Source organism: Saccoglossus kowalevskii, chromosome 6 (genome assembly GCF_978046115.1).
Source record: "Saccoglossus kowalevskii chromosome 6, keSacKowa6.1, whole genome shotgun sequence".
In the NCBI taxonomy this organism is placed as follows: domain Eukaryota; kingdom Metazoa; phylum Hemichordata; class Enteropneusta; family Harrimaniidae; genus Saccoglossus; species Saccoglossus kowalevskii.
In genome coordinates, this window is record NC_140646.1 from 18,133,181 (window position 1) to 18,277,359 (window position 144,179).

A 144,179-nucleotide genomic window follows, 5' to 3' on the forward strand; every position below is an offset into this window, starting at 1 on the left:
CACATTGTTTCTTGGTGAAGATAAACTTATCTGACTAGGTGGACGACTAATCATGAGCCATTTCCAACAAACTACAAGATGTCCAAGATGTGCACTGGATGCATGGTTGGACAGTTGCCAAGCAATGTGTTGACCGCATATGACAAATTCATTCAAGACTAGCTGAGTAAGAATTACATTGAACCGGTACATGTAGATGATGTAAACAAAAGACACATCGAGCAGTTAAGCGCCCTGAATCCTAGTCTTCTTCGATTCGCATCGTATACGACTGTTTGGCAAAACTTGGAAACGATTTTCCTTCATTGAATGAATGTCTGGATACGAGCCCTCTGCTCCTTAATGATCTCACCACCATACATAGAAAGGATCTAATAAGTATATATATATATATACATCATTCAGGAATATGCTTACAGTCTGCATCATTTTCACAGCCACTTCCACACAAACAAAGATCAATGCAGGCCAATTTGTGCCTCCTGCATGAACACCTCTGGGTAGTGCAATTAGCTTTACACTGACATCTGACCAACTCTACAATGGCCTGTGGTGCAGGTGGGACCTTTGTGGTTATAGGTGGTACCTCACCTTGGTCATTCTGATAGTAACCATGTTTGAGCAGGTCAGGCAGATAATGACCCTGGTCTTTCTGGTAATAACAATGTTTGAGCAGGCCAAGCAGATATTGCCACACCACAGTGGCTTGGCACAACACCCTACAACTTGCTGAGAGCAGCAAAATGTTTGCAAAAGAGATACCACCTTAGGTAGTACATTAAGCATACAAAATTAGCCAATTTATCCATCACTTCCTGTGTTAGGTCACCATCCTCTGTCAGTTTCATCATTGCTGGAACGATTTCACTGTCAACCTTCATGTTCTGTTGAAACCACTTAGTTTTGTCTATTTTAGAGAATCTTCCAACATTGTCTGCTCTAGTGAATGTTTGGAATGCTGGTAATGCTGCTGCTCTGCCACGACCAAATGCGCTCCAGATTGGCTCAATCCCCAAAGTACCTGATGTCATACATATCGCAGTGTCTTTGCAGAGCTTGTCATAGTGAGCAACAACCAAAATTAAGACATCAGTATCTTGGCTGAAGAAGACCGTTTGTGCTTCAGGACAGCGCGGTGATGCAGCTGCTGCTAAGCAGATCATTAATGTATCAGCCTCCTCATGGTTGTTTTCCTCAAACTGCATGTCACGGTTGCTTCTTGTATGACCTGCTGCTGATGTGATGACTAACTTTTGGGAGTTTGCATTATTCTTGAGTACTGCTTGTGCAAGCTATTTTTTAGATCCGTTTTGTCTTTTCATGAGATTGAAAGCGTGTCATTGGTATGTGTTAAAGTGTGCACGTTCTCAAAGAATGCACGTTCCTCGGATGTTGCTTGTTCATTCTGAGGGGTGTCATTGTAGTCTCAAGTTTTTGCAGGCAATATATGAGTTTTGATTTGTCAGTACATGGCAGAATGGATCCATGTGGGGCAAATAGTGCCCTTGGAGTCAGAGTAAACTCATAGTTCACAACTGCATACTTCTGATTGGGTTGGTGTTGCACTCGCCTTTTGGTTTTGAAAGCATAATGTTCTGGCTTAATGTCAGTGCTGATTGCTCCACTGCCCTGTGCCTCATCTCTGTTGCAACTTCTTTTTGGTTCCCACCAATATCCAACTATGGTGGAACATCTTCTGATGTGCTCAATACAGTAGCCATGGCTGACTGTTTCTTCTCATCGTGAAGTTTACAATACTTCAGCGTATTAGCTTAGTTGTCTTTTATAACATCTTTGTTTTGTTTATTTCACTCATATTGTCTTGTATCATAGATGTGTGGATCCTATCTTCTTCACAGGCCTCAGGGCAGTAAAGAACTTATGGCTTTCGTCTGTCTGTCAAGGACTTCACACTTAGTAAATCTTATCGTTCAGCCATTGTCTTGTTAGCGTTGGTGTGTGTTTATGTGCCTCATTGATACCTCCAAGCATGGAGATGTGTTTTTTTTCTATGACATCCATGGGAAGATATGCTTTGTTTTGAGTTTGTATGTCAACAAGATTGTTCAACTCGATCAAGCATGACATCTGCAAGGGCAGATCGTTGATTTATCTTCGTCACTTTTATAATTCCTGAGGACATGGAAGACACGATGTGTCCAGCATTGTTTGTGATATCTGACATATATTGCATAGGCATCACATGGTGATATTGCATTGCTTAAATCTTGTCATTAACACTGGATCTTGTTAAATTTCTACTGCTTGTCAGAATGCCTTCTTGGAGTTCTCAGTCATAACTGCAAAGAGTGCTCTCCCGCTTGACAGAAGAAACACTGGACTTATCAAACAGGTTTGTCGTAGATCTTGTGAAAGGCAATGATCTTCCTGATGTACCTTCTTCTATTTCCGAGCTTGATCTTTTATGGCCACGTTTTTTTACAGCATACTGTCCTGAGGACATTGAATGTTCAAAGCGGACCATGGCTCGTCTGGTTTGTGGCAGAAGAATAGCAGATTCTGTTCCATGTTGTTTCATTTTCTAACAACATTTCTTTGGTACAGCCTTGGAGACGTCTTTGAATTGCAACAAATTTTCCATCATGTACCATGGCTCGCTTTATCACCACATCAAGTAGTTTTTAGTAGGATTGAGTTCTGGGATTCAGAACAACTGGTCTTTTACTACTTTTACTACTAGACTCCTGACATGCATAGTTTCAAATTGACAGCCTCATTGGAATTGTGATTATCAAGTCAAATGAATAGAACTGCCACAATTTACTGAAAATAAAAAAATAATGTATTAGAACAATAAGTTGTTTAGCAATACCACATATGAATTCATTGTCTCAGGAAATATGGAATAATCATTCAACCATCATCGTATCCTGAAAGTGAAGAACATAACCCAGTTTTATTCAGATGAACAGAACTACTGCCAAGCTTTCCAGAAACTGAATAAAGTGTTAGAACAATTAGGAGTTTAGCTATGCTACAAATGGATTTCATGTCTGGAAATATGGAATAAGTATATTACTTGAAGAGTTTACAGGTTGGAAAATGTGATCAAGTATGATTGTGTGAAAAATGAACAAAGTGCTAGGATTTAAAGTCTAATGATGTTACCAGTGGTTTTCCTGACCCAGAATCATGTTTCCCAGTTGACTAGAAGCAGAGTAAATTATGTATTTTATGGCGGCCATTTAAAGAAATCCAAAATGGCGGCCAAGCAGGTGTCTGTGAAAATGCCAACATCAATTTTCAGATTCTTCATCTCTGGAGATTCCAAAACGCTATTTTGAACGGACATTTGGATAAAAATCTTATACAGTTTTGTTATTTAAATATGATACAGGTAAGAATAGAATTAACTCTCTATTTGTGACAAAGCTCTATTCATATTCATTAGTTATACTAATTTCAGCAATAATTAGAGCCAATTTTTAATTAATCCCACGATATATGTGATCATAATCTAATAAAATAACAAGTTATTGCAAGAGCGTTATTGCATGGCGTTGTTGTCTAACAAAATAACGTATATATTCGTTTATAAGAATCAATCGAAATTTATTGAAAGAATACTGCTGGTATAGCTGCAAAGAAGTTCATAATTTTTAATTTGTGGTTGCAACACAATTAAGCTTAAAATTGAATAGAATAGAATAGAAATATGTGCGATAATTAAACTAGGTACATTATTGATCTAATTATATTGTACTATATTTTACGTAATATATTCATTCACGAAACGAGTATCAATACAATAATATTTTAGAATTGTAGAACTATATTATCGTTGTTGTAGTTTGATTTTGTTTAAATATGATTTGTTTTCCATGTACTAGATACGTATATTGGTAATAAATAAATGCAATCATCTTTTTTTGTTTGTTTCAAAAGAATGAACTTAATGAAGATGTTCGGGTATGGAATACTCACAGGATCAGACCTTCACAAAATCAAGTCGTACCAGCAGGCCGTCCGATTATGTTGTGTGAAACTTCCCCGAGCTTCGTAACTACAGATTATAGCGATTCAACGGAGGAAATAGAAGTATGCGTATAAGAGTGTACTCTCAAAGGAGAATATGTATTATGACTGTACTGTTTCAGAGAGACCTTTGTAAGTAGTCATTATTGCAAATTTATCTAGAATATTTTCACTGAAAAATAATGTAAAACTCATCATTGTATTCTATGGAAAATGCATTCTACGTAGTATTTCCCAATACCAATTTTTGTAAATCTTAAGTGTTAAATATTGTTTTCAGGTGTTCCAATGAGAAAGAACAACAATTAAAAAATAAAAATATTAAATATTATAAAGTTCATGAACTAGCATACAATCTCACAAAATCATGCCAACGGATCTCAAATTATGCGATGTGACCAACTATACAGGCTACTGGGTTTAACACGCGTTATAAAGGCGTAACCTTCACTTAGATATATCTGAAACCAATGACTGCTTGTGAATACACGTTCGCCACGACTTCTTATCCTAATCTTTGATTTTATCATTTTGGGTTATAATTATAATAAAAATATCAAACACAATATATAACACAACAATATCTAAGATACATTATATTCTTGTAAGGTAATACATTTTCCACAGTTATAGTATCAATATCTAAGAGTCCATTCTTAAAATGCACATCCAGAAAACATTTTTGCTTATTTCCCAAGCTATGGTTGATTACATTTCTCTCATCGATTGATTTGATTTGGCCCCTTTGATAAAAATCAGTTATAGTAAGTATACAAGTATAGTCAAACAGCTGTATGCCAGGAAATGCAATCTTACCATATAAACACACATCAACTAACAATCAAGCTGTGCTTTATACCATTTGTCCTGCCAATATATTTTCCACTGTGCATGTGAAATTCTACTTTAGTACATTTCACATCAACAAGTCACCAAGTGAGGTGTAATCTAGAGATACATCTATGTGTGATCCATAATCTAGAATATTATTAAGAAATATCGAAAACCAATACACCACTGTATATAACTAAACTCTGATCGAAATTGAGGATAATCATCATAAGCTCTTGGCAATTCTAGAACATTCCCACAAGTACATGTATGTGCAACTGGATGTTGCGCCAAACCAACAAGATTAACAAAATTTACTGTTATATGTCATCACATCTGAGGCAGTACAAAAACGTAAGAACCTATTTAACATGGTGCAATCCAACTCATTGATGTATTTTTTGGGAAATTTCTTGATCAGCACCATCCATATTTTTTCAGGAAACCTTATCCTCTTCTGTAATTTCTTCACTGTTGGATTCAAGTTCTGATACAAACTCACCATTGTTGGGTTGGCAAGTTCTTGTAGATGTGTGTGCATTAACGGCCGGTTTTAAGCAATCGGATATTGAATGCTGGTTTCTGAATCAGCTCTTTGTGAGCAAAGAGTCTGCAGAAATGGAATCAGTATCAAAGTCACTTACAGGTCCTATTACAAGTACACCAGCATGTTCGACAATAGAATGTTGTGTGTCAACTTCTACTAGATCTGGATGGACAGTTGTTTGATCATTCATCTCTGATTGTACTCATCTGATGAATCAAAAGACACAGATGTTCCTTGTGAATTGTCATATGCAATCTGATTAAAATCTGATGTAGTGTACGGGCTTTAATTATTTTGGCTATAAACTTATTTTAATTTTATTTTTTATTACTTTTGTTATTAATGCCCTTTTATCTCATTATTTTACTTTGATTTTGATTTTGTGATTTTTTTTAATTCCGCCCTACCTACATCTGATCCGACGCCTATGTAACGAGATTTCAACGAGACCCACTATCGACGATTTTAGTCAACGAATCACATACCTCCTTCTATAGCGCTCATGATGACGTCACCGGGTGGCAAACACACTCAAATAAAATGGCGGATTATACCGACGTTAGCGACCGTGAATAACACGGCTTTTCGGTAAGTTTATCATTGTCAAATGCAACGAAAGTAATTTTTATGTTAATATTGTGACTCGAATGGTTCGACTTTAGATCGTTATTCCGCATAGTTATTCTGGTAGTGTTGATTTTGTTTCCACCGGTTCGACCAAACACCAGTGTCTTTTTCCAGTCGCCTGCCCTGGAGACGGGTGATGTTTTGTTGACGATCGGGCCAAAATCGTCTACGGTATTGAAGCTGCAAATATTCATCAAATTGTATCAACATTTTGTACATTATATAATAACTCTTTATTAAAGTAATTGAGCTGATTTGGACTGGAATAAAATATTTTTTTATTTGGAACACATCGCAATTGATCAGGAAATATTTGTTTGATCCAATTTTCTGCGTCGATGCCGTGGGCCGGTGACCGTTATACAATTTAAAATCAGTTTGCATTGTTTACTATAGCTGTTTACAGTGTTCTAATCATTACGATTTACTTATTGTTTTGCTTCCATTCTAGATAATTATGCTCAGTGATGTAAAATTGAAGCGATGACTGAATGAACGAACCTTGGCTGGCGAAGATGTATCTGGAAGTGTACACATTTGTTGGAAGTGAAAAAAATATTCAATGTAATGACAAAAATTGTAAAATGCTGTGGAATTTCTTTTGCAAATAAAAATATACTAGCAATTTTCTATTAATGGTTTATTCAAGTGGGCAAAAAATAATGTACAGAAAGATTGCCCGTATACACTGAAAAGTAAGCAACCGACAGCCTGTATAAAAGGGGGGCTGTGATTGGCTGTTACTTACGCGAGATTTGAACGGGACTTACATAGGCGCCGGATCAGATGTAGGTAGGGCGGAATTAAAAAAAAAATCTCAAAATCAAAGTAAAATAAAAGGGCATCAATAACAAATATATTAAAAAATAAAATTAAAATAAGTTTATAGCCAAAATAATTAAAGCCCGTACACTACATCAGATTTTAATCAGATTGTGTCATATGGAGATTATTCATCCTTAGTAAAGTAAAGAGATAACAATAACTTCATAAGATCAGCCTTTCTTGTCCTTGTTCTTCACTGTTCTAGTTCCACCACCATTTCTTTTTTTGATTTGCTCGAAGCTCCACTTTTCTGTTGAACTTCATAGCACTTCTATAGCCATGCAGTGCTTTCATAGATCATGTATGCATCTTATGTGTCTCTTTGCTTTATTCATCTTCAGATTCTTATCTAGAAAAAGCACCCTTTGTCTTTATCTTCAATTTACCATGCAATGTTTTGAGAAGCTTTTCTTTCCTATTAGGTTTGCCTCTTTTCTTCTTTTCTTTTTTCAGTCTTCTGCAGTATCCCAATGCAGCAATGCAATCCCCATATTTTGGTATGTACTTTCGCAATTCTTCATCAATCAATAGAATCACATGACAATCAATCTATAATAAAACAATATGCAATAATTATGCATTTTATTCATTGTATATCAAACATTTCACTCAAATCAATATGCATTGATTACAATTAATGACGTTGGTCAGTTATTCTTGATAACATGGAAGAGATTTACCTATGTTTTAGTGAGATCTTTTGATTTGTTTTTTCTATGGGAAAAAGGTATGATTTTTTTTTTAAATCAAGAATTTTTTTTTAATTGGCCCGATTTAGAAAAATAAATAATTGTACCATCCCAAATAAGAATGTACCAGGTGGAATTTTTCGGGGACAAAAAGTAAATGTACTTTTATTTTTGTGCAAAGCAGTGTAACAATTTATTTTGTTCTTTTGGTTTCATTGCTTTCCACATTGTTGATGATAATAGAAAACATCTTCCGAATAACGTTTTTTTCTGCAACAGCATTTTTTCAAAACTAAACGATTTGTCATTTATCTAAACTGTAATGATACAATCACCAAAACATTTTAAGCTGACTAAAACAAACTATATTAGGCAAGGAAAAAAAAATCTCTGTTTCTTGTTTCATGGAAATTTCAAAATGAAACGATGATGGGATTGTTTTTTTGTTTTGTTTTTTTGAATACTTAGCTAAAATGGGAGAAATTTGAGACAAATGCGAGTACAAGCACATTTTGGAATGCTTTAGAAAGAAAAAACGTCTGAGACGCATAGTTAAAAATGATGCGTGTGGAAATGAGAAACAGAGATCTTTTTTTTCTCAGCCTTACCTGTAAGTTGTTCATCAGATAATCCCAATTGTAAAAAAATTTTTATGCAAATTAACTAATTAGCAGATTTGGATCAAAAAAATAATAAGGTCTAGGGAATATCCAAAGCTTATGTGCACCAAATGTCATTAATTAAATCTGCAGAGCAGCTTTGTTGGGTCCAAGTTTGAAGGCTACATATGCCCTAATATGTACTCGCTGATATATGTAATATAATTTTTTTCAGAAGATGCTTTGGTCATACATGCAAAATGGTAAATTGTTGTCATTTTTGCCAAAAATTCAAGATAGCGACTGTCACTTTAAAGAGTTATTTTACAAAGTCATTAAACAGTCCCCATTAAATTTTTGAAAGTTCTCTTTGTGCTCGTCATATTAAAGCTAAGGGGTTGTCGCGAGCGTGTCCTTGAAACTTGAGTCCCAAGTGGCGTATACAACAGATTGTTTATTTACATCAAATTTGAACATGTGTTGCATGACGACCCCTTCGGTTTAAGATATAGCAAAGAAAAACATAGATCACAAGTGAAAGTAAAATTAATTGAGGTGCATGTCTATGTTATTGCACTTGCTAAAATTGTTTAAAGTATGTTTGAGAAAAATGCAAGTCTGAGGATGGGAATGAGGCACTAAAATTACACTACCATACATCTCATGAATATGAATGCTTGTTGCCATGGTGCCCTACAATAAATTTTTACATGGGGCTTACAATGTTAACATATGTGTAATGACCGAATTTGAGATTCTGGGATAGGGAATACAGTAATTGCAACTCTTTGTAATTATATAGTTCTGGACTAAAGTGGCTAATAGACCCTTTGTACAAGTCAAGCGCCCTCTTGTGTTGAATAATATGGTGAAGGCAGTGTACTCAAATTAGCAGTTTTAATAAATATCAGTTCAAAATAATGCGGTGAATAAGAGTAAGCTAGGCATGTCCAAGTTATCACATTTTAAACAAACAAGATGGCCGCCAGTTGGCCATATTTGATCAAACATGTATAATCTATGTACCAAGTTTGAATGAAACTGACAAAGCATGTCCAAAATACAACATTATCAAAAAACAAGATGGCTGCCAGTCGACTATTTTGAATCGTATCGCTAAACCACAGCATGTGCATATGTCTGACATAAAGTACTATACACATGCAAAGAATGAACGGAATCAGTCCAAAGGATTCTGAAATATGACTTCCTATGGACGGTCGGAGGACATGCATCCTAACATGTATAATCTATGTACCGATCCAAAGGATTCTGAAATACTACTACAGACAGACGCACCAGTCGGCCATTTTGAATCGAACCGCTAAACCACTGCATGTGCATATTTCCCACATAAAGTATTAGGCACATGCAAAGTATGAACAGAATCGGTCCAAAAGATTCTGAAATATGAGGACAGACGGACGGATGGACGGGCGGGCGGACATGACAACAAATTCATGTGACCTCTAAAGTTTTATTGCTTACATCTACTGGACACAAATTGTAGTATATGCCTTCAAATTTCAGATTGCCTAAACCCTCAGAAAGTGGTCAAATAGCAACTACTTTAATTACAATCCAATATGGCTGTTAAATTTGTGGACCAATACAAATTTCAAAAGTTGGGTTCACCAGTTCACATTAAGCTCATAAACTCATTGCCATATAATGTTTGAGAAGGCTCTGTTCATTGGTTTCTCAAAAAAGCTAATGAAAAAAATGGTGGAAGAAGAGGAAGAAAATCTGAACAATAACAAATGAAGACCAAGTCCTGCTGGTTTGAAACCCCAAGAAACACCCAAACAAAAACGAAAGCAGTGCCCAAACTGACTTATCTTTAAATAACCTGCAATTTTATTGAAATGAACCCCCCCTAACAATAAGCAATTTTTCACTGTATCAAAACTACTTGACCTTTGACCTTCCCTGGGTTAATCAGGCAACAGCTGCTGTTTGCATGCAAAATACATGGCAAAAATTTTGTCAGCAACTACTAAAGGAAAAAAACAAGCGAGTTTGCAAGTGGACTCGTACTGTGGTCACTCAGTAGCTGGTTAGTGTTATTTGAAGAACTACCAGGTAGTAATGTCCACCAAATTAGATTTTGTATCTTTAAATAAAAACACAAGTAAACTAAGGCTCAAATGCATCAATTTTTAGCATGGGAATTGTTCTTGCACAAAATATGCATAATAATGTTGTAACCAGATTGTATTGTAAATTAATTAAGGTCCAGTGAAAAGGTTACAAAAGTGTTAGTAGTATACTAGTCATTGTTAATGACACAGTCCCCGTCCAAAATTTTGTGATCTGACATATCAATTTGATGCTGATGAAGTCATTGAGATTAGTTTGAAACTATTAATAGGAGATGGATTTGTAAAAAATTATGATTTAGTGCTTTTACACGAGAATTGGACATTGGGCAGTCATATTGAATTAATTAACAAAAATAATATTCATGTTGATGTATCTATTGGTATACTGTCTTTGTACAAAATTTAAACAGAAACGTTCATTGCATTCATGAAAAACTAGGCATGGGTATCATGAAAAACAAAAAGGCCACCAGTCGGCCATATTTGTTCCAATCACGAAAAAAATATGACGTGCACCTATAACCCAATATGTATGATCACCATACCCACTTTGATCCAAATCGGCCTAGTATCTCTGAGAAACAGCTCCAACATTTAAAAATTACGATTTAGCACTTTTACATGAAAATTAGGGATTGGCCGGCCATAGTATTGAATCGAATCACAAAAATAATGTTGGTGTGCATGTATCCCTTGGTATACTATCTTTTTACAAAATTTAAATTTGTTTGAATCACAAAAAAAATATAACGTGCACCAATAACCAAATATGTATGATCAAACATATCAACTTTGATCTAAATTGGCCTAGACATCTCTGAGAAACAGCTCTGAACATGTAAAAAATGACGATTTAACGCTTTTACAGAAAATGTGGGCATCGGCCAGCCATATTGAATCGAATCACAAAATTAATGTTGGTACAAATGTATCCCTTGGTACATCTCTTTGTACAAAATTTAAAGATAAACGTTCATTGCATTCAAGAGAAAGCAGCATGGGTACCATGAAAAACAGAATGGCCGCCATATTTGTTTGAACATCAAAAATGGCCGCCAGTCGGCCATTTTTCTTCGATCATAAAGTGACTTGATGCGCATAAGTAAGACATTATGTATTGTCTTCATGTAAAGTTTGAATGACATGGGTGTCCGAGATATAGCTCCGGACTAACGTATGTACGGGCGGACTGAACCAAAATTAATAGTCCCCGTTTTCGGACTTCGTCCGAATGGGGACTAATAAGCATTTACTGTGAAGTAGAAATTCTAAGTTACTTTCTCTATAAATTGTATTTAAGAAATCAACATTTTGAAAAGGCTCTTATGGTCAATCACTTGGTATCAATTTGTCAACTCAAATTTGACAAATGTGTGCACGGAAGTATCACACAGGAAATGTGTTTGGGCACTTGTCTAGGCACTGATCCTAGTCAATCAGCCAATTTATAACCACTAAACTATACAAAGCATTACACACCTTATCTTCCTTACACAGATGTAGTCCTTTCTCAGATACACCCCTGCTGTCACGAAATTCCAGCACTTCTTTATCACAAATGTTGCTACGATCTCAGCCATTATAGAAACCTGTGAATATGTGGATACAATTTACAAATATTTTTTGGATGAATACGCCTCAAAATAGACCAGGCTTGGTGATTTCGCATCAGACAAAAATTTTAAATAAGAAGCTTGGAAAAAAAATTTAAACTTCAAAATAAAAATTGAGAATTATGGCAGATGCACAACATGAAAACAATCTGAACCACAGTATTGAAGTCTATAATACCTCATATAAATTTGATTGTACTGTTGTTTGCAGTCTGATTTATTCCAGAAGATCTGTGCCACAAGTTCAATTTAAATCTGTTTTTTTCGAGATATCAGAATAAAAAATTTACTATCGGCAATGAGAATTAGTTAATAAATCAATCTCACTAAAATCTGATGTATTTTATGTGTATTTTAATAATTAATTAATTTATTTTACTTTTACTATTTTTTTTTATGTTAGGTATATTTTTAACTATCGCCACATACATCAGAACCAATGCCTATGTAACAGGATTTCAACAAGACCTCCTCTGACTGGTTTAGTCAACAAATCACAGACCTCATTCTATAGTGAACCTGCTATAAACACACTCAAATAAAATGGCGCATTATATTGATGTTAGCGAGAAAACGATCAGGAAAAACACGGCTTTTCGATAAGTTTATCATTGTCAAATGCAACGATAATCATCTATATTTTTTATGATTATATTGTTGCTTGAATTATTCCAGTTTTGGTTATTATTTTGCGTGGTTATTCCGAGAGTGACGATTTTTTTTCCATGGGTATGACCGAACACCAGTAACTTTTTCCAGTCGCTTGCTTTGGAGACGGGTGATGTTTTGTAGATGATCGGGCCAAAATAGTCTACGGTATTGAAGCCATTGCTGTAAATATTCATCAAAATGTATCAACATAATGTACAATAACTCTTATTCAAGTAATTGAGTTGAAATAAAATATTTCTTCTTATTTGGAACACATCGCAATTGATTAGGAAATATTTTTTTGTACTAGAGCGAGAAATTGACACTTTCTCACAGTTCATCTGCACTTGATATCATCCCTGCCAATAACTGATTTTTTTCGACGTGGAGGTGGTGTGGAATTTTAAAATAAATCAAAGAAAGCTTAGAAAGAACTCCCGTGTGCTGAGAGTATTGAAGACACATTAAAAATTAATTCAAAATTACTTGTACATGAGATATTGATAGAAAAGCTGAAAACTAATTATGTACATCAGGTAACTAATATGAACAGAACAGAACAAAAAAATTATGAATTATTATGCTAATTAGAAAATTAATATGAACAAATTTTAACCCAAAATTAATCAGGCCTGTCTATTGTCCTAGAGCATTTATGTACCAAATTTTATTCAAATGTGATGATCAGTATTTGAGATATCAGTGTTAATTAATTATGTTAATTAGGAGATTAATAAGCATAAATATTTACCAAAAACTAATTGGGTTTCTGCATAGTTCTCTTTAAAAGTTTCATTAAAATCCAATTTGTGGTTCTTTATATATCAGTGGAACATTATGCAAATTAGGTAATTAATATCCAATTAAAACTAATTAGGTCTCTGCATAATCCTAGAAGATCTATGTAGCAAGTCTCATTGAAATATGATGATTACTACTTAATATATCAAAAGCTGAAAATTAATTAATTATGCAAATTAGATAATTAATATGTACTCATACTACCCTAAAAACTATCAGGTTTGTGCAGTGTCCTATGACATCTATGTACCAAGTGTCATTGAAATGTGATGATTACTACTTGAAATATCAAAAGCTGAAAATTAATTAATTATGCAAATTAGCTAAGCCTAAAACTATCAGGTCTGTGCAGTGTCCTATGATGTCTATGTACCAAATTTCATTGAAATGTGATGATTACTACTTGAAATATCAGAAGCTGAAAATTAATTAATTATGCAAATTAGGTAATTAATATGTACTCGTATTACCTTAAAAACTATCAGGTCTGTGCAGTGTCCTATGACATCTATGTACCAAGTGTCATTGAAATGTGATGATTACTACTTGAAATACCAAAAGCTGAAAATTAATTAATTATGCAAATTAGGTAATTAATATGTACTCATATTACCTTAAAAACTATCAGGTCTGTGCAGTGTCCTATGACATCTATGTACCAAGTTTCATTGAAATGTGATGATTACTACTTGAAATATCAAAAGCTGAAAATTAATTAATTATGCTAATTAGGTAATTAATATCTACTGATATTACCTTAAAAACTATCAGGTCTGTGCAGTGTCCTATGACATCTATGTACCAAGTTTCATTGAAATGTGATGATTACTACTTGAAATATCAAAAGCTGAAAATTAATTAATTATGCTAATTAGGTAATTAATATCTACTGATATTACCCAAAAAACTATCAGGTCTGTGCAGTGTCCTATGACATCTATGTACCAAATTTCATTGAAATATGATGATTACTACTTGAAATATCAAAAGCTGAAAATTAATTAATTATGCAAATTAGGTATTTAATATGTACTCATATTACCCTAAAAACTATCAGGTCTGTGCAGTGTCCTATGACATCTATGTACCAAGTTTCATTGAAATGTGACAATTACTACTTGAAATATCAAAAGCTGAAAATTAATTAATTATGCTAATTAGGTAATTAATATCTACTGATATTACCTTAAAAACTTTCAGGTTTGTGCAGTGTCCTATGACATCTATGTACCAAGTTTTATTGAAATGTGATGATTAGTACTTGAGATATCAGTGGAAAAGCCAAAAATTGATTAATCATTATGCAAATTAGGTAATTAATATTGCACAGATTTTTACCCAAATCTGCGCATTAGTTTGGAGCATCTGTGTGCCAAGTTTCATCAAAATCCAATGAGTGGTTCTTTAGATATCAGTGGAACAGTCATGAAACAGCCAAAAATCAGCTAATTATCATGCAAATTAGGTAATTAATATGCATGGATTTTTACCAAAATCTAATCAAATCTGCGCATTGGCCCAGAGCATCTATGCACCAAGTTTCATCAAAAACTGATGTATGGTTCTTGAGATATCAGTGGAACAGACGGACACACATACACACACACACACACACACACACACATACACACATACAGACACACTAACTGCAAAGACTCCCTTTTTGTGCTTCGCACACGGGAGTCAAAAACAGTCTAGATCGTACACGTCTGGCTATGTTTTGTGAAACTTACAAGAAAATATGATCAAGTACACGTCAGTAAAATGAAAAATTAAATAAATTGTCCGTCGCAGTAGATGACAGAACATGAATTTTTAGCCTTCAAAGGCAAATGAAAAATTTACCCGAGTATCTAATCACCTTTTCTGGGCATTTTCCCTGGCCAACCTTTATTGTCTTCAAACTGAACCCATACTGCGCAACACAATCTTTTTTTTGTACATCGTAATGGTTTGTTCATCGGCCAATATAAAAGGATAGCTGTGATTGGCTGTAGCTTATACGAGATTTGAATGGGATTTTATTTTAATCAGATTGTTAATAAATATGCATGGTTTTCAATATTTAACTAATCATGACTGTAGATTACCCCAATACCATCTATGTACCAAGTTTCATCACAAGAAATAGGAAAAATGTATTATTATAAAAAAAATTTAATAAAAAATTTATAAGTTTCTCATTTGTCTACCCCTCCTGTATAGTTGACTGTTCTTCTTGCCAACTGTCTTCAGTAAACAGATGGAAAAGAGTATTGGCAAGAAGAACTGTTATACAGGAGGGGGTAGATAAAAGGCTGTATTTTGTAATAGTTTTTTTGATAATATATTTCTTCCTTTTTTCTATGGTTTCATTGAACTGTGATTACTATGTATATTATGCAAATTATTATGCTTGAATTTCAATGCAAAACTAATCATGTTAGCATTGTCCCCAGGCAGTTATTTACAAAGTCTTATTGAAATGTAACAATTCGTTTTACGTATAACTGTGGAAAATTGATTAATTATTATGCAGATTAGGTGTTAGTATGTACAGATTTCAAAAATATTCAGGTCTGTGTATTGGTGCCTATGTACCAAGTTTCATTGGAATGTAATTAGTATTTGAGATATCAATGGAAAAGGCGAAAATTTATTAATTATGCGAATTAGGTACATGCAGAACCAATCAGATCAGATCTGTGCATTGTTCTTGAGCATCTTGGTGCCTAGTTTCATTGGAATATGATGTTTCGTACTTGAGATGTCAATGTTGATTAGTACTTGATGATTAGCATTCGTGGAATAGCTGAAAATTAACTTAATATTATAAAATAAAATATTAACCAAAAGCTAATCAGGTCTGTACATAGTCCCAGAGCATCCATGTACCAAGTTTCATTGAATGTGATGATTAATATTTTATCATTAATATATCAGTGGAAAAGCCAAATATTGACTAATTATTAAGCAAATTAGACAATTAAAATTCAGATTTTTACCCCGCATCGATAATGTTAGTGCATTGTCCTCGAGCAGAAATGTCATTAAAGAAAAGTTTCATCGAAATCCGTAGATCGGTTCTTCATATCTGTTTAACACACACACAATTATGAAATTGTCACACCTGTGCCAGCCTAGCATTATACCACTTTTCTGGCAGTCGAAGATCCTCGACACGTTTAAAATGGGCACGCATATCAGATATGGGGTGCAACGAAAACTTGCACGACGTGATGCTATGCTTGTGGATGTACCAACTAACACGATAAAAATGTGACCAAGCAGATGTCTCGCTTGCACGTCAGTCCAAGGGCATTAGGCAAAAGTGTTCGATCAGTGATACATTTTGCTTTGAAAGATTTAAAAATAATATTTGCATACAATTTAGATACTACGCCATTATATCTATATTTCTACCAATTTGATTGATAAATTGGAAAATCGTAAATCACAATAGCACATGGAAGTTGTAAAACATATTTAACAGCGCCGCCATCGATGAATTGTGCGCACTTCCACTTCACGATTGCTTGCGCGTCTGTGTTCCGCTATAAATGAGAAATTCAGCTGAACTATAATATAGACCAGCATATCATACAGAACATTCCATTTTCGGACGTACACCGCGTACCATACCTCTCGTTCGCGAACATTATTTGTGGTATTCGTGGTTGACGGTCAGCTTTGGATGTGTCGTACCTTATACATTTATTATGAAGAGCGAGGTGAAAGTATGGCACGCCAAAACTGTCTTATGTGGATATATATCATTATACACTGCATACTCGTTATTATACAATGCATGCTCGTTATTATACAGTGTATAGTCTATATTATACGGTGCTTACTCGTTATTATACACTGCATACTCGTTATTATACACAGCATACTCGTTATTATACAGTGTATAGTCTATATTATACAGTGCTTACTCGTTATTATACACTGCATACTCGTTATTATACGGTTCATACTCGTTATTATACACTGCATACTCGTTATTATACAGTGTATACTCGTTATTATACAGTGCATATACGTTATTATACACTGCATACTCGTTATTATTCAGTGTATAGTCTATATTATACGGTGCATACTCGTTGTTATACACTGCATACTCGTTATTATACACTGTATACTCGTTATTATTCAGTGTATAGTCTATATTATACGGTGCATACTCGTTGTTATACACTGTATACTCGTCATTATACACTGTATACTCGTTATTATTCAGTGTATAGTCTATATTATACGGTGCATACTCGTTGTTATACACTGTATACTCATTATTATACACTGTATACTCGTTATTATTCAGTGTATAGTCTATATTATACGTTGCTTACTCGTTATTATACACTGCACACTCGTTATTATACACTGTATACTCGTTATTATACAGTGCTTATTTGTTATTATACACTACATACTCGTTATTATACACTGCATACGTGTTATTACACACTGCTAACTCATTATTATACACTGTATACTCGTTATTATACAGTGCTTATTTGTTATTATACACTACATACTCGTTATTATACACTGCATACGTGTTATTACACACTGCTAACTCATTATTATACACTGTATACTCGTTATTATACATTGCATACTCGTTATTATACACTGCATACTCGTTATTATACACTGCATACTCGTTATTATACACTGTATACTCATTATTATACACTGTATACTCGTTATTATACATTGCATACTCGTTATTATACACTGCATACTCGTTATTATACACAGCATACTCGTTATTATACATTGCATACTCGTTATTATACATCGCTTATATTATTATACACTGCATACTCGTTATTACAAACTGCTAACTCATTATTATACACTGTATACTCGTTATTATATATTGCATACTCGTTATTATACATCGCTTACTCGTTATTATACACTGCATACACGTTATTATACACTGCATACACGTTATTATACACTGCATACTCGTTATTATACATTGCATACTCGTTATTATACACTGTATACTCGTTATTACACACTGGTAACTTGTTATTATACAGTACATACTCGTTATTATACACTGCATACTCATTATTATACACTGTATACTCGTTATTATACACTGCATACTCGTTATTATACATTGCATACTCGTTATTATACATTGCATACTCGTTATTATACACTGTATACTCGTTATTACACACTGGTAACTTGTTATTATACAGTACATACTCGTTATTATACAGTGCATTGTGTGCATACACATTGTACAATTCAAATTCGTTAATATACAATGCATTGTCATTATTTTATACATCATCCCAGAATACAATGCAATATGTCAATTCAGTGTGCATGTGCTAGTTGTACTGTTTACTGAACTGCATGTTTGAGTAGCTTTTGCGCCACGTAAGCAGCAATGGAGATGGAATCCTCTATGATAAATATCCTGGTCAGTCTCAATTTGCAATCATTGAAAAGTAAGTTTGAAAGGGAAAGAATAACACCTGATATAATTTGTAAACTGTCCATTCCACAAATGGAAACACTAGGTGTCATCAATTCAAGCGATATGATGAAACTAAGAGTTGCATGTTCAACATATGGAGGACAATCGCCTATGATACAAGGACGTGAATTCTCAATCCCTAAATTTGTTTTAGAAAACTTGCTGGATGAAGATTTTACCATAAAGGAGATTTCAACGATTCTGACTGTTTCCGAAAGTACAGTTTATCGACGAATGTCGAAATACGGTTTGAGTAAAGTGAATTTTACAGAGATATCTGATGTTGAACTAGATGCTAAAATACTGAATATAACAAGAGATTTCCCATACTGTGGAGAAAACATGCTTAGGCAATTACTTCTTAGTCGACATTCCATAAAGATTCAACGCATGAGATTAAGAGACAGTGTACACCGAGTAGACGAGGATGGAGTCATTAGCCGAAGGATTACACAACTGCATAGGAGAGTTTATAATGTTAAAGGCCCTAATCATTTGTGGCATGTGGACACAAACCATAAATTGATTCGATGGTATATAGTAATATTTGGTTCAATTGATGGGTTTAGTCGTTTGCCCACTGTTCTAGCTTGCCTCAATAATAATAAGTCTGATACTCTTTTGCATCACTTCAAAATAGGTGTTGAGCAGTATGGTTGCCCAAGTCGTGTCCGCTCTGACAAAGGTCTAGAAAATGTGGGTATAGCTGATTTCATGCTTTCAGAAAGAGGGGTAGGTAGAGGAAGTATGATAACTGGCAAGAGTACCCACAACCAACGCATTGAACGACTATGGAAAGACGTTTTCAGTGGTGTACTGAGTATTTACTACCAGTTGTTCTATCATATGGAGGACTGTGGTGTTTTGAATCCTTTAGACACCAGGCATATTGTTGCATTGCATTACGTCTTTCTGCATAAGATTGACGAGAAATTGGAAATTTGGCGACAAGCATGGTCACGGCACAGAATGAGAACCACGAGAACTTCACCTCTCCGTTTGTGGGTTTCAGGTCAGCTCCAGAATCCAATGGGAATTGAACTAAGGTCCACAGAAATTGTTAATTATGGGGCAGAGGGGATTATCTATGATGATGAAGAAGACGTAGACCCAAGACCAATTTTGAATACACCATCATATGAATTGTCACCACAATGCAGGGATCACCTTGGTGCAGCTATTCCAAGAGACTGGACTTCTGACAATTATGGGGTGGATATCTTCATGTTAGCTATACAAATAATCAACAACCATAATGTAAACCAAGGTTATAGGTAGTAACATTTAGACAACGGTAGTATGTTCCTCTATTCACGGTTACTTTTTTAGTAACCGTGCTCTATTTAAGGATAAAACGAGGTTGCCATAATTTCGGTACAATACATTTTTGGGAAGGGATGTCTCCACTGGGTACATGTTTATTAAGGCTATGGACCTTGCACATGTTGGTATTGTGGCACACTATTTTACAGTTTCTGTTTTTTGAGAACAATTCGGATATTGTTAATGAAACCCTATTTGCTCTTATCACACGGCGGCCATTACTGAATATTAATTGATTTTCATGCCTTGCTTTCGTCTTGACATATTGGTGGCGGATAATATGTATCCTTTCGTTGCATGGAACGTGAAAGCAAGGCTTGAAACACAAATTAGTCAGCAATGGCCACCGCATGATAACAGCTAACTGTGATGTCATTTGTTACATTTTTGCCAAACAGCATGCGAATGATGTCAGATATATTTAGTAACTGTAGTGAACACCACCATATTTGATCTTTGGAAATGAAAATAAACAACTGTGCCCGCCTATAACGTTGGAGTTTGATCCCAGAGTGTGGAAACTAATTTGCATAATAGTGGAAATGTTTATGGTTATACAGTAACTTTCTTAAGTGTTCTGATTTCAGCACAACTTGATAAGAGCATCTTGAGTGATGGTTTACTATACATGGGTATTAGCGGAGGTATTGGTCAGACAAAGCCTCCGTTTGTATTTTGGGTGACATTGACATTTTAAACAGTCTGCAAAATAAAATAACATTTATCATGCTTATGTTCAATGTATGTATCAGTTTTGAAAAAAATCTGTCCATGCATGACTGATAACTGGTTCCGGAATGGTGACAATTTGCGATTTTGATGCATTTTTTACTTCCGTGTGCGAAACGTAAAAAGGTCTGTATTTTACTAATTTGGTGATATCTTAAGAACCGTTGAACACACTTGACACTTGTACATAGATGCATTAGGGGTGATGCACATGGCTGATTAGGTTATGGTTAAAATATATTCAAATTAACTTATTTGCATAATAATTAATCTAATTATAGCTATTTTGGTGATATCTCAGAAACCATTCAACACATTGCAATAAAACTTGGTACAAATTTGGATAATGTGCAGACGTAATTACGTTTTGGTTGAAACCAATTTTCATTAAATCATGTATAACGGCCAAATTTCAGCTAACTGTTCTACATGGTTTAATGAAACTTTGTAAATAGATGCATTAGGTTGATGCACACACCTGGTTAGTTTAAGCTGGAAGTTTATATGCAAATTAGTTATTTAATTTGCATAATGATTATCCAAATTGTAGCTACGATATTGATCTCTTGAACTATTCTACATATTGCAGTAAACCTGGTACACAGATTGGGTGTAGGCATGATTAGATTATAGTGGGAATTAGCCATTTTTAGCAGTTTCACTGATATTTCAAAACACCATCACAGTTTCTTAATTCTCTGTTGTCAGCAAGTACACTCAAGTTATTCAAAGATGTATATAGGGTGGATGCAGTGTAGTTTTTCCCCCAATTTGTCTTGTCAGCAATTATACTATTTCTAATTCTCACACAGCTTTCTTTGTTTTGTTTTAAAATGGCTGCCATTCGACCATCTTGAATTTTACCATGTAAAAAATTTACATGCGTATCCAAAGTTGTATATGTGTATGATGTTTGAACTTGATCGGTCCAGGTATGTCTGAGGTACAGGTGTTTAAAGTCTGTGTATAACAGATTCCTCTTGCTCCAAGACCATGTATGTGGACAGCAAAAGGTATAATGCAATGAATGCAATTTAATACAAATGCATTTTAACATGTTCTATAATGGTTAAATGAAAAAAAATGTATTCATTCAGGGCGAAGTAAGATTGTAAACTGTAATTCGTAACACAATCATGCATAATAGCTTTGCTAAATGGGCTTGAATGAAAATTGCTGCTACATTTTATGTCAACATAATATACTTTATTGTATAACCCAAAACAGAAATGTCAAACTAAACTAAACTAAACTAAAATGTTCTATTACATTCATATACTGTAGAAATACAAATTATTCACGCAATTTCATGTAATTTTCAGAAAATAAAATTGGCTTGAAAATCAGGTTTTACAAAATGCACCCCACTTTTTCAATGTGCGTTAGGATTCTAAATATGCTTGTGATTCCTTGAAGTTTTATGATACTAGACGGTTATTGTAATGCAATAAACAACAATTCAATTGTGCAAAATGTATGCAAAAATATTTGTGTGAACATTTTAAGTTCTACATATAACACTCTACATTGTTGAGGGAATGTATTGGATTTAGTACCTAAAATCTATGGACAACATATGGGTATGCTTAGGAAAATCAACCAATGGTTTTATTCAATACAAACATTTCAATTATAATAATGTAATTGTGTTTTTGGAGTGAATTAGTGTGCATTGACAAAAAACATCTTAAACAAGTCATTGTTAATGACACACTCCCCGTCCAGAATTTTTTGATCTGACATATCAATTTGATGCTAATGAAGTCATTGAGATTAGATTGAAACCATTAATAGGAGATGGATTTGTAAAAAAATACGATTTAGTGCTTTTACGCGAGAATTGGACATTGGGCAGTCACATTGAATCAAATTACAAAAATAATGTTCATGTTGATTTATCTATTGGTATACTGTCTTTGTACAAAATTTAAAGAGAAATGTTTATTGCATTCAAGATAAAGTAGCATGGGTACCATGAAAAACAAGATGGCCGTCAGTTGGCTATATATGTTCGAATCACGAAAAAAAATGTTGTGCACCTACAACCCAATATGTATGATCATCATACAAACTTTGATCCAAATCGGCCCAGTCATCTGCGGACACGTTTAGGTATCAGAAATAGCAAATTTTACATCCAAAATGGCCACCAGTTGGCCATTTTTGCTCCGATCATAAAGTAACTTGACGCGCATATGTAAGACATTATGAATTATTTTCATGTAAAGTTTGAATGAAATCCGTCAATGGGTGTCCGAGATATAGCCTCGGACGTACGTACGGATGGACGAAACTAACCCAAATTAATAGTCCCCGTTTTCGGACTTCGTCCGAACGGGGACTAACTATAACAATCCACAAACTATAAGCTAACTTTCTCCATTTGTTTAATGAAAATTTAGATGAGGATGTTAGAATTTAAGAGTAAATATTTTTTTATTTTTTGCTGAAATTCAAAAGAAATGTACATATATGTTCAAAGTGAAGAGTTCAGCATCTTGATGCATAAATGTTAATTAAAGAAATTTTAGCAGTAGTGAACAAGTGGAACAATTTTTTGGCAGCCTGGATTACCATACAAAGTCTAACAGTTAAATTTGAACTTGAGAGCATTCATGTAGCTTTGTTGGGATCATGAGACTATTATGTGAAATACTTGATGGCCTGAATGTGTGTACATTGAAAGAACAAAATGAGAATGCACCAGCAAAACCATCCCGTAGAACCCAATTCAATCGTCTTAGCAAATTAAAATCAAACACTTATTCAAATGATTGTGTTTTGGAAGTGCTGAAAGTCCCAAGACCCCAATAGAGGTTTAAGAATGGTACAATTTATAAACAACTTTAAATACAAAAAGATGTTTAGGATATTTTGTATGTACCAGTAATAAACATAGTGATATGATGTATGCACAATTGTCATTTGTATATCCATTAGGGATAACTTTTTGACAACACATTAATGGGAAACTCTCATATATGTATTAAAATCATATGTTACCATAGAATTTACTTGTAAATGCATAGTCATATAAAGTATGCATTTGTTCAGTTGATAACAACTCATGTTCAATACTAGGTATTGGTAATTTAAGTTTATTAATGCATGTATCTGCCTCAGGTAGGAAGGACTCTTTATATTCAACAAATTCTATCGAAGGATGTGTGCCAAAACCCAAAACTGGCTCTTGAACTGATCCTGTTGCAAATGACAGAACATCCTCCAAAGTAACATGATCTCTTCTATTACCTAAACAACAGAAAAAAGTTGTTACTAGCAAATTATTGAGTATGCAGGAAACTGTAATGATACATTAAGCACATTTCTGCAGTTCCTGGGATTGCACCATTGAATCATGGAAATGTCATTTGAATGAACAGCCCACTGCTCATTATGTATTCAAAAGTTACTGCCAATCCTACATTGTATGTTTTAGCATATTATGTACACATTATCTCTACCTTGAACGGACATATTTGTAACACTTTGATTTGAATAAATCTATATGATTGACAGTCATTTAGAAGAATTGTATCTTGTTTTCTCGTCCACTTTTAGATGAAAATTACACTTTAATCTTGTTCAACTAATAGTCTAATGCCAAAATCATATTCTACAAATATTCATGAATGTATGCAACAGAAATAAACAGTCCTCTATGCATTCTGATAATACAATCCATTATTCCAACCAGATGTGTTAACATTAGGTGTGATTTTCATACTGAAATCTGATCACCAAATTTTCCTGTTACACTCAAAGCTATGGTTTAAAGCTCATTCCAGAAGCTAAATATTATAGCAGTAATAAGACCCAAGATCAAAAAAGGCTTAGAACGAGCGCCGTGCTGAAGATAATGAACATAAATGTCCAAAAAATTAAAATCAATTAATAATAATCATGCAAGTTGTCAGTTATCAGTGCCCCCCTTCCCTCCACCACACACATGGTAGTCCCAATGTGTGCACAATTTTTCTCCTTAGCTCTAAAGCTTAGCTATGATGGAACGTTGGATACTTACTTGCAAGTTCACGCAAATATTTAATAAAGACAGCATACACTTCCCCTTCAAATCGCCTTTTATTTGACCCAACTTCACTGAATTCAGGGACCAACAGCAATTTTAGTTTTGGGAAGGTCAATGCACTAGACGGATTGTGGATAAATAAATGTTGCATGGTCGGCAGCTTAATACATAACTGAAAAAAAGAAAATAAAGAAACAAGTCATTGTCAATGACACGTCCTCCTTCAAATTCTGGGTGATACTGGCATTGAGGACATTAACAAAATGGTATCAAGTCTTTGTGCTTTGAACAAAAACAGTGTGAATGTCATGTCCAGTCACCCGTTTGTTGCTTTAGTATGCAGCCAAGCAGTGCAGTAATTCTTCCCAACTAAAGCACACTGCAAGTGCAATTATACTTGTTCACCAAATAGAATGGGTTTTGTAACCAATTTTGATTAATGTATTACTTAAAGGCATGTGCAGCATAAATGTCATAAATGCACTCTAAATCAAAGAGTGCAAAAGTTGAAAACATACACAGCCAGATATGCACATGTGTACCCACCATGTCCTATTTTATCTTCCTGACCTTACTAATGCATTGTGAGAAAGTTGTTGCAAGTAAGTAATGGGCTTTGCAACACTGTAGCAACAAAGTATCAGTTGTTCAAGATATGCAAATTAGTGATCTCACTATGACACCAAAATTATGTTTAAGAAACATATAAACCATTTTTTGACAAAAATTAGAATCATGATCTAAATGAATATTAAGCATATGCACGACAAGATGTATGTGTGTGAAGTTTGAACTTGATTGATGTTGCAGATATGGATCCAGAACTGAATTCGGTCATTTTGAACCCGATCCACGCAAAAAATATGACATGCATCAAGGTCCTATTATGTTTAATGTATGTACCAAATTTGAACAAAATCTGTTTATGCATGCCTGAAATCCGTTTCCGGAATGGTGAAAATGTGCGATTTTGATGCATTTTCGGCCTTAAAATGGCCGCCATTCGGCTATCATTAATCGGATCATGAAACAAATGCATGTGCATACGTCCCATATAACGTGTAAAGTATGAGTGAAGTTTGAACTTGATCGGTCCATGCATGTTCGAGATACAGGCGAGGACGGACACACAGACGCACGCACAGAGCACAATCCATAAGTCCCCGTTTACGGACTATGTCCGAACGGGGACTAACAAGTCATGACATAGCCACTATACAATTCAATTTAATGTAAGTTTACAGCACATGTATGTTACATGATACATGTCACAGATTTTGAATCGATCTGGTATCTAGAATGAAAACTGGAAACAAATACATTTCCATTCAGGGCAAATACTATGTATAACAACTATACGTTAGTTTAATTATACCTGATATATTCCCAATTTGTCCAGTCCTTGCTTTAATTGTTGAATACATGGACAAGAGGAATCTGTATCCATAAATAGTTCTTGTCTTATATCTTCAGAAAGAAACTGCGGTAATTGTCCATTTTGCAACATACTGAGAGCTATACCAGAATACAAACAATAATTAGTACATGATTTACTTGAGTTTAATATAGGCGGCTACTCATAAATGAAAATACCCAGAATTTACTAGCAATAAAATCAATCAAAAAATCAGATATCAAATGAGTGAAGACAAAAACAAACGTATTGGGTAAAGACCATGTTCTTCTTTTTGCACTGAAGAACATGGAATTATTCTAAAAATAGCAATTTTTGAAAGATGTTAGGTCAATTTGCTCAAAATACTATACACATGAAAAAACGCTGTTTTGTGTTATCATGGAAATGTATTTTAAATGATTTTACATAATAAGCCAAAAACATAATACTATTTATGACCAACTTTTTCAAAATTGATGTGTACCTGACTTCTACCTTTATATACAATTGAACTGCAAGTCACCAAAAGTTGAGAAAATACATGCATTAGCTGTTAGTATATTCAGAAAATTGCAATAAAATGAGTGGTCATCAGTTATTTTTCCATGGTAACTGAGTATGTAAATTATTAATCAAGTGATAGAGCAATTCATAAACATTCCCATGATATTCTATGTATGTACTAAGTCTGAATGTAATGAAGCCTAAATGGGATTTTGCTGTAGTTTTCAAGAAGTTTAAAATATCAATCAAAGAAAGCTTAGAAAGAACTCCTGTGTGCTTGTGAGAATCAGAAACAGTAATGTTTGACAGCACAAATGGAAAACACTACATATCACCCTACATACCCATGAGCGCATAAATCTTTGAATAACTATGAGTGTACTTTTTAACAATTGATATATGACAACTTAGATAATTAAAATGCACAAATTCCCACTATCATCTAATAATGTCTATGTATTACATCCAATGCATTTGTTTACCAAGTTTCATTGAAATATGTTGAACGGTTCTATAGATACCAGTGAAACAGCTGTAAATTAGTTAAAAATATCTAGAAACGTTCATGAGATATCACTGAAATAGCTACAAATTGGTTGATTAGTATGCAAATTAGATAATTTGTATAGATTGCCACTATAACAGCACCGAAATAACCTGATTAGGTATGTGCATCATTTCATGTGTACCAGGTCTCATTGAAATATGTTGAATGGTTCACTAGATATCAGCATAGTGGCTACAATTAGGCTAACCAAAAACTGAATCTGATCTGCCCATTATCCCAGACCATCTACATACCAAGTTTCATTGAAATCCAAACCATTCATCATCCATAAATACAGGTTTTTTACATCTAAGTGGTATCATTCAAATTGAACTAACAATTTTACCATATATTTTTAGTTGCGATTCTATCAAGCTGTTAGGAATGAAGGGAGGAACTCCTGACAAAATAACCTTAGTAGCTGGTTTAGTCAAAGGTTCAACATGAACGAGAATATCTCCAATGTCAGTAATACTGGCAGCACAAACTTGCTCGACAGAGCTCAAAGAATCAAGAAACACAATAACACTGCCGTTGGCTCTTGAAGCAGACAGACAGACAGACAGACAGACATGGTAACCACAAAGACTCCCTTTTTGTGCATCGCACACGTGAGACAAAAGTGACAATCATATGACACAAGTAGATTAAGAATAAACATACCCATGATTACACCAATAGTCATATAATCACTGGACATATACATCTTCTTCCCATTATCAAAGTAGGTCTCTTTAATCTCTCTTAAAATGATAGCAAAAAATTCCTTCCTAGGACCTCCATAATCCTTGGCTTTCTGAATGTAATGAAAGTAAAAAGCAATATTTAGGCTATTAATGTTAAAGAATAGAGGAATATGCTAATCAGTGTTTACTGGTATTGTGCTAACATATATCAAGCATAAATACATTATATGTATTATAATTGTCAAAACAAGCATCAAAGATGCATAGTCCCGTTGTGATTTTAATGGCAAAGCTGATCAGTAGTATTAGAGGAATGCAGTGATTTTTCACTGCTGGTAATCAGTAAGGTGTGCTTTTGGTTGAATTGTGATATTTTGAATCCAACCTGCAAAAAAAGGACATGCACCAAGTTCTGAAATAGCCAAAACAGCAGATTTTGACCAAGTTTTAGCATGCCATTTGGCCATCTTGAATGACGGCCATTTTGAATCCAACCTGCAAATCGAAGAAAGCTAAGAAAAAACTCCTGTGTGCTCTGTGAGAACCAGAAACAGCGTTGAAGTTGACGGTTCATGAGATATCACCGAAATACCTACAATTTGACTAATCATGCAAATTAGATAATTAGGATTGATTTCCACTATAACATAATCAGGTAAGTACATCACCCCAATGCATCTATGTACCAAATTTTATTGAAATACGTTGAATGGTTCTTAAGATATCACCAAAATAGCCTAAATTTACCTAATTTTTATGCAAATTAGATTATTAACATGCATACATACAGACAGGGTAACCGCAAAGACTCCCATTGTGTGCTTCGCACATGGGAGAAAAAAAAAAAGGATGTGTACCAAGACCCCATTTTGATCAATGTATGTACCAAGTTTGAACGTAATCCGTACATGCACGACCGAGACTCGATTCCGAAATGGCCAAAATAGTGGATTTTGACACATTTTTAACACTAAAATGGGCACCAGTCGGCCATCTTGAATCAGATCACAAACAAATGTATGTGTATATGTATCCCAAGTAGTATGAGGTGTGTATGAAATTTGAACAAGATCGGTCCAGGCATGTGCAAGATACGGGTTCGGACGGACGCACGCACTGAGGTCAAACTAAAAGTCCCCATTTCAGACTTCGTCCGACGGGGACTAATAAGTTATACTTTCGAATAACAATATAGTGAATAATATCTCTAGTTTATGTCTGCTTCTATTGGGAGGAGATGTGGTATTAAAAATCATTGAATCTTCAGTAAAGCGACAGGTGGCTGACTAGCAACTTTGTGACTGAGGTGGCTCTCCAGGGTGAATGATGCCATGCACACCTAACTAAGTAACCTTATACAGAAATGCCCCCTATTGTTTCAGACTATCATCTGGTGGGACTAAAACACTAAAACAAATTTACCTCTCCATAAAATTCCACCTCTAGTGTAGTTCTTAGCTCGTTTATATCTAGCTGACTGATCTCAGACATTCCAGTTTCTTTTAATGAAACTCTATCGACACAGATAATAGATGTATCTTCTTCATCACACTGATCCATTGTTTGTATTTCTAAGCTTCTTCCCAGCATTATTTTGGACTGGTAAAACCTTAGTATTTCTACTGGATCTCTTACATTATTTTGTAAGCAATATTGCACTGTCAGTTGTACAGTTTCATCTACAGTAGATGAATCTTCTACTGCAATCATCTGTAAATATAGTCAGCCCTAACATGTTTAACAGTGTCAAGTCTTTTATTATTCTGGATACTGACTACTGAAGTATGTGATATTTTCATGTTAAAGGTTGAAGCCTACTTTTGAATTAATGACTTAAAATATATCATTATGTATCATATATCTGTTGGTGTTATGTGCTAAATCTGTACACAATTAATGTCTAAAGTACATGTCCCTGTAGGGATCCCTCATTATCAACTACAAAATCATTTTGAATGGAATCACTTGTGATCATATCAGGAAGGTCTGGTACATAATTATAACATGTTCTAAAAAATGAGAAATTTCATTAACACTAAAAACATACTTACAGGGTTAATGACGTCTTCTCTTATATTTTGAATGTCCGATTCAACTACATGTACTATATTATCATGTGTCCCGTTATCACTTGTCCTGAAGAATAAATTATTTATGGCCATTTGTATATATATTTAAAAAAATTTGAACAGAAACTGAATCTTTTCAATAACAAAATGTAATGAAAATCTGCAAATAGAAATTGCCAAAAGGGACTTCATAAATACATTTTACCAATGATTTATAAGTTCATGGTGTGCAACTCAAAATAATTGTGATATGTGATATATCAAGGATTTGTATAGACTTGCATACACTCTAGTTTGTTTGTTGGTATGTTTTCAATAAAATCAAATATTTAAAAAAAATTATGCGAGTGAGTAAAGGGCGAAAGACGGGTTACCACGAAACAAACAAAAGACTTGTGTCCCTAGTAGATGCCCCTGGTTGTAACAGAATCAAGACAGAAGTTTGTTTATGAAAATTGAACTCCAATTTTGTCGTTAGTGGAATATTAATAAGCCTGTTAATCATTGCATCACGGAATGAACCCCAGACCGGTGACAATCATCACCGGTATTGCTAGAGGGCGTCTACAAGGGACAAAAGTCTCTTGTATGTTTTGCGGTAACCATTATGCGGTAACCCGGCTTTCACCATTAACACACATAATATTTTTAGTATATCATTTTATTGAAAAAATACCAAAAAACAAAACAAACGAGAGACTGTACAATGCTTGGAAATGTTTGATAGCATACATGAGTAAGGTTATCGCCATAACACGAACCATATCTTTCACAGACTCATTCAGGAAATGAATGTATGTCTTTCGATTTTGTGATTATATTTGTATCTTTATCGCACATCACACCAGTATTACATATCCTCTCCTATAAATCCTTGATATTATGAGGTTATGACCTGATATCACTTGTGAATAGAGCTGGTTGATACGAGTGACGTCATGGGGTAGATAATACAGCCCATGACGCCACGAGTATCAACCAGCTCTACGAACAAAGGATATCAAGTGATAACCTTTTTATCACATGACCAACGTTGAGTGTCAAAAGGACAGAGAAATTATATTTTTACGGAACTTCTCTGCGGCCACCGATGTTTTTTGATAATCGGCTGAATATTACCCTTCTTTTAGACGTCTTTCCAAAATAAACAGCGTGCGGTTCGAACACACATAAAACTATGACTTTTAACGTGAATATCGTGACGTTTACCGTACCATATCAGCAGTGATCTTTCACGATAAATGCCACAACTGGGAACGATATGCACCATGGCCATGTGATTGCAAAGCAAATCATATCACTCAGACTGTTAGAATGGCGAGCAGATGAGAGAATTTTGTATGTAGGTCTATGTCTAAGAATCACTTACTCATTAATAACGACGTCTTCTTGTACGGCAGATACCAAGGGTATATTTTCATTTGTCTATAAATGAGAAATACATACATTTAGTATGTTAACATGTACAAGGAGATGCCATACTATTACCATGGCAATCACACTATGTAATGATTATTAAATATACATGTGATGTAGTGGAATCAAAATGTCACATTTAATGTTTCACTGTTTATGTTATGTGTGCTCGGGAATAAAAAATACTGCTGTGTTTTTCGGATGTTTACAAAATTCACATTTTGCACTACATGCATTCTAATCAAAGAAACCAGCTGCCCAGAAAACATAGATTAATATTTTATTTACTTTACCTGCTTTTCAGTGATTTCATATTCTTTTGTTTATTGTTGCTGTCTACTTGTTGCTAATAATATTTATTGTATTTTTTATACTTTATTGTACCTCATTTAGTTAAGATCCTATTAAGAATACGACTTCAAGTCATTCATACATTCTGTCTGAAAACTGAATTACCGACACCTTAATATTGAAACTTACCAAAGTCATAGTTGTGATATTTTCATCTTCACTGTCATCAAATACAGAGGAACACGTCCAGAGATGATCACGTAATTCCCGGACAAGGACTTCTTGATTGCAACCTCTACATATTTCTTTTAAGGACGAACTTTCTGCTTGTTGTTCAATTGGTTCCGTGCTAAGTGTCGTTTGGATTGGTCGAATGTAGATTTTTGCTTGGGATCCCATGTGCGCCTTTAATTCACTGACAGACCACGATCGACAGCTGACTAACGTCAACTCACGACAATGCGGTAAACACTGCATCAGTTCGAATCCACCACAGTTACGTAATTGCGGGAAACCTTCAGACTCGTCCGATATTTTTTGTATTACACTTTCTTCATCATCATCGGCCAAAAACTGTATTTTTTTCGATCCCAATCCCGCTCTGTGAAGTACTTGCCTTTCAGTTACTGACGGGGCTCTTGACGACGTCCTACTTGCAAGGCAAATGAGGTGACTAGTCCACGTTCTACGACGAGCGGCACTGGGTTGGACGCGTTTCCTTTTCTGGCCACGGGCGTTAGATGACCCCGAGGAGGAAGAGGTACTTGGCGAGAATAAGGATGCACGCTCTAGTGCAATTTCAGCAGCGCCATGTCGACGTGCACTGGTGCTCGGTGTGTCGTCTTTTTTGTTGACAATTTCGCTTACCATCTCACGTAACCGAACCTGATCGCCCATCTTACTCACCCCAAGTCGAATTAACTGACCATCAGTTAAATTTGGCACGGTGTGTATATCTATCCGTTCATCCCTGAAACGCTGTGTTAGGTTTCCTAATCCCAGCCTCAGCATAACAGTTTCAATCTCTCGATCACGATCTCGGTAATCTACTTGTGCCGCCGACATTTTAGAAATCACGTGTAAACGCCCTCTGTGTTGGATTACAAACCGAATTGCATTTTGGGATGATGTGTATAGTAACGAGTAAGCAGTGTATAATAACGAGTATGCAGTATATAATAACGAGTATGCAGTGTATAATAACGAGTATACAGTATATAATAACGAGTATGCAGTGTATAATAACGAGTATGCAGTGTATAGTAACAGGTTTGCAGTTTGTAATAACGAGTATGCAGTGTATAATAACGAGTATACAGTGTATAATAACAGGTTTGCAGTTTGTAATAACGAGTATGTAGTGTATAATAACGAGTAAGCAATGTATAATAACGTGTATGCACTGTATAATAACGAGTATGCTGTGTATAATAACGAGTATGAACCGTATAATAACGTGTATGCACTGTATAATAACGAGTATGCTGTGTATAATAACGAGTATACAGTGTATAATAACGAGTATGCAGTGTATAATAACGAGTATGCAGTGTATAATAACGAGTATACAGTGTATAATAACGAGTATACAGTATATAATAACGAGTATGCAGTGTATAATAACGAGTATACAGTGTATGATAACAGGTTTGCAGTTTGTAATAACGAGTATATGCAGTGTATAATAACGAGTATGCAATGTATAATAACGTGTATGCACTGTATAATAACGAGTATGCTGTGTATAATAACGAGTATGAACCGTATAATAACGTGTATGCACTGTATAATAACGAGTATGCTGTGTATAATAACGAGTATGAACCGTATAATAACGAGTATGCTGTGTATAATAACGAGTATGAACCGTATAATAACGAGTTTGCAGTTTGTAATAACGAGTATGCAATGTATAACAACGAGTATACAGTGTATAATAACGAGTATACAGTGTATAATAACGAATATGCACTGTATAATAACGTGTATGCACTGTATAATAACGAGTATGCAATGTATAATAACGAGTAAGCACCGTATAATATAGACTATACACTGTATAATAACGAGTATGCAATGTATAACAACGAGTATACAGTGTATAATAACGAGTATACAGTGTATAATAACGAATATGCACTGTATAATAACGTGTATGCACTGTATAATAACGAGTATGCAATGTATAATAACGAGTAAGCACCGTATAATATAGACTATACACTGTATAATAACGAGTATGCAGTGTATAATAACGAGTATGCAGTGTATAATAACGAGTATGAACCGTATAATAACGAGTATGCTGTGTATAATAACGAGTATGAACCGTATAATAACGAGTTTGCAGTTTGTAATAACGAGTATGCAATGTATAACAACGAGTATACAGTGTATAATAACGAGTATACAGTGTATAATAACGAATATGCACTGTATAATAACGTGTATGCACTGTATAATAACGAGTATGCAATGTATAATAACGAGTAAGCACCGTATAATATAGACTATACACTGTATAATAACGAGTATGCAGTGTATAATAACGAGTATGCAGTGTATAATAACGAGTATACACTGTATAATAACGAGTATGCAGTGTATAATAACGAGTATGAACCGTATAATAACGAGTATGCAGTGTATAATAACGAGTAAGCACTGTATAATAACGAGTATGCAGTGTATAACAACGAGTATGCACTGTATATTAACAAGTAAGCAACGTATAATATAGACTATACACTGTATAATAACGAGTATGCAGTGTATAATAACGAGTATGCAGTGTATAATAACGAGTATGCAGTATATAATAACGAGTATGCAGTGTATAATATAGACTATCCACTGTATAATAACGAGTATGCAGTGTATAATGATATATATCCACATAAGACAGTTTTGGCGTGCCATATGAAAGCGTCCTACATTCGAACGTTTTCAAAAAGCGCGCGGCCATGGTTTGTACGCGCTAGACGTATGTATCCTAAAACTCAGAGTCTGAGCAAGACGCAAAATTCGCAAAACAACTACATGTACGAGTTCGATCAAAATATGTCACCGGGGCAATGATCGTAGTACTATTTTTTTCATTTCTAGAATGTTACTAATAACTTATTTTATTCAATTATATTAACCCGGGCACTTTTGCCTACCGCCCTTGGTCAGTCGTGCTTCGAAATATGGACAACCGAGAATGCTACTTTTTCCGTCAGTTGCCATATAGAAGTATTTTTTTCATATTCCCAACCTGTCATGTAGATATAATACTTACCAATTAAAACTTGCCAACAAGTGAAACTGAAACAGATTTGGACGAACCGTCAGACCAACACGCCTGAGCAATGGTGCGCATGCGGAGTACTCACACGAAATGCATGACGGACACACTGGCGTTTTTTTCCCGAAAAACGAACTTCACCACATCATAATAACGAGATAGTTTTTTTTTTATTTTTCTCGAAAAACCAACTTTGCTACATCGTAATAACAAATTAAAATTTTATTTTTCTCGAAAAACGAACTTTGCTACATCGTAATAACGATATATAATTTTATTTTTCTTGAAAACAAACTTCACTACATCGTAATAACGAGATAAATATATATATATATATATTTACAAAGCGTGGCGCTATTAGCTTCCGTACTCCTCTCATTGTAGCCATGCATTTTGTAGAAGACGCGTAACTGACGCACACGTCTGATTCCTTATTTTGGGCGCGGAATACATTACGAATAGTCAAATCTCAGTGAGTACTTAAACTCCAATAAAGAAGTCCGTTAATAAGCTGTTTACGTGCATTGCGATAGGATTTTATCATTATCCTTCTTTTAGAAATGTTCAGACAAAATTATGACACTGTTCTAAAAATAACCCCATTCGAATACAGACAGTGAGACCACGTGAGTAAGACTGCATTTATGCAGAAAAACAATCGTGATTATCTTCATATCGTACTCCAAGGACCGGTACAATTTCGCTCAGCATTTCCAACGTGGTTGTTTTATTTGGGACTAATTACTTTTACGTTTGCGTATGTTCCGTGATGCCGATTAGCCTAATTATTTATTTTTTTATTATATTTTCAGTAAAACCTTGAAGCCGACAACCCCCCCCCCCCAGCCCACAAAATAGCGCATCCGGACTAATTATATAAAGGGTTCATGGAATTGTTGCATATTCCCATAATCTTTGTGCAGAAAACGTGCTTTCTGACCTCAAATGTAGCATATTTGTGCCGGGACTGTGGTTATATAATATGGGAATATTCCTATTATAGTACGCTCATTTGTGAACATTTGCTCGTTTCTCCAGCGTTCGCTGACAACATTAGCTAGCTTTACTCCAGTTGCTCTACTATTAAGGTCGATATGTCAAGACATTGAAGCAAGGAATGAAGAATACTAAACTGTAAAATAAAGTCCTTCAATATTTCCTAATTTAAAATGATAACCGAGTGCATATGTAGAACCGGCTTGAAAAAGTAAACCGGGCCGTACCGAACGTCAAAATCCTACCGAACATCATTTGAGCAAGTCGATCGAAGTCAAAATTCCCGTACATCCAGGCATTTTCACTGCTTGGCAACCATATCACGGTGAAAAGACAGGCCGGAAACTTTCAGAAAACGGTACTTTGGTTGGTTATTGAGTCCCCCCGGAACAGTGTAACAAGATTACTCCTGCGTGTGCAACATATATAAATTCGGTTGTTCAGGATTACCTCAAAGTTGAGTTTGGGTTGTTTTCTCGAATTTATCCAATTCATTGACTTTCAACCGACGTCCCACAGCAGCACGCACAGAGCCCATAGAAATGCATGGTACAGTGGTGCGCGTCCTAGCAACGTGGAACGTCTTGCGACATAGCTCCGCCCCATTCTCTACCAACGGCCCCACGGAGGATGGCGCGTTACCCTTGTTACGCAGGATGAGCTCCGCCCCCGAGGATATCGCCCCGGAGGATATCCTCGGGGGCGGACATCCGGGCATTTTTACCGCCTGGCAACCCGCGGCGGTGAAAACAAAGGCCCAAAACTAGCAGAAAACGGTACTTTGGGGTGATTGTTGAGACTCCTCTGAACAGTGCAACAAGATTAGCCCTACGTGTGTAACATATACAAATTTGATTGTTCGGGATTACTTCAAAGTTGAGTTTGTATTGTTTTCTCGAATTTTCACCGGCTCGACCGGCGTTCCACAGCAGCGCGCACAGAGCCCATAGAAATGCATGGTACAGTGGTGCGCGTCTTAGCAACGTGGAACGTCTGTGACGTAGCTCCGCCCCGCGCAACGCTCCGTAATAGAACGCGTTGTAGTGGAACAGAGCGTTCTCATAGAGTGGCTGTCAAACTCTATTTTGCAGTTTGCTGGCCCACGGATGTACCCTGTACCCATTTGCTTACCATACCTAACTCACGGATAGTCCCGACGAAACACTAAGAGCGTCCACTAACTAGATGTTAAAGTAACCTTCAGTCAGGTACGTTTTATTTACAATTCGACCTCACATAGAGAAGAACAAGTGTATCTCAGCTTTACCCATGCAAATCATAAACCTAGCAGTTCAAGGGTCTTGACTATAATACACTGAAATGAAATGTAAACATGACAAATTTTAAATTCGGAGATCGCAATAACTCCACAGCTATCCCTGTGCTAATGAATGTTGTGATATAACATGCTTCCCGAGCTTTCTGTCACGATAACATTTTAGCGGACTGGACATAGTTGTTGTATGACTCAGTCTGTCTTTTACTGGTTCAACGTACTATACGGCCTAATATGTATTTTATATCGTCGGTATACACACGTACGAATCGAAATAAGTTCCTAGGTCTGTTTAAATCAAACAAGTTGTTCCCCTTTTTCCACGCTGCGGGTTGACAAATTGAATTTCTTCGATTTACATCAATAAACAACCGCCTCAATTGTTGCAGTAGGCGGTAGGTAAAATGTTTGGGTTTAAAATAATACATGAATATGTTTTCGTCTTGGCTAAAATAAGTTATTAGTAACATTGTAGTCAGAAATAAATAAAAAAAGTACTACACGCATTGTTAATATGTATTGTTTTTTCATCCTGCTCAGGGTACGTCAGTCTAGCGCGTACAAGACATGTCCACGCGCTTTTTGAAAACGTTTGAATGTGGGACGCTTTCAACCGAACTGCGAACAGTTCGATACGCGTTACTTATTCTATCACTGTTAGACGCGCAAAATCGAAGCTGTTCAAGCCAGAAATAGTATTGAAATATTCACCAGAATACAAAATGAACGAAAATGTTAGGAAACAACTTTCAATGAAATTAGTTTTTAATGTTTCTTTCCCAACTATAAACGTTAACAGAACATTTTTTTCTTCCTAGTTTTAGTGTATCACGGGTGCCACGATAACATTACCTTGCAAAACATAGTCCGCGATAAAATGGTAAGTATTTACGTTTTTACTGAAGTCTGACATTAATAAATAGTTCGGATGTCACATACGTTTTGTTCCACTTTTTGTAGTACGTTTTCAGATATAACAACTACGGAAAAATTGTCGTGCGTAGTGAGGTGATTGACCACAAAATTGAAGGCTGCCTGTGGCAGAGGCCGGGTACTAACGCGTAAAGCGCAAAGGAGATTATGTTCAATGTTGCATAGAAACGTGTTATATTCTGCGTACGCCCGTCGTAATAGCGCCGGCGGCGTGACACTATAACGAGAAAAAAAAACCATTATGTTAACAATGATCCAAAGGCCTATCTCGTACATTGCCCTACGGAAAATTGAACCAGAGTATTAAAAACAATATACTAGTACACTAACCAAAAAAAAAACGTATTAAATATTCATTTTAACTGTTAAATAACTTTGAAAGTCATGATCAAAGGTGCTTCGATGGCTGTCAATGACAATATACTAAGTATGGCAAACCATGGCAGCTGAGAACTGAAATAAGTCAGTAAACTCTATTTAGATACATCAAATGATGATGCTGAAAGAACTGATGTAAAACGTCCTTATCAGGCTGTGTGACATACAACAGGTCGGGATAGAGGTGATGGAAGGTTGTTAGAAAGTATGTGGGGAGCTTATACATGCCAAGCGCTATTATATAATTGTACCATGGGAAACCATTAAAACAAGTGAACGTATTTACCAACTTTATTTTTATATATTCAAGGGCACGTTGATCGATGTAATAGGGTACCTTTCAGCATTAGGGATTTAGTGTTGTGACCCCCCCCCCCCCCCCCCGATGAGAAAATTAAAAGGAATTGATAATATAGATTTTGTTCTTTATTAGAAACGAGACCCTCTTGTTTACTAAAACGAGGTCCGACTATAAGATTTGTGGCCCGAGAATATGGGGGTAATGCAGTCTCTGGTGATTCTTGAATAATGTCAGGGTTTTGAAATGCGTAAGTTCACGGCAATGTTATAATTCCTTTTTATCTGCAAGATTTATTTTATTATTTAATATTCATGCGTTAAATGTAATATCAATTATAACTGACACCGCTATTCTCTTATAACTACCTTCCCATGCAATATGTTTGGCAATGTATCCTAAGGCAAAATCAAAATGCTGACAGCATTGAACCCAGTAGCCCACCCGGGTATCACAATGGTGCCGTCTCAACACTGCAATGCAAGCGTTGGTTGAAAGGAAAAGTACCTCTCCCCATAATGGCTTACCAACCACTGGCCCGGTAAAATTGAATTGCTGCATTATACTTTAAAGGGAAAACTTTCAAGCCCAGGGATTGCACCAAAGAATCATGGGACACTATTGTTTATGTTGTTTACAAAGTTAATCTATCTTTTGTTATCAATTATATTTTTAATCCAGAAAGTAAATTTGTTGGGGGATTAGGCTTAACAGGAAGTGCCCCTTTAATCGAGGAATCTTTTAACCGGCTATCGCCTTTCTAATCTCAGTCACTCTTGGAGCTTTATCGCAAGGAAAATTATTCGTGTTTGTGTTAATTGACGCATGACACAAATATAGCTACTGGGTATATGTTATTGTTATCACTCTATGATACACGCTTTCCGAGATTATCGACATTACCGTCTATATTTCACAACGTCCTAAAATAAATAGTATATATCAACGTAATATTGTTCAGCCACCCCCCCCTAAAAAAAAACAAAAAACGATCAGGTGTTCTATATTGTAGTAATATGATCCAGCTTTTGACCTCCTAGGGAGTATCGATCAATAAAACACCATCAAATTAAAATCAAGTTGAACACACAACGCTTTGGTAACAAGAACTAGAAAACAGTTGGTTGACATTGTTGAGAGTAGCTGTGTAATGTTTGCTAATTATTCGTAGAGCGATTTATAACAATCCCACTTCGTACTAATTATTTATACGTATCTGTTGCTATGTATTTTTTTGCTGATTTTCCGAGTCGAATTATGGTGCTATGGTAAAACGTGCAAAATTACCAAGATACTTATATCATTGAATTCATTGTTGAACTTTGAGCAATCTTTGAAACCCAGGCTGTACGGTTTTCTAAGGGACGACGTCAAAAGATCGATGTCGGATAAAAAACTTATTTCCTTTAGTTTGGGGGTGGGGGGGGGGGTTTTGACCTCAAAAAGTTTTCATCCGACAAAAACGATTTTTTTTTTAATGAAGTCAAAAAAATCTTGGAGTATTTGTAGTTCGTTTTTTTTTTTTTATCCAATCATGGACAGAAATAACCGAAAAAGGAAAAAAACAGAAAAATGGTTTGGTTCGAGTGTAAATCTGTGCATCAAATGAGGTGCATTTGTAAAATCTTTTTACTCCCACCCGATAGCCAACTGCTATGCAATACTACTGTCCGATTATCAATTTGTATTTAATGGTGAATGTAGTCTGACGCCATGACCAATATTTATCAATTAAGTTTCAGTGGGGGGTAGGGGGGTTTGGAAAAAAACTAAAGGAATTAAGTTTTTTATCCGACATTGATCTTTTGACGTCGTCCCTAAGATAACCGAAAATATGTTCTCTGGGTCACATGACGCTGCTGTTCTGTCTCCCACGGCGAGTCATACGATGTACTTGCACTTATTCAGATAAACGAAATAACATAACATCAAATGTTCTTTGTTCAGTATACGTAACCACGAGACGACACTTGTTCTGATTCTTTTATCAAATTTCTCTATTTACGCCATGTGTGTGATATACCGGGCTCCCCACTGCAGGACGCCGCCCACCACATTTTGTGTGTACCCTTAATATCATGTACGCCCCAAACGCAGTAAAAAATATTGACCAACACAAAACGACAAGTGCGTCCTGCAAACAATAACGCAATGTATATACATTCATTCTGATAGGCTGCCAACGCTCCGCATGGAGTAGCAGGAATGGCAAATGTCATCACACAGTTCATCGGATCCCACAGCAGATTGGCCATCATGTTTGGTGGCGTTGCTACAACTACAACTGTCGTCGGAATAATTACCGTTGCTGTCGTCATGTCAACAACAGGTATAATTTATTGAAAAAAAGTACCACTTTAAAATCACCGCAACTTTTGAAATGGCCGTCAGTTCCTCGCCAAAACGATGGACATCTTCATCAGCTGATCTTTATCTCATCAACTAAAATTATACATTTAATAATCATTTACATTGGCTGGCATTTGTACGCTATACATGCATGTAGTTCCCATGGACTTTTTCATATGCAATTAGTAAAAATTAATTTTCATTATAATACTGTGGTCATACAGTACTGTTGTTGTTACTATGTTACTAGTTAAGATGAATAACAGGAACATTGTTTTTATCTGCAGATATTTTTATAACCATTGAAATGTCTTAAATTCAACCAGATTTACCAAGCTGGAACACAATAATATCATACTAAATAGTACATCTGGTTATTAAAAAAAAAAAATCTCAGACAAATTAGAAAACAGCTTAGTTGCTGACACTAGTGACAGGTTTTTCGACCTACACAATTTTCTTTGTATTTACGCTTTTGCTCAAACAGTACATCCACTATTACGCAGATAAAATAGCAAGACACGACTTCGCACACCCTTACTACAGTTGTAATAAACACACGAAATCCTGGTTGTTTTTTGGGATAGTTTATTCCGTATAACATGAGTGTATCTCAGCGAGACTGGTAACATTTATCTGAATTTGTTAATTCTCGTCATTAATTATTTAAAATGTTTGTAAAAGTTGTTTAATGCGTCACTATTTTTTTTTTTCAGAAATACCCAAACGTACCAATACGACCAACAATACGACGGACGACGAAATATACTTATATAACGCTACTACCATTACTGTTATTACTGAGTTGGCATCTACAAATATGCCACACAATGTCACAGCTATAGAAGAAGAAACAACAACAACAACAACAACAACAGATGGTGCAGTATGACATTTATACTTTATTTCCATTAATGTTGTAGGGCTATTGAAGGAGCTTGCTGAACATGAATGATATCTCTAGATAATTTATGGACACATGAATGATATCTCTAGATAATTTATGGACACATGAATGATATCTCTAGATAATTTATGGACACATGAATGATATCTCTAGATAATTTATGGACACATGAATGATATCTCTAGATATTTTATGGACACATGAATGATATCTCTGGATATTTTATGGACACATGAATGATATCTCTAAATAATTTATGGACACATGAATGATATCTCTAGATATTTTATGGACACATGAATGATATCTCTGGATATTTTATGGACACATGAATGATATCTCTAGATATTTTATGGACACATGAATGATATCTCTAGATATTTTATGGACACATGAATGATATCTCTGGATATTTTATGAACACATAAATGATATCTCTAGATATTGTATGGACACATGAATGATATCTCTAGATATTTTATGGACACATGAATGATATCTCTAGATATTTTATGGACACATGAATGATATCTCTAGATATTTTATGGACACATGAATGATATCTCTGGATATTTTATGGACACATGAATGATATCTCTAGATAATTTATGGACACATGAATGATATCTCTAGATATTTTATGGACACATGAATGATATCTCTGGATATTTTATGGACACATGAATGATATCTCTAGATATTTTATGGACACATGAATGATATCTCTAAATATTTTATGGACACGTGAATGATATCTCTAGATATTTTATGGACACATGAATGATATCTCTGGATATTTTATGGACACATGAATGATATCTCTAGATATTTTATGGACACATGAATGATATCTCTAGATATTTTATGGACACATGAATAATATCTCTAGATAATTTATGGACACATGAATGATATCTCTATATATTTTATGGACACATGAATGATATCTCTGGATATTTTATGGACACATGAATGATATCTCTAGATATTTTATGGACACATGAATGATATCTCTAGATATTTTATGGACACATGAATGATATCTCTAGATAATTTATGGACACATGAATGATATCTCTAGATAATTTATGGACACATGATTGATATCTCTAGATATTTTATGGACACATGAATGATATCTCTAGATAATTTATGGACACATGAATGATATCTCTAGATAATTTATGGACACATGAATGATATCTCTAGATAATTTATGGACACATGATTAATATCTAGATAATTTATGGACACATGAATGATATCTCTAGATAATTTATGGACACATGAATGATATCTCTAGATAATTTATGGACACAAGAATGATATCTCTAGATAATTTATGGACACATGAATGATATCTCTAGATATTTTATGGACACATGAATGATATCTCTAGATATTTTATGGACACATGAATGATATCTCTGGATAATTTATGGACACATAAATGATATCTCTAGATATTTTATGGACACATGAATGATATCTCTGGATATTTTATGAACACATGAATGATATCTCTAGATATTTTATGGACACATGAATGATATCTAGATATTTTATGAACACATGAATGATATCTCTAGATAATTTATGGACACATGAATGATATCTCTGGATATTTTATGGACACATGAATGATATCTTTGGATATTTTATGGACACATGAATGATATCTCTAAATATTTTATGGACACATGAATGATATCTCTGGATATTTTATGGACACATGAATGATATCTCTGGATATTTTATGAACACATGAATGATATCTCTGGATATTTTATGGACACATGAATGATATCTCTAGATATTTTATGGACACATGAATGATATCTCTGGATATTTTATGGACACATGAATGATATCTCTGGATATTTTATGAACACATAAATGATATCTCTAGATATTGTATGGACACATGAATGATATCTCTAGATATTTTATGGACACATGAATGATATCTCTAGATATTTTATGGACACATGAATGATATCTCTAGATATTTTATGGACACATGAATGATATCTCTGGATATTTTATGGACACATGAATGATATCTCTAGATAATTTATGGACACATGAATGATATCTCTAGATATTTTATGGACACATGAATGATATCTCTGGATATTTTATGGACACATGAATGATATCTCTAGATATTTTATGGACACATGAATGATATCTCTGGATATTTTATGGACACATGAATGATATCTCTAGATATTTTATGAACACATGAATGATGTCTCTAGATATTTTATGGACACGTGAATGATATCTCTAGATATTTTATGGACACATGAATGATATCTCTGGATATTTTATGGACACATGAATGATATCTCTAGATATTTTATGGACACATGAATGATATCTCTAGATATTTTATGGACACATGAATAATATCTCTAGATAATTTATGGACACATGAATGATATCTCTATATATTTTATGGACACATGAATGATATCTCTGGATATTTTATGGACACATGAATGATATCTCTAGATATTTTATGGACACATGAATGATATCTCTAGATATTTTATGGACACATGAATGATATCTCTAGATAATTTATGGACACATGAATGATATCTCTAGATAATTAATGGACACATGATTGATATCTCTAGATATTTTATGGACACATGAATGATATCTCTAGATAATTTATGCACACATGAATGATATCTCTAGATAATTTATGGACACATGAATGATATCTCTAAATATTTTATGGACACGTGAATGATATCTCTAGATATTTTATGGACACATGAATGATATCTCTGGATATTTTATGGACACATGAATGATATCTCTAGATATTTTATGGACACATGAATGATATCTCTAGATATTTTATGGACACATGAATAATATCTCTAGATAATTTATGGACACATGAATGATATCTCTATATATTTTATGGACACATGAATGATATCTCTGGATATTTTATGGACACATGAATGATATCTCTAGATAATTTATGGACACATGAATGATATCTCTATATATTTTATGGACACATGAATGATATCTCTGGATATTTTATGGACACATGAATGATATCTCTAGATATTTTATGGACACATGAATGATATCTCTAGATAATTTATGCACACATGAATGATATCTCTAGATAATTTATGGACACATGAATGATATCTCTAAATATTTTATGGACACGTGAATGATATCTCTAGATATTTTATGGACACATGAATGATATCTCTGGATATTTTATGGACACATGAATGATATCTCTAGATATTTTATGGACACATGAATGATATCTCTAGATATTTTATGGACACATGAATAATATCTCTAGATAATTTATGGACACATGAATGATATCTCTATATATTTTATGGACACATGAATGATATCTCTGGATATTTTATGGACACATGAATGATATCTCTAGATAATTTATGGACACATGAATGATATCTCTATATATTTTATGGACACATGAATGATATCTCTGGATATTTTATGGACACATGAATAATATCTCTAGATAATTTATGGACACATGAATGATATCTCTATATATTTTATGGACACATGAATGATATCTCTGGATATTTTATGGACACATGAATGATATCTCTAGATATTTTATGGACACATGAATGATATCTCTAGATATTTTATGGACACATGAATGATATCTCTAGATAATTTATGGACACATGAATGATATCTCTAGATAATTTATGGACACATGATTGATATCTCTAGATATTTTATGGACACATGAATGATATCTCTAGATAATTTATGGACACATGAATGATATCTCTAGATAATTTATGGACACATGAATGATATCTCTAGATAATTTATGGACACATGATTAATATCTAGATAATTTATGGACACATGAATGATATCTCTAGATAATTTATGGACACATGAATGATATCTCTAGATAATTTATGGACACAAGAATGATATCTCTAGATAATTTATGGACACATGAATGATATCTCTAGATATTTTATGGACACATGAATGATATCTCTAGATATTTTATGGACACATGAATGATATCTCTGGATAATTTATGGACACATAAATGATATCTCTAGATATTTTATGGACACATGAATGATATCTCTGGATATTTTATGAACACATGAATGATATCTCTAGATATTTTATGGACACATGAATGATATCTAGATATTTTATGAACACATGAATGATATCTCTAGATAATTTATGGACACATGAATGATATCTCTGGATATTTTATGGACACATGAATGATATCTTTGGATATTTTATGGACACATGAATGATATCTCTAAATATTTTATGGACACATGAATGATATCTCTGGATATTTTATGGACACATGAATGATATCTCTGGATATTTTATGAACACATGAATGATATCTCTGGATATTTTATGGACACATGAATGATATCTCTAGATATTTTATGGACACATGAATGATATCTCTGGATATTTTATGGACACATGAATGATATCTCTGGATATTTTATGAACACATAAATGATATCTCTAGATATTGTATGGACACATGAATGATATCTCTAGATATTTTATGGACACATGAATGATATCTCTAGATATTTTATGGACACATGAATGATATCTCTAGATATTTTATGGACACATGAATGATATCTCTGGATATTTTATGGACACATGAATGATATCTCTAGATAATTTATGGACACATGAATGATATCTCTAGATATTTTATGGACACATGAATGATATCTCTGGATATTTTATGGACACATGAATGATATCTCTAGATATTTTATGGACACATGAATGATATCTCTGGATATTTTATGGACACATGAATGATATCTCTAGATATTTTATGGACACATGAATGATGTCTCTAGATATTTTATGGACACGTGAATGATATCTCTAGATATTTTATGGACACATGAATGATATCTCTGGATATTTTATGGACACATGAATGATATCTCTAGATATTTTATGGACACATGAATGATATCTCTAGATATTTTATGGACACATGAATAATATCTCTAGATAATTTATGGACACATGAATGATATCTCTATATATTTTATGGACACATGAATGATATCTCTGGATATTTTATGGACACATGAATGATATCTCTAGATATTTTATGGACACATGAATGATATCTCTAGATATTTTATGGACACATGAATGATATCTCTAGATAATTTATGGACACATGAATGATATCTCTAGATAATTAATGGACACATGATTGATATCTCTAGATATTTTATGGACACATGAATGATATCTCTAGATAATTTATGCACACATGAATGATATCTCTAGATAATTTATGGACACATGAATGATATCTCTAGATAATTTATGGACACATGATTGATATCTAGATAATTTATGGACACATGAATGATATCTCTAGATAATTTATGGACACATGAATGATATCTCTAGATAATTTATGGACACAAGAATGATATCTCTAGATAATTTATGGACACATGAATGATATCTCTGGATATTTTATGGACACATGAATGATATCTTTGGATATTTTATGGACACATGAATGATATCTCTGGATATTTTAAGGACACATGAATGATATCTCTAGATATTTTATGGACACATGAATGATAACTCTTGATATTTTATGGACACATGAACGATATCTAGATATTTTATGGACACATGAATGATATCTCTGGATATTTTATGAACACATGAATGATATCTCTAGATATTTTATGGACACATGAATGATATCTAGATATTTTATGAACACATGAATGATATCTCTAGATAATTTATGGACACATGAATGATATCTCTGGATATTTTATGGACACATGAATGATATCTTTGGATATTTTATGGACACATGAATGATATCTCTAAATATTTTATGGACACATGAATGATATCTCTGGATATTTTATGGACACATGAATGATATCTCTGGATATTTTATGAACACATGAATGATATCTCTGGATATTTTATGGACACATGAATGATATCTCTAGATATTTTATGGACACATGAATGATATCTCTGGATATTTTATGGACACATGAATGATATCTCTGGATATTTTATGAACACATAAATGATATCTCTAGATATTGTATGGACACATGAATGATATCTCTAGATATTTTATGGACACATGAATGATATCTCTAGATATTTTATGGACACATGAATGATATCTCTAGATATTTTATGGACACATGAATGATATCTCTGGATATTTTATGGACACATGAATGATATCTCTAGATAATTTATGGACACATGAATGATATCTCTAGATATTTTATGGACACATGAATGATATCTCTGGATATTTTATGGACACATGAATGATATCTCTAGATATTTTATGGACACATGAATGATATCTCTGGATATTTTATGGACACATGAATGATATCTCTAGATATTTTATGGACACATGAATGATGTCTCTAGATATTTTATGGACACGTGAATGATATCTCTAGATATTTTATGGACACATGAATGATATCTCTGGATATTTTATGGACACATGAATGATATCTCTAGATATTTTATGGACACATGAATGATATCTCTAGATATTTTATGGACACATGAATAATATCTCTAGATAATTTATGGACACATGAATGATATCTCTATATATTTTATGGACACATGAATGATATCTCTGGATATTTTATGGACACATGAATGATATCTCTAGATATTTTATGGACACATGAATGATATCTCTAGATATTTTATGGACACATGAATGATATCTCTAGATAATTTATGGACACATGAATGATATCTCTAGATAATTAATGGACACATGATTGATATCTCTAGATATTTTATGGACACATGAATAATATCTCTAGATAATTTATGCACACATGAATGATATCTCTAGATAATTTATGGACACATGAATGATATCTCTAGATAATTTATGGACACATGATTGATATCTAGATAATTTATGGACACATGAATGATATCTCTAGATAATTTATGGACACATGAATGATATCTCTAGATAATTTATGGACACAAGAATGATATCTCTAGATAATTTATGGACACATAAATGATATCTCTAGATATTTTATGGACACATGAATGATATCTCTAGATATTTTACGGACACATGAATGATATCTCTGGATAATTTATGGACACAAGAATGATATCTCTAGATAATTTATGGACACATGAATGATATCTCTAGATATTTTATGGACACATGAATGATATCTCTAGATATTTTACGGACACATGAATGATATCTCTGGATAATTTATGGACACATGAATGATATCTCTAGATAATTTATGGACACATGAATGATATCTCTAGATAATTTATGGACACATGAATGATATCTCTAGATAATTTATGGACACATGAATGATATCTCTAGATATTTTATGGACACATGAATGATATCTCTGGATATTTTATGGACACATGAATGATATCTAGATATTTTATGAACACATGAATGATATCTCTAGATAATTTATGGACACATGAATGATATCTCTGGATATTTTATGGACACATGAATGATATCTTTGGATATTTTATGGACACATGAATGATATCTCTAGATATTTTATGGACACATGAATGATATCTCTGGATATTTTATGGACACATGAATGATATCTCTGGATATTTTATGAACACATGAATGATATCTCTGGATATTTTATGGACACATGAATGATATCTCTAGATAATTTATGGACACATGAATGATATCTCTAGTTATTTTATGGACACGTGAATGATATCTCTGGATATTTTATGGACACATGAATGATATCTCTAGATATTTTATGGACACATGAATGATATCTCTAGATATTTTATGGACACATGAATGATATCTCTAGATATTTTATGGACACATGAATGATATCTCTGGATATTTTATGGACACATGAATGATATCTTTGGATATTTTATGGACACATGAATGATATCTCTTGATATTTTAAGGACACATGAATGATATCTCTAGATATTTTATGGACACATGAATGATAACTCTTGATATTTTATGGACACATGAATGATATCTCTAGATATTTTATGGACACATGAATGATGTCTCTAGATATTTTATGGACACGTGAATGATATCTCTGGATATTTTATGGACACATGAATGATATCTCTGGATATTTTATGAACACATGAATGATATCTCTGGATATTTTATGGACACATGAATGATATCTCTAGATAATTTATGGACACATGAATGATATCTCTATTTATTTTATGGACACGTGAATGATATCTCTGGATATTTTATGGACACATGAATGATATCTCTAGATATTTTATGGACACATGAATGATATCTCTAGATATTTTATGGACACATGAATGATATCTCTAGATATTTTATGGACACATGAATGATATCTCTGGATATTTTATGGACACATGAATGATATCTTTGGATATTTTATGGACACATGAATGATATCTCTTGATATTTTAAGGACACATGAATGATATCTCTAGATATTTTATGGACACATGAATGATAACTCTTGATATTTTATGGACACATGAATGATATCTCTAGATATTTTATGGACACATGAATGATGTCTCTAGATATTTTATGGACACGTGAATGATATCTCTAGATATTTTATGGACACATGAATGATATCTCTGGATATTTTATGGACACATGAATGATATCTCTAGATAATTTATGGACACATGAATGATATCTCTAGATATTTTATGGACACATGAATGATATCTCTGGATATTTTATGGACACATGAATGATATCTCTAGATATTTTATGGACACATGAATGATATCTCTAGATATTTTATGAACACATGAATGATATCTCTAGATAATTTATGGACACATGAATGATATCTCTAGATAATTTATGGACACATGATTGATATCTCTAGATATTTTATGGACACATGAATGATATCTCTAGATAATTTATGCACACATGAATGATATCTCTAGATAATTTATGGACACATGAATGATATCTCTAGATAATTTATGGACACATGATTAATATCTAGATAATTTATGGACACATGAATGATATCTCTAGATATTTTATGGACACATGAATGATATCTCTAGATATTTTACGGACACATGAATGATATCTCTGGATAATTTATGGACACATGAATGATATCTCTAGATATTTTATGGACACATGAATGATATCTCTGTATATTTTATGAACACATGAATGATATCTCTAGATATTTTATGGACACATGAATGATATCTCTAGATATTTTATGGACACATGAATGATATCTCTGGATATTTTATGGACACATGAATGATATCTAGATATTTTATGAACACATGAATGATATCTCTAGATAATTTATGGACACATGAATGATATCTCTGGATATTTTATGGACACATGAATGATATCTTTGGATATTTTATGGACACATGAATGATATCTCTAAATAATTTATGGACACATGAATGATATCTCTGGATATTTTATGGACACATGAATGATATCTCTGGATATTTTATGAACACATGAATGATATCTCTAGATATTTTATGGACACATGAATGATATCTAGATATTTTATGAACACATGAATGATATCTCTAGATAATTTATGGACACATGAATGATATCTCTGGATATTTTATGGACACATGAATGATATCTTTGGATATTTTATGGACACATGAATGATATCTCTAAATATTTTATGGACACATGAATGATATCTCTGGATATTTTATGGACACATGAATGATATCTCTGGATATTTTATGAACACATGAATGATATCTCTGGATATTTTATGGACACATGAATGATATCTCTAGATATTTTATGGACACATGAATGATATCTCTGGATATTTTATGGACACATGAATGATATCTCTAGATAATTTATGGACACAAGAATGATATCTCTAGATAATTTATGGACACATGAATGATATCTCTAGATATTTTATGGACACATGAATGATATCTCTAGATATTTTACGGACACATGAATGATATCTCTGGATAATTTATGGACACATGAATGATATCTCTAGATATTTTATGGACACATGAATGATATCTCTAGATAATTTATGGACACATGAATGATATCTCTGGATATTTTATGAACACATGAATGATATCTCTAGATATTTTATGGACACAGGAATGATATCTCTAGATATTTTATGGACACATGAATGATATCTCTGGATATTTTATGGACACATGAATGATATCTAGATATTTTATGAACACATGAATGATATCTCTAGATAATTTATGGACACATGAATGATATCTCTGGATATTTTATGGACACATGAATGATATCTTTGGATATTTTATGGACACATGAATGATATCTCTAGATATTTTATGGACACATGAATGATATCTCTGGATATTTTATGGACACATGAATGATATCTCTGGATATTTTATGAACACATGAATGATATCTCTGGATATTTTATGGACACATGAATGATATCTCTAGATAATTTATGGACACATGAATGATATCTCTAGTTATTTTATGGACACGTGAATGATATCTCTGGATATTTTATGGACACATGAATGATATCTCTAGATATTTTATGGACACATGAATGATATCTCTAGATATTTTATGGACACATGAATGATATCTCTAGATATTTTATGGACACATGAATGATATCTCTGGATATTTTATGGACACATGAATGATATCTTTGGATATTTTATGGACACATGAATGATATCTCTTGATATTTTAAGGACACATGAATGATATCTCTAGATATTTTATGGACACATGAATGATAACTCTTGATATTTTATGGACACATGAATGATATCTCTAGATATTTTATGGACACATGAATGATGTCTCTAGATATTTTATGGACACGTGAATGATATCTCTAGATATTTTATGGACACATGAATTATATCTCTGGATATTTTATGGACACATGAATGATATCTCTAGATAATTTATGGACACATGAATGATATCTCTAGATATTTTATGGACACATGAATGATATCTCTGGATATTTTATGGACACATGAATGATATCTCTAGATATTTTATGGACACATGAATGATATCTCTAGATATTTTATGGACACATGAATGATATCTCTAGATAATTTATGGACACATGAATGATATCTCTAGATAATTTATGGACACATGATTGATATCTCTAGATATTTTATGGACACATGAATGATATCTCTAGATAATTTATGCACACATGAATGATATCTCTAGATAATTTATGGACACATGAATGATATCTCTAGATAATTTATGGACACATGATTAATATCTAGATAATTTATGGACACATGAATGATATCTCTAGAATATTTATGGACACATGAATGATATCTCTAGATAATTTATGGACACAAGAATGATATCTCTAGATAATTTATGGACACATGAATGATATCTCTAGATATTTTATGGACACATGAATGATATCTCTAGATATTTTACGGACACATGAATGATATCTCTGGATAATTTATGGACACATGAATGATATCTCTAGATATTTTATGGACACATGAATGATATCTCTGTATATTTTATGAACACATGAATGATATCTCTAGATATTTTATGGACACATGAATGATATCTCTAGATATTTTATGGACACATGAATGATATCTCTGGATATTTTATGGACACATGAATGATATCTAGATATTTTATGAACACATGAATGATATCTCTAGATAATTTATGGACACATGAATGATATCTCTGGATATTTTATGGACACATGAATGATATCTTTGGATATTTTATGGACACATGAATGATATCTCTAGATATTTTATGGACACATGAATGATATCTCTGGATATTTTATGGACACATGAATGATATCTCTGGATATTTTATGAACACATGAATGATATCTCTGGATATTTTATGGACACATGAATGATATCTCTAGATAATTTATGGACACATGAATGATATCTCTGGATATTTTATGGACACATGAATGATATCTCTGGATATTTTATGGACACATGAATGATATCTCTGGATATTTTATGGACACATGAATGATATCTCTAGATATTTTATGGACACATGAATGATATCTCTGGATATTTTATGGACACATGAATGATATCTTTGGATATTTTATGGACACATGAATGATATCTCTGGATATTTTAAGGACACATGAATGATATCTCTAGATATTTTATGGACACATGAATGATAACTCTTGATATTTTATGGACACATGAACGATATCTAGATATTTTATGGACACATGAATGATATCTCTGGATATTTTATGGACACATGAATGATATCTCTGGATATTTTATGGACACATGAATGATATCTCTGGATATTTTATGGACACATGAATGATATCTCTGGATATTTTATGGACACATGAATGATATCTCTGGATATTTTATGGACACATGAATGATATCTAGATATTTTATGAACACATGAATGATATCTCTAGATAATTTATGGACACATGAATGATATCTCTGGATATTTTATGGACACATGAATGATATCTTTGGATATTTTATGGACACATGAATGATATCTCTAGATATTTTATGGACACATGAATGATATCTCTGGATATTTTATGGACACATGAATGATATCTCTGGATATTTTATGAACACATGAATGATATCTCTGGATATTTTATGGACACATGAATGATATCTCTAGATAATTTATGGACACATGAATGATATCTCTGGATATTTTATGGACACATGAATGATATCTCTGGATATTTTATGGACACATGAATGATATCTCTGGATATTTTATGGACACATGAATGATATCTCTAGATATTTTATGGACACATGAATGATATCTCTGGATATTTTATGGACACATGAATGATATCTTTGGATATTTTATGGACACATGAATGATATCTCTAGATATTTTATGGACACATGAATGATATCTCTAGATATTTTATGGACACATGAATGATATCTCTAGATATTTTATGGACACATGAATGATATCTCTGGATATTTTATGGACACATGAATGATATCTTTGGATATTTTATGGACACATGAATGATATCTCTTGATATTTTAAGGACACATGAATGATATCTCTAGATATTTTATGGACACATGAATGATAACTCTTGATATTTTATGGACACATGAATGATATCTCTAGATATTTTATGGACACATGAATGATGTCTCTAGATATTTTATGGACACGTGAATGATATCTCTAGATATTTTATGGACACATGAATGATATCTCTGGATATTTTATGGACACATGAATGATATCTCTGGATATTTTATGGACACATGAATGCTATCTCTAGATATTTTATGGACACATGATTGATATCTCTGGATATCTTATGGACACATGAATGATATCTGGATATTTTATGGACACATGAATGATATCTCTGGATATTTTATGGACACATGATTGATGTCTCTGGATATTTTATGGACACATGATTGATATCTCTGGATATTTTATGGACACATGAATGATATCTCTGGATATTTTATGGACACATGAATGATATCTCTAGATAATTTATGGACACATGAATGATATCTTTGGATATTTTATGGACACATGAATGATATCTCTGGATATTTTATGGACACATGAATGATATCTCTGGATATTTTATGGACACATGAATGATATCTTTGGATATTTTATGGACACATGAATGATATCTCTAGATATTTTATGGACACATAATTGATATCTCTAGATATTTTATGGACACATGAATGATATCTCTAGATATTTTATGGACACATGAATGATATCTCTAGATATTTTATGGACACGTGAATGATATCTCTGGATATTTTATGGACACATGAATGATATCTCTAGATATTTTATGGACACATGAATGATATCTCTAGATATTTTATGGACACATGAATGATATCTCTAGATATTTTATGGACACATGAATGATATCTCTAGATATTTTATGGACACATGAATGATATCTAGATATTTTATGGACACATGATTGATATCTCTGGATATTTTATGGACACATGATTGATATCTCTGGATATTTTATGGACACATGAATGATATCTCTAGATATTTTATGGACACATGAATGATATCTCTGGATATTTTATGGACACATGAATGATATCTCTAGATATTTTATGGACACATGAATGATATATCTAGATATTTTATGGACACATGAATGATATTTGTAGATATTTTATAGACACATGAATGATATCTCCAGATATTTTATGGACACATGAATGATATCTCTGGATATTTTATGGACACATGATTGATATCTCTGGATATTTTATGGACACATGAATGATATCTCTAGATATTTTATGGACACATGATTGATATCTCTGGATATTTTATGGACACATGAATGATATCTCTGGATATTTTATGGACACATGAATGATATCTCTAGATATTTTATGGACACATGAATGATATCTCTAGATATTTTATGGACACATAAATGATATCTCTGGACATTTTATGGACACATGAATGATATCTCTGGATATTTTATGGACACATGAATGATATCTGTAGATATTTTATGGACACATGAATGATATCTCTGGATATTTTTTGGACACATGAATGATATCTCTAGATATTTTATGGACACATGAATGATATCTCTGGATATTTTATGGACACATGAATGATATCTCTAGATATTTTATGGACACATGAATGATATCTCTGGATATTTTATGGACACATGAATGATATCTCTGGATATTTTATGAACACATGAATGATATCTCTGGATATTTTATGGACACATGAATGATATCTCTAGATATTTTATGGACACATAATTGATATCTCTAGATATTTTATGGGCACATGAATGATATCTCTGGATATTTTATGGACACATGAATGCTATCTCGAGATATTTTATGGACACATGATTGATATCTCTGGATATTTTATGGACACATGAATGATATCTGGATATTTTATGGACACATGAATGATATCTCTGGATATTTTATGGACACATGATTGATATCTCTAGATATTTTATGGACACATGATTGATATCTCTGGATATTTTATGGACACATGATTGATATCTCTGGATATTTTATGGACACATGAATGATATCTCTGGATATTTTATGGACACATGATTGATATCTCTGGATATTTTATGGACACATGAATGATATCTCTGGATATTTTATGGACACATGAATGATATCTAGATATTTTATGGACACATGAATGATATCTTTGGATATTTTATGGACACATGAATGATATCTCTAGATATTTTATGGACACATGAATGATATCTCTAGATATTTTATGGACACATGAATGATATCTCTGGATATTTTATGGACACATGAATGATATCTCTACGTATTTTATGGACACATGAATGATATCTCTAGATATTTTATGGACACATGAATGATATCTCTGGATATTTTATGGACACATGAATGATATCTCTATATATTTTATGGACACATGAATGATATCTCTGGATATTTTATGGACACATGAATGATATCTCTAGATATTTTATGGACACATGAATGATATCTCTAGATATTTTATGGACACATAAATGATATCTCTAGATATTTTATGGACACATGAATTATATCTCTGGTCATTTTATGGACACATGAATGATATCTCTGGATATTTTATGGACACATGAATGATATCTGTAGATATTTTATGGACACATTAATGAAATCTCTAGATATTTTATGGACACATGAATGATATTTCTAGATATTTTATGGACACGTGAATGATATCTCTAGATATTTTATGGACACATGAATGATATCTCTGGATATTTTATGGACATATGAATGATATCTCTGGATATTTTATGGACACATGAATGATATCTCTGGATATTTTATGGACACATGAATGATATCTCTGGATATTTTATGGACACATAAATGATATCTCTAGATATTTTATGGACACATAATTGATATCTCTAGATATTTTATGGACACATGAATGATATCTCTAGATATTTTATGGACACATGAATGATATCTCTAGATATTTTATGGACACATGAATGATATCTCTGGATATTTTATGGACACATGAATGATATCTCTAGATATTTTATGGACACATGAATGATATCTCTGGATATTTTATGGACACATGAATGATATCTCTAGATATTTTATGGACACATGAATGATATCTCTAGATATTTTATGGACACATGAATGATATCTAGATATTTTATGGACACATGATTGATATCTCTGGATATTTTATGGACACATGAATGATATCTCTAGATATTTTATAGACACATGAATGATATCTCTGGATATTTTATGGACACATGAAGGATATCTCTAGATATTTTATGGACACATGAATGATATCTCTGGATATTTTATGGACACATGAATGATATCTCTAGATATTTTATGGACACATGAATGATATCTCTAGATATTTTATGGACACATGAATGATATCTAGATATTTTATGGACACATGAATGATATCTCTGGATATTTTATGGACACATGAATGGTATCGCTGGATATTTTATAGACACATGAATGATATCTCTAGATATTTTATGGACACAGGAATGATATCTCTAGATATTTTATGGACACATGAATGATATCTTTGGATATTTTATGGACACATGAATGATATCTCTAGATATTTTAGGAACACATGAATGATATCTCTAGATATTTTATGGACACATGAATGATATCTCTAGATATTTTATGGACACATGAATTATATCTCTGGATATTTTATGGACAAATGAATGATATCTGTAGATATTTTATGGACACATTAATGATATCTCTAGATATTTTATGGACACATGATTGATATCTCTGGATATTTTATGGACACATGAATGATATCTCTAGATATTTTATGGACACATGAATGATATCTCTAGATATTTTATGGACACATGAATGATATCTCTGGATATTTTATGGACACATGATTGATATCTCTAGATATTTTATGGACACATGAATGATATCTCTAGATATTTTATGGACGCATGAATGATATCTCTAGATATTTTATGGACACATGATTGATATCTCTGGATATTTTATGGACACATGGATGGTATCTCTGCATATTTTATGGACACATGAATGATATCTCTGGATATTTTATGGACACATGATTGATATCTCTAGATATTTTATGGACACATGAATGATATCTCTAGATATTTTATGGACACATGAATGATATCTCTAGATATTTTATGGACACATGAATGATATATCTAGATATTTTATGGACACATGAATGATATTTGTAGATATTTTATGGACACATGAATGATATCTCTGGATATTTTATGGACACATGAATGGTATCGCTGGATATTTTATAGACACATGAATGATATCTCTAGATATTTTATGGACACAGGAATGATATCTCTAGATATTTTATGGACACATGAATGATATCTTTGGATATTTTATGGACACATGAATGATATCTCTAGATATTTTTGGAACACATGAATGATATCTCTAGATATTTTATGGACACATGAATGATATCTTTAGATATTTTATGGACACATGAATTATATCTCTGGATATTTTATGGACAAATGAATGATATCTGTAGATATTTTATGGACACATTAATGATATCTCTAGATATTTTATGGACACATGATTGATATCTCTGGATATTTTATGGACACATGAATGATATCTCTAGATATTTTATGCACACATGAATGATATCTCTAGATATTTTATGGACACATGAATGATATCTCTGGATATTTTATGGACACATGATTGATATCTCTAGATATTTTATGGACACATGAATGATATCTCTAGATATTTTATGGACGCATGAATGATATCTCTAGATATTTTATGGACACATGATTGATATCTCTGGATATTTTATGGACACATGATTGATATCTCTGGATATTTTATGGACACGTGATTGATATCTCTTGATATTTTATAGACACATGATTGATATCTCTGGATATTTTATAACCTTGGAAATGTCTTAAATTCATTTTACCAGGCTGGGACACATTAATATTATATTAAATAGCACATTTGGTTATCAAAAAAAAACAACATGTTTTTTTTCGACCAATCAAATTGTGCTTCTGTATTTACGCTTCAGCTGCCAGTACAGCCGCTCAGCCAACTTTATATGACTATTCAGATGTTCTTTATAAGTCTATACTCTTCTACGAAGCTCAGCGATCAGGTGTATTACCACCAACCAACAGAATACCCTATCGAGGAGATTCCGCTTTAGATGACAAGGGACTTAACGGTGAAGATTTAACGGGTGGCTGGTATGATGGTGGGTGGTGATGTAGATCTTTCTATCGAAGCATTCTAATACACTTAATACTACGTTTTCAATTATATTCGTCAATCATTCATATTCGCAGCCGGTGATCACATTAAGTCAACCTACCCGATGGCGTTCAGTGTCGCGATGCTCGCATGGGGATATCTGGAATTCAAGGATGCATACGAAGAAGCCGGTGAAATACAGAATATGTTGGACTGCATCCGATGGGGGACAGACTTTCTACTGAAAGCACACACAGCGCCAAATGAATTATATGTACAGGTGTGGTTCGGTTCTTATACTGCCATCAACGGTCACAAGTTTGTTTTTTTTCTATTTAATATGAATACAACATAAATGTGTAGTCACATCGAATGTGTTTGAGTTCCAGCATGGCAGCGTTAAATGAACATGTGCATCTATAGTTTTCTGGCCAATCGAATTTAGTGATCATGGTAAATACGTACGCCTCGATAAATAAAACAACTTGATGATAATGTGCATTTGATGGCTTATTGTTAGCATCCTGGGGAATTATTGACATATGTGCATCACCTATTTCTGTTGACAACATTTCCTCATTAGACTGGTTTCGTAACGAATATAGTTTCCGTTAAAAACACTGTACTTCACGGACATCGATTTAAGATTTTTACTATTAAAGCGGGGGGGGGTCGTCACCTACGCATGCGTCATCATTGTTTACAAACAAAAGTCTACCCATGAGCCTTTGCGTACTTAGCGTGTGTTGTTATCGTCGTTTAGGGCTCAATTCCCATGCGTGCACAGGTGACGACACCAACCACCCCCCCCCACCCCACCCCCGCTTTAACAGAAATCGAAGAAACGTAATAATTTGTTACTTGTTCAACAATCAGATCGCAGAGAAACAGGTTGATCATGATTTTTGGGGTCGCCCAGAGGAAATGACAATGAACAGGACTGCATTCAAAGTCACCACGGACGCCCCTGGAAGTGACGTCGCTGGCGCGGTATCAGCTGCATTGTCTGCCGCGTCGATCATGTTCGCAGATTTAGGTAATATTTTACTGAACTATTTATCTAGTAAATTAGATTGTTTTATTGTCCATCGGATTAATGCTTGTAAATGAAGAAGAGATCATAATGATTAAAGTGCAAAGAACATCATATACTGGACAGGTATAAACCGTTACGTTTTTACATAAACTTTTCATAGCGTCACTAAATTTAAAGGGCGGTTGCCGTCGCACAGCGCGTGTTCGAATTTCGTATTAACAAACAATATGTTTTACATGCGTTGTATACGTTACTACGAGTCTCTTATCGAACAGAACGCAACGCGAGGAACACCGCTCTTTAAGGCGTGTCGTACTCTCCTGGCGAGAATTGTCAAAACATTTAACAAGTCAGTTCATTGTTAGGATTCTATTTTGTTTTTAATAGAAGTTTAATATGATTTTATTTCAAAATTATTGCAAAAGCAACAACAGTAAAGACGATGACGATTTCACGATGACGCCAAATCATTACTCTCAGCGCCCTTGTATGTCCAATTAAACTATTCTTTTTGTTTTTATTTTGCTGCATATGGTGAAACTACAGTCTGTAATTCTTGAATGGAGCATTGTAATTGTCCGACTGAATATTTTGTTTTCTGTAATGCAGATCCAGTTTATGCCAATCAACTGCTGAATCATTCCAAACAATTATTACACTTTGCTGACAAATACCGTGGATTGTACGCAGAATCTTTCCCTGACATTAGTCAAGCCATCTATATTTCGTAAGTCATACTAAGCCAACAATATCACATATTATCGAACGAAACCTTGTATACTAGTTATATTTTGTGTAATATTTATGGAAATGTGCAATAGTTCACAAAGCTTCAAAGTCTTTTGATTAGTGATTTTATTACATTTTAAAAGTTTGACAATTACCAAACAGTCACATGTTCACGTGAATAATACTATATTGTCACGTAAGTAATTTACCACCTGTCTATTGTAGAGGGACCCAATACGAGGACGAGATAGCATGGGCGGCTATTTGGTTGTATAAGGCAACTTACGAGGAAGAATATCTCAATAAAACGGAGAGTATGCTACCCACCATGAGAAAAGGACGTTCATGGGCGTTTGGATGGTCGCAGGTGGACGCAGGTGTACATGTATGTTCGATTTTTAGTTGTCGTTATATTCTTTCCCTTGTCGATCTCTCTGCACAGTACGACCTTCATACACCTAGCGCCCTCTGTCGACAACGCACACTTCGAACACAAATTCCTAATTTCCGAGTTACTATTTTTCTCACGAAATTCGATAGAGGGCGTTCTCAAAGTACCCGGATGACAGTCCACTCAACGTTCGTGGTGGGGTTGAAATTTGAGCGGCGTCTGCTGTAAGCAATATACTTAACGCCAGTGGATTCGAATGCGTCGTGGGGAACCTGAGTGTACGCCAAACTATATTCCTGGATTTGTTCACGGCATTTTCTATCCTGCGCCAGTATTTTTTTAGTTCAATAACTAGAGACACTCGTCTTTGAACCGCAGTTATACATCGATTGAAAAACGAAGACTCTGTCAGCTTCCCGAGACGAGCGCAAACGAAAACATTGAGCCAGATTTTATGGAAAATTCGCTCATTGCCGATTCCCACATTGATCTTCTTGTTCAGAATCCTTATGATGGCATTTGTTTCGAAGTTGAAGTTGAAATAACTACGGAAGGAAAAAAACGTGTGTCCATTTATGATAACTGCATCCGCTGATCGCTTGGTGAATCATATTAAATGAAACTTACACTACACAGTTACAAACACCAGAAACTATTTTAGAGTTTGATTTAATAATAAACCATGGCTTGTAAGGATTTTCCTTCATGGATCATTGCCGAATACACTCTGCCATAATGAAAATAAATTCTGTATTCTGCACATGATGAAGCTTTACGGAACGTAAATAACCATTACTATATCAAGTCGACATTCTTTCAGTCTGGCTGTTGACCAGACACTTCGATGCAACAAATATGCGAACATATCAGCTATTTCAAACAAAGGCAAAGTATGAAGGTTTTTTTTTCCAAGTTTTTACGTTACACGGATCTACCAGAGTTATCGTCGACTCACTGTGTTTTACAGTACAGACTCTTGGCGAACATTTAACTCGTTTGCTAACTCAACAAGTTCAAAAAGTTTAGCTTTACGAACATTGCTGCAAGTTATACCACGATCCTGAAGAAATTTGCGGAGTTCTGGAACTTTTTTGCTTTTCCAATCTATTGATTTAAGAACAATAAAAACAATCCCACTCAGGCTCGTCATCCGGGTATTTTGGATGCGCCCTCTAGCGGAATTCCGTAGAAAACTAACAACTCGAAAATTAGGAATTAGGTTTGCTGATAATATAAATGCGATTATAATGTGTTTTCATTGATTATAATTTGCACAAATTCGTGTGTACTGACACTGCTCTTCTTATCATGATGAGGGTGGATGACTGGAGTGTGGAAAGAATAAGTACAAATACATGTTTAATTCTGTATTACAAATTCACACAACTCTCCATATGTCAATACTATGTGTAGCTCATAAATTATTTTCTTCTGTCGAGAGTAAAACAAGAGGTACTTACACAGGTTCAGTGACGTCACATTTATAATGATCTTCGATATTTGCCGTTGGCGGCTTGTTATAGCCGACTGAAGCTGCGCCGTGTCGTATATTTGCATTCACCGTCGACCAAATGATTTTACGAGAAAATTAGTTTGTCATAGACTTACGTTGCATTGCTTCAATTACCAGACCATCTCCTGTGCGGATCTTGTTTAGTGTTTGATACGCACGTAGGTCATTCCAATACTATACCAATTCACAATTTGTGTTGTCGTCCACTAACTATAGCTTATTCAGCGACACGAAGCACTATTGTTCAAAACGCCTGAATCGTACACCATATCGTGATGCACAAGTCGTGGCTAACGAAACGCCGGCTTGTGTTTGAGTGTTTAGAATTTGTATCAATTTGTTAGGACGACGTAATCGTACAGTGAGCGGCTCATGATGTGTTACTCTGAAACAGGAGGGAGGCCACAGCGCCATTTGGCGGGTCAACCCTACACTCTAGGTTCGACCCAGTCCTTTCAGCTTTATTCCGGGTTGTCATTGTAATTCTGGAATATGCATCTCTTCCATTTCAGGTACTTTTGTACAACTTGATTGGTGACGCGACGTATCAGACAAAAATAGAGCGTTATATAGACGTGTGGTTGCCTGGTAACTCTATACTATATACACCTAAAGGACTGGCGTTTCGACATTATTGGGGGTCGCTTAGATACTCTTGTAAGTTTACACTTAAAGATAAACATAATTATATGATGAGTTTGAAATTTGAAACAAGCGATTGGTTCAATGCTATGAAGGGTAAGGTAAATCAAGGCACTTCTCCCATTCCCGACAATTCCAAACTCCGGGATACCTCATTCGTCTAACACTAGTGAATAATGCGTAGGAAGGGTAAACTACCTTTTTAAGGTTTTCGCGAGGAAATAATATACTTGATTATTCAATCACCAGTTGAATCGTATTTTTCTTGTTTTTGCATTTAAAATACAGTTTAGAAACAAAACTTCCTTTACTGTCTATCGATATTTTAGAATACATTTTCCCACTAAGATAGACTTTACCTTGTCCATATATAGTAGCTTACCTTTTACACAAATATATTTTCTAAAATTTAAATTTGTCGGAAAACCTAAGGACAAGGCAAGGGACCTGTTATCGTGTAATGTGAACTTGGTCATATCAAACGAGACATTTTCTCGTCCACAGCCTAAAACGTTATTTCATTATTTGTGTTTATTATAAGTGTACGCGTTGGGTATTTGTGATGAATTGCCGGCTTGGTCAATCCTGGTGCAATGTCGGGTCCCCGTGCAGATTTCCCTATGATTCCCGTTTTTTTTTTTTACAAATTATAATGCCCGATTTGTTTTATCGCCTTCAGCGTCTACTGCGTTCCTTGCATTGGTCGCAGCCGAAAATGGGATAAACCCCACACCGTACCGACAGTTTGCAAAAGATCAACTTGGCTATATACTGGGAGACACGGGACGTAGTTTCGTGTGTGGATTTGGGGAGAATCCCCCAGTTTATCCTCACCATCGAAGTAGGTGGGTGTAATTCTAGTCATTCATTCGCATTCAAGCAAACATACCGATATGACTGAAATATATATGCCAAGAATCGATATATTGTATAAGTTGTATGGTTGTAATGTATTCAAATTACCGAAGCTCCACTCAATTTAAAGTCGCATTCAAACTGTGTAGTATGCGCATTTATTATTGTGATCACCATGAAAGTTGATAAAAATCAGTTGGTTTTGAAACAAATCCTGAATTATTAGAAAAAATGAAGCTAACCAGTGTTGAAAGTCATGGTGTCTAATCGCCTAATTAAACATAATTCACTCAAGACTATCGAATTCAGATTTTGAATTCTATTTAAGAATTCTGTTGGATAACATTTTCCATGAAGTATATAGAATGTAAATCTCATATGGTGCTTACAAGGGTCAGTGAATCGCTTTCTGCATATCATACAGGCTGAGAAGCAACGTTAAACAATTATCATGCCGTTATTTTTTTTAATTTAAATATGATAGGCTAGTTCAATCATACTAATGAGATTGTATCCACAGCTCTTGTCCCGATTTGCCAGAACTCTGTACATGGGACGATTTCCGCAGTCCGGATCCAAATCCCCAGATATTGTATGGTGCTTTGGTAGGGGGACCCGACGAAAACGACGATTACGAAGATATCAGACCTGATTACTTCAAGAATGAGGTCACGTTGGATTACAATGCAGGAATGCAGTCTGCCGTCGCAGGTACTCGCACTTTTTATGCCATATCGTTAGGTATACGCTATTTCTGAACAAGTATGCAACGTTGTGCGCAGTTAGCACGTGCCAATGCACGTTTATAATACATAGTGTCATACATAATTAAATCGAACTAACTACCGGTACGTCTTGCGCGATACGTATCAGGTCAGTGTTGATGGGACGGGCCACCGATACTTTGTGTCAATATGAAAGCGCGGCTTGAAACGCAAATATTCAGCAATCACCGTGGTATGATCAAGGTGCGTTGTGAGTCACTGGCATACCAACGTGTTCTATGTACATGTGAAAACATTTACACTTACTGTCAATATTATCACCGTATATACCAATAAATCTAGACACATTTCGCTTGATGTGAGATGTATATGGTTCTGAAGTAATCGCAATCCTACTAGATTGTAACTCATTTTTTTTGTCTTATTCTCTATTATTTAAAGGCTTGCTGCATCTTGTTGTGACCGACCAAATGCCATTATGATGAAGCCGCCTAATATCCATGGCAACGCCATTTATAGCAGATGCCATCTAATATCACAATTAAAACTAACACTGTTTGCGTGTATGTGCTTTATCAGACTTATCAAATCTTGCTTTATCATAATACTCAACTCTTATTTTGTACGAACAACCTTAAATGGACTATCAGTATTATATAATTCGAACCGACAGCACCTTTTGTTCGTTAAATTCCGTTCTAAGAGGTGACCAATATAACAACGTTTAAATAACACTTCGCGTTAAAATCATTGCATTGTTTTTATTGATCAATAGATATCATTTTAAAATAATATGCAAATCTATAATTAGTCACAGTATAGTATAACTAGGGTACCTTGTGTATGATCTACGGTGTATCTATATATTTCACACTCAAGCGAGAGAAGAGACATGTTGGTGAACTAGCCTCGCACTGTGAGTGTTTTATTGTTTACAGTCTTTAAAATACCATTTTTTTTACAAATTAAAAAAAAATAAAAAAAACAACAAAGAACTGCAGACTTCACATCTTTATATTTTTGAGAGGGCCAGCCAAGTTTTCACATACAAAAATACACATAATATTTCTATTTAATTTATTTTATTTTATAATATTTTCACTGAATTCTTTAGAATAAATTCACCATATACAAGTTAATTTGTTGGACACTATTTCACCTTAATATTTTACAATCCATATTCTTATATTTGTATCTGTTTCAAGACATTTTATAAATGTATTTTAGAAGCATAACAATACAACGACTAGATTTAGTGTCACAGTTTGCTTCCAATTCATATTGGAATATTGTCAGCAATAATTAATAAAGCTTGTTCAGAATACTATTCATTCCCGATATCATATTCAGTGGTTAGTTCCCAGGATCTACAACAGTAAATAAATAAACAGAAGTCGTTTTGATGCCATGTTTTCAGAAGACACTGCCATATCAAATTTCAAGCTGCAGGGTGTCTAAACAATGACCCAACAACCAATAAACACATCTTCCACCCACCACCAAAATTGTAGTTACATTCAAGAAAGCAACAAATATCAGGCTGCATTCTGAAAGCAATAAGATAGCACGTTACAAACAGTCATTGCAAACATAAAATTCCCCACCTCTCCCAATACACCCTACAGCATTAATGGTTTCTATACTCATTTGCATCTATGTACACCAGCTTAGCCAATAAATGCACCTGATTCATCAAATTTTTGACCAATCACTCATTCTAATTATTGTTAAGTGAGGGTGCTATTTACTAATGAAAGGGATCATTTAAAAGAATTAAACAGATATATTATTATATATACGAATATATTTAGGTTCCGCGGAGCTGAATGTATTAATTCTTATCTGTATATAACCCAAGTTACATTTGATCTGTTGAAGAAGCTCGGGTAAAGTGAGTTGTCGCAAGTAAATTTATCTAATGGATAAATATCAGAAGAATGCGTCGACAAAAGTAAGGATTTCAACTGATAATGAAGAGTTAAATTACATGCTCGAACAGCTATACGCGAGATTTCATAAAAGCCATAAAGTACAGCCCAGAATGACGAATTATATACACTCAAATCAATAAATGTAAGATCGTTCGATATACCTCAACCAACCAACTACCTAACTAATCAACCAACCAACCTTGAAGTGATGTACAGACTCGCCACATGTGGCACCCACCGCTAAATATTACACTGAATTGACGCCCATAACTTAAAGGGCGGCAATCGTCGCGCTGCGCATGAGCGACAGTTATGTTTATAAACATTGATTTTCCCGCAATCAATGCGCTTTTATAATGGAAATCGCAAGTATGAGATTGACCTGGGTGCGACTTGCACTAATTACCGCCGGTGAATTCTTCGACACTTTCTAATCATCTAAAAAATTACGTGATCTGCGCAACAGTCAAAGTCGCCATCTTTGTTTATATGAGACCCATATATCTTGCGCATGCGTGGCACGACGACTATCGCCCTTTAACGTCTACATTAAACAAATGACGTAAAGTCGGACAGAGTTACGGAATTTGTGATATAACGTGGTAATTTTTTTATTGGCGATAAATAGCCTCTTAATCATACATGCAACAGCTCATAAAATAATGCTTGGATTATTAAAGACGGCCGATCTCAAATGAAAGATTTGACACGCGGATGGATATATAACGCACTCGTTACAAGGCCGTTGTTGACATTATAAACACGTCTTGGAATTTACCAGGCAAGTTCAAGATATTAAATGTTGTTCATATATACATTATTGCGCACTATTGAATCTAAGACCACAGTAGATATGACCTAAAGTCGGCGATACGTTTTATGTTGTACTGTAGGAAAGGAATTACACTTGAACGTGATGTGAACATTTGAAACTGAACTTTTATCAGTAAGAATCGCGGTCACAAATAGCGTAAAAATGGCATAAAATACGACTATATGATCGTTCACATCCGGAGATAGTTACTAATTACACATACCCTTATCACTCTATATAAAAGTGCCCCTAGTTTTCTACGGAGCTCTTAAGTCAGGACATTCGTTAAGGATATTCGATTTTTAGGTAAATAATACACACATAGGTTGTTAGTGCGCCCTCGTGTGACCTTAATGCGAAAGCATAAATTATAAAACTCAAGCATATTCGGAAGTTACACGATGACATATATAGGGGGGCACAGCAGAGTATACTGATTTGAGGCAACAACAACCCGGTGACATAACATGTAGCATGTTGAAACTTTCTCTGACTCTGGGTGAGTAATCTCAGTTCTCAATCGTATCTGGTAATAGTTCAATGAACCGTTTCATGTGTTAGACCACGGTTTTTCACCGTTCTGTATTCTTTTTCAGAACTATATAGAGCTTTGAATCTATTTTTTTTATCTGGTTCGCACGTAACATTTTGTCAAGAGGAAAGTATATTTTAAAATTGAAACACGGAACCTCCCGTGATAGCCAAGTTTACAGGATTATTGCAGAAAAAGACAAGGAATTGGGGTTAGATAGACCTGCAGAACATTGCCATCGAAAAGTAAAATCCTTGAAGTCAAAATCCAAGGAAGTAATTGACAATAATAACCGTAGCGGTAGGGTACGGATATGTTCAAAACACGGATCTAACTACAGAGGGCGTACTACACAAGCCTATTATAAAATTACCGGTCGACGTTTTTAATGTCGTGTGATCGCAAACGAAATACGCCGTCGTAGGGCTAATGCGAACACTGGTGTTCTCACTGGCCCCACAACGGTGTATTTCTAATCTGTGTGAACCAGGTATTTATATTGTAGAGTTTTCACGCTAAACTTTTGCATGATTTGGTGACAAGTTACATCTACAGACTTTTAACCGCCTCCTCTTCCCATTTTAAATTGTGCGTGCTTATATGCGGATACATGCGCTGTAAGAGATTATTATTATAGACATATTCCAGGTATAATGTTGTGCAAAAAAATTTTGGATTTAAAAAAAAAAAATGTTTATCTTTTATCATATTTTATTTTTCAAAACATTTTCTTGCACTCCTGTCATCTACGTATTAATTTGTATTAATTCAAACTAAACACTTGGTTGGATTCTATTCAATTTATTTGCCTGTGACATGGCCCAGTGTATCTTTAAATTTGCATACCTAATTTTGAGTTTCACTTGAGTCTGAACTATAAATTATTATCGAGATAGTGGAATTGTTGCCCTGTTTCGTGTGTATTATCTAATTTGCACAATATTATCCATATTTTAGCTTTTCCACCAGAATCTCATCCATCAAGTTTCAATGAAACAATGTACATGTGTGCTCTGGGATAAGCTTTATATGTATTTAGTTTATTACCTTATTTGCATAGATTAAACAATTTATAAGTGTTCCATATATATCTTGAGAACCACTCACCAATCAAACTTTAAGTTTGTACATAGGTGCTTTTGGATAATCATATGTTAACACTTATTTTCAAAACTAATTGTAGACTATAAAACAGTTAGCTGTACAAGGGGAAAAAACAATCTTGTTTCATTTTTTTCTTAGATATGGTAATATATGTCCTTGGTTCTTGGACATGACTCATCCGGGCATGGTTTCTGTGTGACGTAAAACAAGCATATGATCTTGACTTTTCAAAACGGCAGAACCAGATAATAATTGAATTTTTGATTATGTGCATTCAACCCTCCAGACTTTATTAAATTATATTGAAGGAAAATATGGAGATGTTGATTTCCTACAGCATAAAAGTGAACGTTTATTACATTTGCTGCAACAGCTTTATATTTTAGGGTTAGTTTCTTACAATGTTGTTGAACTAGTACAACAGGCACGTCGAGAGTTTCAAGAATTACACTATTCTTCTGTTAATGTTGGGTATTCACCATCATTATGTCAACAAGAGAACAGAAGAGGGGGACCCAGTTTCCACATTCCTGAAGAACAGCTTCGCTTTTTAGTCAACATGTGATTCAGTGTTAGACAGACTAGCAGTATGCTGTCAGTGTGTGAGTACACGGTCCGTAACTAGAAGATTAAGTGAATATAACATTTCGCTAACAAGTTTTGTTTGCAGAGCTTACTGATGAAGAGTTGAATGAAAGTATTAAAGAAATCACGGTTGACTCTCCAAACTGAGGTTACCGATGAATGTCTGGATTTCTCCTAGCCTGAAATTTTCGTGTGCAACAGAAGGGAATAAAAGAGTCTATGTGTAGGATGGATGCAAGAGGTGTTCTCACTCGTGCCCTGGAGTTTTGACTTGTTCAGAGAAGACCTTATAAAGTAAAGTCACTATTATCTTTGTGGCATATATAGATGGACATCATAAACTAATAAGGTGAATAGCATGGCATCTATTTTGTGTTATTGTCCATCTGTAGGTAATAGTACACTACTGACAACCTGCATATCATAATCAGTAAAACGGTGTCATTCACAACTTGTTTTAATGTTTTGTTTTAAAGATACACTTTATTGCTATCAAAATAAATTCACAATCTACCTGAAAAAAATATTTTGATTTATAATTCTTTAATATTTATATTGTTTTTAGGTGGAGGATGGTAACGTGGTGGCATAGATGGCTACACTGGAAAAAATATGTATGTTGTTTGCAGTGACAACAACAGAACTGAAACTGTCCTTTCATCATTTGTTGCTGCTGTAAAGCAATATGGCTTTCCGTCAAGAGTAAGATCAGACAAGGGCCTAGAAAATGTAGATGTAGCCCGATACATGTTATCACATCTGAAAGGACGCTGTAATAGAGGAAGTCATATATCTGGTAGAAGTGTGCACAACCAACGAATAGAACGGCTATGGGCAGATCTATATTTTGGATGTCTGTACATTTTTACAACATTTCTCATTACATGGAAGAGAAGCAATTGCTGGATCCAAGGAATGAAGTCCATTTATTTTGCCTACATTATATATTCATTTCGAGAATCAACAATATGCTGCACTTATTCATCAGTGGGTGGAATGCATACCCAATTTTCACAGACAGGCATCAAATCCCAAACCAGTTATGGGTCAGTGGCCTACTCTCAAATTCCAATGCAAGTGGTACTATTCTTAATGGAGTATCCCATTTTTTCCTCACATTTCACAGGATCGTGACAACTATGGTGTTGACTGGGATAGACCGCTAGTGGAAGGATCTGATTTAGACGAGGTTATTATTCCAGCAGTTCACCAATTCACTACGACACTGCTGTACTTCTTAGAGAAATTGACCCTCTATTAGAATCTGAAAACCATGGAATTGACATATATTTGGACACACTTGCTCTTGTTGAATGATTTTCATCGCATGTCTAAAAACATTTAGACATGTTTCTTTGTGCATATCATGGTAGATAAGTCAGGAGTTAGGAAGAGAAAATATGATAAGTCGATTACAATAAGTCAAAAAGATATTATATTAACCAATTTGTGTTCTATAAATACTTTTTTTTTGCTTTCGTCACAAACATGAAACAGACATGAAGCTTTTTTTTTGTATATTTATTGTTGTGACGTCACACGTTTAATAGTAGAAAGTCGTGTTGATTACTTCGACATTTTAAGTTTATAGAATGTTTTAAAATTTGCACGTATTTTCAATGTACAACTTTTTTTTGCGGTCAACACATAATGGATGTAAGCTATTAAGTTGGTAGATTTGCGTGTATATTTGAACTAAGTTGGTGACATATCTAACCGTGAAGTTATAAAGTAGAAAAAAATAATAAAATGCAAGTGAAAGACCCGTATTTTAGAAGAGCGCCATATGTTCAAAAACAGCCTTAAAAGATATTAAAATCATTTGAAAGTTAGTGGGTTTGCTAATATATTTGACCTAAGTCATTTTTATAGAAAAAAATGAGCAAATGTGTTGTAAAAGCCTCTTATATTAGCAGATTATACCACTATGAAAGCGTGAAATGATAAACAAACTGCTTACACAGTTGTCAAAAGTGATTGCAAAGTTAACAAATTTACATGGAAATGCAAACTATGTTTTTATATTATCGAGACCCATCGTCAAACGTTCGAAAAAATAAATATGTCGTGAATAGTCGTTTAGTATCGTACTGACTGCTGAAGCACGTGGGGTTCATAGTTCAACTTACTAAAGCTACAAGTGCAAACAAATGCAATTTTGAAACATTTCCAAACATTATATGGCCGCCAATTTGAATAGAATTCAAATGAACCTAATAGGCAAGTGCTTAAGTGATCGATCTGTCACAAATGTTAAATAAATCGGCCGCGGCTAGTAATTGCATGGGTGAAATACTTTTTTTTTTGCTTTGTCACAAACATGAAAAAGACATGTATTTTTGTATTGTCATAATTGTGATGCCACACATTTAATAGTAGAAAGTCATGTTGAATATTTTTTTTATTTTAAGTTTATGGAATGTTTTTAATTTTAACAACTCTGCACGATCTTTTCAAATGATTAGCGCCACCAGTGCTGACTGAAATCAATTGTTTATGAATTTTGTTTCGAAACTTGAAAGCAATTTATATATATTTTTAAAAAAAGCATATGTTAAAGCATATGTTCTGTTGGTCTCGCATGCAAGATCTTGCCTGTTTTGATAATTCTTAACATTCAACGTCGGAGGACCACATATTCTTCTTCGATTGAAGACAATCCAAATAGTCTGCCTATAATAACATTTGCATATTCATAGATTTCTATGCATGATTCACTGTTTACTATACATAAGTTCGCAAATTTTAAAATCAGCTAATATGTTGTTTCTTAATTTTGTTTCTGATATTTGTTGACGAGTGGTAATTACAAAGCGTGCAAGCGATGATAAATAGTTGGCTAGAGCTGAGACTAGTAGTATCACTTAGCTGGTCAAAATTGTCATCGGGAAAGATTCGTGTACGCTACATTATGGCACAGTTGTTGTGCAGTACATAAACACATGAACAAATGTTTCTCTCCCCGTTTTTACAGAAATCGCAGTAATTGTGATCTCAGATTCTGAATCGATGCCATAAATTATTGGTTATTATGGATGATTTTAAAATCATTTTCACACAAGAAGTTAGGCTTTATACCTCAATATATACTGGTTAGACCAGACTCCTGGAAAATTTATGTCTGTGCACTGTCGTTTCCAATAGGATTAACAATAGACATGTTTTTTGGATAAACGGATGAGATAGAAAAGTTGTTTTGTAGTGAATTTAGTAATTGCACTTATAATTTAATAAAATGTCGAATGTTTCGAAAGGAACTGGATAAATTTCTATATGATAGATATGGTAAACTTTTTTAATTGCTTTGTACTGCTTTTCAATTTTCATAACAGTAGACGTGTCCAAACTTTCACATTTCACAACCAGCATGTACCAGTTCGCAAATATCCTCAGGGGGTATAAAACCAGGTACAACTTCACATAAAAAATGTCTGAAATTTGTGATACCGACACAGACAAAATTGCGTTAATAAATTTATTCTTCATTATATGTAAAAAGCGGATTATAAAAAAATGGCTGCTGGTGAATATCTGACACGTGTTCGGCGTTGTGTCGAATTTATTCACAATTGTCGTCAAAGCGCGCTGGATTTCTTCATAAAACGGAGTAGATTAGAAAGTTTTGGTTTGTAACTTTTAATTAAAATCACAGTACTTTTTTTAGATAAAATGTCTTAAGGTATTTGAGCTTATGAATGCATTCTTCAGAATATTTTCATAATTTTTTAGCTTGAATCGAGTTATCCGTACTATGGCCGACAGTCACACACAATGCATCTGATTCAGGAATTGGAATGCCATTTATGACTGGGTTTAGCCTAATATCAGTATTGAGTGGTTCAATTGAAATCACATAAAGCATCGTCAATAGAGGGCACACTTGACTGACGCAGTAGCCAGGTGGAATTGGAAATGGGTTCGAAGAAAGCCGTTACATTTCATACTACTTCGAATGTCATTGTAGAGCATAGCTTATAAGATGCTAGAATATTTTGTTAATAAGTATGGTGGACCCGGTCAAAATCTTTCAGTTGGTCACACTTGATAATTATTTATATTTTGCTAGTCTTGATCCTGGTTTTTTTTTGTACATTTTAAATTTTACCATGAAATCGTTTGCATCACTTTTTGCAGATTTTAATCTGCTAGTGTATTCACTAGCTGTTGATAGCGACTGGTGTTATTTTACAATCTTGCAAATCTTATTGTAAAATATTGTATCGCCGTACGATGTGACTTGACCTACAATCATCTGACACAATGCTTTATACTTTCAATGTGTTCACAATATATAGCGAAATTTGTTCAAAGCAGTGCTGGATTCAAACGTAGTTGTATAAAAAGACAAACGTGTTTGATCAAAGTACATCGGTCAAATGAAAGCTGATAACCCAGGGTGTGCTCCAGGTCTGATACCCGCATTTATAGCGTTTGCGCGTTCATCGTTTGTGCGCCTGCGCATATTGAGTGACCTGGGGGTCATTAAACCGGAAGATAGGACAGATTTTGAACGTTCCAAACGCGCAGGGTCAATGTTTCCAACTCACAACGTAAATATTCCACTGAAATGAAACTCCCATTATCTTTCAACTAACTCGTACCAGCCTCTGACTAAGTACTACTACAATTCCAACGAACTGATATCAGTGACAAGTACTACTACCAATCACATGTACTAATAACAAGCAATACTACCAGTCGCGATACTACTATCGGTCACAAGTATGAACTTCAGCCACAATACTACTACCATTAACAAATAGCACTGTCAGTCACATTGATCTTACCATTTGCAAGCACTAATACCATAAGTATTACTACCAATCATGAATACTTTTCACAAATACTACTACCAATAACAATTATTACCAGTACCAAAAATATACTACTAATTTCAAGCACTCCCATTCTTGTTTATTTTTTATAATAAAGCATGTATATAATGTATAACAATTTCTTTACCATTACATATTTGTCTGTTTCATCTTTTAATTAGCAAACTGAACTTTGCAAAATATCAGGCGTGGTTGGTCGTCATTAGGACTGTAGTTGGTCAAACGTACGTGTTTAGTCTTATTGCGTTAGTATTTATCGAGAAAACTTTATTCATATAAATTATTCGTTATTGATTCGTTATTTTTATTTTCGCAATGAGTCTCAGTGTTTTTGTTGTCCACACACTCCTAAAGTAAATACAGCTGTACTTTATTTACATGGTGTGAATCCTTGTTAGTCAATATACAATGTAATTCTTCAGTGGTTTAAACCTGACGCTCTATTACACGTTCTGGAATAAAGAGTAGAACACCGCCTCGTTGTCATACTGTATCGTAATTGCTTAGGGTAAACATATATATATATACTACCAGATTCGTTATAATACGAATCCTGTCTTATATTGTAATATCCCACCACATCATTTCAGAAATCACTTCAGGGGACATCATAGCGACAATGTTAATATTGGTTTAACACAATTAAATGGTTCATCCCTCTAAGTAAATGCACATTTTGCGGGAATTTCCTTATTGGAAGTGCGTGAAATTAATTCACGCATTGATGTATTTTCAGGAAAAATTCTTATTTTGAAATTGTCTTATTCTAACTGAATTTTATCTCTGTGATTATTTATTTAAAGAAATAATTACATTGCAAAATCTGCTAAGATAAGTTAACATTCACTGGTAAATCCCTCTAAACATAGGTATTGTTAAAAAAAAAAACCTGTTGTATGTATAACTCACATAAGAGGTGTCTGGTGTTACCTCGAATAAATTGAATACTACTAATATATGAACAGAATACTGCATGTCCCACTGTGCCAATAATTAACAATTTGAAGCGTGAATGGATCAGCAGAACGTCCCAATATGCCGATAAATAAATAATTAACAATTACATAAAGCTTTAAGAAGAGCAATCTTGCAATCAATAATTTAGAAACCAGTCAACAGAAAATGAACTAGTGAGAGGAAAAAACGAGCAAAATTTTGGATATGTAACATTACATTTCTTTTTCAGTCGAAATGTACTGTGCGTGATTCATTCTATAAACAAGTGGCTACTGGTAAATATAACACAAGTGTTTGATATTATGTCGAATTTATCTACAATCATCGTCAAAGCGCGCAGCATTTCTTCATAAAAGGGGGGTAGATTAGAAAGTTTGGTTTGTAAATTTTAATTAAAATCACAGTATTTTTTTTATTTTAGATAAAGGTCATAAGGTATTTGAACTAATGCAATCTTCAGATTTTTTTCAAGAATTGTTTTGTAGACTTAAACGAAACGCCGCACACAGTGCACGTATATTGCTTATATTCCGTCCTCTCCTAGAAATACTGTTTGTAAGAACATCATAATGGCGGCGCTAATCATTTAAAAAGATCGTACCATCGTTATTCCATATAAACCAATAACTGCGAATTTAAATATATAAAGAATAGTATCATATACTGTAGCAACATAGAGTAAATAGTAAAAAAGAGGATACTAGTGTATTCACAGTACGTAATTGCCTTTACTTTAATTAACAGCTTGCGGTAGCTCCATTGATTGAGTATTCTATCGCATTTCTTTAATGTTGTTCTCCCAATTAGCTTGAATCGAGTTATCCATACTACGGCCGACAGTTACACCCAATACAGCAATGAACGTCCCAATATGCCGATAAATAAATAATAAACAATTACTTAAAGCCTTAAGAAGAGCAATCTTGCAATCAATAATTTAGAAACCAGTCAACAGAAAATGAACTAGTGAGAGGGGAAAAACGAGCAAAACTTTGAATATGTAACATTATACTTCTTTTTAGTCGCAATTTACTGTGCGCGATGCATTTGTTGCGTTTTATTCTGTTTATTTTCCATAGCTCAATTATTGGTTAACAAACGTTCGTCATTTACATAGCTGAGCCAATTGACGGACGAAAGACAATGACGAACGACAGATTATTTCTTGAAGTAAACAAACAAAACACGTTTTAGTTATTTCGAGCTAATCACTTCTGTCTTTTATCTTCTCTGGTCACTATATTAAGTTCGACCACTTTCTCTTTTTACTAACTTATTGAAAACATAAATGACACATTTTAAACATTAAATAAAGAAAACTGAATAACATTTCAATGAGAACGTTCGAATTAAATGGTTCACTACAACACTCACACAAACTGGTATAATATAAGCTTTGCAAATGAATTGCATTAAAAATATTAAACCCAGTCTTAGCGGTCAAATAACTAATTAAGGTAGAGATGCAGGTTCGTGGGCACTTGGGAGTGAATTTTTTTTTTTTTTTTTTTTTTTGCTTTTTATTATCCAAAAAGTCTTGGCTATAGACTGTTGAAATTTTGTAGAAATGTGAATAGTGGAATATACTCAAAAAACGATTTTAAAATATAGATAACAGGTGCAAAATTATCTATTTTGAATGCTTAGCAAGATTTAGCAAGGCTGTAAATAATTAAAAAAAAAACATGGTGAAAAAACGGAATGACGGGATCTCCATATTATGCACTGTATTTAACTTTTTACAAAACGATAATACATTTCAATTTGAAACTGTAACAGCCATTTTAATTATGAGCATAGCAAACTTCTTACTGAGTGAATTGTAATGCAAATTAGCAATTATCTCAGCTTTTTTTAGTGCACATTCCAGAACTTTAAAAAAAATAGCTCTAGACGCTTTGACCTTTTGTTTTGAAATTTTCACAAATGATTGACAATGTGTTTATCTTCAAAACGCCGTCGGGGCATTGTTTTTAGTTGAATAGTGTTACAGCAATCGTACAGACAACTAGCCTGGGTGTTAATTTATGCATAAACTTGAAGTAGTGAAATTTGAGCTGCTGCCCTACAAAATTGACAACTGGTAGAAAGTTTTCAAGACGGCGCTTTCTTCATAGTAAACAGATGTACCCATAAACTAATTTTGACAGGAAACAGAAGCATGGTTTTTAGAAGCTATTTTTTTATCACTTTTGACCAAAAAAGCACATTTTTGTGCATATTTCAAACTACAGTGTCTATAAAAAATAAAATACTAACAACACTTTAAAATTCATACAATAACCTTTCCGAAAATATATAGTTGTGTGAACAAGGGAGGTCATCTTGGTTTCCTAATTAACTAATTAAAATACCTGTCAGGTAAACTGCATTCTACCTTAAATACACGTATAATACATATACTTCAGACAAATGTCTTCATAATGCCATCCAATACGTCCTATACAATACTCGCATAAGTCAATGATGTCATATTATAAATATTAATAGCTGATAAGAAAATGAAACTATCAACTTTCAATTTATTATATGCAATTCACAAAAGAAGAATTTCTGTTGTGTAGTATTGAATTGTTCTGATAAGAAAACTATATATGATTATAAATTTGATACTTGCTTTTCAATTCATAAACATTCTCTGTTTGTAGTTAATTTTTTCTGGATATATCCTAAGTCTCGTTGTCTTGAGGCGTAAAAGAGCCACTATTAATAATGGAAAGTTATGTGTTAATTGATTTTATTTATTTACATTCACTAGAAGACATTTTTTCCCACGCATTGAGGAGCACGATTCGTGTAAGCTACGTCTTCATTTATTCAACCAGGAAGAGTATCACAATCTTGTCAACATGCATTTGCACTGATGTTGATCCATGATGGGTACAACTAATCCTAGTTCATCGCGAAATATCATCTGCAAGTATATTGACTGACGGTTAATATCTATTAGGCCTTCCTAACCCTCACCCCAACTTTAATTCGGAATTAAGAAGTTATTGCCTAGCGAAAAATTTCGTGAAAACCAAGTTTGGATCAAATAGATCGTCAAATCTCTTGGGTGTGCCAAAAATAATAAGAAAGAAAAATAGTGTATTTCCCAGAAATTGATGGGAGAGGGTAAACTGTAGGCAATAGCTACCTTCAATATCCATTCAACAAGTTCTGTTCCTAATGCCAAGTACTCTAGATGAGTTTGTCCAGTCAATGTAGACACATTTAAAAACGGCTTGATCCTAAGAAATGACATAATACACTATGCATTGAATGCAAACATATTTGATTGGAACCTGCTGTCTCATGGTGTAAATCTCACAAAGTCAGCCACCGCAAAGGTTGTCAGTTTAAAGTCGTCTGTCACCCCCTCCCAGTTGCAAAACATGACAGCATGATAACTGAGAGAGGTGGCTACGACACTGAAGTCACTAGAATTGAAAGAGAATGTACTATCAATACAAAATAAAATTGAAAAGGTTAAATTGCCTTCTTTAAAATAAAGTATAAATGAACACACACTATTATGAATACACAATATTGTCCTTGACAAGTGAGCTCCCGCTTTTAATCAGTAAAAGTTTTTTACATGTCATTTTGTAGTTGAATAATGGCTGCCAGGAAGGTTTAAATGGTCTTCCATATACCTATATAACTATAAGAATAGAACCACCACTAAACGACACAGAAGTGGATGATAAGCATGGCTCATTTGTTTATTTTGATTGGCTGTTTCATGATGCATTTTGCTTTCCCATTTCCTGTCTGGCCACAAGCAAAGCATGGCGGGATAGAATGTTGTCCAAATTGTTAAATTAAATTCTAGTTGAAATTTTGGAATACCTCAGTTGGTTTATAGGTACCGTGCTTCATGCACACACATAAACATGTTATACGCAAACCAAGCCTCTAGTATATTTCTGCCTTTAAAGGGATGAAACGTAAATAATCTTTTAAGTATAGATCAGTTCAATTCGCAGCTTCCATGACGTCATGCACTTTAGAGGTTAACATCCTTTTGATCCCTTGCCAGACAGTGAGCTGTACTTTTGTCCATATATTTCCTATATCAGAACTTTTGATAGGTACAGTTTATAAAACACATATAATATTGTGATAACCAATTGAAGGAATTGAACACACTTCTGTCAAGCGAGCGGTGCCTTTCACAATGTGGCAAGTGTATCGAAGTCACGAAGGTATGTAAAGAGCTTATAGAATGTTTGGATCATTGTAATCTTTACAACCAGGCTTTAAGTATACTGACAGTAGCAAACACGGAGGATAATTGACTTTTCAAAGGCTACGCCGAATTGATAAGTCTATTACATTTTATGTGCACTGCACTAATGATATCTTTATTACATCCTTGAAAGGTTTGTAGCAATATAGATAAAAACGAATAGAAAAGTTTAAAAGACAGTAAATTTTACAAATCAAGTGATTGCTCATTTCTTAAATGAACGAATTGTATATAGAATGGCCTAATTAGTTCATGGTCAAGTCTATTTATTTGCAAGTTTGGTATCAATTGCGGGTACTAATTATATGTGGAAATGTCTATGTGCGTATTCAGAAAAGTTGCTGGTCTGGTCGAATCATTAACTTCATCAAAATGTGGAGAGATCAAATTTCAACTGTTATTATGAATTTTGTAGCGGTTCTGCAAATATATTTTTACATTTATGTGGCCAAATATACGAAAACAATCAATACACTTTTTAGACTAAAATTCGAGATAATAGGTATATTCGGTTAACGTACAGAGTTGCCTGTAGTTTGACTTATTTGAAAGATATATCTACATGTTTGATTTTCATCATCATTTCACACATATTTAATCACAACTGGTCTAAAATTGAGATTAGATCACGTGGATAGTAATTGTTTAGGCTGTTTATAAACTTAATGCAGAGTCTGGTAAATAATGAACTCAAACATTTCCGACTTGGTCAATAAGTTGTACATTCCGATCACTACATTATGTTCTTTATGTGTGACACGTTGCCATTGTATATTATATATAGTGATAAATATTCCTCCACATCTAAGAAGTAATACGACATAAAAAAAATACCAATTTAAGTGCCCATACTTTAGATAATTCATTAAAATATCACGCCTATGAATATTAATTGATCAATATGGCGGATACATCATTCTATAAAAATCTAAATGTTTGATAATTTCAAATCTAAAAATATACATTTTTATACTAGCAGTACACACCGTAATTTTCAGCTTAATTATTGTTTTATTCTTAGACTATAATATCCAATTAAAATGACTTTCTCCAAGCATGCTTTTCAGACGTTAAATGTTTTTGGTATAGCAATGAGTTATTCTGGTGACGCGGTAAACACGATAAGACTGGATCTGTCGTTATATTTGTTAGGTATAAGAGTATCAACAATATACAACAATATATTATAAGTTCTATATGCACATAGTATATTTTATAAAGTGTGTAGTAATACAAAGTAAGTAATCCCAGCAACACAAAAAACATTCTTCATATTTCCCTGAATGTATATATGAACTATGAGATCTGAGGAATGCGAAAATTGTATTTAATATAAATTATAGTAAATTTGCGACCATTTTAGCGTATTAAATAAGTATTTTTTAAAAATGCGATTTTGAACATTTATTGTTTAAATATCCCCACATAAAGATGACCAAATCTTACCGGAATATTTTTTTAGACACACTTGCATAGAAGGAGTGCTACAAGTAAAATGCTTCATAAATTGCGATGTGAAAACTATGAGTCGAGTAGTCATCATTTCTCGTAAATCGGTCACCGTAGAAGATTATGAAGCACGTATGCAACGTACTATTATGGAAAGTATCACTTAAAATCATCAGTTAGAGGTTGTTTTTGATATTTCACCCAGGGAATCCTTGTAAGTTTTCATCCTAAGATTCGCATTACAAAGTTGGATTTTAATAGATGAAGACCTGGACGAAACCCACTGACATCTTTTTCCCTTGCAAGCAATTTAATGTAGAACATCGGTTTATAGCGTATACGCTATGGTTACAATGTGCACAGTTCGGCGATGACCGTTACAAAGTTGGCGCCACTGTACAGAAAATGTTTCATTAAAAATAAAAAAAATGGGAAAATTACCGATAGTTACATCTATTGTCGCTTTCAATCAGTTCACTGAGATTGATCTTGGTGATATATGCAACGTAAGTTTTGTTTTAATTTAGAATAACATCAGATTATATAATATTACATTTCAAAATATGTATATTGGCAATAAATTGTATCACTGTAGCCTGTACACTTGTTTACAGTGATGGTCGGTGTCAATGAATCTAGGTGCAAGTCAAAGCATCTGGTTTAAAAAGTTAAGCACTGTTTCCTTGACGACTAGACATATGACTCATGCATAATATCATTGAAATAACTTGCAGCACCGAATCTTAAATATGTATAATAAATATATATATATATATATATATATATCCAAATGTAAAAAAAATGAATAATTAGTGGCCCCTGTACATAGCTTTCGTGCATATTAGTATCCTGTTCTCGTTCAATGCGTAACGCCATTCGTATAACTAATTTATTCTGAAAACTCCAAAAGTCTCATCAATTATACAGAAATACAGTTAAATATACTCTACGAGGATTTCACGCTGCTCTGCTCATGTTATGGTGTGATAGTTGATCATATTCTTGAAAAAAAAAACGCATTGGAGGATCAATCAATCAAGTGAAAGCTGATGCTATATGCTGATTTACATGAAATACGACTTGACATTCAACGTAATGACTTTCATGTGTGAAAATAACGCACTATTAATTATTCAGAAACTTCTAGGGGAATTTGCATTTATCGATGTTCTTAAATTCATTTTGCAGCATACTATCTATATATTAGTGATCTGGATTTCTCTTGGGTTGTAAATGACCTGTTCTGGTTTAGTGGATCGAACTGGAGATCAAGTAAGCGTGAATCGTGCCATTATATCACATATTTATGATTGTGTTTAGCAATGCGAGATTATTACGAGTTTATCTAAATTCAAGAACGTACAGCGGTAGTAACAACAAACGCTATATTATATTTTTAAAACCTATACGATCGCAAAACATTCTAAATGACGTGCATACTTAGGCAATAATGAGTTCTGTTCATCCAAAGGTTTAACAAAATGGTATTTTTTGACAAGCATGTCTGCCATTTGGATAAATGCTACAAAATCACAGAATAAATGAAGAGACTGTTCAAACAAACAATTATATCCTACATTTGTACGAAATTTAACAAAATCGTTGAAATGTTATCTTAGAAAGGACTAAAGCACATGAGACAGAACAAAAAACATAGGTCCCCGTGTAGGACTACGCCCAATGTAGACTGAACATTCTTGCAATCCGATTGGTTCTCTTAACACCATTGAAATAAGCCAGCATATTACTTTAAACTATATTTCCTGAAGAGTTGTTAGTAATTATATAATGATTCGAACGTTCTTGGAAATTTAAAATATCAACGAAAATATGTGTAACAATTGAGGCCCTGTTTCTAATTTTCTCAATTGCAACTTGCCCGTGCACTTGAAGTTGTTTCACTCCTGTCTTACTATATTAGACCCAGGCTGTGTAAATGTCACATAATGAATTGATTCCACAATCAATTAGTAGTAATGTACTTCGTTCATAGAACGACAATGCTGAGTGCGATTGCAGACCGCACTGATTGCTCGAATACGCAGGTTAAAATTTTGATTAAGTTTCTTGTGTTAAAATAATGAAAACTAATGACTAAGTAATGATATCAAATGTGTGACCCTACACGATTCATTCAACTTGGGGTATTGTAACGTGTTTCTCGCAGAATGAAAAAATAGGCGTCACCTAAGACACGTGGCATGTGGTCGTGTAAAGGTATTTATTAGAATCATACATTACTTTTTTTTAAAATTGTAATCAATATTTTACATTTTATATTATATCTTTCAGTATAATTGTATATCACCACAATGCATCACATGATTTCGTTGCGTCAAGAATTTGTTCCAGAATTTTCACGCCGAGATAAACAACGCAGTCTAGAATTACATCATTGGTCGGTACATTCGTTGACGTAGCGATCGTGATGAATACAATTAAAGTACCCGTATGCACACCAATCACATACGGAGTTGTTCCGTTGTGGCGATCTCACTCGGCTATTGCCTGTAGGCGGCTGTCCCTTTTTTGAATACAAATCTGGTAAGTGAGATTTTTATTCTTTAAATAATATAACCCATTTTCAGTTGGAATCATGGTACACCAGTCAATATGTAATAAAATTATTGCCACGCATATGTCTCTATTAGTCTATTAGTGTATTCGTCTATATGAACTTACGTAATTCAGCTATCAGTCGCGCAATTGACATCACTGATCACGATGCCAATTGATGATATTACTGATATTATATACGAGTATACATGTTCAATTGCATTATGTTCGTACATAAATAGTTTACGGGAGCCAAACATATTATGTATGGCACAGTGCCCCCGTACGATGTGTACGTGTAACATTATGCCCATGACAAACATACGTAAGAAAGAAATATGTTTGTTTTTTTCAAAAACAGAGATTCAAATCGGATAGATAAATACTATTTATATTTTTCTTTAAAAAGTGCGAGATACACCGAGTCATAGATACATATGTATGCGTTCTCCTTTCGCACGCACGCGTTATTAATTCTGAGTTTACGTAATGTGTATACTCCGAGATTTTATGAGCTGTCGATATGTATTGAGTGGATTTTGGAAAACTAATAAAAATTATTTCATGCGCGTTGGTTTTACTTTTTTTGTCATCTTTGTCAATGTAAAGTAAAGTAAACGATCCAACTTAATGTGAGGCTGAATTATTAAAATTGAATTCGAAAGGTTGAACGTGGATATATAAATATATTGTTATTTACAAGAGAAGAGAGTCAAAAAAGCATGGCAAGCATGTAACATTTCACTACTGAAAAACAATTTACGGTTGAGCAACGTAATTCATTCCAAGCCAGACATGCACGTCCATTATTGTCTATCCATACTTCGACTGTATAGAATTATCCAGAGTCTGATGTGCATTGCACCTGTAATTCCAAGTACATCCGGATGTCTGTTCCTTCACATCCTTTGCAAAAAGAGATTGAAATGCTTATTATTATCCCTAACTACGTACACCTGCTCGGCTGTTGTTGATAATCTTATTACCAAGAAATGCAAAAGTTGATATAACTACATACCTACATAGTATTGACATTCATAGTGCAACGAAATTTACCAAACTTAGAACACTAAACAAATGACCGACAAACTACAAACAAGGACATTACGTCACATTACTAAGAGAAAGATATGTGGAACCCTGTGATATATAGAAAGTAATGTCAGGTGAGTCACATCCTGCACAACATGTGGCATCCGCCATATATCTTTTGAGTCATAATAACATTGTTTCTGTATGAAATCCGACATTTACATCATACAAGTGATATTGATGCTAGCTAAGATTCATCTGTACAACAGCGTTATCATGTCCGACTACAAGCTCAACATGCTGTCACATTTCCCGGTACATTGTAAATGATAGCTTTATTACAAATTTATATTCTATACATATTTAAAGCGATGCTTGTTGCATATTTTCCATTCGTTTTAGTATCTCTTTCCATATTTATGGCTTCCTGAAATTAAATGGATAAATAAATGCAAATTACTACAATAAGCTAAACTGAAAAACGTACATTTTGTAAACAAAGACGATGGCGACTTAGACATATCCAAATGAAATACCGTATCACTGTTAACGTCTATGTTACTGTGTCGTTCGTCCCTGTCACCCCAGCATACTTAACATGTATCATAACGATATACACACTCATGCATAACACAGTTCATTATTAGTAAGTTTCTTATGCCCTTATATTGTATTCCGATGGTTCTGTTTGTGCTAATTCCGTTTTAATTGTATTGTATTTTTTTTTTATTCTATATTATTCAAGTAAAAACCAAATAGATATGCATGAATATTGCATTGCGTCGAGGGGAGACGTAGATATAAATCTACGTCCTTCTACTATCTTGAGGTGTAAGTACATTGTGCATACATTATACATTATTTAAGACGGGTCTCCAATGATATACTGTTTATACGGAGGAATACATATCAGACTATCATCTGGATGAAGGCGCGAATGGGTTTGTATAATTTGCGTGTGTAAAAAAATAAGACTTGTGACGACGAAAAATAAAAAATATCAATACAAAAAACACATCAACAAAACAAATAAATACAAACGAAAAAAAAACAGACATTATTTTTTCTGTGGATAGACAATTGAATAAGAACTGGTACGATTTTTGAACGTTTTCAGCAATGACCAGTTGAGGGGATTTATATACAATTGACACAATACACATATACGTGGTGAGCTACAGTGAATTCCACTGTTAAACTCAGTCAAAATCAAAACACAATACAGAAAATAAAATATTAAATCATTCAACTTGATTGTTGTTGCTTTACTGCCATGATATATTGCAAGTACAACTTACATATATGCATGTTAACCATTGCGCTTGATAACAGCAAATATAATTGAATGCATCATGTAATTGTATGGCCATTATATTGGTTACTCACTTGAATTCATTAACAATTCTATACTTGGGAAATGTGGCGTCTTGTCGGAGGAAACGTTGAGCTGTCGGTTTAGTGTGCTGTGTCTGTTTTCAACGTGACAAGTAGCGCATTACCGCGGGATGTCTGGAACGTAACTCATCCACAATCTGTAATTTGGTTCTTTGCCTGATGATATGCGAAATAAATAAATGAAAAAAATGTCATTTTAACAAAATCCACAAAGTTAACTGAATTTATTCAATTCACACAGTGGTGATTTATAACAATAATAATGAATCGATATTTTATATATAGAATAAGGAGACGAGACTACGGCAGGATAATGTGTCAAAACCCTTATCCCCATCCAATAGCAATAGGTGTGGATTCGGGTTTGTTTGAATGCATGTCGACTTTCAATAATAATGTATGGCTGCTTAGCACATTATGTGCTTGTACCAGAAGACAGAATCCAAAAACGTCAGTTATATTGCATGATTTGTCTATGTGCATCATGTTAACGCTTTCTTTCTAACGTTAACATTGTCTTCAAATTTATTAAAAACATAACATGAATTGGTTGTGACTTTCTGAATAGCAATCAGGTATTCTATATGAAATATTAATACGAGTGATGTCGGATGATTGTATTATCATTTTTTTTTCTTGGGTATACTTATGGGTTACTACAGCACCACGTATATCTGAATAATTAATAGTTTACTTTTATATTAACGATCAAGGGTCAATGTTGTTCAATCGCTCTAATCTAAAGATCGGAGGTAGGTAAGTTTTCCCTCCGCAGACCCGCACTGAACTTACCGTGTTTTTAACCGATATATGTTTTGATGAAATAGAAAGCCAAAGCATAACACACTTATTAAAAAGTAATTAGTTCTAATGTTGCAAAAATGTATACCTTACTATGCATTTCTCTTATTGGAATAAGCATAGCGCATAGAGATATTAGCATATCTCTTTAAAATAATGTCCGATGAGTACCGGTGTTATGTAACAAAACTTACTGTCTGTTATTTACTATCTTGACATTAATCGTAATGACGCCACATTTTCGTTAAGCATCTACAGCATTGCATTAGTCTGACAACAGATTAGTGGACAGCGACTTTCATAACGTCACATTAGTTTTAAACTCATATTCAAGCTTTGTAAATGTCATATTCTCGATTTGTCTAGCTATAATGCCTATCGTATACAGCAGAGATTACGTGGGTGTCAATCCTGGAGATAAATATAATATCACTCATCATAACATTAGTCGCAGTCACGATCTGCTTGTATTTCCTGATTATTTTTTTTTTATCATTATTCTGTTAGTGAATTGATCACGAATTGCAATAGAATAGCTACATATGATCAGATTCACAGTAAAGTAAAATGTATACGTGGGGTTATTTTAACCTTGGACCAGCTTAAGGTGGCGCTAATGTGCGATAAAATACAAATTATGCAGTCATACAATTGTTTATGACATTGATATGACGGTATCGTACAATATAGATCATTGAAAAATAAATACCATGTTCAAGATAGGGTGATCGCATTAAACAATCATGATGATGATCCCATTGAACTATGTTGATAATTATTAATTGGCCTCTTTTATTACTATTTTGCCTTCATTTGAATCAAGTGATCTTATTAAAGAAACACTCATAAGACGGAATAGTTACCAGTACACTATGATTTCAAACGATGTCCCAGTTAGGAAAGAAATACGTATAATAAACACCATATAGTAACTGGGTGTACACGTTGTGCTATCCTTCCAAAGTTGAAAAATAAAAACCATGTACAAGTTAGCCACCATATTTTGAAAGATTTAAGCTATGTTGTTATATGATGTATCTACGCTTATCGGAGTAGTATAAATTAATAACCGAGGTGTACAGAGAGTAGTATTTGACATTTCTTTTGTGTTGTGTGATTGTTATCTTTATCGTGATGAAAGGAGAAAATCCAATTAATTTGACAACTCCTTACGGTGATTTCGTTTCAACTAAAATTAGATGTCCCGCAAATCCATTATTCGCTTTAACGAAAGTAAATGAATCGTTTTGTAAATATCGCAGCTGCACGTTAAGTAAATAATTATACTCTGGCTGTGATGCGTCAACGTGTGACACAATTGACAATAACCATTGTTTAATGATTGAAGTACTGAAATAAACATCTACATCGTAATGAATCTATTTTAATTCATCAATATTTTATCCTTGGTGTATCTCTGTTGAACGTTGACATGACATTCACGTAGAGTTTGATACTTTATGATTTAATACCCAGCAACTATTTCTAAAACGTACGTTTGGGATAAGTTGCATTTACAGAAAATGTATTTGGTTTAAATGTAATAGAATAGAATCTAGTGATATAATACTTATCATCTTATTTTTAGATGCGTATTTGGTATAATATAATTGGTAGCATGAGACCCAGTTTAAAATGAGTTCCAACAAATAAAAATGATTGACAGCAATGCAATCAGTCACACTGTTTCACAGACGAGGTGTAATTGCATGTTACGTATGGAAAAGGGTTTATTGCCCTATTCCATAAAGGAGATTTGAACAAAGATATAAACTATCAAACTTACCTTGGAAACCATACTATTAACCCACGTTAATGCTTGCAGCTATATTTGTTTTATTACTCGTAACGCAAATAATTCATTTCAGAAGACGTTAAGAATTTGAGATTGTATAACCTACCTAACACAGGGAGACTACTCTCTACACGTATTTCATACTTAGTACCTACCTTTGACGGAATACGAATATGACGCCCACATCTCATTGGCAGTTGTTGGAATACTCCATATAACGTCAATTATCCTCGCAATATATTTGTAACATAAATATTCAGAGTATATCAGAGAAAACTAGATTGAATTTTTCTATATAAATGAAATAGAACGTCCACTGTATGCTATATTCTTAGTTTACAATACTAATTACAATATAGCCCGTAGCTTAAATCTTGTCGATGAAATTCAGAATTCTGTTGTAATTGTACATCACATGTTTCCAAAATTAGAATTTCAGTTCTTTGCATATTCACTGTTAATAATGATTCCCCTGTAGTAGTACGCCTGGTAAAGTACATACCAGGGTTTCCATTCATTTTAACTGAGTTCAATTTATAGCATTTAAGTGTGGGTTATTGTAATATTGATATTACCATCTAAAATAGAATACATCGAAAAATGCAAATTTCCGGTTCTTGTAAAATAGTTCAGCGTGATATGATTGAACAACGAGTGCCCATAAATATTGATATCTCTTACATTGTGTTAAATATGTAATCCAATCGTCTCAAAATCGTGATTTTTTATGAGCATATTAATTAAAACTCATAAATTAACATGATATCAATAAAATTGTCAATTACAGTCATATATATTGTTAATAATAACATATTCACAAATAATCTTTGAATATCAATTGAAAAGTAAAAAAAAGACAATATTAACATTAGAGATGTATGAAGCAAATGAAAAAGATTCAGAATCTATGGTTTCCTTATATATATATATAAATTTAAGTTTACCACTTGTTATCTTTTGTGTATGATAATAGTATGCTCGAGTTGTCAGTGGGACAGAACAGAGTCGGACAGAACGGAACGTAAAGAAGCAGTACTAAACAACTCAAATAACAAATGGGCTACTTAGAAATGCAAATGAGTGACAAATGATAAATAAGACGCATGTTTCCAGCTGGAAGCATCACAGTATGGATTTATTTCTACGAAATCCATGTACACGTAGCTATTATAATCTGGCACTAAAATATTGCCCATAAAAATAAAAAATACTACGATATATTGTAAAATGCTTTTTTTGCAAAGAATTACGAAATGTATATCAGAATTACAACGTATTCCATATACATGTACATAATAAGTGTAACCGCTCTATCCACTATTGTGTGAAAAGCATCACAACTTATAACTATAGTTCAGCCACTAGGGGCGCCATGGCTCCCTTATTAACTAAGAATTTAATTATTTATTAATTATTCATTCGATCTAGTGATTGAATTCTAGATAGGCCGGGGTATCATTAAGTGAACTCGATCACAGTAATACAAAAACCAGGACACCCATCTTCTAGTAGATTTTTTACAACATGGTGGCTAAAAATGTCAGTTTCACTAATAACGTGGTGCATTTCCTCTTCATAACACTAGTATATTACCACTTACCCTTAGTCAATTACTACTATGATAAAAACATTATAATAAACAATCCTTCTTGAATTATAGTTATATTATAGTTAGTAAGATCATAGCTATATCGTATTATTTATAATGCGACAAAATATACTTATTTGTACGAAATGTTTAACCATTTGCCATATCTAACCGACGAGTTACAAATAGAAGGTTCTACGAAATATCTAATAAATATTTTTTTGAGTACTGCGTTCAGTCTATTGGTAATCCCGTATTCCTCCGAAGGCAAGTTGTTATGACGTGCGAGAGATCTGGATTTTTTTGTAAATTCATTTAGTATTTATTTGTTCGCTTCGTCTTTCGTCTTTCATGTAACATATTAAACTGAATATCCCTCGAGTCATATATCTTTCATCTCCACTACTCGAAAATCAAATTGCATTCGGGTAAGGTTATTGATAATGAGAATACAATGTAATAGTTTTACGTGAGACCGCGGTTACTATAGTAACGTAAAATACAGCTGAGTTTTCAAATGTTCAAGTTATTATATAAAGAAATATAGCACAATTTTCTAAAGATTAAAATCGTTCCAATCAATTACAGCAAATTACATTGACTGGCTTCCATAGATTCGTGTAGGTAACGTCTCTTCTATAATCATGTTATTAGTAGCTTTAAATGAAAGGTAAAATAAAGTGAACTACTTTGGATTGTGAATCCATGAACAATGGTTCATTCGACATTCAACATATGAAATCAATTTTGACCAAATATTACCACTGTACGTGTAGCTATCATTAGACTCCTATTGTCGTGTGACAAAGGTAAATTCGCAACTGTGTATTTTGGGATCACACAAACGTTCATCGTCCAACAGATAATTGAATTCAGTTGTGTTTGGTGGTTTAATATGTCGACTTTTGTATCGCATTATAGAAATTTGACGAGATATATTTATATATATATATATATATATATATATATATATATATATATATATATATATATATATATTATATTAATATTTTATGAATATATTTAGGTTCCGCGAAGCTGCTGGGCTGAATATACTAATTCTTATCTATGTATATAACCCAAGTTACATTTTATCTGTTGAAGAAGCTCGGGAAAAGTGAGTTGTCGTTAGTAAATTTATCTTGTGGATAAATATCAGAAGAAGGCGTAGACATAAGTAGGGATAGCAACATATAATGAAGAGTTAAATTACATACGCGAGATAAAAGCCATAAAGTACAACCCAAAATGACAAATAACATACAGGCAAATAAATAAATGTCAAATGAGAAAGTTCCATATACCTCAACCAACCAACCAGCTAACTAATCAACCAACCAACCAGCTAACTAATCAACCAACCTACCAGCTAACTAATCAATCAACCAACCAACCAGCTAACTAATCAACCAACCAACCAACCAACCTACCAGCTAAGTAATCAACCAACCAACCAGCTAACTAATCAATCAACCAGCTAACTAATCAACCAACCAACCAGCTAACTAATCAACCAACCAACCAGCTAACTAATCAATCAACCAACCAACCAGCTAACTAATCAACCAACCAACCAACCAACCTACCAGCTAAGTAATCAACCAACCAACTAACCAACCAGCTAACTAATCAATCAACCAGCTAACTAATCAACCAACCAACCAGCTAACTAATCAACCAACCAACCAACCAGCTAACTAATCAACCAACCAACCAACCTACCACCTAACCAACCTTGAAGTGATGTACAGATTCGCCACATGTGGCACCCACCGCTATATATCACACTAAATTGACGCTCATAACGTAACGTCTACACTAAACAAATGACGACATCCCGTGAAGTCGAGCAGAGATACGGAATTTGGCCCGGGGTACACGGATATGAGTGATATAACGTGGTATTATCTTGTTGGCGGTGAATAGCCGCTTAATCATACATGCAGCAGCTAATATATAGCGTTGAAACCAAAATAATGCTTGAATTAAGACGATCGACCTCAAATGACTCTCGGCACAAGGCCGTTATTGACATTGTAAACACGTCTTGGAATTTACCAGGCAAGTGCAAGATATTAAATGTATTATTTCGCACTATTGTATCTAAGACCACAGGAGATATGTTTTATGTTGTACTATAGGAAAAAAATTACACTTGGACGTGATGTGAACATTCGAAACCGAACTTTTGTCAGTAAGTTTCGCGGTCACAAATAGTGTAAAAATGGCATAAAATACGACTATATGATCGTTCACATCCGGCGACGCTACTAAGACTAATTACACAGTTCCTTACCACTCGGACACACTAACAAACTGCATAGAATATCTCAATACATCTTAACCGAAGTGAAGCCAGATATCTTACCCAAAATCCTGCTCAGACTAAACAACAATATCTTTGAACTCTCTCACTTGTTTCAGGAAGTGACATCACAAGATAAACGCTCTCTGTGGCGAAGGTCTAGTTTCAGCTGTTTTTACTCAAACCCAATAAAGACTTGACCAACTATTAACACTTGAAAGTAATGTTTATTTAAATTTTCTGCGATAAATTCCTTTTAATAATGACTTATAAAAGTGTAGCTCCATTAGCTCATAATAGTTACCCCGTTTGGCGGCATACTCATAAAAAAGCTTTCAAATAAAAGTATTCCGGTGGAGCCATACCAATTAAAAAATTAATAGTGTTTTAACAATTGGCCACCAGAATGTAGTCTACAGTGATTGCAAAATGTGACATATATAATCTTCTTATCTAATTTATTCATGTATTCAAAATTCATTTATGTGTAAAACACATTTATCTAAAACCATGTGATCTATAATAATAGTAGTAATGTCGCTGTGGACTGGTATTCACCATACGTCATTTCAAAGTATATTTTTAGGCGCAGTGTGGCGTGTTAGGTAGCGTGTCTGATTGCACTGGCAAGGTGATTGCCCTTATCGTGTGTTCGAATACTGTGTTTTTTCTGTTGTAATATTTGTCATATTGTATGCGTATACAATTTATTAAATACACTGTGATGTATGCCGAGTTATTTTTTAAAATAGAAAAAGCAATTCTGAAAAGTGTTCATAGTTGTATTTAGGCGTATATATTATATAAAGAAAAAAACGGGGTTCTGTAATGAATTAAACACAACGTGTATATAGACATTATTGCTAACAGCATCAATCGTGATTCGCACTTTTCTTTAGAACATAATGCATATCGTTCTAAGCTTGTAATTTGCAACAAAAATACATGTTTCCAATTAAGAAATGAAAAAGTCCGTTCCCGTCGTGAAATTTAATACGACATTGAAAGGGTAATATGAAGAAATGTCACACGCTGCGTTATCATCAATGTCATTAAGAATCGGGATTATTCCCACTGTAATCTAGATATACTCGATGTTTTTTTTTATTGCTGGGTATCAAAAACTTACATTTTTATCACAGTAATCAAGTACATACTGTGATGTGAACTATTTGCATTTGAACTCACTGCAAAGTGCAAAGATTGTTTTCACGAGGAACATTATAATAAATAAGCATCGTCAGCAAAGTATATATTACACGTCTTTGTTTCGTGACGTCAAAGTGACGTAGGTTGGTAATGTTGAAATAGATAATTTGGTTGTTTAGTCGTTCAAGTTCGTCATTTAGAAAATCTTAAACAAAATATTTTCTATTGACATTATTATTATTATTATTATTATATTTATATTATTATTATTTATACATACATATATTCACGTCACGTCTGTTAGGATTTCAAAGGGTCCTTGCGTTCAAAAGGGTCCCATGTCCCAATGAACCGAAGCTTAGGTGGTATTGCATAGGTACTGTCTGATAGCATATTTAATTCATGTTACTGCCTGCTCACCACAAATGCAGGCGTTTTACACATAAACTTCACTTTCTGAGGTTGTCTAAAAAGAAGATAAATGAAATTTGAAGACATTTGAAAAGAAATATGAATACTTATACAAAATCTGTTAATGTTAAATATGTAAATTAGACAATTTCCATATTCATTCTTTAGTAAATTGGGATTATCTCATGAAAACTCAACGGATTTGAACCAAATTTGATACGGGTGATCATTGATGTTATTTGCAGGCAATATTACTATTGGGTAATTTACATATGTAAATTAGCCAATTTGCATTTTTTCACTAAGTTTGGATTCATTCATCAACACTAAACAGATTTGAACTAAATTTGGTAGGGATATACATTGACATCATTTCTATGGCCCCTACTTTTAGAGATAATTTGCATATGTACTAAATACTAAATATGGATTATCTCAACAACTCGACAGATTTGGACGAAATATGATAGGCACATACATTGATGCAGTCTGCATCCATATTACTAGTGGTAATTATCTGAATATGCAAATTAGAATACTAATGATTGTTTAATTTCATGAAAAATGGTGAATGATAAATGTTTCCCCCATTTTCTAGAGATAAACTATGCATGAAAAACATATCTGAATATTTTATTTTAAGTATATCAATGAGCTAACTAGAACAATCTTGAGTTTTGACATATTTGGTACAACTGTAATTTTTTGAGCTTCAGTACAAGATTTTTATTTCTGGTCTCAATATCCTTTCTAAGATTTGTTAAACTTGCGATATTACGAGGTTTTAGAACGCCAAAAAAATGATGCTTTTTAACTTCGTTGAAAAATAAGAATTTCAGTGTAAACTTATTAATGACTAATATTAGTAGACATTTATTGAAATCTTCTATTACATAACTGTAAGATATTACCAGTATACTTTTGAATGTAAATAGGATACTTTTGAACTTCCATTTATTTATAATTAATATTAGTAGACATTTATTGAAATCTTCTATTACATAACTGTAAGATATTACGAGTATACTTTTGAATGTAAATAGGATACTTTTGAACTTCCATTTATTTCTAATTAATATTAGTAGACATTTATTGAAATCTTCCATTACATAACTGTAAGATATTACCGGTATACTTTTGAATGTAAATAGGATACTTTTGAACTTCCATTTATTTATAATTAATATTAGTAGACATTTATTGAAATCTTCTATTACCTAAGATATTACGAGTATACTTTTGAACGTAAATAGGATACTTTTGAACTTCCATTTATTTATAATATTAGTAGACATTTATTGAAATCTTCTATTACCTAACTGTAAGATATTACGAGTATACTTTTGAATGTAAATAGGATACTTTTGAACTTCCATTTATTTATAATATTAGTAGACATTTATTGAAATCTTCTATTACACAACTGTAAGATATTACGAGTATACTTTTGAATGTAAATAGGATACTTTTGAACTTCCATTTATTTATAATTAATATTAGTAGACATTTATTGAGGGCAATTTTGAACATCATGTTTTATAAATTATTGAACTATTCGTGAAGTAGACGGGGAAACAAAAGAAACACCTAAAATGTATCATTTGAGAAAATCATTTATTCAAGTTAATATTAAACACACATTTGCAAAACAAAACAATAATATCAGGTTGCATGTATGCAAGGTTCAGGAGGGTCAGGATCTGACAAATTCCCACCAATCCGGTCTTCATTACAACTCCTTAGTTAATTGGTGTACTGCATTTATCCTGTGAATAAAACGAAATGTACAATAAACCTTAATTTAAACCGTACAGAAATATACTACAACATTTTATATATACAACAAGTAAATATATAATATAAAACATGCAATATATATGCTCCTAATGCAGATATCAGAATAGCTTGTTGACATACGGTTACTGCATATCTACTACTTAAATATTAAGATTAGTTATCAAGGTACAATTGGAACAAGAATTTATTCATACAAAAAAGTTATAAGTTAAAGTGAATTAATTATGCACAGATTGACACCAACAACTAGTTAGATCTTATATAAGTGCCTTAAATTATCTGTGATTTCATTCGGTTATTAGAAATATATTTTTCAGTGTTCTGGGTTGTATGTGACGATTTTGTTTTGAGATATTAGCACCAGAAGAATTCATTATAATGCAAATTTTCCTGATTAAATATGCACAGATTTGTAAGAAAACCTTTCGTTTGTCCCATACTATCCGATTGCCGAGTTTTGTCTGAATATGATCACTGGTCCTAGATTTATATTTATATTTATTTATTTCACCAGTATACAAACAAAATATTTACATGTCCATGTACGGGACAAAATTGTATAATACTGGTGGGGACCAAGGAAATAGTCCATTTGGACTAGTCTAGTCCATAGCTCTTAATATTAAATAAAAGAATTAAGTAATGAATTAAATAAATGAGATCAACCAGTAAATAATATAATCAATCATCACAATGAATGAATGATATTAAAATTATTTAATAAAGAGTATTCAAATTTGCATACTTTTAAAATGAATATGCTCTATGTACATAGATAAATATCACTCACTGAGAAGCATTTTCTTCAGCTCTTGTTTGAAAATGCTTCTACTGCCCATGCTTTTTAGGGTTGGGGGGGGGGCAGAGTTCAGATGTTTAATAGTGGCGTATTGAAAATTATGCTGTGTAATGGTTAAACACATGTAAGGGACAGTGAAGTTACCAGTAGCACCAGATGTGGTTGGATAGGGATGATGAATGTGCTGGGGGAAATAATCGCTGACACCATGGACAAATCGATTTGTTTTGAGGTCAAATTTTGTAATTGTAATTTGTAATTTATTCATTTAAAACAGTACATCCATATAACAGTACAGCATATAGATATAAAATTTAACATAAAATTGAACAATCCACTGCAAAAATGACGAGAACACAATAAAGAAATGCATAAACAGGGTATAAAATAAAATGACTACGAAATAATATGATAAAATTACAATTAAAAACAAGTCATTGAAAATGACACAGTCCCCGTTAAATTTTTCAAAGTTCTCTTTGTGCTCGTCATATTAAAGCAGAGGGGTTGTCGCGAGCGTGTCCTTGAAACTTGAGTTCCAAGTGGCGTATACAACAGATTGTTTATTTACATCAAAACACGTGTTCCGTGTAGTAGTAATATGGCCAAAATAAAAACAGCCGTTATTTGGCCATCTTTGATCTGATTATGAAACACACTGATATGTATGATGTATGTGCCAAATACGAATGAAAATGGCACATAAATTGTGGAAATATAGTAGTAAGGCCAAAAAGTCAGATGGCTGTCAATCGGTCATACTTTACCAGATTTTGAAACAAATTGTCATGGACATACATTCTAACATGTATAAAGTACATGTATGTGCGAAATTTGAATGAAAACTGACAGAGCACGTCCAAGATACCGCATCAAAAAAAACAAGATGCCTGCCAGTCGACAATCTTTGATCCAATTGTGAAATAAATCGTCATGGACATGTATCCTAATATGAATAATCTATGTACCAAGTTTGAATGAAAACTGACAAAGCATGTCCAAAATACAACATTTTCAAAAAACAAGATGGCTGCCAGTTGGCCATTTTGAATCGAATCGCTAAACCACTGCATGTGCATATGTCCCACATAAAGTACTAGGCACATACAAAGAATGAACGGAATCGGTCCAAGGAATTCTGAGATATGACTCTGGACGGACGCACAGACGCACGGACTTTGTCCGAACGGGGACTAAAAACATAGCAGTCCGAAAGAACGATAAAATGCATAAATGGGGTAAAATATGAATTTACAACAAAGTGGTAAGATAAAATTATACAATATTGTTAGCAGCTGCAGTAATACATTTGTAAGTGAGAAAACTAAACCCTTTTTCAGATAGAAGTTTTTAACAAGCAGCCTCTCGGTTGAGATAGCTCCGCTGTTAGCAATGCACATTTCAATTAAAGAACAGAAGATATCATTAGAAAATGAACAATATGCATAGTATCAATGCAATAGGACTTGTTTTCAACAAGAATTCAAAAATATCATTTTTCACCATATATGATTGTGGTTTTTAACAAGAAGTCGAAAATATCACTTTTACTAAAAATGATAAAAATATTCATCAAAATTAGAGAATTGAAGTGTCATCATGAAATAAACAAATTTGAGAGTGGTCCACATGTAGTACATATATATGTAATATCAAAGCAATTAGACTTGTGGTTTTTAACAAGAAGCCGAAAATATCACTTTTTATCAAAAATGGCAAAAATATTCACCAAAATTAGAAAATTGAAGATATCAATACAAAATGAACAAATCTGAGAGAGATCTACCCAAGTTACATATACACCAAGTATCAAAGCATTCAGGCTTGTAGTTTTCAAGAAGAAGTCGAAAAAGTAAAACATTGACAAGGACGACGGACGGACGAAGACGGACAATCATTCATATGATAAGCTCCGCTCGACAAAGTCGACAGCGATGCTAAAAATCATCCCCCCTATTCATACAGACTGCTCAAAATTTAAATCCCTTCAGACCGCACATGCATGTGTTGCATCCGGTTAGTTATACATGTACAGTTTCCAAATAGATAAAATGCTATTTACAGGTAATGGTGATTTTGTGTGTTAAGTTCAATAAATCACTTTGTTCAAATGTCTTAATATGTAAATAAAACAAGAAAACCATCAGAGATGGTTGATTCCCAAGCTGTTCATGGAAAATTGGAATCATTCACTAGCAGTTACAGCTTTGGGTACCTTACACTGCTATTACAGTGACTATAAGGCAGTGTATGCTATTTTTAAATCTGGTTGATTACACTGAACAAATCTGTATGTAGTTGCTAGAAATTTTTGAACTCTTTGTTCTTGCAATTAAAGTTAAACACTGAAAAGCTTTAGTGTGAATGGAGAGAATTTGTAAATTGAGAGCAACAATTTTAAAAATAAGCATGACAGTCAATACAGTTTGGAAAAAGTCAGCATAGAAATGCCAGACACAATTTGGTCTATAAGCATTAATATATGCAAACATATGCAAATTAGCACACACACAATTTGTTGTCAGAACCGGAACCATAAGTACACTAACCATACCAAGTTTGGAGAAGATCAACATAGAAACACCAGATACGACTTTGTCCACAAACATTAATATATGCAAATAATATTCAGATATGCAAATTAGCACACACACTATATATTGTCACCACCGGATCAATAATTACATTAATCATGCTAAGTTTGAAGAATATCAGCCATGCCAGAGATATGACTTCATCCATAAGCATTAAATTTACAAATATGCAAATTAGCACACACACTATATGTTGTCAGCACCGGATTAGTACACTAATCGTACCCAGTTTGGAGAAGATTGGCATAGAAATGGCAGAGATATGACTATTCGTACACTTGTAACCACTATGCTGGACCAAACATTGTGAAAAGGGATTGTCAATGGAGTTCCAACCTATCATGCAGATAAATCAGTAACGGAAACACAGACGTGCAGATTTGCCGGTTAGAACCTTCGATAAAAGCGGTCAGGTCGATCATGAAATGTACATGATTGTTTAGACAAAACTCAATCAGATCAAAGGCCGCGTCCTTGGAGTTTAGATACATGTTTCGCAGGCAGTTGGGAGATACCACTTTTATGACAGGCATGGAGATGCACAACATGTGAGAGTTGTTTAACTTAAATACAACATTTTCTGTTTTGTATACTATGCTGTTGTAAATATGTGTTACATAATAGTGTACAGTAGTGAACGCCTGCGTTTCCTTTGCTGTATTGTTTCTAAATTTCTCTAAAAAATGTTTTTTAAGTTCACTCAAAAACACTACTTCAAAATAGTATAAATTATAAAAATATGATCATACAAAATCTTGGATAAAAGAATAAAGTGTGTACAGTTTGTATTTTTTCTTAAATTAAATTTATCATATAAAATTTACAAACAGGTTCTCATTCTTTTTAAAACAGAATAAAATAATAAATTCATAGTAAACATATTTTTTCTTTAGATCTTGACCAAATGCAGACAGAAAATGTTACATCAACAACACAAAACATATGGTAATGTTCAGTATATACTTTTTTGGGGTATTTTTGAATAAGGTCACAGTGACCTTTAAATTATGATAAGACTTGTTTGTAACTCAAAGTTTGTAACTCAAACATACTTGCCCTCCTTTGGGTAGGGGTATTTCAGTGTATCAATTTATCTCGACAAGTTAATAATGTGTATCATTGTACATTCGATCAATTGGAGGCACACATGGATTGACTTGATGGGGCTTGCGTTGCCAGTCTGCTTCTAATTTTCGTGTTCGGAGCTGTACGACGCACAGGCATATTTTAAAAAATCAGATTTCTCAAAACACATTACCAAAATTACAAAAACACTGGAGACAGCACCATGCAGATTGTCTATCAGGACACGGATGTTTTTTACCTCCATGATCAGGATAAGTGGCGACCGACTAAACTGCGACGAGCTGTTTGTCGGCCTGAGTCACTCACTTCACCGAACGTACCCAATATTTTCGAATAGTACGGGCATATTTTAGAAGCAACATGAACAATTTATATGCTAGCTATGATTGCTGATTACATTGTATCTCCCAATTCATAGCACCCGAACTGCAGCTCACACCATCACATCACTGCACTAGTAAACGAGCACTCTGTCTCTGGCACTGGAACCAGCGTCAGCGACAACTGTCCACGAAGCGATTACAATCATGAAACACCCACCTCCCATTATTTAGTATTTGTACATGTTTGTTAACAAATCGAATGCAATAACTACCCACCTTTTAGTCGCAGTGATGTAAAATAGCAATCTATGTGGAAGATTCGCGGGACGGTTCAACAGCAACAGAACGGCCATTGATTTCCGGTAGATAAATTTAATGTTTTCCCATGATGCCATTTTCATACTCCTCAGGCTAGTAGTCAATTATCGACGGGTTTTTTCGCACGTTTGAAGAAGTAGAACGGGGTTTCCGACGAAAAAGAGTTATTAATAATAAATAGAGTCTCGCAAAAATAAGGAAACGCCAACAGTATATGTTGATAATATAAAGTTAAACAACTTCCTGCTAAAATATGAATGTAAGAGTCATAAATTAGTGAGTAATTAAGATATAAAAAATATACAGGGGAGACTTTTGAACGTAAGGGTCCTTTGAACTCCTAACACACGTCACAAAGACGTAACGTCACAAAGGCTTAACGTCACGTGAATTATCAGCATGTTTCAGAATACAACATGATTTATTGAAATCAACAAACAACATATTAACACTTATACCATTCGAAGTAGGGACGATTTAAAATCAAGCATAGTCAATAAAATGCCTCTGTGGATATACGCGATTATGTACCAAACTAACCATTGCAGTAAGCCCCCTGAAATATCAGGTAAAAACGCTACATCAGTATCTTTTTATTTAGTACGATGATATCACCAAATACGGCATCGTTCAAGTTGACCGGCGTGAGGGAGCATGCGCAGCAAGGAATGTTAATTGTCGTTCGCGTCATGTATTATCTTATAAATGCCAATGACAGGAAAACCCCATATGTGCAATCAGAACACAGTTGTATACAGTCTCACAAATAAAGTTGCAATTCTCGTCGTGAATTGTTGAGAGAGAAAATAATTCAAAAGCTAAGAACGAATGTGGATTGTAGACAATACATGAAAGCGGGGTATCCTCTTCTATGTGAAATGTTTCAACTTATGACATTTCAACGGGGCATATATTTTTATTTTATGTTTTGTGAAATCATCGAATATAACATTCTATTATTGGACTACTTTTCAATGTGAATAATCATATATACTGGAGCGAATATTAATATAGGATGCGCAGGTATACGTTGAATGTATTAATTCTATAATCGCCAAGCAGCATGGTTAGTGTATCTCAATTTGGTGAACACAATTGCTTTTAATGAAATTGAATGGTTTTTGCTGTGAGGCCATCGACTCATTCTGGATCTTAACTTATTTGTAAAGATGTGACTCGAAGAGATACTGTTGCAAACACTGTCTGGATAAAGACATACAAACGCTATTCACCATGTACACCGTGTTATCCCGCAAGGAACGTACTGCATTCATTCAGATATAAGTTAATGTTCTGTTAAATATACGTACCATGTAATGAATGTTTTAAATTTAAATACTATACCACAGCACTTTTTAAATAATCGCCGTACTTAAATTATATGTTTATTTGATGAATCGTATCACGATGTTTAAATAATGCTAGCTTTAGGTGTGCATTTATGTGTATTCCTACGCATACATGCAAACAATGACATTTCTATTAACATTCAACATCGTATTCAATATTTTGTATTTGCGTGCTCGGGCAACAATTAACAAAAAAACTTATTCTTTATTAAATAGTGTCACATTTTAAAACCCTGGGTTCGATAAGAGTTCGACACTCCGCATATATATGCGCATGCTCAGAGTTTTGTTCCAGCCTATTGGTTAAACATAATTATTACCCACACTGATGAGTGTACTCAAAACGTTGTCGTAACTGGATTCCCGATCTCATGATTAAACTCAACATGGACGTGATGATGACGATACATTCCTAGCTCGTATTTCACTGCACGTTGAGAGAACCCGGAAGTGTTCTAATACGTTATATGCTGCACCACTTAATATACCGTCACTGACTTTTGGTGCATCATCGCAGACCTTAGGAGACACGGTGTTTGTCGCTGCGCCATTAAATAATCGAAGAAAATACCTGTCACCCCGATACGATGTCCCAGGAAACGACATATTCAATGGAAGACTTCATTTTCATTATTTGTATTTCGTGCTGTTTGTGTTTGGCCGTGATCTTGAATTTGATGATAGCTATCGTGGTCATCACCAATTCGCGTCTTCACAATGTCACGTTTTTACTCATTACCAACCTAGCTATCAGTGACATCTTATTTGCCGGGATAGTCATACCGCAGAATGTTCACGATATCTCACATACAGCAATATTTTACGAAGGTATGTTCAAGTTTCTAACTTTATCTTTACAATTGCCCAGTTATGGGGTATATTTATTTTCCATATATGTATAGCACATTAACTTTACGATGGCAGATTATCACCAACTTAACTGCTTCTTTTACTTGTGTGTTTATTTGATCGAGGTGATTCATTACATGCAATTAAGGTTATAGGTCAATGTCAATGCTGGAATATAAAGTTGATATTTTTTTCAGCTGGCCCCACTCAGTTGCTTCACTCGCACGACGTGTTCTACTACACAACTGCGTGGGCTGGCTGCCTTCTTAGAGCACAGCGTGTAAAATGGTGGCAATTTATGGGATTACACGACGTCAGAAATGTGAATATTGTTTTCTTTATTGATTGTTAAATTTGAACAATTGTACGCGACATTAAACACGACACAGTTGCGATTGTACTTGTCTATATTTATTTGAAGGAGAGATCTATTTGTTTGAAATCAATATGCCAGAAGTATACTCAAATATAATTAGAACTGGAAGTTACCCCTCTTTTTTATAAAATAAAACAAGCATTGTGTTTATACAATTCAAATGGAATTTGTAGAAGATAATGTTGTTAAAGTAGATGGCCCAGATTTGCATCTCAGAACACTCATCGAATGTTTAGCAAGCAAGATTGTCTCGTTCTCGTAGTTGTTCCCTCAAACCGTTGTATAAAAACACATTCTATTCTCATTACTCTACCGTCAGTCTTTTGATCTTCAAAATGTATTTTTTTGATTGCAGAAATATATGGTTTGGGATAAATTCAAATGAGTATTATTAGTTTACAAATGTCACGGCTTATATTTAAAGAAATGTAATAAGAACATTGAATCAAGTCATCAACTGCATGTAGAAGTCGTATTTTATTACCCTGGCAGTTTTATTTTAATTGTACACATTTATTCAACGACTGTTTTCATCCGCCCAGAAGTATACAGAGAATTCGGTGTAATTAATTGACTCTGAGCACGACCTTGAACTATTTGAGGGGTAATTTGTAATCGATCACAGTCACGGTCAATGCGCAATTACTCCGTCCCAGCGTGTAAACTGCCTGCCTTTCCACAAATGGAATTTGAAACTGAGTCCGATGTATTTCGTGCAAACATCATTTAAAGCAGCCTACTTTCCTCCGTGCTCCCAAAACAGTTAACCCAAGCGCAATAAAATGATCAGCCAGACAGGAAGTGCCATGTACTCAATTAATCTAGGCACTCATAATATATATATATATATATATATATATATATAATGCCAGAGTATGGAATGTCGACCAAATGAGGAAATAGGAGATGAGTAAAGAATGCCACTATAAAATGAATCTACAGTGGGTATACTGCCAATGTGTGTACGCAGTCTGTCCCCGTCGTGTATAAGGTCGCCTAAACGTATAACTGTCGGTTTTAACTCTGCATAGGCAACATTTCCTCCGGATATAACATGATTCTATGTATCATTCGTTATGGATGAACTCTCGAGTACGACACACGGCGTATCACATGTGTAATGACTGTTATTGATGTCCGGTAAGGCATTGGACATTAATAGCATACTAGTCTGATTGGTTCACCAGAATACGGGTCACGTTCATCGCACATGTCAGTGTCGAAATCTGATGGTGCGTTCGAATGACAGTGGATGGGGCAGATAATGACGTAAAATTCTAATGAATGAGAATTATAAAGATAGAACATATCATTTTTTTTTGTTGATTGAATTTATAGTGCATGACATATAATTGGACAATGATTTGTTACGTTTATACGAGTGACATTGTCTACAACCCCTGTCGTTTTTTTAACATATGACCAAAGTACCGCATTGGCAGATATACGAGCGACGTGTATGTCATGTAGCCGTTTACAAGAATTCACGTCATGAAAGTAATAATTCAGAAAAGGCATAACGATACACAACCCAGTTGGATATGTACTGTATTCGTCGATTCTCATGATTTATTTTTGAACAATATTACCAAACAAAATGAAAGTCTCATATTATTCAATAGTTTCGCAATTAAAAACATAAATTACCAAACTAATAAAAACAAACGATTAAAAATAAATTAACCTTTAAACACGGCGGTAATTATCTTACTAGAAAGTTCTGACATTTTCTAAAAGTATAAATAAACTTGAAAAACAATATTCACATGATTCAACAATTACAAAATATATAGAGGGGGAAATGTTCTCTTTTTTGAGTTGAATAAACGTGCATGATGATCGAAGAGTCTGTCTTCCAAGATCATTCGATAAATAATTACACGTTACTGTTATGAGAAGTACCGTCGCGTTTGATATACGTATTTTTCACTCCGCGTAAGGCAAGGCATTAACGTTGATGAATAGTACCCCGGCATTATATGTACAGGTACACAGAGTCAAAAGTGTTTTCATACAAAATATGCGCCACTATTCACATTTTCTTCTCCTTTCTTTCTCCCTATATAGGGCCTATATCGTGTAAGACGGTTCACTTCCTGCCAATTCTGTTCATAACCAGCTCTTCGTACAACCTGGTGGCGCTTTCCTACGAGCGTTTCAGGGCCATCACACAAAGCACTGCCGAACAATGGACTATGCGAAAATGCCGGATCTATATAATTCCGGGAATGTGGGGTTTGTCTATAGCCACATCTATACCGACGATATTCGAATACGATGTGATGTCAGTCGAAGTGTGTAACGCCTCTAGTGATAACTCGTCACAGCTAATAGTATGCACCAGTGAGATGATGTCTTCTACGTTTGTCATTACTAATATCGTCTTGGTGGTGGTTGTGTCTTTAGTGACGCCGTTGTGTCTAATGATGGTAAACTATACCCGTATAATCATATTCATGTGTCGAGCTGGGAAACAAATGCAATCTCAGAACACAAACAACTATGTGGTCAGCAGAAAGAGAATTCGAGTTACTATAATGTTACTAATGGTAACTGGATTGTTCTTGGTGTCTTGGTTTCCGTACTTCTTTGTCATGATCATATCGGTAAGGTCTACTGCAATATCATATTACCGTCGGTTCGACATATGTTCCATGCCACGTATACAACCCATGTAAATTGCATTGTTTAGACGGAATTCGTTGCATTTACGTTTTTAGAGACAAGATATTTTCTAAGAAAGATAACTTCAGTTGGCTGCATCTAAAGACCTGTAAAACGTTCGGTGCATATATTATACTAGTTAAAAGTGCAATATCATTATATACACATCTATTAAACAAAGAATATGAGGCACTCCCAGGCCAGGGAACACTATATGATAGTGTTCGCTGAGTGACTCCAATCCCGAGGTTGTAGGTTTATGTTTGCATGAGCTTGTTATCTGGGTTTGTACGTAACACTGTTTCACAGTAACATGAATTGACGCTGTGCAGTGTCTGGTGTGTGTGTGTGTATCCAGACTGTTACGGCAAATTATATTTACGACCCATTGTCTTATGATATTGTTACAATAACGTTACATTACACCGGGTGTTTTGAAGCTATTCGTGGTAGTTAGTTAGCATTTACCTTGTAAAAAAAAGTCTATTTATAAACACTAAATATTCTATATTTCCTGGCGATGAATAGCATTTTAACTTTAAAAAGGAAGTGGTAACATTTCCAAATAAATGATATAAACACACACGGAAATAACAAGTACAGAAGTACGCCGTGAACAAATGGACTAAAGAACAATATAATTTAAGAGTGTGAATGTAGTACCTGAGTCTGGTAGATACATACGAGTAATTCAAGCTGTATTTATGTATGTGTACAGTACATTTATATGCATGATTTATATCCTATACGTAGTTACAAATGTCAAATTACTAACTTGAGGGCAGACCAAATTTACAATAAGCAAATCTATTCACAAGTCTGACAATATTCATGTCTTTTCAAATTATTAAAAATGGATTTACAATGCCCTATATGTTATGTTAAATAAGAAACAAATAAATGCACGTACAATATGTGTTTCGGGAAAATAATCAAAGTATTTAGAATGTCAGTTACCACAGATGTTGAAAAGGACATATGTGAGACGGGCCAACGTTTGTTCAAATATATATAAAACGTAATATAAATACTCTTGTACTCATCTAAACCAGCATAAGTGTCGTTTAATCGTGTACCCGAAACGTAACAATGTAACATTTAAGGAATGTATAACATTGCGTCCAACTACCCACATATCACAGATAGTAGCCTTATATTTGTATAGCAACAACGGCTCAGATAAGTGTTAAATTCGTATAAAACGCATCGGTAGTTAGGAAACGTAAAAATATTACCATAATTATATCTAACTCTCCTTTGTTTTAATTGCAGAAAGCGACAAACAGAACACGAAACACTTTGAACAATACGATCTGGTTCGAACTACGAGTTGCAATGACAACCTTTAGTACACTTTATAATTTTGCTGTCTACCTTGTGTTCAGCTCGCAGTTTAGACGAGGGGTGCGACAGTTGTGGACAAATTGTCGTAATAAGAATCAAATTCATGTAGGTGATACCGCCACCAACGGTGAACAATCGATGGGGAGCCCCAATAACAGGCAGTCAGTCCAGGATAACCAAGCCACTGTTAAGATGACGACGAGTACTTCAACGTAGTATGTTATCGTTATCCGGACGCGTTAAAGTTACAAACTACACAACAGAAAATACAATAAAAACGCCAATACATTGGTCTATAATTGTACATCAAGTTATACAAAGTCACCGAGAACACATCGTCATGTATATTTAGTATTACAACCATAGTTAATTTATATTCAACTATTTTATCTTAATTGTTGATCATATAGTTAAGTATTGTTCAGTAGGGTAGGTCACGCAATTAAACGTACTCGCCCGGTTTTATTTCCCTTCCACTTTACTGCATATGTTAACGTACATGTATTTTTGTGAGATCATTATCACAATGATATTAATAAACAGGTTTATGTCCACACAACGTATTCATTTTGTTCGATATTTAAACAATAATACATGCTTTTGGTGGCAATATCACGATTTGTTGCCTGCATAAGAGCTGTTGGCCGTTTCCATAATTTTGATTATACAAGAGCGACGGCATCATCAATTGTATGGTCATGACCAACAGCCCGAATGAGCATGTGAACATACATCGACCATGCACAACCAAATCAAACGTACACCTCTCACACTCGCTCTTCCACACAAATAACAACATTTATATTTGACTTGAAGTATGCAATGTTTTATTATGATACTCAATAGCATGCGTTTTGTACATACGCTGTTTTCTGAAAAAAATGCGATTTACACAGTAAACTGACTTTCAGCAATGAACAACTATAAAATATTGGAAATGATTGGACATCTTAAACGCAAGTTATTTCACCACTCACCACAAGAAAAATGTCACCACGCCTTCGAAGTGATGGTGTTCTCACGAACGTACCTTACCTTCTATCTACGGCACTCGGCGTAGAAGTTTTTTGGCGATCATCGGCGCGGTACCTGGAATCCAGTCATTCAAGAATGGCCTGGCGAATTGCTATGTAAATACGTAGACGGCACATAATTCTGTGTCATATAAAAAATATCCTAAATATCAAAACGGCGTTATCTGACTTAACAGGGGCGGCGGTAGGAAATTGCGCATGGGGCGCGATTTGCTCACTAGCCTTGCGCCGAAGGCGTGAGATTACTGGGGGGGGGGGGTTCGGGGCATGTTCCATCTTAATACATCTAGACCCTCCGACACGTCATTTCCTGCATTTTGAGGCGAAAATTTAGCTGACACAAAGAGTTTCAGCTTGCTTTCAGAGGTGCACCACCCAAACATTTTTTCGAGGGGGCGATGGCCCCCTCTGCCACCGCCACTGCTTAATACTTATTCTGGCATGTTCACTGTCTCGTTCAGTTTGATATTTTGTTTTCAAAAACATTGAAAGTAACAGCGGCCGGGACAGCAACAGTGCAGTGAACGTCAATTTGTCACGCGCAGTAGTTCAGTCACGGTATCCATGTGATATACTATGCAATAAACACATATCGGGTAATATACCACGTAATATCCATTTTTATTTAGTGTAATGCGAGTTTCAACCAATCGCAGCATGCCTAACAACAGTGAAATGTGATAACAAATAATATTGGTCATTTAATTTGTGTAGTAAACGGGAACTACCTTTAGACGATATTTGAATAAATGATCCGAAATAGTACTATCGAACCTATATTACGTTTTAGACATGTTTTAGTTGGCACAACCAATAACCGAATGGTATCGTCAGTGACTACGTAAATTATATTGCCATAAATAGCCACTTCTCGAATATTAGTTTATACCTCATTGTCCACATACATTCACACCTCTATATAATAACACTGCACGTCGTGATCTGGCTATTAAATTTAACACACCGGTACTGTCGTTATCAGGACAATGATCACGAATGTACGGTTGATTAATTCAATGAACCATGGCAGGTTAGTCATTCATTTATATCGACTCATAATGACCTAGGGTACAGATAGATCAAATGTCACGTGACGAAGTTCTAAAATTAAGCTTGAATTTTGGTCACATTTTCAATTATACAATATGCCACTGACTGCGGTTACGGAATACGTGTGTGTTCGTAATAAAAAAAACACAGTGTGTCACTGAGTTAGCCTTAGCGTACCACTGGCGTTATTCGAGAGTGGTAAGTAGCGTTTTAGTTCACATATGTCGTGTTAAGGGCTATTGATTTCACTTGTCAAGATAAGAACTGACAAAGATTGATGGTTGTTTTAGTTGCCGATATAGTGTTTGTAGTCGTGCTGAGCGTTTCCCAATTCGTACGGTATCGATCTGATTGATGAAAAAACATAGCTCCAATTAGAAAGGTTTTGACAAAATGTGCATGTCTCTTTTACGATGTTTAATATCAGAGACAACAGCAATTTGTCAAATGGAAGACTCGTGCGGATAATTGTAGCAGAATAATACGTGCTCACCTGCACTGACAACATAACGCATAAGACTGAATGAAAAGTGACATATGTGCTTAATGATTTATTTGAACTATTGTTTTATATTTTTTTGGCTAGGCAACAGTTACAATTTGAATGTCGTTTTTATCTCATCTGACTTGTTAAGTAAAAAATTAATGTAGATGTAACATGTTTGCCGAATAAAATTTTATCTCTGTGATTACGTGACGGGATTGCATGTGCGATTAATATACTATATCTGAATCAATCACTCCCGGTCTAACACAGAGGTTACTGCAAATAAACATCAGTTATATATAGTGAATGAATCCCGGTTAGTAGATGTGTCTTTATATTTGTAACATGCTTATACTTGTGGTAGACTGTTTTTGGTGTTCAGCTCCAGGTAGAAGTTGACCTCGGGTCTTGTTAGAAAAGGTTCGGGTATTGGAATAGAGAGGAGACTAGGACGAGATGTGTATAGTCTAGCGTATAGTTTGAATCACCTGACTATTGTATTAACAAAATGTACAAAATATTATATGCGTATCCCCTCCTGTATAATGGACTGTTCCCCTTGCCATCAAATCATAGAATGGAATATTCTGCTTATCAATAACCTCAATAATCAATAATCATTACGTTTACTTGGTACTATCAGTGTACAATGTCAATTCTCTGTGTACAGTGAAAATAAATCAAAGGGTAGACGCTCAGCCAAGCATGGTTATATGCCACCGGAAATCACGTGAATAAATAAACAAGAAATGCTGTGGATTATATCAGTCATGGCAAATGACAAGACTGCACACGACAGAATTCAGCTTCGGAACATCACAAACATCAGTGGTTTAAGTTTTGTTTCTTCGTTCTTATTTGTTTGTTTCGTAATTTTTGTTTCACGAGGGGACGGATTTCGTTTAAGAGAATCTATATCATGTCTATTATAAAGGAGATCATAGGGAATCGATAGTCCCACTTGAGGGGATCGATAGAGCAATTCAACATCTGTTTTCAAACGTCTGTACCGGAAAACGTAAACGTCGTTTGCCGTACTCGTTATTTCGACAGCAGCAATGAATCGCGGGAAAATTGTTTATTCCTAGTCACATGACATGTAACGTTGTTGATAAGCGGGGAATTCCATTCTGCGATAAGGTGGTGAAGGATATTGACAAGGAAAACAGCATTATACAGGAGGTGGGGAAAAAACATGTATCAATTTATAGATTTACCACCCAACCACTAGGGAGTTTGGTCTTGGAAAACGATAGTATGATAATTATTTTACGAGTATAGTAAGTTTTATTTTTACCGTTTAGTATAATGAAATTGATCTCATATCATGTGGTAACACATTGGATATCCTGATTAATACATTCACTAAAATAGGGGATTGCCTAGGGAAGTGTGCATTGGTAATAACTCGCAGTTCCGAGTGTGGAAATTGATGACGGTCAATAGCTTCTGCAACGCAACGACGAAGAAATACAGGAGTCTTGCTTGCAGAGGAATGCTGTTATTCTGGAGGGCACCGCTGAAAGCAGGAGGTCGTAGAGCAGTTCATACAAGTCTCACAGAATGATGATTGAAGCCTGTATCATTTGTCTCACAATATCGCAGTATCAATACACAGGGTACTCAGTTGAAATTATGGATCCCAACTTTTTTGTTTCTGGTGGGGTTACTAGCTTATTCAAGCTAGTTTAGTCTGTGACCTGTGATCCAAGATATATAATAAAGTAGTGATAAGCTAAGATGCACAAGACATAATTAAAGCATGGAATGAGTACTTATAATAGCAATAACAAAGTCTGGAAAGTTTTAGATACATACAAAACAACAACAAAATCGCATACACACTGCACAGCAACTGTCTCAACATAAATTATGCTAATGTAATACATGCACTCACGCACGCATACACAGACACAATAATCGTGAAAATTCGAAAAATATTAAATAAATGAAGCAGAAGACCAATACATAAATACTTATATAAAAAATATCTAAATACATAAAGCAATGCAGAACAATCACACACCCTGATAAAATAAAATAACGTGACATACAAATACACAAAATACTGATACGAAACTAAAATTTATATATCTTATCTTCTAGAAGATACCTTTTTAAGTGGCATTTGAAAGACTGTCTATTTTTTATACTTTTTGTGTGAGCGGGAAGTGAGTTACAGTGTTTAGTGAAAGCGTATTTGAGAGTATAATGATTTAATGTGAGATTGACCTTGGGAGTATAATAGTTGTCGCCTGCAGCATATCTTGTAGGGTAATTATTGGGTAGTGTGTCTAGATATTTGTCAATACTATGGGCATATTGCTTCTTCTTTAAGTCAAAAACGAATAGATTGGTGTGCAATATACAGAGCTTATGAATATTTAGAATACCAAGAGATTTGAAGAGAGGAGTGGTATGGGAACGAAAGTCAGAAAATGAGATGAGGCGGACAATTTTCTTTTGTAGAAGCGTAATTGGATTTAATAGCGTTGAATAAGTATTCCCCCAAATCTCTACACAGTAAGTTGTGTGTGGTAATACAAAAGAGTTATATAGCAACAGAAGTACATATTTAGGAACATAGTGTCGAATTTGAGAAATGATTCCAACTTTGTGGGCAATTATTTTCCTGACTTTGTCAATGTGGTTTTTCCATTCATATGATGATCAATTGAAATTCCCTCAATTGGAGACCCCTGGATAAGCAGACTTCCCTCGGTGTTAACAACTCGTTGTGTTGTTTTATTAATCATATAATCATTGTTTTCTGTACATTTATTGTGAGTTTGTTAGCACTGCTGCATTAGTGGACTCTTTGAAAGTCATTGTTGATATCGTAAAGATTGATGTGGCTGTCTTTGAGGAATTTAAATAGATTTGCATCATCTGCGAAGAGCCGAAAACCAAAGGCGTTAGTTGAATTTGCAATATCATTAACATAGACTAGGAATAGAATAGGACCCAGAATCGACCCTTGAAGGACGCCACATTTAATTAGAGTGTATGATGATGAAATGTCATTTAAATTAACTGATTGGTGGCGATTGTAAAGATAGTCTTTAAACCATAAAAAGGGGAGTTTTTCCCCTAAGTAGTCAATAAATTGTTTATTTACAAGCGATTCAATAGTTTTGCTAAAAATTGGTAAAACGGAAATTGGACGATAATTATTTGTTACCGAACTTTTTTGAAGATTGGAGTAATTTTTGAGAACTTGAGGGGGTCGGGAAATTTTCCTTGGCTCAGTGAACAATTAATTACGGGGGCTAGGCCAGAGATGACGTCAGCAGCATGGATAACTTGTTTGGGATGAATTTGGTAATGTCCAGGCGATTTATTGGGATTTAGTGATTTAATTATATTTAAATCATCTTGTTTGCAAACTAAACGAAAGAAAATAGAGCTTTGGAAATTTCCGCTTAAGTATTTTATTAAAATTGTATGGCGGGCAAGTGATATTGGCAGCGAGATTGGATCCAATGTTGGTGAAGTACGAGTTGAAACTATCTGCAATGTCTAAACTATCAGTTATTGTTTTGTTCAGCGTAGTGCAATGCAGTTTGTGAGGGTCCATTTCTCTCCAGTTTTACTCGTGTTACCATTCGCAGATGACACTTTCCTTGAATAATACCCTTTTTTTGTTGACTTGAGGAGTTTTGTCAGTGTGTTTCTATACGTTTTATATTTTTTTTTGAGTTCAGTGTTTTGTGGGTGTTTCTTCATTTTACTAAATAAGTTATTATTTTATGAATTGATTTAATTAGGGCTTAAGATATCCAAGGTATGTTGGGACTTTTGTGTGTTTTTGTTATTTTCTGTACCTGCATATGCTTGATATAATACTATGAAAAATGTCATAAAAGGCGGAATTAATTGTACACTTGTTGCCATGGTACCGCACTCAAATCGGCCAAGAAATCAAGTTGGTTGTAATTGTTGAAACCAAATTTTATAAATATAGTGTCTGTTTTAAAAATTATTTGTGAATAAGTGGTCAATGATTGAGCTCGTGTTATTTGTTACTCTGGTTGGGGTAGTAATTATATGGGAGAAATTGTATGAATTTAGAAGTGTAAGGTAATTATTGACAGATGCCGAATCTCTGGACGTATCAATGTTCACGTCACCAAGGATTAAACAATGCTTGCCCTGTGCAGACAAATGATAGAGACATACCTCCAAACGAATATGTTGACTGAGAGGGTGGTAGGTAAGAACCAAAGGGGTGCGAGTAGACTGCAAAGTGGGGGTTGGTGTTAATGCATCATCCTAGCCTAATTGCAGAACACGGTGGGTGGAACTGTCAATGACAGATTGCGGGTATCCCCGTAACAAAAAACCATAAACCCATTTTATTAATTTGATATACAATATCAGTTTGATTAGACGCACTCGTAAAAACGGAGAGAATGGTATAAAACTAACATGAATCATACAAAACGTATGAATGTGAATCCGTGGGTTTATAAAACATAGAGGTTGATAGACCATCAGCATAGACTGTTACTGAGATATCTAAAAAAAGGAATACTGTTGATGGAAACAAACATTTAAAGATGGATGAAATGATTATACAAAATTAATAAAATTATCAATTTCACGGCGGGTACACTTTATATTTCAGAAACCCAACACCAATTGTCTGATGATTCATTTTATAAACACTTGGATTATGACTGACTAGAATAATAATATTGTTAATAAGGTGGTAACCAGTCTTATTAAAGATGGGTCGTTGCCATCTAATGCCAAATCTTTGCTTATTGCCCACCCACGTACATCTCTGTTTTATTCACTTCCTAAAATCCATAAAGTTGGTTACCCGGGACAACCTATTGTTTCTGCTTGTTCATGTTCTACCGAATTCATTTCAGCACTTCTTGATACAATTTGTTCTCCCATAGTGCAGTCTTTGCCCACATTTATAAAAGACTCTTCTTACGCCATTAACATTTGTAAAGCATTCAAATATACCGGTATACACCGTTTTGTTTTTACACTGGATGTCAAAGCATTGTACACTTCTGTCCTCATTCTGATGGCCTCAAAGCATTGTCATTTTTTTCTAAATCAACGTGCCAGTCAAAATCCCCCTACCAGCGCTTTGATGCGCCTTTCAGATCTTGTTTTAAATTTAAATTGTTTTTAATTTAACAATGAGTTTTATACTCAGGTTCTGGGCGTTGCTTTGGGCACCCGTATGTGCCTTTTCTATGCATGTTTATTTGTTGGGTACGTTGAAAGAGCTATTTTTAATACTTACTGGCTCCGTGCCAGAACTTTTTAAACGGTATATTGATGATTGTGTTGGGGCAGCATCATGTACTCGCAGTGAACTTGATAATTTTATTAATTTTGTATCAAAATTTCATCCATCTTTAGAGTTCACTACCATTGTTTCCAAAAACAGTATTTCTTTTTTAGATATCTCAGTAACAGTCTATGATGATGGTCTAACAACCTCCAGGTTTTATAAACCGACGAATTCACATTCTCTCAGTTTTTACGAGTCCGTCGGATTTGTTCGTATCAAACTGATTTTGTGTATCAAATTAATAAAATGGGTTTATGGTTTTTGTCATGCGGATACTCTCAATCTGCCATTGACAGTACCACACATCGTATTCACCAATTAAGCCAGGATGATGCATTAACACCAACCCCCACTTTTCAGTCATACTCGCATCCCTTTGGTTCTTACCTACCACCCTTTCAGTCAACATATTCGTAAATTATTTTTGAAGAATTTGATTTACTATCTTCCTCTAATAATACCCAAGATATTTATCCTTCGCCCCTATTATGGCGTACAGGCGTGGCACAAATGTTAAAGATAAATTGGTTCGTACAGCATTGACGGACTCGAATCAGCGACCTGGTACACATTCGTGTGGTCAAGGTAAATGTTATACATTCCCATTTGTTTTGTGTTGTCCGACCATGAAAGGCCCTTTAAAAACTAAACAACTTAAAGACTCTTTTACGTGTACTTCATCCAACATAATTTACTGTATTAAGTGTAAAAGGTGTAATATGCTGTAGTAAGACTAAACGACGATTTGATGATCGTTTTATTGAACATTTGCGTACTGTCAAAGACAACAAGATCGCATATCTCGTGGCTAAGCATTTTTGTACACCCCCCCCCCCATGATGGTGTTTCTGATATGACTGTTACTGGTATTTTTCATATAAATGGCGGGGATTCCTCTAGGCACACGTGTGAGCAATCATTATTATTCAAAATCGGCACACTCAGTCCAGCTGGCATTAATTGTCCATTCACCTCATGTCTTTTGCCTTGATTGACTCTTTATTGTGTCTGTATGCTTTAAAGTGAAGTGTTTTTCTGTTTTTCTGTCCACTTGCTGAGGAAGGGTCGAACACGAAACGTCCTGTTTTTTATTCTCCATATTAGTGTTTCATTGATTTGTATCTAACGGTGTGTGTTTTCCGGGCATTTGAGATGTTTAGTTAAAGCTTCACGTCATTTCCGGGCATCATGTTCGTTAAGGGTATCATCAAATTAGCCCTATTTGTAATAACGATTACCATTAGAAGTAATTCATAATTTGTGTGTATGATGTATATTATAATTAATAGTGTAGTTCCCAATATTTTATTACTATTTTTCCTCAACTGGGAAATCAAACAATCATAAAATCCAAACGTCAATAAGCTGCATTGACGGAAAATGCAGACTCACGTTGAAATTTCACTTTACTATTTCTCAAAATTGTGCGCGAAGTTTTCAATACATTTTACAAGTGACAAGTTACATAATTAGTATACATTTACAATAATCAATGTATGTGTGTGTATGTTTGTGCGCACGCGTAGAATTCACACCGACAAGAAACTAATACTTCTACACAAGTTGTCGATTGAATTTTAAGGTCTGTATAATTCTATGTAATGTTTCTAAGTTTCGTCGAGGATTTTTCTGGAATGATTGTATCTATTCGTGAAAATGAAGTTGTTGCTAAGACGATGCCCTGCGGATGACTAACTTCGAAACGTTTCACCCGGAGGGCGCCCCCTCGTGTTTCAATAACCATAGAGTGAACTACTCCACATAACCTATACTGCGTAGAACACCACCAATGTGGGGGTCACTGACCTCTCATCCAGTATTTAACAACATCCACACTAGTTACACTGCACAGATCTCAACTAACAGTGTTGGGTGTACTTGTGAGTGTCAACTTATGTACAAATGTATTTAGGGCTTTACTCAAACGAACGTTTTGTCAGTAAATCGAGATGATACAGTCTCAGTATCAAACCCATTTGACACGAAAACTTTAACATGTATACTAATATTTAGTATATGTCCACTCATCTTTTGAGTAAGCCGTAGTATTACGAAAAATAAACTCTAGAAAATACTAAGGGTGTGATGTTTAATAACCGTAGCTAGGCATGATGTGTGTTTGTTTTATTTGATATAGATTATCGTATAAATGGAGAACCCTGTTTACCCCAGTCTCCGTGGAAAAACATTAGCACTAGTAGAGAGGATAACGAAACACATCATTATATTACAACAGAATAATTATACAACAACTACGCCACAAACATTTTTTACCGACTGTTTCACATTTTAGCACACCGCACGAAAACAAATAATTTCATTACAAAAATGTTCAGGGACTACTGGAAATCTTGTTACTCGAATCATTGTCGGGTGTTCAGAATTTGTTTAGTGTGATTCTTAATGCATGCCTAGGACTCTGCGTCATCACGGTTATATTCAATTCAAAAGTTTAGCAACCGAATGCGATATAACATCTCAACAATCTTTCTAAAACAGCTCTTGTAATGCCACAAAGCTTGCCAGGAATGGTTTAAGGTTACTTATCAAATATATATTGTTAAATTTCTTCACAACAGAATGTTTAAACGAATATTTATATAATTCAATCGCAGAAGCGGTTACCCGTGTAGTGCAATGGAACGGACAATATGTGTCAGGTGGTCGTAATGCAGTGGATTGTACATCGTGCCGTGTGTGGTCGTGATACAATTTTTATAAACAATCGACTAGACACATACATTTGGCACTTGCAAAAAAACCGACGCTCGTATTTGAGTTATTGGTATGACTTTTTTCTAAAAATCGTCATAGTAACATCGTATATCACAGTATATAACCAGCTGTGTGAAAAGAATAATCACGACCCCATTATAGGTTGCATTGATGTTTTCAGAGGGTATTACGGAACGACGCCCTCATAAAATTAACAATAATCCCGTATTTTATTTAACAGTTTCAATAACGATTATATATAAGCCAGGACATTTGACAAGTTATAATCGTGAACATTCCGCAATATCCAATTTTGTAAAACCCCAGACAAAACAATCATTTTATAGATATTCAAACCCCCAGAATGCTAAATTTATATAAAGAAAACTGCTTGACGTGAGCTTACATAATATACATATAATAGAAATTGCACTCCTGGGTCGCTTACATTGTATGTATGCATTCCATCCCTGAATATGTAAAGCTAGTGAAAGCTATTTTAAAATTATAAGCGAAATTTCAGTTAATTTGAAAATTGTTGAAACTACATGCTATATATTGTGGTGAAACAACGGAGCGGACTCCATGCTGCGTGTGGCCCTCATCGGCTTCAACATTTGTTTGTATTCGTGAACGGAAATTTGATCTATTAGGTTTCGTGAATAAGCGTAATAAAGGAGCCAAAAATTTTCAAATTGTAATTAATATACATATAATTTACCGTGCTTCACGGTTGATGCCCGTTATTGCATAGAGTTGAAACAAAGCTCGCCGAATTCAATAAAAAAACTCGAACAACAACAACTCAAATTTTCATTAGCGTCAAATTAATTTGACAAATACGACAATCTACTCTTACGTCTTAATACTCAGTCGAAATAACGTAAACAATATAGCAATAATGATATATACCATTTGTTTTTGCCATGCTAACTTCTATGTATGAATAGTCACGTGCTATGAAAGTCATCTACGTCACTTCCGCAGTCAATTACCTTTTTTCTGTTTTACTATGTTTCAGTTATTGGTTGTATTGGTGAGCGGTGATATATGCATCGCCATCACTCACACTCCCAACGTTCGCAAGGAAGAATAAACAAGTCGACACAGCTGCGCACACATCGTTTACAAGAAGAAACATTAAAACAAATGTGACATGACGGCTGTAACAAAACGTCCATGTATTAAGACGGTTGCATCTAGAAGTGAAATGGAATATTCCAACTGCGCGTACAAGTGAGTCTGCCACTGTACTCTGCTCGAAATAAACGTGGTAATGTATTTTTAAATGCTATATGCCAGTACATATCGACTAAATAAAACAAACTCTCACAACCTATGTGAATCACTATGTGTGATCATGAAATGGACGCGCAGAACATTGTGTTCGTCTCGGTATTTTCAGTTTTGGTGTTCTCTTCAGTTGTGATGAACGGACTGATTATCATCGTCATATTAACAAACAAACGTATGCACAACGTTACCTACGTACTAATCACCAATTTAGCCATCAGTGACATGCTGTTTGCCGGTGTGGTATTACCGCAGAATATACATGATATATCACACACTGAAGACTACTTCGAAGGTAAGAACGTAATTTATACAGCAATCACAATCCATGATCCAATTAAATTATTGTATTTGGTATTTATTTATTTATTTATTTTCCTTGGCGGTATATTTAAAAAAAGAAAAAGCAATGACACATACTCAACGTGGGCTCAATCCTTAAGTCACACTGTTCTGATGATTGAATTAAATATCCCGTGATGATATCATCCGTCCATTCCCAACCGTCCATTCATATTCGAAACGAACTAAAGGCTTGTGCGGATTAGGTCGTGCTACATCATGAATTTTAAACCCCGAACCCACATTTCCTAGAGCATAACCCGTGGTTCTTAGTAGCGGCCCCGGTAAAATACACCTATATTATTGTTACAATGTATACACATATACATATGTATATGTATACGTGCAACAACGTTTGTTTGAGATGTGTAATTTCCCAAAAACCTGTTATATGCCGAATCGGTGTCATTAATCCACGGTAATATTCAATATAATGTGTGCATGGTGAGTGAGCATTGTATTTGTGATATATTGCGGATGCACCTTTACTTTTATCTAGATTGTAAACAAATAATGCCATTTATTGTTATTTCAAATAAAGAACATGGTGACTCTTTGATAGATATTTTTTTTCGATTTACAGCGTAAAATCTAGATTGCAATTGTCAGGTTCTTTAGTAATATATTTAAACGCACAATCAATTGGGATCGAGAAATACCAGCTCTGAACAGCACTAACCAGTACAGTACTAACCATTGAACAGCACTAACCATTACAGTACTAACCACTGAACAGCACTAACCATTGCAGTACTAACCATTACAGTACTAACCATTGAACAGCACTAACCATTTCAGTACGAACCAATGAACAGCACTAACCATTACAGTACTAACCATTACAGTACTAACCATTTAACAGCACTAACCATTTCAGTACGAACCAATGAACAGCACTAACCATTACAGTACTAACCATTACAGTACTAACCATTTAACAGCACTAACCATTTCAGTACGAACCAATGAACAGCACTAACCATTACAGTACTAACCATTGAACAGCACTAACCACTACAGTACTAACCATTGAATAGCACAAACCATTTCAGTACTAACCATTAAACAGCACTAACCATTTTCGTGTTGTATTTTCATATTTATCACCCACGTAACTCAGCCATTCATTTGAGTAAATGACGAGAATGAGTAAGTAAATAAATAAATAAATAAATAAATAAATAAATAAATAAATAAATAAATAAATAAATAAATAAATAAATAAATAAATAAATAAATAAATAAATATGGCGGAATGGAATTATTGGCAATACACACACAAGGAATTACTTATTTTCTGGGAGTGCCTGCATATATGCTACATGCCCTATGCTTTTAAAGTATGTCTATAATTAGGTTACCGGGTTTTATTTTTACCTTATTTCGTGACAACGGATATATGCAACTGTATTCCAGAGGCCTATCCAAATATAAACTAAGAACTATCGGCTGGGCGGGCATGTGATAGTGCAACACGATATTTGCATGTTAAAAGTCATGTTAAAAACGTACTTATATGTGCCCGCTGTGTCAAGCCTTTCAACTTTGAGTGTTAGTTTTTGTATTCCGGTATTATATACCGCAGACTAATTACAGATTATCTGACGGCGTATTGAGTTATCCCAAATAATCCAGTTAAATGAGTGTGTAAAATATTTAGCAGTGGTAATGAAATATTGAGAAATAAGTTCACATACAGAAAAATCTAAGGATGTAGATCCATGAAAATATTAGAGATCTATCATAAATTGAACGTATTTAAACAGTGGTCAAAATTAAAAACCTGCAATGATACGATGTTTTATAATTGCATGCCAAGTATAATATAATCTTAGAAAATGTTTACTAGACGTCAAATCATTCACAGTCATTTATACAAATCATTGCAGCAACTCCACTGTTCATCTATTGATATTGTTTTAATTCTGACATCAAAATGATTAATCAAATGACTACTACTACGCAGGTACTCATCAGATATTTTAATGTTTTTGGAGATTATAGATGTGATATTTATGAAGACATCTGTGCAGCATTTTTTGTTGATTTTACTCATTATAAAAATGTCTCTATCTGAATTAGAAATGAACACAATATTAAGGTTAGAATGCAAAAACAAACAATTAATACAAGTTCCCAAAATCATTGTGACTGATTTGTTATTCTATATCTGAGATAGATGACAAAGTTTTGTGTTCGATTTTTTAAGTTGTAAAATATGAACGAGCTCGAATTTGACTTTATACTACAAAAACATTGATCAATGATATCATTACTCAGTTTTAGTATTGAGTTTCCAAATCAACATTCAATGGTATCAATACTCAGTCTTACCTATTATTGTTGGTTCCTATACAAATTCATTGACAACTTAAACTGTTATTTATTTAGCTTTTTGAGATATTCCAACGTGAAATTAGTTGACTTCCTGCATGCCATTCTAATTGATTTCATTGTATTAAATGTTTGATCAGGCTATTTGAGAACACTGTCTAATGAATGTTCCAGCGCAATAAAGACAATGAAGTTATTTATTTGATTATAATGACACTTTTGTTTTGTATCCTCGACTGACTACAGCTCTACTCAGCAGATCGAACCCTTCGTGAACTCATGGACTTGTTCTGACACGATGCACTGACCCGTTAATTTGTCATGTATTCGCACGTATTCCCATATTTAGTTAGCTAGGACAATGCCATCGAGACAATCGGTGAAATCGCACTCACCTCGCTCTCAATACAATCAGCTACATTAAAACGAAAATTAAGCCAACTAGAGGATATTAAAAAATAATTTCACTCAATGAATTTTATAATTTAATTCGCAATTGTATACATTACATAGACTAATAAAACAATTTTCAATATGCGTTAAGTTATCCCAGATAAGCTACGTAATTAATGTGTAAACTAATTAGTAGTAATGACAAATAACCATGAATGGTAATCTGTGTTTATATTTAGTCCCACATTGTTAAATTATACACATGTTTTGAATGGAACTTCACACGGTAGTTCACACGGACATTCACACTACAAATAACATTGACACGACACCAATGTGAGATACTATTTCCTTTAGTTGGCCAACATTTGCCCTTTTCACTTGGCATACATTTATTCGCAAAACTAAACGATTTCATAGTAGTTTGTGGTTGTCTGACATGCATGATAGAAATACATTTTGATTTGATAGTGTCTTGATTTTTTCCTACTGAATATAGATACAATATCCATTCTTTTCCATAATGTTAAAACCCATTGGGATGTTCGATTTTCAATTAATTTTAACGGAGTTCAGTATTTAAATATGAAGGTCTATTCAACTGATTAGTATATTTCATATTTATTTCATGCACGTCTACGTGATCGTCATTACTATATATTATGTTGTAAAGCAGGTTTTTTGAAGTGGGTTAACATTGTGAAATATTGGTATTAAACATCTTGATTTATTTGTTTGCAATAATGCCTTTTCGGGTTTTCAGTGTCACGCGGTAAATTATTTATCGTTCTTCTAAGACGGTTGTATTATAATCACAAACATAGTCATCCACTCTAAGGATTCGAACGGTGAGCGAAATAAACACGCTACGTTTGCTCCACCAGTTGTTCTTTCTATCATGGCGTCTGTTGTTCCACTGACCTTGAACTGAATGTACTGATCTATGTAACGTTTGTGTCGCAGGTTATAAACGCAAGACATGTATTACGGATTTTGATTTGTTAACGCATAATCAAGATATCGTAAAGTGGTCCATCTCATTTGCATACAACATTGCCATCAAATGAGCCGTTTCCCTTCATATGATCAAAGAATGTGTTTATTTTAAGAGCTATTAATATATGCAAGGTATTATGAACACGATCAAATATGTTTGCTAACAATGCTCACATAACCTAAGAACACATAAGGACATGGGAAAACATAATAATAATGAATGGGAGAAATATTAATAAAAACATATTTTAAATAATAAATTATGAAATTACCAAACGAGTAATAGACTGTGCTTTGTAATACATAATAGTGCGTTTGTCACAAAAACATCACACTGCCTTATTAACATGTTAGTTCGGTGCAAATATGAAGTATGTCTTATTTTCAGTAGTACAATTTCCACAAATTATAAGGTATATTACGGAGGTATGTCAATAAATTTAAACTTCACAGTAAAATGTCGTAGCAATGCAGTGACCCGTCTCGAAGGTCATGGTTCTAACAGTATTTATAAACTAATTATAGTGGCTCTTTGTAGATATGCCCACGCTGATTGAGATTAAATTGTGTGTCATCAATGATCAGCTTATCAATCAAAACGTGACAAGGTGCAAATGTTGACATTTTCGAGCCCGTAAAGAGATAATTCACGCACATTAGGCATTGTCAAAGGCATAGGATAATTGCGTTTCATGATTCGGCAAGCGTTCGTGTTTAATACTATTAGCGACAGAGAAACTCCCCACTTTATAAGTAATAACTATTATGTTTAATAGCATACAAGTGTTGTCATAAAATGACTAAGATTATTCAGTATCACAGTATAAATAATAGGTTTTAAGTGGCCATGAGCATGGACCAATCATACTCAATGGGAAGTACACTAAACGACGACTAGTTTAATAAAGATAAAGCTATAATAGTAGTATTTAAGTACCCAATGTCAGGTTAAAATATTCAACATATGCTTGATTTCCTTTTTTAATGGACGGATGGGCTTAAAGCGCGTCTTGAATTTTTTTTTTGTAATCTACTTTTTGGATTTGTGTAAGGAGTTTCCAGTATTATGAGATATGGGAAGTTAGTTTTAAGTTGCTAAATTTCAGAAATGTATTTATAACTCCATAATTTTCAGTTCAGCGCTCAAAATTGCCGTATTAATTGGCACTATTCTTATTGTCCCTGATTAGGTTGTTAATGTGAAGGTTAATGAAACACCAACGAAAAACCAAACTTACATTACATACAAATATTTGTTTTCAAAATGTTAACCTGACAACAACTTCAAGCAATATGCTGGCAATTGTTAAGAATAGTAGTCAATATTAATATACTGTCTTGGTGATAAAAAATTACATAGTGAAATATACACATATAATAGTACAAACAATGCATAGATTAATATACACCCCATTTCCATTTGAATATTGAAATATAAACCTCGATAAAAAACAATCAATATATTACTATGACAAGTTATTTTATTCTACTGTAATAAACTGACATTTTGATAGCCATGTGTAAAAGACATGTGTATACCTGTATTCCAAACGTTGAAGATTCTATGAAACTAGTCCTTACGTTAATAAAGCTTCGACATCATTTGGCCTACTTAAATATTAATATTAATAAATTCTACGACATTGTAGGAAACTCACGTAACAATTTGTAAAGCACATTTTTGCTAGCAAACCTTCAGAAACATACATTTTAACTGGTTAAACCACCAATCACTTGATGATAGTTCAAATTTTCATCGAACCATTCAGACTTGCTTACACTGTGTATGCAATGGACACACAGAATGTTGATCGCAAGCACTGGTGCGTATAAGTCCCAATTTCAGGAGAAGCTTCGTTTTTACTGAATTATTTTTAGCCAGGGGTCAGGGCAACCAGGACAAAAAGTCAAACCAACCGGTCAATTTTCGGAAACTTATTTGCAAATTGCATGTTACACAGGCGTTCAAGGCTGAATTTTATTTGTTTTTTATTTTATTCGCAACAATTTATACATCACCAGAAAGCTTAGATAGAGGCAAATATGGAATGGCTTACCAATGTTTGTCTAAGGGATTACCTGAGGGCAAATTACGCTATTGTGTGTTTTTTTTTACTATTCCGACACATGGTTTTTGAATCGTTGTACGTGGGACGAATTTGTGGGATTGTTGCACAAGTCTGATGATTAATGAGATCTGAATGCACATGCTACCTAGAGTTGACCTGATGACTGTTTTAGTAATCATGTGGGTAATGCAGATCCAACGTGGCGGTCAAGGACTACGCGACTTGGGTGTAATTAAAGATGTAACATTATGTGCGAGGTTTTCTAGAAGTTATTCTTTCAGCATTCTGAACACCTGGTTTTAAAACAGTCAAATGTGTCAAAAACGTAACTTTAAACATGCCAAACATGCTGAACTTGCAAGCGTTCCGAGCGGAAAATGATTTTACATGAGGGCAAAATTTACATTTTGTCACAAAGTCTTCGATCCACGATTTTCTATACTCTGAACTAGATAGCATGCATTGCAAAGAGTGGAGTTGGAAACTACAAGCATTTTCACTTAAATATCATTCTAAAGTCTGGCACTTTGTTTTAAATACTACCTTTATATTATATTCTCAATGTGTTGCAGTATATCTTGATGCAATAAATTCTCTATAATTAACACATATCCAAGACATTCTAAATCTGTTTTTAAGAATAATGTGTTGCAAATAAAATTGCTCAATTATTATATGAGTGTTGGTGTATATTTATCACGTCAGTGGAGTAATTAATGGTAATTAATACAACTCAAAGTAACAATATTTGCAATAAATAGTTTATAGGGTAGCAACCTTTCCCTTAACACTGAAAACATGGTATGTATGAAATCCCTTTTCCAAAATTTGCAAAATGTATAAATACACAACAGACAATTATGAGTAACAATATTATATAGCAACCACATGGCAAGACTCGAAACTATTACTTTGCTGCTTGCAGCTATATTTTCATAGATGATGCCACACATTTTGACTAAAAGTGAGAACCACTGGTCAAACGTAATGATACATCCTAATGTTTCATACAATTGTTTATGTGACCATACATGACAGTCGTAAAAATCTGCATTTCTGTTTTCTGTGAAACTCTGCGAAAACAGCTGCTCCCTACTACGCCAGTCTTGCTACATAGTTGCATGACATATGGTGTGTTTAAATTATCATGGATATCAAAATAAGAAAATAATGATTTATCTGAATTCTGGAAAATCTATGTTATTCTATCTGCTACATTTAAAATTTAAACGCTTTCTCCAAAAAAAATGATCAAACGTAGTTCATAACATATATGTCATTACCTTTTATATGGTTTATAGTCAGCCATCGTGTTCTAAATTTTTGACTAATTTAAACAAAATTGAAATGCTGAAGTACATGTCAAACAAATAATTTTCTTGGAAATATGAATAATGAATGAGTATGAATCACAATGTATTTCTTCCACTTGAATATAAACAAGTAGAAATTAACTTGTCAGTGTGTGTATTATACGAGCATGTGGATTTCCTTCGATATTTATACAGCAATATCGATAACACTGACAGCGATATAAATACCAAAAATAGCTTAGAGTACAGAGAATGGTGCGTGTACAAAGGTGTATAATTGTCGGACATCACGTGATACTAGCGATTACAGTTATTGTTACGCATTAAAAAAAGGTGTTATAATTCTTTTTGGAGATCCAAACATTCGTTGTCCATCCTCCTTAGTGAGAAATAGCGATGTGATGCCGATATTATGTATCTCCATGTTACGATTTTAAGTACATCCTACATCGCCACAGGTGTACACATACAATACTGACACATTTTCCCACTCCTGTCGAAGCCAATTAACATTGCCATGTTTTGGAGCTCATTTAAGAGTGCAAATATACCTGTAATGTCATGAATGATAGAAATGCTTTATTTCTTTTAATAATAATGTGACGCATAGATAACACGTTTTACGTGTACGCGCAGAATCCTCGCTCACGCTGATGTAGAAGTTCGTGGCAACAAATAGTCTGGCTACGCGTTAACTGTAAATCGCGCAGTTTATTGTCCGTAATGGCGAATATTTCTGATTTAGCATTTTAAAATGACTTTTAACTGTTTTGCACTTGCATTAACCGTAGGTAATGGTAGTGCTAATTACAATGCGTACAATAAAACCATGGCACGGCGTTTTTATTTGGATAGCATGAATGATGATCAAGTAACAGTCAAATTTAGATTCCAGGAGACGGACTTATCCAGATTGTCTGTGGAAGTAAAATACATTCAGTGACATGAGTATTGCGAAAATAAAAATTACATTTCGCTGTTTTGTACTAGCAAAATCACGTCACTTTTTAAACCTGTGTGAACTATAACTTTTGTATAATTTTGTAAAAAATTATTATGGTGTATGTAGTAGTCATTTGTTATATTAGAGAATATCAATTTCCTTTATCACCGAGTGTGATAACTTTAAAATAACAACACAATGAAATTATTTAAATTAAAGTGTTTACAATTGGTTCAAAGTTAAGAATAAAATAGGCAGGATGAAAAATTTATTTTTTTTTGAATTAATTATTTATAAATTGAAGCACTGTGAACACAGCTTTTTTCGTGGGGCCTAGATATCTTTCATAATAATTGTTCTTTTACCGTGTAAGTTTTTCTTTTTCATATTTGTGAACAACCCACTCTTGTTAAACTGATCAAACAAATGATCCGATTATTACATAGGGAAATAACTAGAACATTGATGTATATACATATATAAATATACATATATGAGGAAGTACCACATGAATTATATCCCTAGTAATTATAAGACTATGCAGCCAATCGGCTTTCATTTATCTACTTATTATATGATTATCCGTTGTTTGAATAGATAAATAAATGAAAATATAACTAACTTAAAGTGTATACAACTATTGTATCCCATCTCAGATTATCAATCATTTATTAATAAATAAAAGATTCAGTAATGTTGCACATTCCAAACACCAGCTTTATATTGACTGCACAGTATACAAAGTTGTACCTATAACTGTATGGAAGAGCTTTCTAAACATGTATCAGTATCGCGGACGAAAAAAAATACATAAAATATTTGGAATGCACCCAATAAAATCGTTTTAGTTATTTCACAGCTTGCATATGTGAACGATACACATAGTATTCACATTGTGTGTTTGATGTAACCGAAAAAAGCGTGTTTTTAGTTTTGGTATAATGCCTATTCTATTCACCCGCAAGAATAGGCTTTGTAATTAATACATATACAATAAATAACAGACGGTGTTAGCTGCTGTTTCTTTGCTGTGCTGTTTTATTATTTTGTTATTTCAAAAATGAAAAACAGCAGAATTAATAATGACGAACAACTCATTGTAAAATTATCGTATATTGCTTTCACGTTTCATTTTGCATTTATATTTTGCAGGAGTCCTTGCTTGTAAGCTCGTGACGTCACTACCCATATTCTTCATTGGTAGTGCTGCCTACACTCTCACAATGTTGTCATGGGAACGTTATCGAGCCATTGTGGAGACTACCAAGAAACAGCTAACTTTTCATGATAGTAAATTCTATGTGGCTGGACTATGGATCGCTTCATTCATTGTGATTATACCAACACTTATCGAATACAACGTTCTGGAGGTGATCGACACAACTTCGAATGACACAAATACAACAGTAGTGTCGTGCAGTATGGCAGAAACATCGAGAATGTTCACGATTGTTAATGTAGTGTTTGTCACAGTGACAATATATGTATTACCCTTGATAATTATAACAATAAATTACACCAGAGTGGCGATGTACATTAACCGCATGAGTAAGCGAATTAACAGCGACACTGGACTGTCAACAACATCGAATAACTTTATTTTGCATAAACGACGACTTCGCATTGTCTCGATGTTGGCCATGGCGACTTTGTTATTTGGGTTGTCGTGGTTGCCGTACTTCATCCTCCATGATATTATTGTAAGTATATTTATCCTCGGGGCTGATATGGCGTATACCGAGTGTACTCTTTGTTATGATTTTAATGTACTCAAAATAATCGCACGAGATCTACACAAGTCTCCGAATAACTGCCGTCAGCTTTATACCATGTATGACAGGCTACATCACGCTATTATACTTTATTGTTAGTATAAATTGCTTTAGCATACAAATGACCCATTTTGACGATTTGAATGGACTTCCTCAATAATTGACGTTTTAACGACTAGCTTTTTAGTTTGCTTTCGGCAAATCCGTTTCCCCGTTATTATTGTTTACAAATGAGAGACACTGAGCGTACTTTGACATTGGACTTCAGTTATAAGCTCCGTATAACCAGTCGTAGATTACTGTTAAACAGTAATTCGGGGATGTAATTGGCACAAGCAGAATACATCAAGTACTCATGAATATTTATTTCATATTTATGTAGAGGGGCAAGGGGGGATAGCTGGTACAGGTTACAGGAAATGAAAACGGCATTTTACCTTTTTACAAGAAATAAAATGAAAGTTCCATTTACAGTAAAAAAAATAGGTTTTTACACTTTACAGGTAAAGCAAATTCATAATTACATTTTACGACTCTATACTAATTTTGTTAATTTGAGTTAGAATCAAAATTGGAAATTACATTTAATTTGGAAAATGCCTTATACGCTTACAAAAAGTTAAATCTTTGTACAAATTATGGACGAATAAAATAGCTGATTACATTTTGCCCGTGTCTACGAATTTACAATCCATATTTATTTAAATTATACTATTACGAAAAATAAAACAATTGATTACAGCTTACGAAAATACCCCTTGCCGACCCTATATGTAGTTTCTGGCAACATAATTATATTTTCATAATCTAAGTTGCTATTTCTTACAGACTATTGCTGGTCAATCAGACAGTACGGAGAATGATACGATATGGAATGCACTTCGAATTGCGCTGGCCATCTTTAGCACGATGTACAACTTTATACTTTACATCAAATTCAGCTCACAATTTCGGAAAGGACTGGTGTCTGTACTTACACGAGCATCGGCATATGTGAAGTGTAAGCAAGGCAACAATGATGCTGTCAATGAAATGTCTGTGCAGCCGTCTCCATCTATCACAATATCATGATTTCGAGCTCTACCCCGATATTCAAAATGTTGTCTTTGTGATATCGACTTCACCCTACAGTATATGCATTAACAGCATGGAACACAACCCAACCCGAAACGCATACGCAGTCGTATGATTAGTATGGTATCGGTCATTAAGTTTTCAAGAACGTATAAAACACAACTTGATGGAAATACGGTTATACGTATTGTTGATTTGACTTCACTACACAACTATATTGTTTGTGTTGATTTATACAGGTGTTGCCTACACAATACAATAACAGTGCTGAATATAAGTCTTAATGAACAGACATAATGTACGCCCATGGTTGTAATTATAGTGCAAAACCTTGACTTTTAAGTGAACCTTATCAATGCACATGGCCGGCTGGCAAACAGAATATAAAATTGATTTCTGGTTTCACACATTGTATTGGGATATTTTGTCCAAAAAACATAATCTGCCATATTTTACCAAGTCATAACAGAAACTGCCTTAAAGACAAGCGATGGGTTATAATTATGGGAAATAAAATTCTGCTAAAAACATGTATGACGTGTTAGGATTAACTAGCAGCACCTTTGATAAGTAATATGCATTGCTATGTATTTACTGCATGTATTCAGTGCAATATGTATTCATTTACGTTACTTTTATTCACTTTAAACATTATATAATGTCTTTTTTGTAGATACTTAAATGAAACAAGTGCTATTCAAATGTAGATTGGCCTGTACAAATTTACAGCAGTGCAGTATTTTGACATATTAGCACACCGGTGTATTCTTAACAATAAAATACACCAATAGTATTATTCATTTATGGTACGATACAATGCAGGTTTCCCTCACATATGTATAAGCAACATTTCTAAATAACACTTACTTCTTGCTAAATAAATGTGGTTTATAAACATAATTTACTACTCTGTTTTTTTTCAAAGAAATGGTGTAATTAAACATGTACTGTACCCGTTGTGGGAGTGAACCATATGGTGAGCTCCAATGGAGTGATGTCAATAAACAGCAAAATTAATAAGCGCGTTTCCGGATACTTCTGTACAACTAGAAACATAATATTTGAATAGACTATTGTATTAATTGCAATAGTCAATCTAACACTCAATTAAATGCAAACTTTTAGTTTTCATACTTAGCATTTATCATCGTCCACTGAGAACGTTTTGGAAGTCCGTTAACGCGTTTAACATATAAATACCGAACTTAATCTTTAATTCATCGGTTAGTTATGATTTTAACCTTGACGTTGAATAATTTTACACTATTTATTTTACAACTGTCTATTTGCAGCACGATTGCATCCGATACAGTAGCAAAACACAGCACGTTGAAGTGATTGAAATCTAGTCATTACAATGTTCCGTTTTCAATTCAGAATTCATCAAACAAGCAAATATTAGTTCCAAACCAACAAGAATCCTCAAACGGTTGAACGAATTTGTTTACCAGTCTCTGTACTATGTGAAACGAACTTACAGTTCATGCATCGCTGGTCAAAATATTACGAAAAACTAAGAAAATATTATTTATTTAGAAAAAGTAGCAATTTTCTATGGTTCACGTCGGAAAGTTGATGACATCAGCAATACAGATATAGATGACCCCCAATCTCTTAAAGTAACTCGGCTCTCTGATTTTCGATTATATCGACATACAAACAGAAACAGTACTAGTGTTTCACGTACACTATAATACAGTGCGTACGATGCGTTATTATTAAAACAGTTCAATACATTACTTTAAATTTGTGTTGAGCAAAGATTTTATATTTACTAAAAGTGAATTTTAATCACATTGTCATATTTATATAATACGACCTTCTTACAACAGAGTACTTTAATGCTGCTATGGAGCGTAATCGTGCACCACTCTCAAACCACTGACACAATTGCAGTTCGAAGAAACATGTGATTCTAAATATTGCAAGCCGTCTTTCCTTTGAGATGAAAAAGTAAATGAATGTTTAAATATCCTATTGTTGATCAATGACAAAAATAAACAGGTCAAACTGTGAAACAGGCGTGGCACCAACAAGTACTCGCCCCAAACACTAATTCAAACTCTCCATTTGTATGCGGCTTTATCTCCAACGACTTTGAGAAGTTCGGTTTTATCTACTCTCTTTTATTAATACGCATGCAAGATAATATAGTACTTAGCTTCTAAATTAATTGAAGTCAGCTTTCTAGGTCACTGTGACCTAGATCGATATCGTATAAAGTAATCCGATATCTAGTATAAAATATGAGCAATAGGATTATAAATTAATATAATATCAACAATTTGTTGAAAACCATACGGCGTTTTATGCCAATATAGAATAAGCTGTGATTACATATACGCACATCCATTGGCTCAAGCCCCAGTATAAGAAAACATCGTTTACAAATAGACGAATAAATTTGATTTTCCATATTTTAAATATTTTTAAATAAAATCTTTATCTTTAAGTTTTTATCGCAGCGTTAATACAAAATAAACATAGTTGGCATTCAACACCACATTACCATATAACTGTACCGCACAAACTACATAGCTATCATGGAAAATACCACTTAAATCAGTTTAATCAAAGAATTAGAATAATATGTATCTAATCATGATAACACATTACAAGTGTTATTAAGATTGTTCAAATACATAACTGGTTATATGTATGTTAGTTTCCATTCATATATTGGTGGGCAATATATACAGTTGACATGTATGGCTCCAAACTCCAAATAATTAGCCTACATGATTACATAAATAATTATTACTCATCTCAGACTCCGTTATCATCTATTTCCTGTACTAAACCATTATGCAAATGATGACGTATGCTTATTTTACAACGTATGCGTATACAGACTTTCTGCAAGTAGTATGGACAAAATTGAGGGAAAGGTCTAGGGACTCTAAGGTAAACATTATGGTATATATGCCAACTCGACAATCGCCGAAGGTGACGTAATTCAAAGCATAATGAGAGGGATCATAACATTAACTTCAGAAAATGATTTGATGTCAAGCTCCAGGTTGCGGAAGAGTTAATTGTATGCACGCTTAAGTAGTACAACTTGAAATCGAGACACGTGGTGAATTAAGTACCTCGATGAAAAACGGATTTTAATATTCCACATTTGGTGAAGGGTAGTTGTAGTTCAAATCACATCTGGGCATTGTCACATGTGATTTAAACATTTCTTTCGAAAACTGTTCAATTTGAAACACTTCAGAAAGCAAAATCACAGTTTCAGCCCAAAACACCAGACTCTAAATGTTTCGCAAAGTGTTAATAAATAAGTCACATGTGTGTTCATGTAAGTAACTAAAACACTTTTCTTCAAAAATTGTTTTATCTTGAAACATTTCCTAAAACACACATGCAATGTTTCAAGGTAAAACACTTGAATATGCATGTTTATGTATATGACATGTAAAAAAGTTTATAAGAGTAACTAAAACACTTTTTTTCCAAGCGGTTTTGTTTTGAAGATCCTTCTAAAACAAATAAACATGCAACGTTCCGATTTAAAACCCCGATTATATAAGTGCTCATATACAGGATACTTTTGCATGCCGTCTATGTTATAGACACAGTGCTTAATATCGAATGTATGCAGTATATTTATCACACATCTCACCATTCTCAGTAGACATACTGTGCATGTAGCGCTAAATTTATTGATTTAAATTTATTGATTTAAATTTATTGATTTAATATTTTCAATAATAAAAAGCTTTATTTATTTATATATTTTGCGGAAAACATTTAATGTGTTTAATTATAAAACAAAATGTTTCATATTTTAAAACACCTAGATTCACAGTGTACAACAAATAACTGATGCCGTCATATTGTTCGATTCGATACTTATGATGAAATTACTTAACTAACACAGTGATTTCGCTTCAGACAGACGTTGCATTAAATTCTAACATCAATCAACTATAATTCTCAAGCGATTACATTGAAAACACGCCACTAGTCTCTGAAAACCAACTGAGACTCATTAAATGCCAAACTTGAGTGATTAAACCGTACAAGACAACAGCATGACAAAATAAATAATGAGACACATGTTATAACGTATCATGTGATTACTGATGTGTGATGGAAGAACTACACAAATTTAAACACATTGTATGATAACAGAGGTATGTAATTTAAAAAAAACTTTTCTTTTCAAACAAAGATAAACATGCATTCGTAGAGACACGATAAGAACACAGGATATTAGTCGACGTCTTGATAGCAACCATTCAATGAAAGGAATAAAATACGTTTAAATTGTATAATTCCCAAGTCAAAATTATGTACTACATAGTGAACGGTAAAAACAATGATTTAAATTAATTGATGGTGAAACGCTCAGTCACACAACTGACATGGTAAGTAACAATGTTAATTACGTGTGTTATTGAACATACCTTCATTAAATTACATATACATATAGCTGATTTCAATTCCATTCTATATACAATTAAACACTGTTTATAGATTCAGTTTTAATAGTGGGTATGAAGTATTCATTTGCGGTTTACTTAATATGTCGATACATTCAACATTCAGACATTGGAATTAATGGAAAGGCGCGGAAACCATTATGCGCAAATGTGATGACGTTATTATATATTTATTTGCGTTATTGTGAGTGTTAAACCCACTCTCTACTCATATTGTTTCAATAGACACAAAGCTTATGAGAGATTACAAGAAAACGACGTGTCTTTAACGTGCTGTCATGAATTTGTTTTTGTGTATCTGTTGACCGACTTAATTAGCTGATTATTAGTGAATTGCTGTGTTATGTCTGTCATCGTTTAGACCTATTTGAAGTTTTGGACGGAACTTGGCTCAGTGATTTGGAACTAATTACCAGATAACCGTCGCGATTCTGACAGTTAGTATCCATAGTTATTAATGTAGTGAACGATTAATCAAAAGATATGACGTATTCAGTACTTAGTGTGATTGGCTTTATGATTGAAGGTTACGCCCTAGAGTCTTTTTACTGTTTTGTAATTGGTTAGAGTTTTGACAATGAATAAAGAGAGTTTGAGTTGGTCTTGGGGAGCACAGCACGATAGACGCAGTCGTAGTGCAGTCCTGGAGAGCCTTGGGGCGAGTGTTGACGCAGTCTAAGAGAGTCTTGGGTCAGCCTTGCGATAGTCTTGGGGATTTTTTCCCCAGGGCGCTGTGTCTGATAGAGTGCTCGATTGACCGACTAAGACGAGAGCTGAAACGTATTTCGTTGTGTGTGTCTTATTTGACTGTAAAGTTAAAGTGACTTTCCCGATCCCGTACCTCAAGAGGACGCGATAGAGAGACGAGACGAGATTCCCCCCTGGCAAGTGTGGAGAACCCAGAGGGAGAAGAATTTCCCCGTGATAGTGCTATGAATCTTTGACATTTGGTAAAGGCTAAATCAAGATGACTTATTTTGTCATTAATTTTTTTTACTAGTTATTCATATTCACGCGACGTTTCCATGAAATAGTGCATGTAATTGTTTTGTTCTTTTGGATTATTTTTCTGTTGTTTATTTATAGTGGTTGAGGTGTCGCAGTATGGAGATCGAACTTATTGACATCATGAATTATGATGGCCATCATTCGACATTCCCATTATTGATATATTGTCGACCGGCCGAACCAGTACATTATCATTCAGTAAATGTCCAATACAAACAGTCAATACCTGTATTTATGCGTGAACTGTGTATTTTTATTCAATGTAACCATAACGACTAACGTGTTTATGCATCCTGTTGTCGCATACGACTTATTTACCACTTCCGTGTCACTGAGAATGTTCTAGAACCGTACTGTGTCTGGGTGGAATATTCTAGATTTTTTTTAGAAACTGGTTTAATAGGTAATAGAACACTGTAGGAGGCAATGGAAGGTAATGGAACATTCTAGAAATTTATATTAAATTCCAGACTCATTATGTATGCTGATGTAATGGTATATTTATAGACAGTGTGGGTATATATAGGGGAGTTGTTCAGCACTGAGTTCAGATCGGAGATCTCGTTGAATTGTATTGGAGTTTAAGTATCTAGTTATTGGAGTAGTGGAGTTTTAACGCGTCATTGTACTTGATGTGTGCAGAGTATAATAATACCAGTACCAGTTGAAACCTCATCTGTTGGCTCCGTGTTCGTATTTTATCATCGCCGCCAGCAGTGTCATTTTTGGCGTAGAATAATCTCGGCTATTAAACGACCTTTTTTCGCTATTCTCCATGGCAAATGGAAGCCACATTGAGGCGTGCAGTTTTAATGTGTGGGCGCCACTTCAAATCACACATGCGGTAGTTTCTCTAGCGCTTTTATTTGGCATGTAATATCTCGTCGATGTACATTCCAAGCATCCAATACTTAAGTCTTTCTGTTACTGTTGCCATTTTGGTATTTGAACCATCACACCTGTACTATACCAATTACGGTAATATTACGTTACGTGTGACACCTGTATGTGCCCATTTGTAATATATACTCAATAGTTGTTGACCAGTATTTGGCGATCATTTAAAAGAAGGGTTTTATTGACAGTACGTCGTCGTTAGAAGAACGATTTTGTCGGGAGTACGCCGTTATGTCGATGCGTGTTCCAATGTAGTACATGGGTCACATGGAAAATTCGATTATTATGTGATATATTTCAGTATGTATATCAACATCATGAGTTGTTATGGAAACGCATACGTCTGAAACTGCTCAATTACCATCTCTCACTGTACCACCTCCAGCATTGTCATTTTTGGCGTAGAGTAATCTCGGCTATTAAACGACCTTTTCTCGCTATTCTCCGTGGCCAAATGGAAGCCACATTGAGGCGTGCAGTTTTAATGTGTGGTCGCCACTTCAAATCACACATGCGGTAGTTTCTCTAGCGCTTTTATTTGGCATGTAATATCTCGTCGATGTACATTCCAAGCATCCAATACTTAAACCTACCCTAAACAAGGCAAAGTCCCCGTTAGAAATCAAATTTAAGATATAAAGTTTTGTTTATAGTTATACAGTCAGTAATACAGTTGGAAATAAACATGTCAGAGATATGGTCCCAGAAGCTGATGCTTGAATATGACATTTTAACAGTAAAATTACTGACATTCGGCCATCTTGTATCTGATCATCAAACAAATACTTGTCCATATTGAGAGATATTGCTCTGGAACAGCATTAATCAAAACAAAATGGCCACCAGTCGGTCATTAAATCGAATTGTCAAAACAATACATCTATATATCTATAATATTGAATAAATAAAATTAGAACATATTCAGATAATTTGTCAGAAACGCATTCATTAAAACAAAATGAATGGCTAACCAGTCATTTTGAATCCGATCTGAACAACACAAATCAGGAACCCATTATGTATAACGTATGTAGAAATTTTGAACGAAATCCGTCCATAAAAAACCGTGATCCAGTTCTAGAATGCCAGAAATTATTTTTGGATGATTTTGTAGCACAAAAATGGCCGCTTATCGGTCATTTTAAATCCAATCTAAAAAACAAGTTGACGTGCATCAAGGTCCCATAATAACACCCGAACGCAATCAATGCTTGATTTTGATGATTTTCGGTATATCTAAGATACATTTCCGGGCGTGTGCACGCATGGACACACGAACGCACGCACAGAGTTCACAGCGTCTGAGCGGGGAATAAAAATGGGAAAGATCACGTGTGTTTATACTATTATTTTAGAGGCGAGGAATAAGAGAAGAGTTATGAGGCATAGTGTTAGATACTGAATGGATTGGCAAATCTTTTCAGAGAACCAGACATGAAGCCCTTGATATGTCAAGGGTAGTAGCCAGCCTGGAGCTGGAAAGAAGAGAAAACAGACAGAGCTGAGACAGAGATGTGTTGTTCTAGGTTGTAAAGTGTGTCGATGTGTCGTTCTCTTCTATTTAGTAGTTATCACGCATCAATAGTCACTCCCAATTGCATGTAATCATTATAATGAGACTAATGAGCGCGTGATACCAGGTAAATTGACAAGTGTCCGGAAACTGAACTTATTCATTAAATTATTGATTCGTTTTAAGTATTATAGTTTAACATAAACATGACAGAGATATGGATCCAGAAGCTGATGTTTGGTTATGATTTTTTAACATTAAAATCATTGACATTCAGTCATCTTGTATCTGATCATCAAACAAATACTTTCTCTTATTGAGAGATATTACTCTGGAACAGCATTAATTATAACAAAATGGCCACCAGTCGGTCATTTTGAATAGAATAGTCAAACCAATACATCTGTATATCAATAGCATGATGTATAATGAATATATAAAATTTGAACATATTCAGCTAAAGCATGTCAGAAACGCATTCATTAAAACAAAATGGCGGCCAACCAGCCATTTGGAATCCGATCTGAAAAACAATATCAGGAACCTAATATTATCGAATGTATGTAGAAATTGTGAACAAAATCCATCCATAAAAGACCGAGACCCGGTTCTAGAATGCCAGAAAATATTTTTTTTTATGATTTTGTAGCACAAAAATGGCCTCTTGTCGGCCATTTTGAATCCAATCTGAAAAAAACTTGACGTGCATCAAAGTCCAATGAGTTCACTGCGTCCGAACGGAGAATAAAACGGGTAAGATCACGTGTGTTTTCACCATTATTTTAGAGGCGAGGAATAAGAGAAAGTTATGAGACATAGTGTTAGATACGGAATGGATTGACAAATCTACTCAGAGAATCAGACATGACGCCCTTGATATGCCAAGAGTAGTAGCCAGCCTGTGGATAGAAAGAAAAGACAGCAGACAGAGCAGAGACAGAGATGTGTTGTTCTAGGTTGTAAAGTGTGTCGATGTGTCGTTCTTTCCTATTTAGTAGTTATCACGCATCAATAGTCACTCCCAATTGCATGTAATCAATATAATGAGACTAATGAGCGCGTGATACCAGGTAAATTGACAAATGTCTGGAAACTGAACTTATGTATTAAATTATTGAACCTTCGTATCAACACTATAAATAACGACAACATGTTTTTCCCTATAGTTACATGTAATAAACTTATCTTAACTTATCTTTGCTTTACTACATTGGATTGTTGTCATTCTGTGAATCAGATCAATTGATACACATATATGTGTGTTTGTTTTGATGACGAATTGAGGTGTTTGTTACTATTTTTTATCAATAAGCACGTGTACTAGTACTGCCATTAAAACCTCACTCATTAGTGCAGAACGAAATTCATACAGGCAAATTTTCTTTTCACCGCAGTCACGTATACTGTGACGTTTCAAAACATTCTATTATTAAGAAAGTGAATTTCCAGTAATTTGAACAAATGGGCCAATACGTACGTCATTGAACAAAAATACGTCAAGGTTATCCAGATTTCAATGTGCCGATAGTTCTTTTGCGTGTTTACTTTATTAATATTATCTAGTCGCCGATTGGGTCTACATTAATACGTGGATTGAGGAGGATTTTTTATTGCATAGTTAAATGCAAAGATATACCAAATACCAAAATGGTCAATTTGATGACAGAAAAGACTGTGTGCCACTTTCGTATGTCATCTCATCTTACGGAAGAAAAAAAAAATAAATCCAATAAAAAAATGAAATTCAATGTTGAAACACTATCTTTATGTACACTATTACCAGGAAGATATCTATTGTCTGACTGAGATCACAATTCTTTATATATCTATACGTATATGATTTCAAATCATATTTTTATGATTTGTTCACTGATTCACACAAGTGATATTTATTTGTACAGTTGGCGATAAAAAGGAAAAATTTGCGGATTTATACATGATCAACTATTGAATATATGTATATCGATTTGCGAATCTCGTCAGAAAATGCCTCAGATTATTTTAACAAACTGTACCAACCATTGCAAATATCGACATGCTCGGACAGAATTCTATGGAGAAAATATAATAAAATATAAAACCCAGTACCAATAATAGCAATGGTTAAGATGTCCTAATGAACCAGCTTGATTGGGAATTCATGTTCTGAAAGTTAGTACATAACAACCCATGCGAGTTAGATATATACAGTCAAGTGCCTGCACGGAAGAAACTAATTTGCGTTCCGGATGTTTAGACATGGATATAATTTTTTGACACCTATTCAGTGCAAGACAGGAGTAAGAGGCCTTCGCGAAATATCGTTGGCAAAACCGTGGAGGTGTGGCTAATCAAATTCGGGGTGCGAACCGAGTGTCTGTTAGTATGCCAAGACTATGTATAAGTAAATACAGCGAGTCTTCATCTACCAGATAACAATTGTTTTTTTTATTTACCGTTATGTACGCTGTGTCTGACAAGAGTTTATTAAAATGGTACTTTACTTCTTCTCTATCTTTAAATTTAGGTTTTCAACAACAAAAACCGCACATTCGCAGATAAACATTTATAAAATTGGCTTACAAAGAAGTTGAGGTTTTCGATCTCCTAACAGAAAGTGTGTAGATTTTTTGATCTGCACACTGTGAAATCCTGGAAAGTTATTGGTTCATTACAAACCGTGTAACTTGGGCCTCATTATTGGTATAATGTTGTCATACTAAACATAACATAATATAGGATTTTGTAATGTAACGTTCTACTCGCAAAATAAAAAAAAAAGACACAACTATCTGTAACCCAATGCAATAATGGCTACCTTATCGTGATGAGATGATGAGATTTACCTGGAAAAATCGATCCATCACATCGTTGATATGTTTTAAAATCATATATCGATTTTTTTATATAGTGTTAGTAAAACATATTTTTTTAATTGTCCACCACTGTTCACAAAATCACCATTTACGAGCATATTGTCTGAGCTTCGAATTATCTACAATTTGGTACGAATCACTCTATGCTAATATATGTTACAAACACAATACATACCAATAATTTGGTTTCTGTCACTAAATACTGCACCTCCATTTAAATAAATAGTTTCTCTTGCGTATTGATAGTTTATGGTGATTTATTCGTATGTCAGCAACTACATTTATGACACACTGTCCACATCATACCAGCCATTCATACACTCATGTGATTTCGGGATTATTCCTCAAGTATATTAGATGTGTTACATGTAGCAACCTTGGGTAAACGACCTCGTGCTCTATATTGATTATCATATATACTAATCAGCCGGATTACAACCACCATCTAGAGGAATCTCTAGGCTGTCAGCTTAGATAGCTCATCGTAAAATACTGAGTGCGGCAAAATAAAATCCCGGGATCAACCACTGAGAGATATATTCAAATTTTGCAAACCGACAATGTATAAACTCCAATTATGTAAAATGCATTAGGTGATGCAATATCTCTGCTAAGCATATGTTTTTTTATTGGAAATAGCGCACCCCTCCCACAATTTGCGTACGACATCTAGGTAAAGAAGACCACTTGCACAGAGGTGGCATCTTACATTTTCCTCTACATAAACCCATTAGGACCCCGTCTAAAGTTAATTC

At 34.0% G+C, this 144,179-nt stretch overlaps 3 protein-coding genes and 3 long non-coding RNA genes across 6 annotated transcripts; 3 read left to right on the top strand and 3 right to left on the bottom strand.

Annotated features, from left to right (window-relative positions):
- The first annotated feature begins 5,661 nt into the window (after window positions 1–5,661).
- LOC146741844 (uncharacterized) lies at window positions 5,662–6,631 on the top strand. The gene is made up of 2 exons (XR_014929796.1): window positions 5,662–5,962; window positions 6,453–6,631. It is a non-coding gene; the product is annotated as an uncharacterized LOC146741844 (long non-coding RNA).
- A 15,380-nt stretch (window positions 6,632–22,011) lies between these two features.
- LOC146741845 (uncharacterized) lies at window positions 22,012–32,381 on the bottom strand. Its single transcript, XM_085500777.1, has 7 exons — window positions 31,956–32,381; window positions 31,429–31,484; window positions 30,042–30,126; window positions 27,968–28,100; window positions 26,233–26,372; window positions 24,852–25,029; window positions 22,012–24,079 (listed from the first exon to the last, which is right to left on the bottom strand). The coding sequence occupies exons 1-7, from the start codon at window positions 32,241–32,243 to the stop codon at window positions 23,820–23,822; spliced, it is 1,140 nt and encodes a 379-aa protein (XP_085356903.1). The 5' UTR covers window positions 32,244–32,381; the 3' UTR covers window positions 22,012–23,819.
- Window positions 32,382–41,138: 8,757 nt separating this feature from the next.
- LOC102805932 (uncharacterized) lies at window positions 41,139–72,823 on the top strand. The gene is made up of 13 exons (XM_085500603.1): window positions 41,139–41,262; window positions 41,999–42,163; window positions 60,524–60,709; window positions 60,801–60,985; window positions 61,582–61,741; window positions 62,351–62,468; window positions 62,696–62,855; window positions 64,887–65,031; window positions 65,696–65,861; window positions 66,392–66,612; window positions 71,364–71,538; window positions 72,128–72,176; window positions 72,689–72,823. Exons 1-13 carry the CDS (start codon window positions 41,139–41,141, stop codon window positions 72,821–72,823), a joined length of 1,989 nt encoding a protein of 662 aa, XP_085356729.1.
- A 14,110-nt stretch (window positions 72,824–86,933) lies between these two features.
- Window positions 86,934–94,643, bottom strand: LOC144360108 (uncharacterized). Its single transcript, XR_013422153.1, has 3 exons — window positions 94,573–94,643; window positions 88,012–88,176; window positions 86,934–87,052 (listed from the first exon to the last, which is right to left on the bottom strand). It is a non-coding gene; the product is annotated as an uncharacterized LOC144360108 (long non-coding RNA).
- Window positions 94,644–97,664: 3,021 nt separating this feature from the next.
- Window positions 97,665–103,185, bottom strand: LOC146741846 (uncharacterized). Its single transcript, XR_014929797.1, has 2 exons — window positions 102,945–103,185; window positions 97,665–97,835 (listed from the first exon to the last, which is right to left on the bottom strand). It is a non-coding gene; the product is annotated as an uncharacterized LOC146741846 (long non-coding RNA).
- Window positions 103,186–131,017: 27,832 nt separating this feature from the next.
- On the top strand, window positions 131,018–132,784 carry LOC146741847 (neuropeptide FF receptor 1-like). The gene is made up of 2 exons (XM_085500778.1): window positions 131,018–131,554; window positions 132,455–132,784. The coding sequence occupies exons 1-2, from the start codon at window positions 131,078–131,080 to the stop codon at window positions 132,695–132,697; spliced, it is 720 nt and encodes a 239-aa protein (XP_085356904.1). The 5' UTR covers window positions 131,018–131,077; the 3' UTR covers window positions 132,698–132,784.
- The last annotated feature ends 11,395 nt before the right edge of the window (window positions 132,785–144,179 follow it).

Bases quoted from the DNA above. Each gene is read 5' to 3' on its own strand.
- LOC146741847 (XM_085500778.1), top strand. From the start codon at position 131,078: ATGTTGTCATGGGAACGTTATCGAGCCATTGTGGAGACTACCAAGAAA. The intron at 131,555-132,454 runs GTAAGTATATTT...TATTTCTTACAG, and splicing joins TCATCCTCCATGATATTATT to ACTATTGCTGGTCAATCAGA.
- LOC146741845 (XM_085500777.1), bottom strand. From the start codon at position 32,243: ATGCAGTGTTTACCGCATTGTCGTGAGTTGACGTTAGTCAGCTGTCGA. The intron at 31,485-31,955 runs GTAAGTTTCAAT...TCTCATTTATAG, and splicing joins ATATCACAACTATGACTTTG to ACAAATGAAAATATACCCTT. The intron at 30,127-31,428 runs GTAAGTGATTCT...TTTATTCTTCAG, and splicing joins GAAGACGTCGTTATTAATGA to GACAAGTGATAACGGGACAC.
- LOC102805932 (XM_085500603.1), top strand. From the start codon at position 41,139: ATGGCAAATGTCATCACACAGTTCATCGGATCCCACAGCAGATTGGCC. The intron at 60,710-60,800 runs GTGGGTGGTGAT...TCATATTCGCAG, and splicing joins AACGGGTGGCTGGTATGATG to CCGGTGATCACATTAAGTCA. The intron at 62,856-64,886 runs GTATGTTCGATT...CTTCCATTTCAG, and splicing joins AGGTGGACGCAGGTGTACAT to GTACTTTTGTACAACTTGAT.